At 48.8% G+C, this 143,414-nt stretch overlaps 1 protein-coding gene and 1 pseudogene across 5 annotated transcripts; one reads left to right on the forward strand and one right to left on the reverse strand.

Annotated features, from left to right (window-relative positions):
- Window positions 1-1,686: 1,686 nt before the first annotated feature.
- On the reverse strand, window positions 1,687-76,068 carry GGTA1 (glycoprotein alpha-galactosyltransferase 1 (inactive)). Of its 5 annotated transcripts, XM_047768311.1 has the most exons (8): window positions 75,941-76,068; window positions 39,062-39,173; window positions 25,132-25,220; window positions 18,376-18,411; window positions 16,312-16,374; window positions 15,653-15,763; window positions 8,333-8,470; window positions 1,687-3,020 (listed from the first exon to the last, which is right to left on the reverse strand). In XM_047768311.1, exons 3-8 carry the CDS (start codon window positions 25,209-25,211, stop codon window positions 2,327-2,329), a joined length of 1,122 nt encoding a protein of 373 aa, XP_047624267.1. In that variant the 5' UTR covers window positions 25,212-25,220; window positions 39,062-39,173; window positions 75,941-76,068; the 3' UTR covers window positions 1,687-2,326. The 5 variants fall into 5 exon arrangements, with proteins under 5 accessions (XP_047624267.1, XP_047624270.1, XP_047624268.1 ...); XM_047768314.1 differs by lacking the exon at window positions 18,376-18,411; XM_047768312.1 differs by lacking the exon at window positions 39,062-39,173 and having other exon boundaries at window positions 75,941-76,067.
- On the forward strand, window positions 33,515-35,185 carry LOC125120310 (galactose mutarotase-like; annotated as a pseudogene).
- Window positions 76,069-143,414: the final 67,346 nt, after the last annotated feature.

Below are 143,414 nucleotides of genomic sequence, written 5' to 3' on the forward strand. Positions count from 1 at the left end.
TCAATCATGTTCTTTCTTTCTTTTTCTTTTTCTTTTTTTTTTTTTTGTCTTTTCATCTTTTCTAGGGCTGCACCCTCGGCATATGGAGGTTCCCAGGCTAGGGGTCTAATCAGAGCTGTAGCCGCAGGCCTACGCCAGAGTCACAGCAATGTGGGATCCGAGCCACGTCTGCGACCTACACCACAGCTCACGGCAATGTCGGATCGTTAACCCACTGAGCAAGGCCAAGGATCGAACCCGAAACCTCATGGTTCCTAGTCAGATTCGTTAACCACTGTGCCACTCGGGAAGTCCAATCCTTCCTTTCTATCTTTGTGCCAGCAGACACATTTTTAGGACACGAGAACTTTGATGGGGGGTGGGGGGTGGAGTCTAGGTATTTAAAAATTCTGTAAATGACAGTTCTGAACATCTTTGGGAGAAAAGCCACAATCCATGACCAGACCAGAATATACTGAGAAAATAATTTATTTAATTTTAAATCAGGATTTTTATTTTTTAATATTGAACTATTAATAAGATCTTGAATTTGTCTATTTGAAATTTAAATTTAAATGATTTTTTTTAAAAAAAATCAAGATTCCTTCAAAAGGAAACATCAGTCCTTTTCTTTAATCTTTGAGAACGAATCATTTCTGTAGTTTGAAACTTGCACCATGAACTCTCTGCACTCCAGAATGGATTCCATAAACTTGCGTTACAGAGAAACAAGAGTCCTAATTGACCTGTGATCTCCTTTTTCTTTTACAAGACTACTTCTCCAGGATTTTTGTTGAGTTCGTTTTATTTTGCTGGGTTGCAAAAATTTTTAGCAAGAATTGAAGAGCAGGAGGCCCAGTGAAACAGTAGAGAAAATGCAGGTTTCATTTTATCAAAGAAGCCCATCGTGCTGAACATCAAGTCAGTGCAATGGCTCTTCAAGTAAGTCATTTGAAAATGGACACAAATGACCTAAACTGGAACACAAGCAAAAGTATATCACATACCTGCAGATGTAAATATTGCCTCCTAACTTCCTTTACACTAAACTGCTTAACTTTAAATTACATGTAAGATCTCATAGCTTTTCTGAGAGAAAGGGATTGAAAAGCTGCTTAGTCATGAGGACTGGGTCTCCCATTGCCATCGTCTCTATTTTGATATAAAATCAATTAACCACTTTATTAAACATGTCCGGCAGTTACACTTCAGTAGTGCAGCTGGGGCAGGGGAAATGAGAGGTTCCCTGATAAGCAGGCTTTTCCTCTAGTCCACTCCTTGACGGTGGCTCTCAAGTTGCCCATGATGGGCTGAGGGACTCTGAGAGTTAGAGCAGGTGGCAGCAGGACTTGCTGATGCCTGATTGTCATGAAGCCCAGGTCTAGGAAGCCACTTCAACCCACTGTAGGCCTCTGTCCACTCTGACATCATCCACTTCCTCTGAGCAAGGATTTGTAGACACAAGTTCCAGAGTCTGGCAGACTGAATATGACTTGGCCAAAGCAAGAAGCATCTTCTAAGACAGTGCTGCTCTAGTTGTCATATGGTTGAGGAGGCTGGAGCCACTCTCATTGCCTCCCATTCAGTGCCTGGATCCAAGCTGTATGTACATGCCAACTCCATGCCCTGTGTCTTTTAGAAATGGCATTGCCCCACAGTGATCAGCCCCCTCTCTTTCCAATCTGTCTTCGCTATTTCATGGCAAACTTACTTAGAAGCTGTGCTTTTATTTCGTGCTGAGCTCCCATTGGTTCATTCGGATTCCCTGTAACTCCCAACATTCACCATTGGGAATCCTGACCAGTATCTGCGCAGAAGCCAAACAAAACCCTGATGTGAAAAGGACATGGACTTCAAATAACCTGAAGTCCTCTGCTGTTGAAATCATCTGAGGATTGCTAAGGTAGACTCTGATCTCCTGCTGCAAAGCAACTCTGTTGCTTTAGACTTAGCAGAGACAGGAAGACGCTGAAATCAAGAAGACGACCCCTCCCAATCTTATTTTGTTGCCAAACACTTCCCTTTGCATACTTTTCTCCAGTATGACATGTAGAGTGTTTTTGACTTTTTCTTTGCCTATGACAATTTTTTTTTTTTTGGTTCAGTTAATAGTATATACCCCTCAACCCAGAACAGATAAGAAATCATTGGGAATTTACATCTGATTACCACAGAGTCATTCTCCCATTTGACAAGGCTCAAAGTTGCAAGGAAGAATAATATGTACTTACTGTGTTGGTATTTTGTTAGTATTTTTTTTTAAAGTTAAAATTAAGTGCTACTTCTCTGAGGAAGTAGCCAGAGTAATACTCTTTCAAATTCAGAAAACTGCTGGCACAATTTAAAGTCAGATGTTATTTCTAACCAAATTATACTCTTTTTTCTGCCAAGCTATCTTGACAGTCCTAATATCCACAGACATGCCTATATGATAATCCCAGCAGTATTCTGGGGATAAGATTTTAGTGGGTTTGTTGAGAAGGAAATACTTGTTTAGATGGCTTTCATCATGCCACTCGGCTTCTATGTCATTTTCCTTGTCCTGGAGGATTCCCTTGAAGCACTCCTGAGTGATGTTTAGGACCTGAGTGGGTGTTCCCCCAAAAATGGCTGCGTGGTAATAAAAATCCCCCTGGCCAAACGGAATGTAGGCTGCGGACTCCTTCCGCCTCTCGTAGGTGAACTCGTCAGGATGTGCCTTGTACCACCAGGCCTGCAGCTGAGCCACCGACTGGCCCAGGGTCTCCACCCCAAAGTTGTTTTGGAAGACCTGATCCACGTCCATGCAGAAGAGGAAGTCCACCTCGTGCTGGATGTGGGCCAGGATGTGCTCCCCGATGGTCTTCATGCGCATCATGCTGATGTCTTGCCACCTCTTCTCGGACTTGATCTCAAACACTTTAAAGGAACGCAGAGGACCCAGCTCTATCAAAGGCATCCTGGAGATATCATCCACCATGATGTAAAAGATGACTTTGTGGCCAACCATGAAGTATGTATTTGCAGATATTAAGAACTCCTCCAAGTAATGCTCAATGTATCTGAAATAAAGAAGAATGGGGTAAATGTAACCTCTGGGATTTCTAGAGGAGACAATATGCTATTATCATCTAGTCTGTATTTTGCAGTTTAGGAAAGGAATGATTTTTCCCCATCCTGGATGAGAGACGTCTGTTGCTGTAACATTCCCAGCTACTCTCCACCATTCAGTCATTCAACTTTGGGGAGGTGGAGTGGCTTACCTGACTGATGATTCTGGCAGGGTGGCTGGGCATGCTCAGCCCTGCTCCTTCCTCTCTCACTCTTGGAAGCCAACCAGGCAGAGAGAACATGTGTTTCAGCTGCTCTGGGCCTTGCAGTGGTACCTTAGTGGCACAGGCCCTGCTCCCACACCCAGAGGCCTGCAGTTACTTGTGCTGTATGTGCCTGGATGCCTAAGTCTTTCTAATTCTGTGGTTCAAGATTTGGAAGCCCAGGGCCTGCAGTTATAAGCCACATACTCCAACACCAGCTTTAACTGTAATGAAGGTGATACTCATTACCATCTGCCTTAATTAGTCTTTATCCCCTTGTCCTTATCAATCAGTTCAGATGCTAGTTCTTCCTTTTTTCCTGCTTTATTCAGACATAACTGACATATATCATTGTGTAAGTTTAAGGTGTGCAAAGTGTTGATTTGATGCACTTATTTTTAACTTTTATTTTTTGTCTTTTTAGGGCCACATCCGCAGCATATGAAGGTTCCCAGACTAGGGGTCTAATTGCAGTTGCAGCTGCTGGCCCATGCCACAGCCACAGCCACACCAGATCTGAGCTTTGTCTATGACCTACACCGCAGCTGGTGGCAACGCTTGATCCTTTAACCCACTGAGCAAGGCCAGGGATCGAACCCAAATCCTCATGGATACTAGTCAGATTCTTAACCCACTGGGCGACAACGGAAACTCCCTGGTACACTCATATATTAGAAATGATTACCACTGTGGCATTAGTTGACACCTTCATCACGTCACATAATTACCATTTTTTGTGGCAAGAAGACTTAGGACTTATTCTCTGACCAACCTTAAAGTATATATTACAGTATTATTAAAAACAATCACCATGCTGTACATTAGATCCCAGAGCTTATTCATCTTATAACTGCAAGTTTGTACCCTTTGATCACCATCAGAGGGCACTAGTTCTTAGCTCTTCCTCAAAAACCCCAGCCTATATTCCAATACTTTTACTGACCTACCAGATACAAGTGTGATGTGCAAGGGTCATTAAGCCTAACCATCGCCACTCTCTTATCCTTCTCTGGGACCCAAACAATGGATTATGGAATATGGATATTCTTCCATCTTACTGATTTACCCTGTGAGTTTCCCGCTGGTCACCCCAAACACCAGCCCATTATCCAGACACCATCGTTATAAAACCCATCCAAATATGAGAGCAAATGACCTCTGATTCAACCTTACTTTAACTATCTCATTTCATTTAAAAAAATAGATTTTAGTTTTTAGAACATGTTTAGGCTCACAGCAAAATTGAGCTGAAAGTGCAGAATTCCCCCCGCTCCCCCCACTCCCACTCCCAGCTTCTCCCACCATCAACATCCAGCACCAGGGTAGCACGTGTTGCAACTGATGAAACTACACTGACACATCGTTATCACACCAAGCCCGTAGTTTACACTAAGGTTCACTCTTGGTGGCAGACTTTCTATGAATCTGAACAAATGTAAAATACATTTATCTATCACTATGTATGGTACCATACAGAGTATTTTCACTGCCCTAAAAAATCCTGTGTTCTGTCTATTCATCCATTCTCCCACACCATCGCCTGGCATCTACTGATATTTTTACTGTCTCCATGGATCAGTACCTTTGACCTTTTCCAGAATATCATATAGTTGGAACCATATAGTAGGTAGTCTTTGCAGATGGTTTCTTGGTAATGAACATTTGAGGTTCCTCCATGTCTTTTCATGGATTGATTTTTTTTTTTTTTAAAGCACTGCTAATACTCCACTGTCTGAATGTGCTACAATTTATCAATTAATTTGCCTACTAAAGGACCTGTTACTTCCAAGTTTGGGGCAATTATGAATAAAAGTGTTATAAACGGAGTTCCTTTCGTGGCTCAGTGGTTAACAAACCCAACTAGTTGCAGGTTCAATCCCTGGCCTCGCTCAGGGGGTTAAGGATCCAGTGTGGCCATGAGCTGTGGTGTAGGTCGCAGATGTGGCTCAGATCCCGGGTTACTGTGGCTGTGGCATAGGCCGGCAGCTGTAGCTCTGATTCGACCCCTAGCCTGGGAACCTCCATATGCCGCGGGTGTGGCCCAAAAAAGACAAAAAAAAGAAAAAAACCAAAACCCAACCCCCCCCCCAAAAAAATACCTGCTATAAACATCTGTATGCAAGTTTTTGTGTAGACATAAAGTTTCAGCTTTTGAGGGTAAATACTAAGGTGTGCCATCGCTGGATTGTATGGTAAGAGTATGTTTAGTTTTGTAAGAATCTGCCAAACTGTCTTACAAATTGGTTGTATCATTTCGCATTCCCAGCAGCAGTGAATAAGCTTTCCTATCGCTCTACATTTTCATCAGCAGCTGGTATTGTCAGTGTTTTGGATTTGGGTCATTCTAATAGATGTGTAGTGGTATTTTAGCTATTTACCTATTCATTCAAAAACCATCATGTTCAGGAAGAAAAGGAAAGGGGGGAGTTCCCATTGTGGCAGTGGCACAGTGGGTTAAAGATCCAGTGTTGCTGCAGCTATGGAGAAGGTCACAGCTGTGGCTCAGAACTTCCATACGCCACAGGTACAGCTGAAAAAGAAAAAGAGAAAAAAAAAAAAACCCATCTCGTTCCTGTCTTCTGTAAGCCAAGCTACAGGCTATTCTGCGAAGCCATGGGGATGATAGAGAAGGGAAGAAGTAGTTGGCTGGCTTAACACAACCCACGTCACCACCCAGACTCATGCCCAGTGACTGTGCACTGAATTTAATTTGTTGATCACATTATCAGCCAATGACGACATTTTGTGAGTAATAATGACTGGCACTTCCTTTTGTTCTTTGATTGCTGCTTGGATTCCCTTTGATTACTACAAATATAAACTGTGCTTTCAATGCTGGTCTCTGGAAACCCCAGGTTTATAGTATTGATTCTTTAAACGGAGAGAATATCTCAGCAATACAAGGAGGGACTTCAACATGGCTCTGGGGCTGATGGCCAGGAAATTCTTCTGCACTCTGGAACTTTAAGAAAAAATCTATTGTGCCCTGAAGCTTGGTAGATGATCCCAGGGGCGAGGGCGGGAACCTCTGTGAGGTTTAACATTGTTTAGAGATTAAAGCGCTTGCAGTTGGTGCTGTGCATTGTCATTTGAAAATAAACCAAACATCACACCTCCTAAAAGTCCAAATCCACTCTTGGGAGGATTTATTGCTGCTGAGTACAAACAGTCCTCTCTCGCCTCAGAGCAGAGTGTGCGGGTTTCACCAGGACATGCCAAGTACAGTTTAGTTCTCTAAAGCCGCAACGAGGTGGCTAGAGCAATGCGGAGCCGTTCTTTTGGGGAACACCAAGGTTAAATCAATCTGCAGTATGGCTGGCTTGTCTCCTCTTATACCAAAGGATTAGGTGAGCTGGGAATCTTTCCCATCTCCTAACAGAGCATATTCTTCTAGTCGAAAGGTCAAAACTCCAGAATCACCCTTCTCTATTCGAGATGCCACCCAGGCCCCTGGGATCAGTACATTCAGGGACATTAGGACTTGATTAGTACAGTGACAGTGATACCTTCTGGGCTCTAGGTTGGAGAAGGTCTCAGGAGGACGCCTAAATCCTCACTCAGATCAACCTTGACCTTCACTTCTCTTTGTACAGGCAACAGGTCAACTAACTTTCTTTTCTTTCTTTCTTTCTTTCTTTCTTCTTTCTTTCTTTCTTTTCTTTCTTTCTTTCTTTCTTTCTTTTCTTTCTTCTTTCTTTTTTTCTTTCTTTTTCTTTTCTTTCTTTTCTTTCCTTCTTTCTCTCTCTTTCTTCCTTCCTTTTCTTTCTTTCTTTTTCTTTTCTTTCTTTTCTTTCTTCTTTCTCTCTCTTTCTCTTTTCTTCCTTTCTTTCTTTTCTTTCCTTCTTTCTCTCTCTTTCTCTTTCTTCCTTCCTTTTCTTTCTTTTTCTTTTCTTTCTTTTCTTTCCTTCTTTCTCTCTTTCTCTTCCTTCCTTCCTTTCTTGCTTTTTTAGGGCTGCACCCTCCCAGGCTAGGGTTCCAATCGGAGCTGTGATGTTGGCCTACGTCAGAGCCACAGCAATGCGGGATTCGAAATGCATCTGTGACCTACACCACAGCCCACGGCAACGCCAGATCCTTAACCCACTGATCAAGGCCAGGGATTGAACCTGTGTCCTCATGGATGCTAGTCAGATTCATTAACCAATGAGCTATGATGGGAACTCCCTTCCTTCCTTTCTTTCTTTTTCTGATTTTTTTTTAAGTTTTGTTGAAGTATAGTTGTCTTACAATGTTGTGATAATTTCTTCTGTATAACAAAGTGATTCAGTTTCTTTGTGGCTTTCAGAAAAGGTACAGATGGAAAGGCCCATGGATGTGGGGGAGGGAAGGGGCACGGAGGTGAACAGGAAAATTGAACTTTTGCTTTTGTTTTGGAAAAAAAAAGGGGGGGGGGAATTCTCTAAAAAAGAAAACTGGGTTATATTTTAAACTAACATTACAGCTACTACTTTTAAGTAAGAATGATTACAGTTTGGGGAGAAAAGTTCCAAACAAGGAAACGGGGGCTGAAACAGGAACCTATCCAACCTCTGGAAGAGGAAGTTCTGAGCAGCCTAATCTCCCGGGGTCAAACCCTCCAGGAGGAATAGGCAGAAGGCACAGAGGAGTGGTCAGCCATGCTGACGTGGAAAACCACTCCACTTAGGACACTTCTGTCTTTGGTCCTTGGTCTGGGGTCTCGAGGGCATAGGAGAAACGACGCACACACAGGCCATCTAACAGCTGCCATTTTTGGAATTTCCAGAGAGGGCCGTGGAGGTCAGGGCGGAGGTGGCTGTGGGTGTACTGTCGACTCTGGGTGCAGTGGGTATAGCAGATCTTCTTCCCTGCAACCCAAGCCCCTCACCCTGAGGTGGGAAAGAGTTGACTCTCTGACTAGTTTTATTCTTAGCCTTTGGGGACCTCAGCAGAAGGGAGCCTAAAATGGCCCTGTGACACCATTCTCCTCTCCACTAATTCAGACATGACATGAACAGCCTCTGTAAACCCAGGGGCCCCTCACCCATCCTCTGATAGTGGAAGGGGAAAAACTCAAGGCCAGTTTTATTAGCAACACCTACCTTCCGACAGCAAAAACTGTCAAGCCCACGGTAATTTTCTGTTTGGCATAATAATTATCTAAGACGGCTCTGTTGTAAGTGCCTTCCCATACCACTGGAGCCTTCCATCTGGTTATGGTCACGACCTCTGGGCGTTTCCTGGTGACAAAACATAGAGTCAGGATGGCTTTGCTAAGGTACGGCAGTGACAGTCTGGGGGAACATGGGTCAGTCATGGCTTGTGGTGACTGGCCTTGAATCCTGACTGTATTTTAGCCCCAGTCAGCTGGTGATGTGACATTGCAGCATCTTCTGGGGGAGGCCAGGTGCCTCTGAGGGCTGCCCTGGTGGCCCCTTTGGGGATCGTACCTGTACAATGTGTATGTACCTTCCGCCCCCCTGTTCTGCTGTCCTCATCCTCAATCTTCCTTCCAAACCCCTTCGCCTATCTCCCCAGGCCCTTCCTAAGGTGCCAGCGACATCTTTGGGTGTTACTTATCCCAGTAGGTGCCACCTGACCCTGAGAAAGCCCTATGGCTTGACTAGCGGGATGAGAGAGTGACATTTGAGCTGAAAGAGGAAGAAGCTGTTTCAGTTTGCCTTCTGCCAGAAAGCAATTTCTGGGTAGGAACCTGGTTATCAGACAAAAAGGGCCCCAGACTAAGGGGGTCCTGGTGTTGTGGTTCATTTTACAAAGAAGGAGACAGTCACCCAGAAAAGAAGGGACTCGGCGGGCTAACTGTGGCCATGGGTGACACACAGGGCTCGGGCTCAGACCTCTCTCAGATCATGTCACCTCTTGACTAGAAGCACAAAAGCGGGAGGGGAGGGGGCATGTTCTCTGCACCCAGAACACTTGAAAGGGACTTAGCAAAGCCAACACAAACACAGGAAGCAACGGAAGAGCAACGGACAAATTGTAAAGAGTAAATGTGGGAAGGCTGGGTAGCAGCTGGGGCCCCGCAGAGGCAGGAGGGAGCTGAGAAGACTTGGCTCAAACCCCGTTTGCTCTGGAAGTGGCTGCACTTCCCTGTCGGAAACAGACTGAAAGGTGGTCATTTAGATTCAACCCCCAACGCGACATGAGAGGGCCTGGCCCCTGCTAGCTGTGTGCTCGTATTTCAGCCACTACAGGGAGAAGGCCAGTGGTTGGGGCAACGTCTTGGGGGTCCCATTGGGCCCCTGCTGGCTGCCTGGGTGTGGCCCTGGTGAGGCTGTCTAGGAGATGTTAGCTCAGCAAGAACACACCCCCACCCTCATACACGGGTGGAGGAAGGGTTTTCACAAACCTGCCCCTCCCCCATGGGAGAAACCATGTTTCCCTGCGAGGTTGCGCAAGGCTGGGTCACCCCCACTTCTTGCTCATGCCTTCTGTCCCTCGTCACCAAGCTCTGCACCCATATTCTGGAGCTGCCTCTGCCCTCCCACCCCCACCCCATGCCCTGCTTCAAGCCTGCTTCCTTCCTCCCCTAAGAGTAATTCTGCAGAGATGGAGGGGACATGGCTAGGCTGCTCAAACCCCACACCCCAGCTCTGCCTTCACACCCCAGGTATGACCGCCCCTTGGGGACACCTGCTCTTGGTTTCCAACAATCATGAAAGAAGCTGTTTTGGACTCTGTACCAACTTATGCCAGGTACTTTCACATACACTTTCTCTCATTTAGTCCTTGCAAAAGCTTGGCCATGTAGTATGCTCAATGTACAGATATGAAAATCAAGGCTCAGGAAGGCTTGTTAACTTGACCAAGGCCAAACAGCAGATGATGGTAACTAACACACACTGGCTCCTTCCTATGGGACCAGGCACAGTGCCAAGAGCTTCACCCTTTTATGGGGGTGGGGGGTGGGGTTGCTATATTTTGATTCCCATTTTATCCGTGAGGAAACTGTAGCACAGAGTGGTGAAATAACTTGTCTGAGGTCACACAGCTAGTAAGGAGCCAAGCTGGGATTTGAACCCAGATAGTCTGACTGTGGTCTGTGCTCTGAACCACTACCCTCTATGGCTTCTTGGCTATTTACTTGCTGTACCAATGAACTGGAGTTAAAACCCAGGTATGTCATCATTTCCACTCATTTGAGCTACTTCAGCATTTTTATCAGGGCAGAATAAAAAAAAAATGATGAGCTTTTTTTTGGTTTTGTTTTGTTTTGTTTTGTTTTTAGAAACTTATGTGATGCTTTTCTCACATAAAAGCCCCAGCTTTGTTGAATGACTGGATTTCAAACCAAAAAAACCACACACACACACACACACACACACACACACACACACGGCTTAGGCTTATCATTCTATAACCGTTTCCCATGCACTGTCACTTCATTCATTCCTGTCCTTAGTGTAGCCTGTCAAGGATCTCTTAGCAGTTCAGACCCCAGCCTATCAGTTAAGCCATGCAGCTGTGTGTGAGCTGAACATCTGGCAAGCAGGCAATATTATCTTTAAGCAAAGAAAAGGAAGAGAAAGAGAAGGAGGAAGAGGAGGAAAGGAAGGTATTCTTATTTACTAGTCGCAGGCACTGGGGTTAAGTACTGGACTTTTATTCTCTCACTGAATCCTTACAACCACGTTCAATAGTGGGTGCTATCATCACCTCCATTTCACAAATAAAGAAAGTCGGGGGTGAGAGAGGAGAAGGAAACTATGTTTTTAGCCATTCAGCCAATAGGAGGGGCCACACCAGGGCATCAGCTCCTCGATGCACATCTGCCAAGTCCCTGCTCCATTTGCCGGGGCCCAGGGCTAAAGACGGAGATCAGACCCATCCTACCCCTTGAGAACTTCCCAGCCCTGACAGGTGGTCAGCCTGCCGCACACTCCTCAGCCGCACAACCCCTCAGACTACACCTTCTAGAAAGACCAAGTCAGAACACCAGTGTCCAGTTTGGTTACTTGGCTGGGAAGATTCCTTTTAAGCAGGGGGGAGAAAAAGTAGCAATATTAAAAATTAACGTTGAATTAAAAATTAAAATGCTCTATTTCCCAGCTGTTAATTATTAAATTCCACTGGCAATTCCAACATGTCAGCAACCCTGACTAGGAAGCCATATGACAGGCTGAAAACACCGGCCGTGGGCAGGAGGAGGAGGTGGGAGGATGATCGAGATCAGCTTCCTGGATGAACCTCTGCTCAAACCCCACCCCCACCCCGGCCCACAAAAAAAGAAGTAACAGCAGGCAGGCCAAGTATGTGTAAGAGCAAAAGCTGTCCAACGTCATCAAGAGAGGGCTCGAAAAGGAGGGAAAAGTCCAGGAAACACTGGCAACTGCTCAGTTTTTTAAGCCGGGCACCCACTGCATTACTTCGGCATGTGGGGTTCCACCAGTGCAAACCAAAGACTTCCACAAAATAAAAGGGTCTCCAAAATCCAAACGCACCACCTACCTAGGTAGTTGGTAGCTTTTCAATTTTATGTACTTATTTATGGGTACACTGTGGTCCTGAAGGGCTGGGCAGAGGAAGTGTTAAAATTCTATGAATCATACAGCAGGTGGAAAAAAATGAGGAATGCAACAATGTGTTACTTACTGGATTCCTTCCAGGCAGCAGGACGTACACAGTGATCCAGCAAAGAGCTAATGATGCCATGGACAAGGGTGACGGAGAGAGGGAGATGACGTGGGAAGAATGAACAGAACATGTAGATGAATTAGACTGTGGGCTGGATGAAGGAAAGGATGAACAGTGAATCATGGAGGTCTCCTGACTCTTGCTTGAGATGGGAAATGAGAAGAATGAGGGTGGGGTGGAATCAAAAACTCCCTCTGGGAGTTCCCGTCGTGGCCCAGTGGAAACAAACCTGACTAGCATCCATGAGGATGCAGGTTCGACCCCTGGCCTTGCTCAGTGGGTTAAGGATCTGTCGTTGCTGTGAGCTGTGGTGTAGGTCACAGACACGGCTTGGATCTGGTGTTGCTGTGGCTACAGTGCAGGCTGGCAGCTAGAGCTCCAATTCAACCCCTAGCCTGGGAAACTCCCTATGCCTCAGGTACGGCCTGAAAAAGACAAAAAAACAAAAAACAAAAAACAAAAAACAAAAAAACTCCATCTGGGTCATGTGAGACCTGCAGTGATGTCAGGCAAGAGTTAGACACAACTGGGGGCTCAGAGAAAACCTTTGGGCTAAAGAAATACATGCAGTAGTCATTCTCCCATGAATGGTATCTAATGCCACAGAAATGGATGAAGACAGTGTATAAAGAAAAGAGATGAGGATAATGGATTCAACCTCCAGAAACTCTAACACTTCCCGGCTGAGAAGAGGGAGGGGCCCCAATCAAGGAGACTGACAAGGGAGCTGGAGAAGTAGGAGGAAAACTAAGAGGATGTGGTGCTACAGAGGCTGAGAGATCTTGATGTAAAAATGTATACGGAATACACTTAATATGTTTCAGGTAGAATACAGAGGACACATTTCTATAAATATATCTATAATATATTTCTATAAATATATGAATTCAGTGGCTCATCTTTCCTTCATTTATGCAAGCAATTTACTTTGGTGCCCTGAGAAGGCTTAGATTTAGTGCTACTACATATCAATATTCTTTAAATATCTGCTCAGCATTCATTTGGAGGAGAAACTGAGCCATGCATGGGGGAAAGTGGAAAGAGTGACAGCGGGTGGCTGTGGTCTTTCACCTCTGACCCCAGTGATTCAGCCCTGGCTCCACCTCTCAAGTCCCACTCAGTAAAGCACAAGTACCATGGTCAGTGTGCCACTCTCTCTTGAAGGGAGCTTGGTGACTGTCTCTAGCTGATCTATCTGGCCCCTGGGGAGTCTCACACCTCCCCACATGCACACACATCTAAGGGGCTTATCAAAGCTCTGGTGGGAGTTCCCGTCATGGCACAGCAGACGTGAATCCAACTAGTATCCATGAGGTCGCCAGTTCGATCCCTGGCCTCACTCAGTGGGTTGGGGATCCTGCGTTGCTGTGGCTTTGGTGTAGGCCAGCTGCTGCAGCTCCGATTAGACCCCTAGCCTGGGAACTTCCATATGCTGCAGATGTGCCCCCTCAAAAGAAAAAAAAAGCTATAGTGCTTCCACATTCTTCCACTTCCAGGAGCAGTTTAGCATTCCATAGATGGCTACCCTGTGCCCAGCTCCTCAAATAACACATGGGGAGGCCAAAATTCCCATTCTTTCACACTGACATGGACCTCCCATCCTAAAACAGTAAGAAACTTGCCAGAACATACTCAGTCCTTCCAGAGACCAAGACCCCTCATGCTGGAATAGATGCTATTCTCCTCGGATCCTCCTCCTACCTCTACTGCTGCTCCCACTCCGTTTCAGACTTCTTTTCCTCCCTCCCCTGACCCTTTAAGTGCTGATGTCAGGTAAGACTAGGCTCTGCTCCTCTGCCTGGACTCTGATGGCTCCTCTTCCTATGTCTCTACCACATATCTTCTGCCAACTTAAAGGCCCTGCTGTACACTGACGATTATGTCCCCCCCAAATTCGTGTGTTGAAACCCACCCTCAATGTAATGGTATTAAGGGGTGGGGCATTGGGGTGATTAGATGGGTGTCCTTAGAAAAGAAGCCCTGGAGAGCTCCCTCTCCCCTTCCATGGCCTAAGAACACAATGAGAAGACGGGCATGTATAAACTAGAAAGTGGGTTCTCACCAGACACCACATCTGCTGGTGCCTTGATCTTGGACTTCCCAGCCTCCAGAACTGTACAAAATACATTTTTGTTGTTTATAAGCCACCCCGTCTATGGTATTCTGTTACAGTAGTCTGAAGGTCTAAGATAGGCTCTCCATGAACTCTATCCAAATGCCCCACAGGTACCTGAATCCACCTACATCCTTAATCAAGCTCATCACCTCCCCTATTCCTAGACCTGTATCTCCTCCTCCAGTCCCTTTCCTGGTCAACGGCACCAGCATGCACCAGTCTCTCAGGCCTCCCAGTCATCCCGGACAGCCCCCACCTCCTCACTCCCTTCCACGTCCTTCTAAGTCAGGTTAATCACACCACCTTACCAATCTTGGCCAATGCTAGTTTCACATCTAGTGCCCCTATAGGACTGTAAACTTCTTGAATATAAGTGTATTGATTAATTTCTCCTGTCTGTCTCCTGTGCCTAACACAACGTCTAGTACAGAATTTTTGACCGTGACTCATAGTGAAATACATCCTACGTCACAAACACATGCACATATGGAAGCAAAAATGCCACTAAACAATACTTATCCTTACTTCATGAGATGCCTTCTGATTTCCTATTTGCTTTCAATTTTTGACCCTTAAGCCAGTTTCTAAACACATTAATGGATCAAATAATAGTCTGACACACATGGGCTAGCATATCATAGGTGTTTTAATGAACATTGTTGTATGCTTGCTTAGAGTGTGTGCATGGCCTTGTAAGGTTTTTTTAATCATCATTGCCATTTTATTTTATTTTTATTTTTTTAGGGCCACAGGTGCAGCCTATGGAAGTTCCCAGTCTAGGGGTTGAATCGGAGCTGTAATTGCCAGTCTACACCACAGCCACAGCAACACCAGATCTGAGCCTCGTCTTTGACCTACACCACAGCTTGCAGCAATGCCAGATCCTTAACCCACTGAGTGGGGCTGGGGATAGAATGGATACTAGTTGGGTTTGTCTCCACTGAACCACAATGGGAACTCGTGTCATTGCCATTTTGCAGAGGAGTTAACCGAACCTAAGAATTTTCTTTATCTGATTCTAGATTCTGTGGCTTTCCACAGCACCCCATGGGCTATAGGACCTCTCCTAGCCCCAGTATTTTTTTGTTTTTTAGGGCTGCACCCGCAGCATATGGAGGTTCCCAGGCTAGGGGTCAAACTGGAGCTACAGCTGCCGGCCTACCACAGCAACGCCAGATCCGAGCCACGTCTGCAACCTACACCACGGCTCATGGCAACGCGGGATCCTTAGCCCACTGAGTGAGGCCAGGGATCCAACGTGAAACCTCACGGTTCCTAGTTGGACTCATTTCCGCTGTGCCACCACGGGAACTGCTAGCCCCAGTATTTTGTGATTCATCTGTTGCCATTGGCTGATTGCTGTCAGAATCACTATGTTGTTGCGCAAATATTTGAGTCAAAACATCCAGACTCCCCACCTCCCGGGATGCCGTGCCAGTCACACACACACACACACACACACACACACACACACACACACACACACAATCCGGACTCTCAGTCTCATCCGATCTGTTTTAAGGGTCTAATAGATGCTAAAACTCTGTCTCCCCTATCAGGAATGTTCTCATGGCCCTGTTGCCTACACAGCCCCTGCCACCTCCTGCTGAGCTGTGGATTTACTGAAATAGGGCAACGCTTCTTTTCTTACTCAGGATTAAACCAGTCCACTAGCGGAAGCTCTCCTCTGTTGTCTTCTTTTCTTTGTTCCTTTTCGTTGCCTATAGCGTCGTCTTCTTCTTCTTCGTGGTAACTGTGAGTCCTACGTACAAACGGAAAACAAGCTGAGGAAGGCAGGGAGGGTGACCCATGTGCCAGAATGAGAGTGAGGATCTTGTGAAAACAGATTCCAAGGCAGAGAACACGTGCGCCAAGCAAATGTCTACAGAAGGCTTGTGATACTAAACATTTATTCGTAAAGACGTCCGTCTGATGAAAAGGTTCAGTGCTCCCCTTTTTCATCATCCTTCCAGACCAGCACAGTTAGCAATGTAATGACCCAGCAATTCTCAGGTTCTGTCAGGAGCAGGGAAACCTGATAAAACAGTCCTTATCAGCGTATGTAAGCTCATGACAGCCTTTCCTGCAGCCTCAACTTCAGCCTGAGCCTCACTCACTCCCACATCAAATGGGAAAAAACAAAACCTTGAAAACCAAACTTAATGCCCATCCCCACCACGCAACAGAGTCCTTGTATGATTCCAATAAGCCAGAAGGACGAGGCGACTGAGAAGGTCATGGCTGTGAAACCATTTTATTTGGACTCTACAGCCTTGAGCAGATACACAGATGGCCGTTTCCCAGTCTTACCCATTGTTAAACCAGCTCGGAAACCACCAGCCCCTCTGAGCACTGCTGCCAACTTCTGGGTTTCTAAGAAATGAAAAAGATGACAAACATTTTTTAGAAAATGAGGCAGTCCCAAACTGGGGCAGGGGGAGGGGGGTGTTCCAAACTCTTTTTATGGCAGATCACTTAAAATCATTTTTTAAAAAATCACTAATTCATAAAATGAACAGAAATGAAGCTGCTCCAGCTGAATGACAGAGGATGGACCCGACACTCCCCAGATCTCCCCTCCCTTGGGTGGCCCCCCGGCACTCAGCCGGTCCAGGGAGCCCTCGCAGGGAGAGAAGGGGAGAAGAAGAATGACAAGGGGGAGGGCACTAATCCATAAATCCAAGTCCTGGATCTGCCCCTTTCCAGTTGTGTAACTCTGATAGGACATTTTCCCTCTCTGAATCACCATTGCCTCCTCTGGAAAGTTAGATAACAATGACAGCACCAAACCTACCATGAAGATGGATGGCTTCGAAGACTAAACAAAGTAGCCTACGTAAAAGAGCTTTATAAGCTGAAAATTACTGTAGTAAGTTGTGGTCTTAAAAAAGAAAAGCGCACATTTCCAAGAATGATCTCTTGCTAAATGAGGAGAACTGGAGTTGCTACAAAGGTCAGCAGTGACAGATTCAGGAAACCTGAGGGTTTCTAAACCCGAAGCTCAGCAAACTGTAATCAGAAGCCGTTTTTCTCCACACACATGCTCAGATGTCCACACTCACTGTGAAAGTCTCTCCAAGGCGTGGACCGTCTAGAGGAGGGACAAGAGGGGGAAAGCCAGGAGCTGCTATGCCCTTTGATTGGACAAATGAGGCGGTGAGGCAGGAATAGGCATAGTAGTAAGAAACTTACTTTATTTTATTTTATTATTTTATTTTTTTGTTTTTTTAGGGCCACACCCGCAGCATATGGAGGTTCCCAGGCTAGGGGTCTAATTGGAGCTGTAGCTGCCAGCCTACACCACAGCCACAGCAACTCGGTATCTGAGCCGCCTCTGTGACCTACACCACAGGTCACAGCAGTACCAGATCCTTAACCCACTGAGCAAGGCCAGGGATCGAACATGCATCCTCATGGATACTAGTCAGATTTGTTTGCACTGCGCCACAACTGGAAGTCCAAGAAACTTATTTTAAAGTCCATTTACTTTCAGGAAGTGCTTGAAATGGCTTATGAAGAAAGTGTGGTTACGATAAATAGGAAAACAATACAAGAATCAAAACAAAACAAAACGAAACAGAGAAACATTTTAGTCACTCAGGTGTTTTCACATGACTTTGGTCATCCCAGCCACTCTGTGAGAACAAAAGCTTTAACTTTATTTTTACTTCATAGCTAAGATATTGGCTAAATGAGTTTGAGCAAATTGCCAAGATCCCATGGCATCTAACAAAAGCCAGGATTTAACACCAGGGGATAAATCATATCAGATGAAGGCTACTATAAATCAGCTATACTTTAATAAGAAAAAATGTTTTTAAAAAAATGAAGGCCGAGGAAAACGCAAGCATTTAAGCACAATACTTTGCTCTAAGCTTCCTAGCAACCAAGTCGAAGATAGGAAAAAAAAAAAAAAAGATAGAAAAATGAAGGCTTAGAGTCCTCATCACCAGTAATAGTAATAATAATAAATAATAATAATACACACACTAGTTTATCAGGACACCCAGCCTTTCTTCCTAATCCTTTGTCTTGGCAAAATTTCTGGCAAGGGTCTTTATACCACATGTAGTAGGTAGCATAATGGATAATATCTACTCTGATTCTTTTTTATGAGCAAGCAGGAATGTTCTCCAAACAACATCACTTAAAGAGATAGATACTTGATGAGAAGCAAAGGAAAAACACAACTCATGCTCTAGAAAGGCAAGTCTAGGGGCTGGAGAAGTACAGCTCAGACCCCTGGAACCCCATCCCTCTCCTCCACCTAGGACCACAAGTGCGTCACCACCTGCCATGTTAAGAATGGACTGTAGGGCCACCAGAGTGGACATGGAAGGTGACCTAGAGATATTTGGAATTCAAAGCACTTACTTTGACTGGTATATCCAGAACAAAGAACCTTCTGGGCTAAAAGCAAATGGAAATAAAAACATATCATGTTACTTGGAATGCAGAGAAAAGCTATTTTGCAATCATTATCATTGAAACCCTAGGCTGAGCTGAGAGCCTGGGTTGTGGCTACTCCCAGGTTTCCACCTTCGAGATCGAAAAAATGATATCACGGGACTCTCGTCATTTAAGAATTACTCAGATCAAACGGTGGGAGGGAGGTCTCTGGAAAATATCAAATCTTAGTTTAAAGAAAAAAAAAATAGATGGCAGCTCTTATTGTCCAAGGTGGCTTTGCTGAGGGAGAGAGGCTCCAGAGATGGGTCCCAGGAAGACCACAGCCCACCCATCCCTCACCCAGGATTTATCTTCCTCCAGAAAAACAGGTCTTGCCTCCCTGGCTCAGAGCTGTCTACAGAGTAGCCTCAAAGGGCACTTCTAGGAGTTCCTGCTGTGGCATAGTGGGTTAAGAATCTGACTGCAGGAGTTCCCATCATGGCTCAGTGGTTAACGAATCCAACTAAGAACCATGAGGTTGCGGGTTCAATCCCTGGCCTCGCTCAGCGGGTTAAGGATCCAGCGTTGCCGTGAGCTGTGGTGTAGGTCACAGACGCGGCTTGGATCCTGTGTTGCTGTGGCTGTGGCTTAGGCCGGCAGCGACAGCTCCGATTCGACACCTAGCCTGGGAACCTCCATATGCCGCACCTAGAAAAGGCAAAAAAACAAAAAAAAAAAGAAAGAAAGAAAGAAAAAGAATCTGACTGCCGTGGCTAGGGTCGCTGTAGATGCACAGGTATGATCCCTGGCCCAGCACAGTGGGTTAAAGGATGTGGTGTTGCTGCAACTGCAGCTCAGGTTGCACCTGTGGCTTGGATTCAATCCCTGACCCAGGAATTTCTTTCTTTCTTTCTTTCTTTCTTTCTTCCTTCCTTCGTGGAATTTCTATATGCCATGGGTGTGGCCATTAAAAAAAAAAAAAAGCTACTTCTTAAGCTAACAAAAGCAGTGAGACCATCCTACAAGACAGGATCAGTAAATATATGACGACTCTAGCAGACCGCCTCCATTCATTCAACAAATACCTACTGAGCATGCGTTACATGTCAAGTGCCAGGCATACAGTGTTGACTGAAACAGACACCATGTGTCTGTGGTGTAGAGAAGCTGGCAGGGAGGGTGGACCCTATTTTGATAATCACATCATTACAGGACTTCAAAACTCCAAGAAAGCATAGGAACACTTAAGTGGAAGACCTCGAAGGCTCCCCAGGGGAGGGGATGATGTTTTAGCTGAGTTCTGAAGGATACATAGGAGGCCCAGTGAAGAGGGATTAGCAAGAGTGTGCCTAACAGAAAAACATGCAAAGGCCCCAAGAAAGGAAGGTCGCATATTTATTTATTTATTCATTTATCTTTTGGGGTTGCACCTGCAGCACGTGGAAGTTCCCAGGCTAGGGGCTGAATTGGAGCTACAGCTGCTAGCCTACACCACAGCCACGGCAATGCCAGATCTGAGCTGTGTCTGTGACCTACACCACAACTCACGGCAACGCCGGATCCTTAACTCACTGAGTCCAGGGATGGAACCTGCATCCTCATGGATGCTAGTCAGATTCGTTTCCACTGCGCCACATCGGAAACTCCTGCCCTCATCTCTTAAAACAGAAACAAAAAACCACTAACCACTAATATTTGTTTGAGACTCTGACAAAGCCCAGATCTCCTCCCTCTGCCTTCTGCCCCAGCTGGGAGTCCACATCTCCTGGTAGGAATGAAATACATGCCTTCCTACCACCTATGGTTTCCCCTCTAAGCTCAGTACCCATGGACCCAGCTCTAAAGTCCCTTGTTTCTAAATCTGTCTATTGATCTGATAATATTCATAATAGCTAATAGTTGGCTGAGGAACTTTCTAAGCAACTGACATGTATTAGCTCATTAAATTCTAATAACAGTCAATGAAGGAGGTTCTATTCCTCCTCAGAGGGACAGAGGCAATAAATTATTTTGCCCAAGGTCGTACTGCTAAGAGAAGAAACAGTATTTGAACCTGGGGAATCTGACTTCAGATCCTACAAGAGGGGGAAGGGAAAGGGGCAAGAGGAGGGGGAGGGCCCGTGCCACCCAGCACTCAGGAGCCCCACCCTCCTGCCGAGGCACTCAGGGCATCAATTTATAGATTTGGATTTGCCACCTCGTCCCATCTTTTTAGTAACCCCTCCCTCTTCCTCATCTCACCCTCCTTTCCCAGAAGCCTTCAACACCTCAGGTCACAGCAACAACCACCCTGAAGTGTACGGCATTTAACACATATTCATCCTTCAAGGCACAGCTCGGATGCCATCTCTTCTGAGCCTTCTTTGGTATGAACCTAGCACAATGCCTGGCATACAGAAGGTGCTCAATAAATATTTCTAAATGAGGGAGTTCCCGTTGTGGTGCAGTGGTTAACGAATCTGACTAGGAACCATGAGGTTGCAGGTTTGGCCCCTGCCCTTGCTCAGGGGTTAACGATCTGGCGTTGCCGTGAGCTGTGGTGTAGGTTGCAGATGCGGCTCAGATCCTGCGTTGCTGTGGCTCTGGCATAGGCTGGTGGCTGCAGCTCCGATTAGACCCCTAGCCTGGGAACCTCCATATGCCACGGGAGCGGCCCAAGAAATAGCAAAAAGACAAAAATAAACAAATAAATAAATGCAAAACATAGATCCACCTCCAAGCCAAACATAATCTTGCCCTCCCTGAACTCTCACGTTCCTTTGCTCTCTCTCTCTGACATCCTCCTTCTAGCCTGTGTTGTTGGGCTTTCATGGGTACCTCTGCCTGCTCCATCTACAGCATAACCCCTTGAGGGTAGGGATTCTCCTTGGCGCACACTGTACCCCTCGCAGCATTTGGCATGAACAACCAGCTCCAGAAGGAGCCCCAGATGATGAATCAGAAGATCTGAGTTCTAATTAGAAGTTGGACATAAGTCATTTCACCTACTGCGTCTCCGTTTCATCGCCTGAACAATGTTACCCTTGACTAAAGGAAGGGTTACCCAGGTTACCCAAGTCAGACAGCCCTGGACCTAAATCTTCCTAAAAATATTACCTTGAACGTTCACATTTAATATTGTGGAAACTCAGTATTCCTCATCTAGAAATGTGGACTAACACTGACCTTCCAGGGCTGTTTTAAAAACAGGAGGGAATGAACAGTGGAGTTCCTGGCACAAGCAAACACTCAATAACTAGTAGCTGCTAACATCAAAATCACCATCACCATCATTACTTTATTATAGCTCTTAAAGTTTCTTCCACCTCTAAAATTCTAAGCTTGTGGCTCAGTGGCTTAAGAACCCAACTAGCATCCATGAGGATGTGGGTTCAATTCCTGGCCTCACTCAGTGGATTAAGGATCCAGTGTTTGCCATGAGCTGTGGTATAGGTCACAGACGGGGCTTGGATCTGGCGTTGCTATGGCTGTGGTGCAGGCAGCTCTGATTCCACCCCTAGCCCAGGCATTTCCGTAGGCCACAGGTCTGGCCCTAAAAAGAAAAAAATAAATAAATAAAATTCTAAGATTTTTTTTTTTTTTTCATCTAGCCTTTAACCAAATGCTGTCCTGGATGACATTCTTAAACAGCTGATGTGTTTGATGGAGTTATTTTGTAAATCTCTTTTTTTTTTTTTCAAGGGCCTTACCTACAGCACATGGAAGTTCCCAGGCTAGGTGTCAAATCAGAGCTGAAGCTGCCAGCCTACACCACAGCCACAGCAACACCGGATACCTGACCCACCGGATACCTGAATCCTCATGGATACTAGTTGGATTTGTTACCACTAAGCCACAACAGGAACTCCTGTAATCCTCTTTAGCTACAGTGCTACCCACCTGTTTAAGGTTAGTGCCCTCAGCTCACCACAGACCAATTCACAAGGTGGCAAAGAATCTCCTGCCTTTTAAACCCCTTGCAGATGTTCAAATAGATTCCTCACATTGAAGAATGATGTGGCTGCAGTCTGGGTGCCAGACTATGGCCCTGAAGAGCAGCCAGAATCTGCTCCAATTACTGTGAAGAGAGAGTGTGCCCAGCACTGCAAAACAACCCTCTTTATGGGAGGCCAGCGCCAATATGCACTTCTGGGCCTTTGGCTTCGCGTTTTAATTTTGTGAAGTACCCAAAATATGGAAGTACAACTCTGGCTGCAATTCAAAACAATCAAGAGTTCAGAGCTTGAAGGTTGCCTACACAAGCATCTCAACTCAGGTCAGGAACCCCAAGGGGAACTTGCTCTTCTGTTAGATTCTTTCAGCCCCTAGAATTTTTTTCTTTTTCTTTTTCTTTTTTCTTTGTAGGGCCAAACCTGTGGCATACGGAAATTCCCAGGCTAGGGGTAGAATCCGAGCTACAGCTGCCAGCTTACACCACAGCCATAGCAACTCCAGATCCTAGCCATGTCTGCAATCTACACCACAGCTCATGGCAACACTGGATCCTTAACCCACTGAGCGAGGCGCGGGATTGAACCCTCAACCTCATGGTTCCTAGTTGGATTCATTTCCCCTGCGCCACAACGGGAACTCCTAGAACTCTTCCTTCTATTTGCCAAAATCCCCTGTCCTATGCTGCCCTCCGGACAGATGATGATAGCGGTGGTGGTGACGGCAGCCAGCGCTTACTAAGCACATTGCCCTTAGTGCTTTATTCACAACTTATGTTATCCAACAACCCTATGAAGCAGGTACTACTATTACCCCCGTTTTTAAAGATAGGGAAACTTGCCCAAAGTCACAGAGGAGGGAAGTGGTGGCACAGGACCAGCCCCAGGCAGCCTAGCTCCAGCCTCCACTGAGAATATCTCCTCAGTCCTCAAGTACCTAAGGGAGCCCCAGGGTCTCTGCATCCAACGCTGAGTCATCTTTTCTTCAGACGAAGTACCACAGTTTCCTCAATTCGAAAAGCTTGGTTTGCAGACATTTGTTCACTCTCTAGCGCGTCTTGTTTTTCTTAAAATGAGTTCTTCAGAATGAGAGGGAATAACTGTTCCAGAAGTGGTTAGATCTATGAAGCATCCAAAGGAACGATAGCTTCTTATTCTAGGGAATCCACCTCCTCCTTTTTTTTTTTTTTTTTGGCTGTACCTGCAGCATGCAGAAATTCCTGGGCCAGGGATCAAAGCCAAGCCATAGCAGTCACCTGAGCTGCTGTAGGGACAAGGCTGAATTCTTGACCCGCTGAGCTAAGACAGAACTCCCTAGAGAATCCTCCTTCTACTGATGGACCTGAAGATGCAGTTCCTTTCTAAGTGGCCAAAATGGTCCTGCTGGCTCATCAAGTCTTAGAATTTAAGAGACATTCTAATGTTAATCCAGGCCATCATCCTGAACTTGAGGGGCTACTAAAACACTACCCATGAAAATATCAATGGTGATGAGATAGCTCTCCAGGCCAAGTTGTTTTTTGGTTTTTTGTTTGTTTGTTTGTTGTCTTTTTTCCTTTTAGGGCCGCACCTGTGGCATATGGAGGTTCCCAGGTTAGGGGTCCAATTGGAGCTGTAGCTGCCGGCCTACACCAAAGCCACAGCAACACCAGATCCAAGCTGCGTCTGCAATCTACACCACAGCTTACTTCAACACCCGATCCTTAACCCACTGAGCAAGGCCAGGGATTGAACCCACAACCTTGGGGTTCCTAGTCAGATTCGTTTTCTGCTGCACCACAACGGGAATGCCTTCAGGCCAAGTTGTAAGGTGGCCTTTTTGAAAGAAAGGCCAAGTGGTATCAATGCCTCTTAAGTCAAAGCCATCATGCATTTTTGTAGCTGCTTGCAGACATTTCTTTCTGTCAGAAGCCTCTCCAGCTGGAATCTCCAAGGCATTGTAGTTTCCAAAAGCAAAGAAGCAGCTCAAATATTTGGGGTGAGTCCACTGATGAATTTGAAAACTCAGAAATGTTTAATTCATTTTGCTTTCCAGAGTTAAAAAAAAAAAAAAGACAAAACACCCAAAAGTTTAGCCAGGCACAAATGAATCACCAGCGACTCAGTGTGTTTTGCAGCAAAAGTCAACAACTTGAGTTGTTCCTTTAAAACTCTGCAAATATTTTAGGATTGCAAAAATCAGGGTGTATTTCTCATGGAATTCCTGTCTGAAAGTTCTCAAGGTAACTTCCATATCTGGTCATATAAATAATTTAATATTATATCTTGGTCTTAACATGACCTTATTATTTCTGGCTCTAGCCTACCCAGAACTGCAGAGGTATAAAAATCAGGACAATGGCAACATGGCAGGAAGGAAGATAATTAATTAGCTGGAAGGTACTTGAAGATCTAATGACTTTAAAGACGGTATTTAAGGGCTCAGGGATACAGGAAGGGAAGAATATTTTCTTTCTTTCTTTGCTTTTTAGGGCCGCAAGTGTGGGATATGGAAGTTCCCAGGCTAGGGGTCAAACTGGAGCTGAAGCCACCAGCCTACGCCACAGCCACAGCAATGCCAGATCCGAGCTGCATCTGCAACCTACACCACAGGTCACGGCAATGCCGGATCCTTAAGCCAAAGAGCAAGGCCAGGGATCAAACCCACCTCCTCTTGGATCCTAATTGGGTTTGCTGCCCCCGGCAACTCTCTGGAATGCTTTCTTTACGGTGTCAGTGAATCCTACTTTTAATGCAAGCTGGTTACTTGGCTGATAACTAGGAGATTAGAGGAGACTTTCATCAACATCATTTCATCATGTTTCATAATTACCTGTTGATGTATTCCCAAAACACAACAATTACAGTTGAGACAATCAGCATTGACAGAACCACTCTTCCTTTGACATTCATTATTTTCTCCTGGGAAAAGAAAAGGAGAAGGGAAAATTAGATTAAATACACCCACAGTGGAATATGGTTTTTTAAGAAGTGCTTATACCAATATCTTTTCTAAAAGGAAAAGTTGATGAATAGTCAACGAGCGCTAAGGAGTGCGTTCTACCTTAATTTGCATAGGCCTACACTGGCAAATTAGCCAAGTCAATGAACTGACAGGGCCGTCAGTGTTGGGAAGGATGCTAAGGCCATTTTGAGGCTCAAAGGGGAAGCATCCTGACTGATCCCAAGGTCCACCCAGATGTGGGAGAGTGACAGGTTTACTTAATGGTCCCTAAGGACTCCAGCCGCCCTCAACTCAGATGCCCCACCTCGCAGCACAGACTAGGGGAAGCATCTGTTTCCTAGGTCTACTGTCCTTGATATACTGACTATGTACCTTATCCTCAAAGAAAAAAATACCCTGGTCCTTTATTTAATTTCATTTAAATTTTAGGGCCACACTCACAGCATATAGAGATTCCCAGGCTAGGGGTCGAATCAGAGCTGTAGCCACTAGCCTATGCCACAGCCACAGCCACACTAAGTCCACGCCTTGTCTGCAAACTACACCACAGCTCACGGCAACGCCAGATCCTTAACCCACTGATTGAGGCCAGGGATCAAACCTTCGTCCTCATGGATGCTAGTCAGATTCATTTCAGCTGAGCCACAGTGGGAACTCTCACCCTGGTCCTTTATAATCTAGGCTCTGCCACTTCCCACCCAGCTTTTCCCCATCGTACCCACACAAGTGGCAAACAGTCGGTACATTCGTATTTCTTGATCGCTGCATGAAATTGTAGTTGAAGAGGGAAGGGATGCTGGGTGGGGAATAACAGGTTGCGGAGTACTTTAATTTGGGTGGAGATAGAAAGATATTTATTGTAAATGGAAAGGACAAGAAAAGTGTGGCAGCTAGCCACATATCAGCAGTACTCATAAACAAAGAATATAACAAAAGATAAAGTAGGGCATTACATAATAACAAAGGGATCAATACCAGAGGAAGACATAACATTGATTAACATATATGCACATGATATCAGAGCACCTACATCTAGAACGCAAATACTAACAGACATAAAAGGAAAACTTGACAATAACATAATACTCGTAGAGGACTGATTCCCAACATTTTGTGGGTTTTTTTTTTTTTTTTTGGTCTTTTGTCTTTTTAGGGCCACTCCCTCGGCATATGGAGGTTCCCAGGCTAGGGGTCGAATCGGAGCTGTAGCTGCCGGCCTACGCCAGAGCCACAGCAATGCGGGATCCAAGCCTCATCGGCTACCTACACCACAGCTCACAGCAACACCGGATCCTTAACCCACTGAGCAAGGCCAGGAATTGAACCTGCAACCTCATGGTTCCTAGTCGGATTCGTTTCCACTGTGCCGTGACGGGAACGCCAACATTTTGTGTTTTAGATGTCATAGTTTACATCTTCACAGCTATCCCTCAACTATTTAATTTAGTCTTTTAACATCTGTACTAGTTTATTTAAGTGTTTGATGCAACACCTTCACTATATATTTGACTTTTCTAGTCTTATTATTTCCTTTCTGTATTTTCTCATATCTTGTTACAGTTTTTTCTTTTTCATTTAATGAAGACACAAACATTTCCTGCAAGTCAGTGTAGTAGTTGGAAACTCAGTTTTTCCTTCTGGGAAACTCTTTAGTCACCCTTCAATTTGGGGAGATGACTTTAGAGCTTCCCAAGGGATCAAGATAGGATGGGAAAGGATGACAAGGGCCATGAGAAGGGATGAGAATATTTTGGAAACAGCATCTATACCAGGCAGACAAGAGAAAAAGCTGCTCGTGTTTGAAAAAAACAAAAGCAAAAAACCTTGACAAGAAAAAAATAGTGAAGCTGTCCCCCCTGAGTGGCTGGTGCTAGGCAGTCAGAGGGGGGGGCAGAGGCAGTCAGAACCTGGAAAGGTATGGAAAGCAGGGTGGGGAATCCCAAAAAGCATCTAAAGCTGGAGAATCCCCTGATCCAACTTCACCTAGAGAGACCCATCTGGGTGCTGAGTGTGGAGAATGGAGAAAAGGACAAGGGCAGACCATTCTCATGACCATAAAGAGGAGGTGGCCTGGCTCAAAGGGTGGCTTGATTCAAAATATACTTTGACAAATACCATATGATATCACTTATAACTGGAATCTAATATCCAGCACAAATGAACATCTCCACAGAAAAGAAAATCACGGACTTGGAGAATAGACTTGTGGCTGCCTGATGGGAGGGGGAGGGAGTGGGAGGGATCGGGAGCTTGGGGTTATCAGATACAACTTAGAATAGATTTACAAGGAGATCCTGCTGAGTAGCATTGAGAACTATGTCTAGATACTCATACTGCAACGGAACAAAGGGGGGGGGGGAATATACATGTAAGAATAACTTGATCCCCATGCTGTACAGCGGGAAAAAATTTAAAAAAAATATATATATATACTTTGGAGAGAGAATTGATAGGACGTGGTTGGTAATTTTGTTATCAGAGATGAGACAAGGAAGACCCAAGATTTCTGCTTGAGCAGGGGGGTTGTAGTATTTTCTCAGATGGGCTGGAGGAGGAACAGGCTTGGAGGATAATAATCATGAATTCCCTTTTGGACGTGTGAATGTCGGGGAGTGTGTGAATACCTAAAAGGGGACAGGGAGACAAGTGGACATTCAAGTCTAAAGTTCATCAGAGGAGTTCCCATCGTGGTGCAGTGGTTAACGAATCCGACTAGGAACCATGAGGTTGTGGGTTCAGTCCCTGCCCTTGCTCAGTGGGTTAAGGATCTGGCGTTGCCGTGAGCTGTGGTGTAGGTTGCAGACACGGCTCGGATCTCGCATTGCTGTGACTCTGGCATAGGCCGATGGCTGCAGCTCCGATTCGACCCCTAGCCTGGGAACCTCCATATGCCGCGGGAGCGGCCCAAAGAAATAGCAAAAAGACAAAAAATAAATAAAAATAAAAAATAAAGTTCATCAGAGAAATGTAGGCAGACCATGCAATCGGAGAAGTTGTTCATGGACCAAGGAAAGTATCGGATCTGACGTGAAGGGAACGAATTTGATTACCCAGGAGAGAATGCAGAGAGAGAAAGAGGAAGAGGAGGATGCTGGGCTGAAGCTTTAGAGGTAGGATAGAGGAGGGGCCCAGAAGGAGAGGACCAGAAGGTAGCAGAGACAGAAGAGTGGACACCTGGGAGCCAATGTCATTGCCTTTGTGAAGCCACTTCCCACCCCCACCCTGACCACGGCTGAAGCCCTTTTCTCTCCTCCGGCCCCCATCCCTCTATTCCTTTGCTGTACACATCGCCCTGGGAGTCGGCTCACCGGATAAGACCTGCACTTTGCTCTGTCTCCTCTACCTGCTTGTTTGAGCTTCCTGAGGGCAGGAGGGATGACTTCTTCGTCACCCCTGAATTCCCAGTGCCCCACAGAGAGCAGAGAAGGCCGTCAATAAATAATGTGTGGGAGTTCCTGTTGTGGCTCTGTGGTTAACGAATCTGACTAGGAACCATGAGGTTGTGGGTTCTGTCCCTGGCCTTGCTCAGTGGGTTAAGGATCCGGTGTTGCCGTGAGCTGTGGTGTAGGTTGCAGACGCGGCTCAGATCCCGTGTGGGTATGGCTCTAGCATAGGCCGGCAGCTACGGCTCCAAATTAGACCCCTAGCCTGGGAACCTCCATATGCCGTGGGACTGGCCTAAGAAATGGCAAAAAGACAAAAAAAAAAAAAATGATGTGTGAATGAAATGAGAATGGCACTGAGATGTGTCCTTTCAGGGGACAGGTTATTCTCCAAATTTTTGCAGAGAGGGTTCTGAGGTGACTCCAGGCTTAGATCTCACATGCTCCATCACCTCTGTTGCGAAATCCAGTTAAAGAGAAAGTATGGGATTATCAGCCATGTCACTCTATTCCTTCTTGCTTGGAAAGTGAGCTCTGTTTGGAAACCGCTGATTCCATCGCCATCTTTCAGATACAATCATGATAGGTGGTGTTCCAGAGACGGTGAGAAGATGGGGAGATGGAGCTTCTTTCCTGTGAGCACCTCAGGTCCTGGCACAAACAGCCCGGGGCCCAGGGCAAAGTTACGAAATGCACGGGGCTACATGCAACTCGGCCCAGATGCTGGAAAAAGCCACTTGACTCCTACACCAACAGCATTAGCACTGAGTGCAAGGAAAGGCCTGGGTTTGGGAGCAGACAGATCGGGGTGGAGACTGTGGCCATGCCTCTCTGCCACTGTCTTCACTCCCAGAGAAGTGTGGGTGGTGAGAGAGCTTGGGAAGGAGGTGGGGTCTGGAGACACCCACAGACTGGGTAACCCTGAACATGGAGCAGTTTCTCAGACCCTCATCCAACTCCAAGCTCTGAAAACCAAAAGCCTGTTTATAATTCAGCTGGCATCCAGGCCCTGACACGAGGCTATTTATAATCTTTATCACTTAGTGAGACTGTTTAAACATTTCTTTGCATAAATATTGATGTACATTGTTATGGGCTGTTGCTGCACTGGGGGCGTTACATAATATAGGATAAATATTCTGCATTTGAAAAATTCTAAATTCCAACATATCTGGCCTTAGGGATTCAGGAAAGGGATGGTGGACCTGTAATTGATCACATTAGATGGGTCTCCTCGTCTTTAAAATGGGAATTAAAATGGTGATAACTGCAAGAGATGGTGTCCATAAAATATTTAGCATCATGCCCGGCATCATATAAAAGCTCAAAAAATGCTAGTTTGTATTACTGGTATCCATAAAACAGGCTGTTGGGAGGATCCAATGAAGACAGCACAGTGCCTGGTACTTAGCAAGAGCTCAAAACATATCGGAGGGAAAGGAATAAGGATTTTGGAATAAGAATGTGTTAAACAATAAAGTACAAATTGATGCAAATTAGGGCCTCTAAAGGTTTATCCATCTGTTCTATGCTGCAGACTGACTAAAAGCTCCTGGGAAATGCCATGCAACTTTGATTTTCTTTGATCAAGCCCAGGCCATCCAAAGCCTTATCACCCCCACCTGCTGAGGATCAAACCCTGTGTAAGAAATGCGAAACAGAGAAACACAAACTCCTGGCAGAGAACGGATCAGGGAGAAGCTGGTATAAAATCAGACACACCTCTAATCCTTTCTCCAAAGGTAAGTGTTTTTCTGTTTGTTTTGGTTTCAGGGTTTGTTTGGGTTTTTTTGGGGTTTTTTTGGTCTTTTTAAGGCCACACTGGGAGTTCCCCTCCTAGCTCAGAGGTTAACAAACCTGACTTGTATCCGTGACCATTCAGGTTCGATCCCTGGACCCGCTCAATTGGTTAAGGACCCAGTGTTGCCGTGGCTGTGGTGTAGGTCGCAGATGCGGCTTGGATCCAGCATTGCTGTTGCTGTGGCGTAGGCTGGTAGCTACAGCTCTGGTTCAACCCCTAGCCTGGGAACCTCCATATGCCAAGCATGTGGCACTTAAAAGATTAAAAAAAAAAAAATTAAGGCCACACCCAAGGCATATGGAAGTTCCCAGGTTAGAGGTCAAACTGGAGCTATAGCTTCTGGCCTATGCCACAGCCACAGCCACACCAGATTCAAGCTGAGTCTGTGACCTCCACCACAGTTCATCACAACATCAGATCCTTAATCCACTGAGTGGGGCCAGGGATTGAACCCCCTGTCCTCACGGATACTAGTAGGGCTCATTACCACTGAGCCACAATGGGAACTCCTTTGTTTCATTTGTTTTTGATTTTTTTTTTTTTGGTCTTTTCTAGGGCCGCACCCACGGCTTATGGAGGTTCCCAGGCAACGCCGGATCCTTAACTCACTGAACGAGGCCAGGGATCAAATCTGCCACATCACGGTTCCTAGTCAGATTCGTTAACCACTGAGCCATGACAGGAACTCCTGTTTTTTTAATTTCAGAAATTAGCATCAGAGACAACTCTTGAAGCCCCCCCCCCCCTTTTTTTTCCCCTCTGGACCTTAAACATGGCTTGAATCTGCTTACTTTTCGCTGTGGCCAGGCGTCACTCTTAGAGACTTACAGTTGGAAGCCGCCCAATATTGCCTCCTTTTGAAAAGCACTGGGAAGGGGTGTATGCAAGCTTTCTGGAATCTGGAACCCTAGTGTCTCAGGAAGGAAGGGTTGGCAGAGTGGCCAAAAGGTCTTTTAAAACAATTTTATTTTTCTCTCTGGATTAAAATGAGGCATTTGGCAGCCCATGTGGTCTAAAAGCCCTTCGCGGATGTGTTTGTCGCAGAATTTTCAAAACTCTGTAATTCTCAAGATTGGTGGTTGACTATCTTACCCACCAAATAGGAAATGTGGGGGTTGCTTCTACATTTCTCATGGAAGAGGGAGAGCACAGGATTAGAGCCTAGAGAGCACTAGCACCCTGTCTTATAAGGGAGAGTGTAACCACCTCAGCACCACCTGGGCCCCAGCCCTCAGAGGATCAGGTGAACCCAGCAGGCCCAGTTCCACCTGAGCCCTCCCACCATCCCCCAGGCCCTCCTGCCAAGGCGTTTGCCATTTCTCTCTGCTCCTGGGCCACTCCCACAACTCAGCCCCTGCAGCGGTTTCCAAAAGAAACCACTTGCACCCCCACTCCTGGGCCTCATGCAGACTGTGCTAAAACCCAGTGCATTTCCCAAGGCAGGGCCACGCTGGAAAGCCTGTCATTTCTCCACCTTCCTCCTCCTCCTCCTCCTCCTCCTCCTCCTCCTCCTCCTCTTCCTCTTCGGCTTCTCCATCCCTGGGGTATCAGACTCTTCCCCAAGGCCCATAAATTAATCCTTCCTGACCCACCCCTAACTTGTCCCACACAGAACGGTACACACACCCCCTCCACTTCAGAGAAGCTCATAGTTTCACCGCAACTGGTCCAAGTCAAGGTTTTCCTTCCAGACAGAGTTCCACTCTGAAAGGAATTCTAGTGGCCCTGTTTTTCTCCACCTCGTGTCAGGGGGAAAGGTGAGCACCTCAGCTGAATCACAGAGCTCTCAGAAGCCCTGGAAAAGCCATTATCTTGAGAGAGCAGTGAGCAAGCAGTGACAGAGGAAACCAAAGCTTCCAGCAGACTAAAGAATCTTCCTCTCTGCCTGTGACTCTTGCCCTGCCCCTGGAACCCATCCTGCCCTGCGAGCTCCACAGGACCCTGGCAAGGGTCAAGAAAGTCAGGTAGTGATAAGCGCAGCAAATGAAACACCGTGCGGGGAGGGAGCCAAGGTGGGGGAAGCCGCAGGAACTGACTGGGTGTTACTCACCCTGGACAAAAACCTCCTATTTTTAGGCCTAACATTTAGATGCAGCATTCCAGGCAGAAATTAGGCCGGTGCTGGGACTGAAATCTGCAGCCCTACATGCACTTGCCCTGGGCAAGTCCTCTGGCTCTGAGCCTCTACTTACACAGACCAAACGGAGCTTCAAACACCCTCCTCCAGGGCTCTTGAAAGGACTAAAGGAGACCCCGTCTATGAAGCATGTTGTGCCTGATGCTCAGTAAATGCTCCACAAATGCAGCCAGAACAAGGGCGATGCTTTTTACGGGGAGAGATTCAGAAATGTGTGGCTCTGAGGGCCGAGCTGTGGCTCTGTCTGAGAGGAGTCTGGGCCCTCCAGGGCAGCACCACACAGAAGGGTCCAGGGCGAGCCCCCCACGCTGTTGTGACTGTTGTTGGGGCCAGCTCAGGGTCCCCAAGCGCATCTCGTTTGCCTCTATCGCCTGGCGCGCATGTTGGGCAGGGAAGGAAAGTCAGGCTCCAGGGTCACCCCAGCACCCACACAGAGCGGGTTTGTGAACCACACGCAGCTTTCTCTGGCCTCAGTCTCCCCGTCCTTTGAAACATGTCCTGTGGGTGTAACTTCCCTGAATGAGCCAAGAGCTGTATGAGAAGGCAGCCACAGAGCTGGAAGACTCCTTTTATGAGGACAGGTTCACTGGAGCTCAACTTGCTGCAGTGGCCACAGATTCCTAGAAGTGATGATCAAGAGATAGGATTGCCAGAGTTTCCGTCATGATGCAACGGAAATGAATCTGACTAGGAACCATGAGGTTGTGGGTTCGATCCCTGGCCTCGCTCAGTGGGTTGAGGATCCAGCATTGCCATGAGCTGTGGTGTAGGTCACAGACGTGGCTTGGATCCTGTGTTGCTGTGGCTGTGGTGTAGGCTGGCAGCTGTAGCTCCGATTTGACCCCTAGCCAGGGAACTTCTATATGCAGCGGGTGAGGCCCTAAAAAGCAAAAAATAAAAAAAAAATAAAAAATAAAAATAAAAAAAGAGATGGGATTGCCCACCAAAATGTGTTGAGCCCTCAGGCCACTTCACCCAGAAGCCTCCGGGTCAGGCCCCCAGGCAAGCCTCGGGTGTGGAGAGGGCAAGGCCCAAATGCTTCCTCCAGGTGAGGTGCTGCCCCTGCCTGGGGGAATCGTTGCAGCCTGGGTGCCTGTCCTGGGGCTGCAGGTGGAGCCCAGGTACTGACCCTGCTCCCCGCACCTACCTGGGTCCTAGGAGCAACCTGACCCATCCAGGTAGACCTTGCTGAGCTCCTTGGGACCTCTCACTTTGATCCCAAGGAGAAGGAGCTGAACACGATGCTACTTGGCTCCCTGCTCATGGGTCACGATCCAGACCTCACAATCACCTGGTGGCGCAGCCCCCACCCCAGCCAGGATCAAAGAGCTGAATTCTCCAGGACTCTGGCTGGACCCACCTGAGCAAGAAACTGCCAAAAGATGGGGCGTTTGAAGGACCTGGAGCACCTACACACCCCAAGCTTTCCCCATGGTTTCAGTTACAAGATCTGTGTTTGGAGACCTCCCCTTGGGGGCAGGGACCATGGAAAAGTTCCAGCTGCAATCAGACCAGCTGGGAGTGGACATCATCTCCTCGGGCTGCACCATCACGGCCCTGGAGGTCAAAGACAGGCAAGGCAGAGCCTCAGACGTGGTGCTTGGCTTTGCTGAATTGGAAGGGTACCTCCAAAAGCATCCCTACTTTGGAGCAGTGGTTGGCAGGGTGGCAAAGCAAATTGCCAAAGGAACATCACATTGGATGGGAAGGAGTATAAGCTGGCCAATAGCCTGCACGGAGGAGTCAGAGGATTTGATAAGGTCCTCTGGACCCCTTGGGTGCTCTCAAATGGCATCAAGTTCTCGAGGGTCAGTCCAGATGGTGAGGAAGGCGACCCTGGAGAGTTAAAAGTCTGGGTGACATACACGCTAGATGGCAGGGAGCTCGTGGTCAACTCTCAAGCACAGGCCAGTCGGACCGCCCCAGTCAATCTGACCAGCCATTCTTATTTCAACCTCGTGGGCCAGGGTTCCCCGAATATATATGACCATGAAGTCACTATAGAAGCTGATGCTTTTTTGCCTGCAGATGAAAACCTAATCCCTACAGGAGAAGTTGCTCCAATGCAAGGAGCTGCATTTGATCTGAGGAAACCAGCGGAGCTTGGAAAACACCTGCAGGAGTTCCACATCAATGGCTTTGACCACAGGTTCCATCTGAAGGGATCTAAAGAAAAGCAATTTCGTGCACGGGTCCATCATGCTGGAAGCGGGAGGGTACTGGAAGTGTATACCACCCAGCCTGGGATCCAGTTTTACACGGACAACTTCCTGGGTGGCACGCTGAAAGGCCAGACTGGAGCAGTCTGTCCCAAGCACTCTGGTTTCTGCCTCGAGACCCAGAACTGGCCTGATACAGTCAATCAGCCCCACTTCCCGTCTGTGCTTCTGAAGGCTGGTGAGTTCAAACACACCACTTGGTTCTAGTTTTCTGTGGCCTAAGGAAATGTAAAGATATGACCTGTTCCAGGGTCAGGCTGGGAGCCCCTTCAGGAACCTGTCTCCTATGCAGAGATAAGATGAAGATTTAGAGGCTTTAAAAGTGATCCTGTGTATTACTCAGCCATTAAAAGGAAAGAAATAACGGCATTTTTAGCAACAGGGATGGACCTAGAAATTATCATGCTAAGTGAAGTCAGTCAGACAATGAGACACCAACATCAAACGCCATCACTTACATGTGGAATCTGAAAAAAGGACACAATGAACTTCTTTGCAGAACAGATACTGACTCAGAGACTTTGAAAAACGTATGCTTTCCAAATGAGACAGGTTGAGGGGTGGGGGGATGCACTGGGGTTTTGGGATGATCATGCTATAAAACTGCATTGGGATGACTGTTGTACATCTATAAATGTAGTAAAATTCATTAAGTAATAAAGAAAAGAATGTAAAAAAATAAAGAAACAGAAAAAAAAAGTGATCCTGTGAATTAAAATTACACAAATGGTAGTTGTCGTGATAATCTGAATATTGATTTCTTTCACAATGACTGGCTCCAGGCCAAGTCTAATGGTCAGCTCTATTCTCTGTGTAGTGAAGAAGACCCAACCAGCAATGTCATCGTCTAAGCCCTGACCCTAATCCAGAAGTGGTACCCAGATCCTTGTGTTGGCTCCGTCTCTCCACTCTGCTTCTTTTCACCCCTTCTTTCTTTGATCCTACTCATTCCTTTTTCCCCTCCTCTTCTACCTCATACCACCTTGATCTGTGCAGCACTTTGGAGTTTTCAGAGGTCACTGAGCTCATTCAACCTGGTGGTAGAGGGACCTCTCTGCCTCAGTAAAAGAATAGATGATGAAGAAGTGAGTCACCTGAGACTTAGGGGAGGTAAATGACCCACCTAAAGGCGCACAGCCAGGAAAAATTTAGCCTGGATTCAAGATCAGGTCATGCAAATTCAAGTCCTTCTTTGCCTCCACTTCAGTCTTCCAGAGCATTCCTGGGGTCATTAATGGGAAAAGGGGGGCTCTGACCCTTACTCTGTTAAAGCCAGACTTTCTTTCCAGATATCACTTTTATAAGAAGCCCTAGTCAGAGTTTAAATGTATCTCTGAGCCTTATAAATAGTGTGACTTAACATACAAGATCTAAATATCCAGAAAAAAAAAAAAATCTGTGAATTTGATTCTCTGCCTTTGGGGTTACTAAGAAAGCCCAGCCTAGCCAAGACATGGGAAGGAAGCCGCTGGAGACAAGAGCTGTGTGAGTGCGAGGAGAGGGCCTTGCCGGGGACTGCACACTGCACTGAGAGCAGATTGTATTTGGTATACGAAGCGGAGTTCCCTCCTCTCCTAAACAATTGAATCACGAGTGATGGGTTTGTGTTGATGGTTTTTAAAGAAATGTTATCTTATACTCCTCTACACAATAATCAGTTGAAATAAAACCAAAATGTGCACCCTCAGAAAAAAAAAAAGAATAAGAAGAAACTGCCAAAAGACTGACAGCACTAATAATAAGTTATGAAGCTGAAAGAAGCTTCTCAAAACTCCCAGGAATAAAAAGCAACCACTGATTAACCATGCTAGAGGCAGAACTGATTTGTCTTCCTTTCTGTCTCTCTTAAAAATGATACTACAGGAGTTCCCGTCATGGCACAGTGGAAACAAATCCAACTAGGAACCATGAGGTTGCGAGTTCAATCCCTAGCCTCGCTCAGTGGGTTAAGGAGCCGGGGTTGCTGTGATCTATGGGGTAGGTCACAGACGCAGCTCAGATCTGGCGTTGCTATGGCTGTGGCGTAGGCTGGCAGCTACAGGTCCGATTAGACCCCTAGCCTGGGAACCTCCATATGCCGTGGGTGTGGTCCTAAAAAGAGAAAAAGAAATAAAAATGATACTACAAAAATCATCAGATAAAGAGATAGTTCAAAGTATGCAGCCAAACTATGAGAGGTACATCAGACAGCTGAGTAATACTAATTATTTTTATATTATTTTCACGTGTTATGGTTGTTTTCTGGATTTGGTCCTATTTAGAGTATTGGTCAGTCTGTGTTAGCTGCTGGGATGGCACCTCATATTCTAAATGCAGTCAGCCTTCCGTATCCATGGATCTTACATCCACAAATTCAACTAACCACAGATGGAAAATACTCAAAAACATCACATTCCAGAAAGTTCCAAAAAGCAAAACTTAAATTTGCTGCATACAGGCAACTATTTGCGTGGCATTTACATTGTATTAGGAATTATAAGTAATTGCAAGGTGATTTAAAGTATATGGGAGGGGAGTTCCTCCGTGGGCTAGCTGGTTAAGGATCCAGTGTTGTCACTGCTGCGGCAAGGGTTTGATCCCTGGCCCATGAACTTCTGTATGCCATGGGCACCGCCAAAAAATAAATAAATAAAATATATGGGAGGCTGTGGGTTATGTGCAAATACGATGCCCTTTTGTGTAAAGGACTTGAACGTCCTGGGATCTGGGTATCTGTGGGGTCCTGGAACCAATCCCCTGTGGATACCCAAAGACGACTGCATTCAATCCCCAGCCAAATCATTTGTCTGCAAATTTGTGTTCCCTTTTCTTAAAGCAGGCCCTCGATATTGAATAAGCTTCCTGCAGCACTTGGATGCCCCCCAGCTGAAGCAGACCAGGCCTCAGGCTAAACGCTTTACCAGAGGTTTCTCAGATAAGTCTCACAATGTCCTGTGAAGTCATTCTAGTGTTATCTCCACTTTATAGACATGCAAATGGAAGCTCAGAAAGGTGAAGTGACTTGCCCAGTGTGTCACACAGCAGAAAGTGATGGAGCTGAGATTCAGGTCCAGAGAGCTGGCCTCCAGGGCCCACCCTTTTAACTATTCTCAGTAAACATGAAGACTCACATGGACTAATCACCCAGGGATCTCTGGCACATCCTCTCATTTTGCCTTTCACGATGATCACTTATCAATTGACCCAAAGCTAGCCAATCATGGGCTAGACTCAGCAGGGGCCAGCTTCTCCTCGGCCCAGCTGGCGAGCATTGGCTCAACTCCTCTGCCATTTCCAGGAGCCTCCTGTGTGCCTGGTGTGAGCCTTCCCCATGCACGCCATCCTATTCACCCCTCATCATGGTCAGTGCGGGGGCTCTTTAGCTGAGGAGACCGAGCTTTAGCAAAAGCTGAGATCGCTGGGCTCCCCCACAAGGGGGGCGCTGAGTTTGAAAAGCAGACCCTCTGCCTCCCAGGCCCAGCTCTTGGCCGGGGGATGGTGCTGGGGGGAAGGAGGGAGAGTCCTGCTTTATCTAAAACCTCTTTAAATTGGCTTGCATTACAGGGAAATGCTCCCTGTTGGAAGAAACATGGTATAATTCGGGGGGCAGCGGTGGGGGGGGAGTAGTGCACGGAAGGCTGTTTCCAGTTATGTTTTTCATTATAAGGGTCAAAGCAAACACAGACGCAGGAAGCTAAGAGACAAGCCTCAGACTAAACATACGACCAGCTGTCGCTCCAGCCATCACAGACCTGTTCTCGGAGGGACATCTTGTAGGCCCCTTTCTTGAATCCCCTTCAAGAAATCTGAAGCCTGGATCCAGCCAGCTTCTCCTTGCTGCCTGGCTCAGAAATCATGGTGCAAGAGTTTTTCCAAGAGAAATAGGGCGAGGTACATGAAGGATCGGTGCTGCCCTGAGAGGGCGCTATGTCCACTCCCAGCACAGGTCCAGGGCCTGAGACTTGTCCTCCTGGCCCCACATTGGCACTGTGTGGCCCGCACAGAGAACCCCAGGCTGTAGCCACGCCCCGTGAGGTCCTGCCGGGCAGCCAACGAAAGCAGAACCAACAGTGACTGAGCCAGCATCCTGCCAGCTCCCACTCCTAGATCCGATGCCGGGGACTGGAGGACTTTGTCTTCTTTCAGAACGACTGGGGGGAGCAGCAAGAAGTCAGGGGGAGAGGGGGGCTCCTCTCTCCACGCTGCAGCCAGCTCATGATACCCGCCTCCCCGGTGACCCCAGCAAGGCGGAGGTAAATCATTTCAACGTTTCACGTACCTCATCCTCTGCTTCTCTCCCCCCAGAGTAAAAGGTGAAACAAGTTCTAGTGAGCTCTGCTCTGCAGAAGGAGGCAGGGCTGGGAGGAAGGGAAGGTGCTGCGTTCCAACTCCTGTCAAAAGAATAAACAGCGGTTTCACGAAGAGGAGCGCAGACAGATCCCGCAGCAGCCAGGGGCCTTGTTCCTCCTTGCTCGCCCTGGGAAGTGGGCTGTTTATCAGGCCTGTTGACTCAGAGCTGCATGCCAAGGCAGAGACGTCTCTCTCCAGCCCAGGATCGGCCCGGCCTCCTTCACTAAGCGAAACTACAGGTCCAAACTAGGCCTGGTGGTAGAGGAGGGACAGCCACCACCCTTGGGAGAGATACACAGGCCGCCCACATCACCCACTCCTCGGCGAAAATGAGAACCATTCTGAACCCAAACCACCCCAAGTGACAACTAGCAGGGACAGCCAATGGAGAATTTAAAAAGAGGGGGCAGAAAATGGAGAGGGGTGGCTAAAGGAGAGCATCCTCAAAACTCCCATTGAAATGCTACCTTCCGAGCCTCTTGTTCGCATCCTTTAGGCTTCAGAAGTTGTTCTGTTTGAACACTATTTTTATAGAATGTTCTGAGATCTCCTGCATGGCAAGCCAAGCTATAAGAACTTCAAAAGGTCACTGAGGCCCAACCCAACTCTTTGTCTGAATAATGCTTAACCCTCCCCACACCCACCTCCTGCTCCCAAAATAGAATTTCCTAGCTGGAAGAGACCTCACAGCAGTGGATTTGTAAATGTCGCAACAGCTAAAACTTTAAAAAAAAAAAAAGGAAGTCATTCTCAGAACCCCACTACGTAAAACAGAGGACACAGGGGGCTTTGGCTGAAGGAGGGAAATGAAGTAAGTAGGGGCTCAAAGCCCCCCCACCCATTCCTCCCAAGTAGCCCCAGACACTTCCTGGGAGTAGAGCCTAGAAACCCCAGACTAAGGAGAAGGGGCCGAAACCTGACAGAAAGGAGCCAAGAACTGCCCCCTCAGCTTCCAGCGGATGGATGCCTAATTTAGCTTCTCACTCCTGTTCTGGGGAAGAAGTTCACCGCCCCCTCCTCTGGGGCATGAGCTAGTTGACCACAGTCTTCAAGATCCGCTTAATAAACTACTGAAATCCTCCCTGCTGGCATCTACTAAAGCTGAACCAACCACACCTCATGTTCCAGTCATTTCGCCCCAGATTAATACCTGAAAGCAAGTGCATTTAAGTTCAAACAGAGACGTGACCTGGGACCAAAAGCTGGAAAAACCCCAAGGCCCATCATCAGCCAGATCAGGTGTGGTCCAGGTGAGGGTCCACACACATCCGTGAGAAGGAACCAGCCACAGCTGCTGACATCAACAGGGTAAATCTCACACATGGTCCTGAGTCAAAGCAGCCCTGGATGCTTCCATTTATTTAACGTTCAAAAATAGACAAAACCAGGGAGTTCCCGTGGTGGCTCAGCAGAAACAAATCTGACTAGTATCTATGAGAATGCAAGTTCGATCCCTGGCCTCGCTGGGTGGGTTAAGGACCCGGTGTTGCTGTGAGCTGTGGTGTAGTTCGCAGATGCGGCTTGGATCCCACGTTGCTGTGGCTGTGGTGTAGGCCAACAGCCACAGCTCCAATTGGACCCCTAGCCTGGGAACCTCCATATGCCGCAAGTGTAGCCCTAAAAAGACAAAAAAAAAAAAAAAAGACAAAACCAACCTGTGGTGCCAGAAGTCAGAGTGGGAGTGGTAGAGACTGGGAAGGGGAGGCTCAGAGAGCTGCTGGGGGGGGCCTGTCATGTTGTTTCTCGAGCCAGGTAGTGGTTATACAGGTGTGTCCACCTTGGGAAAATGCCTCACAAACATTCCCTTTCAGTGTGTGTGTTAAAAACAAAAATGCACAGAAATCTTCCTGCTGGAAGCTGCCTTCTCTTGGGAATTCTTTTTTTTTTTTTTTTCCCACCATTCTATCCATTACTTTCTTTTTCTTTCTTTTTTTTTTTTAATAATTTTTTTTTTATTTTCCCACTGTACAGCAAGGGGGTCAGGTTATTCCTACATGTATACATTACAATTACATTTTTCCCCCACTCTTTCTTCTGTTGCAACATGAGTATCTGGACAAAGTTCTCAATGCTATTCAGCAGGATCTCCTTGTAAATCTAAGTTGTGTCTGATAAGTCTCTTGGGAATTCTGACTTCCCCTGAGTCTACAGGGTCTCAGGGCCACAGGGTCATGGATAGACCCTGTATTTTCCTTCTCTTGGGTTCAACGCCCCAATACCGAGCACCACAGAGCACCTAAGTACGGACTCAGGGAAGATCTTTCGCATTAAATGATGCAGGCAGCTGGACTGTGGTCAACTGGGAGGGAAAGTTCACAGCATTTGGAGGCTCAGGAACTGGGCTAAGATAAACTGGTCCTTTCAAGAAGCAAGCACCCAGGAGTTCCCATCGTGGCTCAGTGGTTAACAAATCTGACTAGGAACCATGAGGTTGAGGGTTCAATCCCTGGCCTCGCTCAGTGGGTTAAGGATCCAGTGTTGCCGTGAGCTGTGGTGTAGGTTGCAGACGCGGCTCAGATCCCGCGTTGCTGTGGCTCTGGTGTAGGCTGGCAGCTACAGCTCCGATGTGACCCCTAGCCTGCTGGGAACCTCCATATGCTGCAGGAGCGGCCCTAGAAAAGGCAAAAAGACAAAAACAAAACAACAACAACAACAAAAAGGAAGCAGCCATCATGGTCGCCACCTTCCAGTTTACAAAGCAGCCTCTCTCCTTTAACTCAGCAGATCCTCAGGCTCACCCGCCCCGGGTCAGGGAAGGGAGGGAGGCACTGGGAACCTCTGTGACTTGCTCAAAGTCGCCGGCTGGTGGGTCTGATGCTGCCCTTCCTCCTGAGCTGCCTCTGGGGAACACCCTACAGGTTCGTGGAATTAAGAGGCTCCAGGCTCATGAATCAGAGCACGACAGAGTATGCAAACTTGGAAGGCAGAAAATTCAACTTCCAGAGGATCCGACATGACCTTCCTCCTTCTCCGACATACCCTGATGCCCAGACTCTCAAAACAAGGAAGCATGTACTTCCGGTCATTCCTTCATGGAGAGGCAGGGAACTGTAGCAAGTGAGCCTCAGGTCTGCTGATCAAAGGAGGCCAGTGGCCATCCAGGTAGGAGTTTGGCACGTTTCCCAGCCCAGCCAGGCCGACTAATCTCATCACTCAATGTTCCCCAAGGCCCCTTCCAGCCCTAACAGTCCATAGGCCTGTCAGATGAGAGCCAGCATTCAGAGCCTGTCCATCTGCCATGTCCCCTTCAGAGGAGTGCAGGGCCTTGGAGCTGCGGCTCAGCAGCTGCAGCCCAGGTGTGAAGGGTCCCGGCTTCATGCCCCAGACCCCTTCCAGCTGAGAAACACAAAGGTCCGGATTCCCACCCTGTGGGAGAGGGAGGATTAAGTGTTCTTGGCAAAAAGTGCTACAGATACAAAGGTTGCAGCTGTCACTTTTAATCCTAAATACGTTTAGGGCAGGTATAAGACATTCTTGCTGTCACTTGTGAGTGATGGAGCAGTTTAGTTGGTTTCCTCTTCCGTGTGGTGAGGATAATTATAATCCCCACCGCTCGGGGTGGGTGAGGGGCCTAGAGCACCGTGGTTATGAATGTGGACTCTGGGCCCAGGCTGCCGGAGTTCGAGTCCCAGGCCTGCCCATATGCGATCCTGGGCAATGTGCTTAACCTCTCTGTGTCTCTGTTTCTATGGCTGTACAATGGGAACAACAGCAGCTGGATGGTAGCTGGCACATGGTAAGTGTCTAGAGATATGTATTACCCAATATTGCAAGAATTAAGGAGACATGCCCGGAAAAGTGCTTGAGGTGCTCAATCATTGTCCGTCTCTGCTGTTCTATTAATCCGAGGCTGCAGCTCCTTGGAGTTTACGTTTGTGTATCAAATAGTCATTTTGACCACGTAACCCTGCAGGTGGGGAAAGGTACGGAGGGAAGGGTTCCTGGCACCACGTTTCCGTTACCGTTAAGTACTGCCCCCCACACACGCCTGTGAGTATCAGAGCTGAAACGATCTTGGCAAAAGCCCACATAATACATAACGGCAGCCAAGAGAGGTTGCATCTATAAGTCTATTTCCTTGAGAAGAGCTGGAGAAATGAAATCATGATGACTCTTTCCAGGCCAGTACATTGCTAATCATCTTGAGATCTGCCTCTGCCCCAGGTAACTCCAGGACAGACTCCACCAAAGCCATGCTGAAGCACTCCTGCCTCTGCAAGCATCCATCCTGAGCCTCAGCCATCTTCCTGCACACCAGGAAGTCCCTCTCTGGGGCTCATGTCAGTCCTTCAAGCTCTATAGGTCAGACTTTTCCTAGAGAACAAAGAAGCTGGCTTTTTTGATAGCTGGGGAGATGTGAGGCGCTCCCACGGAAGGGCGAGGTCCGGGTACTGATGACAGCCTGCGCTTGAGCACCAGCACAGGAGGCTGGAGGATTTCCCCACCCAAGGAAACTTCTCTATTCCTACCCTCTCTTGGTCCCTCTCCCCCCTTCCTCAGGCCAAGGACCCCAGATGGAGGTGAGAAAGAGGCCCCTGCTCCTTATTCACAATTGGGCAGTAGGTGCCAGGGAGTACCCTTGCCCCCAACCCCCCACAGAAGTTCTCACTCTTTCCTCAGCAGAGAGAACCTCAAAGTCAGGTAAGTCAGCTCCCTGCCTCAAAGCAGGACTGCTTTTTGAACACGTGATAAGCTCATCTTCCGTCAAGGTCACACCCATGCCCCGTTTAGAGCCCACTGCCATCCACAAAAGCCACATAACATAGAGGCTAAGTAGGAGAAATATTACAAGCCCAAGTTATAAGAAAGGGAACTGAAGATCAGGGAAGAAACTTACAGAGTCGTATGGTCTGAGTCAGCAGCCCTGGAATGGAAGACAAGTTTGGGGTCTTTCTGTGAGTCTGTCCCACCTCAGCCTCGTACACCCCTGGTGGTGGTGAAGCCAGACCAAGCTGGGGATGCTAACGGAGGCAGAACAAGAAGAGGGTCATGAACCAGATTCCACTAGAACCCAAGCTCTTTGGGGGGTGGGAGGGAGCACTTGTCTTCTGTCTTGGTCATTTCTGGGCTTTCCTGGTACCTGGAACAGTATTTGACATCTATCAGACGTTCAGTAGATATTTGCTGAATTAATGCTGAGTGAAAGCCTGCAGGAGCCAGGCAGGCAGCAGAAGTATGTGAATTTGACCAGGTAAGGATGGACTATGATAAACTAGCCAAATCAGATCAAAATCAGATTTTAAAAAGAAAACAGGTTTCCCATTGTGGCTTAGCAGAAACGAATCTGACTAGTATCCATGAGGACTTGGGTTCGATCCCTGGCCTCGCTCAGTGGGTTAAGGATCCAGTATTGCCACCAGCTGTGGTGTAGGTCACAGACACGTCTTGGATCTGGTGTTGCTGTGGCTGTGGCTGTGGTGTAGGCCGCAGCTACAGCTCCAATTCAACCCCTAGCCTGGGAACCTCCATATGCCATGGGTATGGTCCTTAAAAGACATAAATAAATAAATGAAAAAAGAAGTACCCTTCTTTGATTACAGAATGTGATATACTGGCCATAGATGACTCCTCTTTTAAGGGAAACTGTTTTGTGCCAGAAGCTAAAAGTATTGTTTGAACCCTTGCTCCGCTATCACCAACCTAGGGTATGTAGGCGTGTCTGTCCCTTCTCTGTGCGTCTGTTTTCTCATCTGCGAAGTGCAAGGTCCCTCCCATTTCCACTCCATCCTGCCTGGGCCTGAGTCTGAGGGTAGAGTTGTGAACTGGGCTCCTACAGCAGTCTGACTGGGGGACTCTCAGAAGGCTTCATGGAGGAGGTGATGTGACCAGACCTTTCCAGATGGGCTTCCCCTGCCTCCCAGGGATCTGGCATATCAGTCTGCACAGCCACTCACCCTTCTCTTCCTTCTCACTGAAGACAGGCTGAAAAACTAACCTGCCGGGGGAGGCAGGCAGCCCCACACTTCAGAATTTATAAATCCTCCTCTGCTCAGGCTCAGGCCCAGTCCATCCTGGGAGGTGCTGGGGGTCATTTTATGAACCAACTACCTTTGGCTTTCGGGGCGTAGGGATGGGGCAGGATGCCACAGAATCACCAGCCCACTCACGAGCCCCCCTGAACCCTCCCCAGGGTGACAGAAAAGAGGAAATGGAGCACAATTCCGGCCCCAAGACAAAGAAACTCAGCCAAGCAGAGAGAAGGGAAACAGCTTCCTGAGTCAGGGGACTTGGAATCTGCTAGGGCCACAGGGAACCTTCCCCGCCTGGGCTCATGGTGAGGCTGAGGTGTGGACTCAAGCAACTGAGAAGATAAGGACAGGTGGGTCCGCCCCCACCCAGCTCAGCCCCAGAAGCATTTCTTTCCAAAGCGCCCGTGGAAAGGAGTGGTTTGCAGTGAAGAACATTTTTCAAAAAAATCGAAGTCTAATACTAATAATATAACCAGATAAAAGAAAGGCCAAGAAAGTGCCACATAAATCCAATGACACGGTTCCACAGGCCACGTGGCCACAGGCACATTTTTCCCCTCCTTGGGCCTCACGCCCCGTGTGGGCACTGACGGAGTCAAAGTGGAACATTCCCAGGACCCACCTGGGCTCAGTGGCTGTGAAGAGCCTGTTGTTACTTGCTCTGCAAACCTGGCTGATGAACATGAAGCCTTCAGAGCGCAAGGTCACCTCCTCCAAGATCTGCTTCCTGGCACAAGTGGATTCTCTCTTGGATTCCCACAGCCCTGGTGTGGCCTACTGGTTTCACGGCGCCTAGAGCGCAGGTTCCTGGACATATGTCCATCTCACTCTCTGCACGCACATTCTCAAGGGCAGCAGGGAAGTCTGCTTTAGGTCCAGGTCCCTGGTGGTCCTCACCACAGGGTCTGGTAGAGAGGAGGTCTTGAGGATCAGTAGGCTGGTGACAGATGGACAGATGGACTTGCTGGGGCTACTGTAATAAAGCACTACAAAGTGGGAGGCTTAACACAGCAGAAGTTTATCCTCTTATACTTCTGGAGGCCAGAAGTCCAAAGTCAAGGTGTTAGCAGAGCTGGTTCCTTCTGAAGGTCATGAAAAGGAATTCTATAGGCTTCTCTCCTGGCTTCTGGTGATTGCCAGCCACCCTTGGCATTCCTTGGGGCAGCATAACCCAACACCGTCTGCATCATCACACAGTGTTCTCCGTGTGTGTCAGCCTCCAAATTTCCCTCTCTTTAGAAGGACAACAGTCACTGGATTGGAGCCCACCCGAATCCAGCATGACCTCATCTTAATTTGAGTCATCTGACAAGAATCTATTTCCAAAAAAACTCATATTCATAAGCACTGGGGATTCGGACATGAACCCATTTTTTTTTTGGAAGACACAATTCTACCCACTAGAGACCATTACCCAAATGCCTATTGGCTGGGAGCCTGTAAACACTAGCAGAACCACCTGTGAGGGTGGAAACGCTGCATATAATTACGGAGTTGAAAGCGAAAGTTTGGAGGCAGGCGGGGAAGTAGGGGTGGTCTTGAGAAAGAGGAAAACATCTTAGAGCATCTCTACTTGGCCAGGATTATAGGAAGAAGAGAAATGCCTCCCCGGGACAGGCATCTGTGGGATGTCCTGCCGAGATGCTGCCGGTCTGTCAATACTCAGCTCTGGGCATCACAGAGCCATGAATGGGTAAGCTTCCTCCCAAGAGGAGCAGGATGTGAAAGACGAGGGGGCCCTGGGGCAGCTGGAACCAAGAACCTATGGAAGCACAGAGCTGGCCACCAGTTTGCAGTGGGTCAAGGAATGAAGGTCAGGTGAGAAAGTGACGTGCAAGGACCTCTCACCAGCAGTTTGCCTTGGGAAGGGCTGGAGGGAGGGTGCCAGCTAGAGACACATGGAGCAAAAAGGAAATACCCTTGAGTACACTGCTGATAATGAAAAGCCCTTAATGAGACAGAGCCGAGGAGAGGAGGGTTTGAAGATTCAGAGGAGGAAGAGGATGGGGGTTGAAGAGCATCTCTTGGGGGGGAGATGGGGGTGCCACCAAGACAGGCTGAAAGTTCTCCCCCTTTTTGAAAGGAGCAGGAGACAGAATGGGTGGGTTGGCAAGTCTGGGGATAAAGTGGGTAGGTGACAGGCTCCAATCCAGAGCAGCTGAAGCGAGGAGGGAGAAGGGGGCCAGGAGGCAGAGAAGCTGGAGAGCTGTGCAGAATCTCATCATCAGGAACCTTGAACTTGCACCTGAAAAATGGGCATTTCATCCTGAAGGTACTAGAGAATCCTTGAATGCCACTAGGCAAAGAGAGTTACACGATTTGCTTTTTAGAAGACTTCCTTGGCTGAAGGATGAGGGAGCCCAGCCAGGAGGCTGCTGGCCAATGTCCAGAGGAAAGAGTAGAGACCTAACCCCACAGGTAGAGCTGGAAGACAAAAAAGAAGTGGCATCTTGAGACATCGGGTTACATCTATCTTTCTTTCTTTTTTTTTTTTTTTTTGCTTTTTAGGGCCACACCCACAGCATATGCAAGTTCCCAGGCTAGGGGTTGAATCGAAACTGTAGCTGCCAGCCCACGCCACAGCTACAACAATGCCAAAGCCGCATCTTCGAACTACACTACAGCTCATGGCAACGCCAGATACTTAACCCACTGAGCAAGGCTGGGGATCGAACCCGCAACCTCAAGGTTACTAATCGGATTCGTTTCTGCTGCGCCACAATAGGAACTACCGGGTCACGTCTTTGAAAATCTGCTTCAGTGTTACTTTGGAGAAACTGTCCTGGATTTTAAATTACTTTCCTTTTGTAGTTATCTATCTTTCAATTTTATTTTTTCTTCTACCAGAGTGTCAACTCTGTGGGCAGATATTTTTGTGCGTTTGGTACCTGTATGGAAACATCTGTCTATTACAGCCCCTGGTGCTCCGTACAGCTTTGTAGGCTAAAATACATGCCTGGTACAGTGCTTGGCACCTGCATGTTCAATAAACATGAACTATGGTGATAACAACAGCAAGAATAACAGTGAACAATGGGATGAAGGGAGTGAGGCAGAAATGAGACTAGTTTGGTGGGACTCAAAGTGTGGACTGAAGAGCCAGCAGCATCAGCATCACCTGGGAGCTTGTTAGAAATGCAGAGCAGCAGGCCCACAGCCCAGGAACCTGTGTCTGCATGAGGTCTGCAGGTGGTCTGGGAATGGGGCTGGTTCCCAGGTTTCTGGTTGAAGGAGGACAGTGGGTGGCATCGCTGCTGACTGACAGGAGCGGCGGGGTTGAGAGGAGGGGGAGTCAGTGAGTTCTGCTCAAGAGGTGCTGAGTTTGAAGAACCTGCAGAAGTCAGTTCAGCAATGTTGTCCCAGAGAGACAGCCCAGGGGGAGCCTGATTTCGGAGCTGCCAGCCCAGCGTGCAGGCAAGAGTCGGCAGGTCTGCTGTGTGCCGAGGGAAAGGAGCACGGAGGGCAGTGGGGCCTCCTTAATGGGCACCGCCTTGAAATCCGAGGGGCAGGGCCAAGAGGCAGGAGGAGAAGCAAGAACAAAAGTTGTTGCTGGGAGAAACCCCATCTGAATTCTCAGCTCAGCTCCACCCGTGACCACCTCTGGCCCTGCTTCCCCTGGAAGAGGGAAGGCCACGGACAATTTCTTGGGCAAGGTTGCTGCAGTTTGAGAATCCCAAGGAGCGGGACTGTCTGGCAAACAGAGGGGTGGCAACACAGAGGGGTCCCGTTTCCAGCTGTACCTCCCAACTCCGGCAACTCCCTGCGTGTGCCTGGTTGATTCCCGCCCCCATCGGATGACAAGTGGGGCCGGGGTCTCTGACCATGTTGCCTGCCAGCTCTCCGGGCTCGCCCCTCATGTCCGGCCACAGACTCTAGGGGAAGACCCCAGCAGAGCATAATGGCAGCTGCCTTCAGAGCACGTGAGGAAGCTCCAGAGGCCAGACCAAGAGGTGGGGGAAGGGCACGCAGGGTAGGAAGCCAGGATTCCCCAGCCAACAGGTGTGCTCTACCTGGCTCCCATCAGTACAGCTGAGAGTCAAGGTCTAAAGAAGCCTCTCTGTCCCTCAGCCAAAAAGGGAGGCCCAGGAACCAGCAAGGGCCACTCTCTGCATTTATCAGGTCCGAGTCTGGCGAGAGGGACACGTGCTGTCTGCAGACCGCAGCTACTGCAGTTGTGTTCAGTGGGCTGGGGCTGGCAGAGTGGGGCTGCACAGGTGTCCCCTGGAGGAAGTCCCAGCTCCTCCCTGCCCCATCACCTGTTGTATTTTGCTTTACCACCCTTCCATTTTTGCCATTTGTGCTTGGCCTTGTCACAGCAACCCCTCCTGGTGCAGGTAGTTTCCCAGGGCCTCTAAAATCAAGGTGCTTCCCCTAGAACAGTTCTGATTTATACTTGTTATGGCTCAATGTTTTAGTGCCTCCTTTCACTTTCAAAGGTGTGCAGGTGTGGAGGACAAATCATGTTGCCTGTCACTCTACGTAAAAACGGTTCAATAAAATAGAATTCGATGAAGTCCCCTTCAAGACTCCTCTCGGCTTGGACCCTCCAGGATTCAGAGCTTGTGTTTACCAACAGCCGGTGCCGTGGCCTCCCCCTCTCCAGCATCCTTCCTGCTACTGCCTGTGGTACAAGAGGTGGTAAAAGCCTTTCTGCCACCCCTCCCCTAACCTGTCCCCTTCAGTGCCTGTTGCTGGGATCATCTCAGCTCCCCCTGCCTCCCTGTGTAGGCTGGGAGGAATTAAAAGTCTAAGAATTTACTGGAAAATCCTAAGGTTGTTTTGTCTTGGGCTTTTTCCCCCCCTCACTAGATTTTTTTCTTGTAACAAGTTGACTTGAGCATAAAAGACCTTCCAAGAATTAATCTCTAATCATGAGAGATTTCCTTCCTAGTGGAAAGCTAAAAATAACAAAGACAACAACAACACCACCCCAAAACCTCTTAACTGAGCCCACAATGGAGATGGCTTTTCCTCTGCCTGTTCTTCGTCTTTTGCCTTTTTTTTTTTTTTTTTTTTTTTTAAGGGCCGCATCAGCAGCATGTGGAGGTTCCCAGGCTAGGGGTCTAATTGGAGCGACAGCTGCCGGTCTACACCACAGAACAGCAACGCCAGATCCGAGCCACGTCTGCGACCTATACCACAGCTCACGGCAATGCCAGATCCTTAACCCCCTGAGCCAGGCCAGGGCTCGAACCCGCAACCTCATGGGTCCTAGTCGGATTTGTTTCTGCTGCGCCACGATGGGAACTCCTCTGCCTGTTCTTGGAAAGAGCCAGGCCCCAGTTCAAATGCCAGTGGCGCCCCACCCCCACCCCCCACTTTCTTGCTGCAAAGCCCTGGCTCAGTCACTTCACATTCCGATCCTCAGTTTACTCATCTGCTAAAGAGGGATGATAATTCCTTACTCCTTGAATTGTTGACAAGATGAACAGTCTGTAAAGCTCCTGGTAGGTACTTAGGAAAAAAGCAACTTGTATTATTATCGCTGGTCCCTAAGAGACAAGCACTGTTCCCACCTCATCACAGTGACAGGAGGCAGTATGCCCAGAGATTAGAGCTTGCACTTGAGCAAGACAGGCCTGGGAACTGACTAAATGCGTGACTTTGGGCAAGTCACTGGACCTTCTAGGACTTGCTTTTTCTCCTCTGTAAAATGAGAATAACAGTGACTCACCATCAGTGAGATGACGCACATCAAGCTTGGCATGACCCCCGATGTTGCAGCAAGTGCCCAATAGATGGTAGTTTCTCAATTCCCAATAGTGATTATTCCAGAACTCTCCACCTCACAGGCTCTGGCACCACCTGCTCTGTATCTCCAGGGTCCACTATGTTCCCCTGTTCCCAAAACAACAGCCCTTCCTGTGCAGGGGGCATTTACAAATCCCGCCTTTCCCCTTCCGCTGGAGCCTGTGCTGCAGCCCGTGAGGCAGGCTGGGTCTCCACGTGCGGAGGAGGAGGAGGAGGGGTCTGGTAACTCCCCAAGGGAGGCTCAGCTGGGACTGGAAGCTGGGTTTGGGTGCAGCCAAGAATTTCTTCAGCCCCTTCCTGTCCCACAGGGAGCCTGATTCAGAGTTGAAGGGAATTACGTGTTTGTTTATTTATTCATTAAATAAATATTTAACACCAGGGAGTTCCCATCCTGGCTCAGCGGTTAGCAAACCTAACTAGCATCCATGAAGACATGGATTCCTTCCTTGGCCTCGCTCAGTGGTTTAAGGATCTGGCGTTCCTGTGAGCTGTGGTGTAGGTTGCAGATGCGGCTCAGATCCCGAGTTGCTATAGCTGTGGTATAGGCCAGTGGCTACAGCTCCAATAAGACCCCTAGCCTGGGAACCTCCATATGCTGCAGGTGTGGCCTTAAAAAGACAAAAGAAGACCCCTTCCCCCCAAAATTTAACACCAATGTTGACACCTACCACGTGCCAGGCACCATTCAGGCTGCTAGGTCAATAAGGATTAGCCTATTTTGTGCCTTTCTCACAAAGCTAGTGGGAAGTGGAGCCCTTCCTGGTGGGAAGCTGAGCCCGGACAGCAACACTTCTACATCCTGGAGCCAAGGTGAGTGTCCTGTGACAGCAATGAATCAGCCCCTCTCTGGGCTCCATGGACTTCTGGAAGACTCGGAGAGCAAGCTCACCTGCCTCCTTGCCCGTGTGGCTACAGGAACATGCTTACCACCCAGGGTCACTCTCTCTCAAGCATGGCCCCAATCTTCTGAGCTGCCTCACTTTCCAGATGAGAAAACTGAGGCACCAAGGCAGGGAAGTAACTTATCCAGGGCCACTTGGTGATGAGGTGAAGAGGCCAGGGCTAGTACCCGGGTATCTGGCATCTCTCTAGGCTGAGACGCCTATTAACCACAGCACCAGAAATCAAGAGCTTAGAGACGGGGCGAAGGGCTGCAGTCAACAGTCTTCTTCTAGAGTTTTCTTATTAATGCCCAGGAAAACCTCTGATGGGACATAGAAATGCCACTGGGAAAAGGTGAGCATCGTGTGTTTACTAGAGACAAGTGAGGCATCCAATTCAAAAAGAAGATCCCTCTCAAACATAAAATAGTTCAGCAATGGAGTAAAAAACACCTAAAATATGTGTTCCACTTACAAAGCATCCTATGGGCTGTGATGAAGAATGTGGTTTGGAAACTCCGATTCTACCCTGTTGCCTCTGCCTTCACCCCCCCGCCCCAGTGTTTAGCACCAGGAGCTCCCAGCACATATCACCTACCCTTTTCCTGGCTGCTGTCTTCTTCAATGAGCTTCTGCTTTTGATTCCCCTAGAGAGGCTGGCAGTTTCGGGCACCTTTTTGTTCCTCTGCTTAGCAGTTGGGGCGGAGAAGAAGTGGCTCTGGGGTTTTTCTTCTCTGGGTGTGGTTTCCTAGCCCTCACAAAGGAAAGCCTACAGCCTGCTCTGTCTGCACCACCAGCCTGGTTGCCTCAGCTGGCAGAGCTGATTAGCATGCGAGGTGCAGAAGGGAACAGCCTGCCTGGGGTACTCAGGATACTGTTCTACTAAATGTTTCCTGCTCTCCACCTTCACAGTAGGATTTCATTTCCTGGTCCCCTTGCAGTTGAGTAGGGCCATGTGACTAGTCTGACCAATAAGACGTGAGTTGGCCCAAGTATTTAATTGCTGGTCAAAGACCCTCCAGGGCTCTCTTTCTCTGTGCCATGAAGTATATTCAAGGACGTAACTGCTCCATCAGCCTGGCTCCTTGAATGAGGAGCACAGCCCCTAGCTGACCCATGGGGCTCATGTTAATTAGAGTAAGACATAAACCGTTATGGGTTTGGCCCCAAAGATTTAGGGGCTGTTTGTTACTGTAGCATAACCTACACCATCCTGACTGATACACTGCCCATCTCACACAGAGTGAGATATTCCCTAGTTAAGTCTACCATCTTCCCAATGTTGCTCTTTCAGCCAGAAGCCATTTCACTTCCTCTGAGCTCCCCTTGGCCTCCTGTCACACTTTTGTTCTGCACTCTGACTTCTACTTTTAGTCCCTTATATATAATTACATACAGCCAATTTCACATTGTGAGCTCCTGAAGAGCAGGAATCTGTACCTTATATTATGATGATGATAATAATAAACAGAGGCAGCAAATGCTACTATTTATTGAATGCTGGGCTGGGTTCTAAGCACTTGACATTCATTCAGTTCTCACTAAGCTCTGAGAGGTCAGTACTGGAACTACCCCCACTTTACAGATGAGGAAGCATCTCAGTTTGGTTCAGCTGAAATTGAACCCCTAATAATATACATATATATATATATATATATATATATATATATATATATATATTTTATCTTTTCCTAGGGCCACACCCACAGCATATGGAGGTCCCCAGGCTAGGGATCTAATCAGAACTATAGCTGCTGGCCTACACCACAGCCACAGCAACACCAGATCTGCAACCTACACCACAGCTCACGGCAACTCCAGATCCTTAACGCACTGAATGGAACCAGGGATCAAACTGGCAACTTCATGGTTCCTGGTCGGATTTGTTAACCACTGAGCCACTATGGGAACTCCTAATATTTTTTTAATAAATATAGTTCAACTTAAGTCATTCCCTCTATAATCTTATTCACTTATTTTTCACATTTAAAACATTCCCAGAAGGGGTCTATAGGCTCCCCCAGATGCCAAAAGAGTCCATGGCACAATAAAGGTTAAGGTCCCCTGCAGAAGCAGATACCAGGGTTACAGTGACAGGGTTCTGTCCTCTGTTCTCCTGGAACCCAGAGTTCCTGGCTGGTGGAGGGTAAGGGACCCTACACCAAATTCATGCCACAGTGGGGAGTGAACAGGAGCTACTTTATTGTATCCACATAGCATAAACATAAATATCGTAGGTTTGGCATATGGAACTCCCTGTCATGAATATTTTGATTTCAGCACTGTCAGCCCAAGTATAACATTCATCACAGTAAAGAAGTCACTTGTTTCCCCAATAAAAAAACAAAACAAGGGCGTTCCCTTCATGGCTCAGCGGTTAGGAAACCTGACTAGGATCCGTGAGGATGCAGGTTCGATCCCTAGCCCCACTCAGTGGGTTAAGGAACTGGCGTGGAGGCCGGCAGTTGTAGCTCCGATTCAACCCCTAGCCTGGGAACGTCCATAAGTTGAAAGAGTGGCCCCAAAAAGCAAAAAACAAAACAAAACAAAACAATTCCTAACATCCAGTGTGCTAATTAGAAAAGCATCAGCTGTTGATCACAAATTGGGATAACAGGACAGCAGCCATCTCTGGTCAGTCCCACCCCCAGACGATGCATCCTTGAGGGCAGATGGGCTGACCACCCACAATGAGACTTGCTTTCTTAGCTTCTGAGCACTGGCTTGGTCCAAGTAGCACTCACATAATCTCCCATATTGTATATGCTGAAGTTTTATACTTTATCGAACCAGAATTTACTTTAAATTCCAGGCATCCAAACATATACACTGAATCCAAGTGAATCCAAGCAGAACTCTCTGGATTTCAGAAATCCTGGGTGATTACAAGACTCAGGGATAAGGTAGCAGAGCCAATGCTCTGTGCCTCCTTGCCAGCTGGCCAGCAGTGAGGGCTGAGCCCCAGGACAACCGGGTGGCAGTCTGGCACTGCCCTGGTGGGCTGGATGACCTTCCGCAAATTACAGGCTCAGTTTTCGTATCCTCCAAATATGGAGCCATACTAGATCCAAGTCCAGGCAAGAAACAATCACAAGGCACCCACTCTACGCCTAGTACTGTGGGGAAAACAGAAATTACACAAACTCCCTAAGGAGCTTACATTCTAGTTGGGGAGCCAGGCCTGGAAACAATTAACTATTGTGCACAATGGAAAGAAGTAAGTATGAAGGTGGTGGAAGCCCCCTCTTGTGCTCTGGGACCACAGAGGAAGCACGAAGCCATGCTGCATGGGCCTGTGCAGCTTGGTTTCAAAGAGAAAGGGGCCATGCTTGAACTGGGCTTCAGAGGGTGAGTAGGAGTCTGATGGTTGAGGAAGGGCATACAGGTGGAAGGGCAAGGATCTGCAAACTCGGGGTCTGGAATGGGAAGCCCCACCCCCAGCCCAGATCCCAGCCCAGGGGTTCCAGTCCTGCTCTCTCCACACATCTGCTGCTTTGGAATCTGGAAGAGTCCTGGGAACCTGTATTTTGAACAAGCTCCCACAGTCATTCTCACAAGCAGGCAGTGAGTGTTATAGATTGAGAAAAATGAATGAACAAATGAATGAATGAATACAAAAATGAACCTGAGAAGTTCCTGTTGTGGCTCAGCAGAAACGAATCCGACTAGCATCCACAAGGACGCAGGTTCAATCCCTGGACTTGCTCAGTGGGTTAAGGATCTGGCATTGCTGTGAGCTGTGGTACAGGCCGCAGGCTCAGCTTGGATCCCACGTTGCTGTGGCTGTGGTGGAGGCTTTCAGCTGTATCTCTGATTCAACCCCTAGCCTGGGAACTTCCATATGCTGAGCGTGCAGCCCTAAAAAGACAAAAAAAAAAAGAACTTGACTTCTGGTAAGTCCCTTTCTCTCTTAGGATGTCCACACTACATTAAGGAGCTAAGGAGCTTCAGTTGTGGCTCAGCAGTATCCATGAGGATGCAGGTTCGATTCTGGGCCTCGCCCAATGGGTTAAAGGATCCAGTGTTGCTATGAGCTGCAGTGTAGGTCACAGACAAGGCTCAGATCCTGCGCTGCTGTGGCTGCAGCTCCGATTTGACTCCTAGCCTGGGAACTTCCATAGGCCACACCTGCGGCCCTTAAAAAAGACAAAAATGAAAAAATAAAAAGCAAAATAAAAGTGCTGAATTGGCCTGGTGGCTTTCAAACTGTGTTCCAGAAAAACCCCAGAATCTCCCTGAAGTCCCTCAGGGACACAGAGGAACTGGGGAGGCTGAGAGAGCCGGACTCTGGGCCCCATCCACCCTTCTCAGATCACCTCTCCTTTTATCTCTTTGCTCTTTTTTTTGCAGTAAAGGGTTCTTGGCTACAAAGAACTCTTAAAGCCACTGAACTGAATAATCCTAGAATTCCCAAGGAGTCAGAGTTCCCATTGTGGCTCAGTGGTTAACAAATCTGACTAGCATCCATGAGGACGCGGGTTTGATCCCTGGCCTCACTCAGTAGGTTAAGGATCTGGCGTTACCGTGAGCTGTGGTGTAGGTCGCAGACGAGGCTCCGATGCTATGGCTGTGGCCAGCAGCTACAGCTCCTATTCAACCCCTAGCCTGGGAACCTCCATATGCCACCAGTGCGGCCCTAGAAGACAAAAAAAAAAAAAGAATCCCCAAGGAGAAATTTAAAAATTTCTTGAGGGCAGCAGCTTACCTTTGGCAAGTATGAAGAGAGCATAAGGGTCTTTTTCAGAAGCAAGTTATTTATTTTATCATCACATTTTAAAAACCTTTTGCTGTGGCCCAGAAATTAGTGAGTGAAGGAAAAAAGCAATGTGGTATAATAATGCAAGGGAATATTATGCAACCTTTAAAGAATGCTTTTGAGGAATGGTTAATACAATGGAAAATAAAGTGAGGAAGTCAGATACAAAATTTCACACAGACTGTGATTTACGGTATGGATTTTTTTTTTTTTTTTTTGGCTACACACATGAAAGTTCCCAGGGCAGGAATTGAACCTGCCACAGCAGTGACCTGAGCCACAGCACTGACAACTCTGGATCCTTAACCCCCTGCACCAGCGCTATGGATCTTATACATCAGAATTATTGGACAGCTGCAGCTCCGATTGGACCCCTAGCCTGGGAACCTCCATATGCCTCGGATGCAGCCCTAAAAAACAAAACAAAACAAAACAAAAGAATGCAATTCTGACATGTTTCAGCACAGATAAAGGTTGAAAACATTACGCTAAGTGAAATAAGCCAGACACAAAAGGACAAATAGTGTGTGATTTTACTTAGATCAGGCACCCAGAGTTGTCACATTCACCGAGACAGAAAGTAGAAGAGCGGTTACGGGGGTGGGGGGGATGGGGGTGGGCAGTGGGAAATTACTGCTTAAGCAGCACAGAGCTTCTGTCTGGGATGATGGAAAAATTCAGATGGTTGACACTGGGGATGGCTGCCCAGCGTGTGAATGTGCTTAGTGGTACCGAACTATGCCCTCAAAAAGCATTAGAATGGTTTATGCTGTGTATCTTTTACCACAATAAAAGGGGGAAAAAAAGCCAGAACTAGGTGCATAGGTTATAGTGGTGAATACTATGCAACAAGCTTGTGGCAGCGTGGTCACTTTATTCTTTGCATTTCTCTGCATTTTTCTATGATGAGCATACATTTCTTTTTAAAACCAGACAGAAGAGCGAGTTAATTAAACAAATCTCGTGGTTCTCTGACACTTTTGCCCAAATGCGTTACTGTCTTTTGCGTAAATGTAAGGCGTGTTCCCTGTCCTTCGTTAATAAAAGGAGCCGAGCCCAAGGATGTCAACGAAAGGATACACCTAGGTGCTCAAGTCAACGACAGGCACAGCGGCCCTCCTTTCTAAGACTCGTTGCTCTCGTCTATATTTAATAAGTTCCAAATAAAAATGGAACCCAAACAAATCCTCTAATGAACTTCCTAAGAAGCTGTCTGGCTTGGAAAAGCTCAAAGGCGAACTGAAGAGAAAGGGGGAACAGCTGGTGTGTTTTTAGGGCATTAACTCACTGCAGCTGGGACAGTGCCTTTGTCAGTAGATTTCTATCCCTTCTTGCTTCTGGGAAATGTTCTTGGGGAGAATGAATTCAGAAACCAGGAGAGGCTCCCCAGTGGTATTCCCTGCCAATCCATCTGCTCCAGTACCCTCTCCCCACCCCAGAAACATGCTGAACAAAGATTTAAAGACTCTTGGTGTGAAGGGCAGCCACGTGTCTGCCTGCCAGGGTGCCCTCCACCCCAGGCTGCCTGGGTCCACTTGCCCAGCTCCTGGGCCCTCTGCTCAGGGCTGGCACAAGGGCAGAAGGTAGCTGCCATGATAAGCAGACCGGGGCTACCCCTGGAGTGGCCCCTCCCTGGCTACGTGACCTCTGCCTTTTTCAAATGTTCTATGATGAGCATACGTTTCTTTTTAAAACCAGACAGAAGAGCGAGTTAATTAAACAAATCTCGTGGTTCTCTGACACTTTTCCCAAATGTGACCTCAGGCAGTGTCCTTCTGAAATTCAGTGTCCATATGTAACCACTGGGCAGAAGGGCACCCACCTTGCAGGGCTGCTGGGAGGGGTAAAGGGTGCTGCCTGTGTGAAGTGTCTACTGAGATGCTGGACACATAGCAGGTGCTCCCATACGTCCTTCTTTACTCTCTAGGTGTTCACTGTTCCAAGATTCCTATGTGTCTTGGTCGGGCCTTGGTACCCTACGTGGTTAATGCTGACTGGATCGCAGGATTACAGTCAAATAGTGGGGTGGAGAGAGGCTCCTGCAGACCTGGAGCCCAGGGCTGGCCCTGGCAAGGGAGCTGATGGTCCTGCTGCCCTGGCTCTGCCTTCTGAATTGGCTGGCCCTTTCACAGGAGGTCTGTGTGGGATCTGCAAAGCAGGGAGGTTGGCTCTATCTTCCAGGCTCAAAGAGGCTCTTAGTCAAGGTCCTACAGTTCAGCAGGGTTTTCTAAAATTCCCTCGGTGTGAAATTCCCAGTAATTCCGGCTCTGCCATTAATTCATTTATTTAATTAGTTGTTTGTCTTGTGCCTCTTTCCTTTAAAAAAGCTTTAAAGATGGGAGGGGGTGGCAAGGAGAAGAAAGATTCTTAGGGGCACTAAACTAGGTTAGTTTCCAATCTCTGGGCTTCAGCTTGCCCACCTATAAAAGGAGGCACTTCCTGCCTCAGGACCTTTGCACGTGCTCTTCCCTCTGCCTGGAACCCCTTTTCCCACCCCCCTCACTCCCATTCACCCCCCCACCCCAGGTCCTTTAGGTCTCAGCTATTGTGTCACTTCCTAAGGCAAGAATCTTACTTTTCTTGTAGATTCCTGACCTTTTCTTTGAGGGCAGCGACCACTCTTTGGCCACATAGACATGATTATCTGATTAAGATCTGCCTCCCCACTGGACAGAAAATTAATCAGCATTGGGCTGAGAGGTGGCATTCAGTGGTACTTGTTGCATGTTGATTCAAAAAAAAAAAAAAAAAACAAGTTCTCCTTAGGGCTCTGCCAGCAGCCATCTCTAGGATCTTAAGAAAGGACCCCCCCCCCATCCCCACCCACCTTCACCCTGGCCCCAGGTTCTCACCTATGTGACTGAGGGAGGTGGACTGGGGCACCTCTTAGATCTCTGCCAGCTCACACATCCTATGATTGCATCATCTCAAAAAGAAAAAGACAAACCAACAACACCTAAACCAAACTAAACCCTAAAACCAAAAGCAGGGTGCCTTCTAGGAATCTAGGCCAGGTTCTTAACGTTTGGGGGGGGCCTTGGGGTCCCTATCTACAAAATGAGGCACGGAGTTTCCACCATGGCACAGTGAAAATGAATTTGACTAGTAACCACGAGGACACAAGTTCAATCCATGGCCTCGCTCAGTGGGTTAAGGATCTGGGGTTGCTGTTAAGCTGTCGTGTAGGTCGAAGACGAGGCTCGGATCTGGTGTTGCTGTGGCTGTGGTGTAGGCCAGTGCCTAGAGCTCCAATTGGACCCCTAGCCTGGGAATTTCCACATGCCACGGGTGTGGCACTGAAAAGACCAAAAAAAAAAAAGGGAAAAGAAAAAATTTGGCACAACCTTCCAGCTCGTTCCATGTCCAACAACTGTAATTCCTGAAAGGAAGGCCCCATCCTCCCCTTGCCCTCCACCACGTCCTCTACCTCAGGCCAGGCTCACAAACAGGAAATATGACATTCGAGAGCAGCAGAAGCACTGCTTGCTTCTCGACAGCATAGGGGCCGATGGAGAACAAAGAGTTTCTGAGCTTTTCCAGCAACAACCAGGGCTCCATGCCCAAGACCTTCCCCAAGCAGTGCAGGCAGAGGACACTGCTGGGATGGGCTGGCCTCCCATGCCATCCCCGCCCCGGTGTGTTCCCAGGGGCCCCCGGCAGCGCAGAATCAGCAGATAAGCCGTCTGGCCGTAATTACACGCTGATGCTTGACCAAAGGTGGTAAAACCCTAAACAGGCGGAGGGCAGGGTGCAGGATTCCTGGACTCCAGTGCAGGAGTGGAGTGACCCTAGAGAGGCCCTACCCCTCTCTGGGCCTGGGTTTCCCCATCTATTTTTTTTTTTTTTGTCCCCATCTATTTGAATGAGAGGGCTAGATTGGGGCCTAATGGCAGCTCTTTGCTTGCTCTGATGTCTTCGTTTTTTCTTTTTTCTTTTTCTTTCTTTCTTTCTTTTTTTTTTTTATGGCCACACCCACAGCATATGGAAGTTCCCAGGCTAGGGGTCGAATTGGAGCTATAGCTGCCAGCCTACACTACAGCCACAGCAACACCAGATCCCAGCTGCCAGATCCCTGACCACAGCAGATCCTTAACCTTACACCACAGCGGATTCTTAACCCACTGAGTGAGGCCAGGGATCAAACCCGCACCCTCATGGATCCTAGTCAGGTTTGTTATAGCTGAGCCACGACGGGAACGCCTGATGTCTTCTTTCTGAAGGCAGTGTGTGGCCTTGATGAAAGGCCCCATCATCTTGCCTGTGTCTGCGTCCCAAATCTCTCCCTCACCATGTGACCCTGAGAAACTGCTAAATCTTTCTGTGTTTCGTTTGCTCATTTGTAAAACTGGGGTTGCTGGGTGATGAAAAGGCAGAGCTCCTGTAAAGCTCCTAGGACAGCTTCTGGAGTTAGCGCCCAGGAAGCGTGAGCTCTTGCTGTTTTATGATTTCTCTGGTTTCAGAATCGCTCCCCTTGCCCTGTTTGCCATCTGAAGAAGGGGCAAGCATGGCCCAGAGAGCCATACTGGCCCTGCAGTCCACGTCTAGCCCCCTCCCTCCGAGAAAGCACGTGTGAATCTTGGTCAGCCAAGCACAGTGGGAAGGGGGAACTATGGGAGAAAAGGCAGAAAATCCTACGATGCTGCCCCACAGCAGATGGGCTTGGGTGTCAGCTGCTCCCAGGGGTTGCTGGGCCCTAGAGAAGGCCTCCAGCTGCACCCAGAGTCAGTAGCGGAGGGAGGGTCCTGGGCTCATCTCCAGCTTGATCCCCGAATGGGGAGGAGAATGACCCCATGGGAAGGAGAGTGATGAGATGCAGAAGATGCAGCCGGGTTTATCTCTGTTCCTATTTTGCCGGGACCATTCAGGGAAGAGGAGGCCACATTCAGTCATCTCAGCCCCGAGGGGAACAGGGAACGGAGAGGGGTGAGGATGACGGCACTGGTGGTCTCTCCCCTGGGGACATGGAGGTGTGGCCTCCCTCTGCCACAGGGAGGGTCCCAAACCTGCCTGTCCTCAGTGTTCTCACCTGCCAAGGGAGGAGACGCAAATGCCTGTTTCCACCAGGCTCTCTAGGTCTCAAATTGTGGCTGCGGACGGATGCATTGAGGAGGCACAGAAATTGAGAGTGTTTTACTAAAGGACCAGTCCACAGGGGATTAGAAATAAAGGAAGAAAGGACTGATCTTCTACCACACTGTCCTAAGACATAAAGCATGACGCGGGAGACAGGCAGGACCCCTGTTTCGCCTCCTGGGGCTACCCCGCTTGGCTCCAGTGAGCTCTGTGATCCAGTGGAATTGTGGGCTCCCATCTGGCTGGGACGACTCACCCAGACAGACTGCCCTCCTGATCTGAGAGCATTTCACTCGGCAGCAAATTCAACACACCTCAAAATATCAGCTGCCCCTGATCAGGCAGGGCCTGGCTCCCTCTCGGCCGAGCCCACGGGGCTGGGCTGGGATCAGTCATGGCAGCTCAAGGGAAGCCACGCTGCACTCAGAGATAAAAGCTGTCCTGGCAGAGAAAGAGAAAACCGATGGTCCTAAGAACCAGCACACTGGCTTTCACCCTTGAGGATGCTCAGTTGAGAATCTCGGTTTGGGAGTTCCCGTCGTAGTTGCAGATGGCTCTGGCCTAGGCCGGTGGCTACAGCTCCAATTAGACCCCTAGCCAGGGAACCTCCATATGCCGTGAGTGCGGCCCTAAAAAGACAAAAAAAAGAATCTCTGTTTGGCTGCCCTGTGTGGCAGGTATGCATTTATCAGGTATAGAGACATTTTACAGATGAAGGGAGCCCAGGGGGTCTTTGCTCAAACTCTTTTTTTTTTTTAGCTTTTTAGGGCCACACCCATGGCATATGGATGTTCCCAGGCTAGGAGTAGAATCAGAGCTTTAGCTGCTGCCCTACGCCACAGCCACAGCAATGCTAAATCCGAGCCACATCTGAGACCTACACCACAGCTCATGCCAAAGCTGGATCCTTAACCCACTGAGCGATGCCAGGGATCAAACCTGCAACCTCAGGGTTCCTAGTGAGATTCATCTCCACTGAGCCACGATGGGAACTCCCAAACTCTTTTCTTTTACAGATAAAGAGGCTCAAGGAAAGGAGCACCTTGTAGCAGAAGGAGGATTTGAACCCTCCAAGGCTCCTAGCCCCATCTGCATTCAGCCTGTCAATCCACGGTTAGGAGGGCCAACTGCACGCATGCGCAGTGTGGGATGTGGTGAGGAACCACACAGGAAAAGCCCTCAGTTCTCACAGAGCTCACATTCTAAACAAACAACAAAATCAGTCATTATAATTAACAAATCATTAAAGACATAATTTCAGGTGGGGGAGAGGGTTATAAAGCAAATTTAAAACCTGGCGTGTTTGAGAGTGTTTTGGGGTGGGGGCAGCTGCTGTTTGGGAATGGCCTCTTTGCACTGGATCTCTCAGGTCCTCCCAAGCCAGTAGAATGCTGGAGCTGGCTCCTGCTGGCTTGCAAGGGCCACGTCTCATCAGGAATTTGGCGAGCAAGTTGTTCACCACAGCCATTACTAAAAATTAAATTACATAAACTTAGAACTAAATGAATTATAGTATGACGGAAGGTAATCATCAAAAGTCATCACTCCCTTGGGTTCCCAGGTGGCCTAGCAGTTAAGGGTTTGGTTTGTCCCTGCTGTGGCTCGGGTTCGATCCCAGACCTGGGAACTTTCCAAGGCCACGGGCACGTGACCAAAAAGAAAAAGAAAAAAAAAACTTCATTAATTTCCTCTGTGTATGACCACATACTATACTCTTGAAGTTGTTTATATCTATTGAATCTAGACGTAATAGATACTCCCAGTTCCTCCAGTAGTAGCTAGAAACTGGTCATGGTAGAAATATGTCTACTATGGAAACTGGCAAATACCATCTACGAGGGCTTTCACTTTTCAAAGAGCTGGTGGTGAAATATTTACCAGCACAGCCTTCAGCTCTAATCCAGGCCTTCTATGCCTGTGGGAGTCTGGGTTCTTCCAAGGAGAGGGTGTGGTGGTATAGTCTAACTCTCCTGGGGCTGGGGGAGGGCGAGGTGGTGGGCAGTGCCTCCAGCCCTGTCCTCTTCTTCTTCTGTGTATGTGTGTGTGTGTGTGTGTGTCTGCTTTTCAGGGCTACTCCCTGGAAAGTTCTCAGGCTACATGTTAAATCGTAGCTGCAGCTGCCGGCCTATACCACAGCTCATGACAACACTGGATCCTTAACCCACTGAGTGAGGCCAGGGGTCGAACCTGAGTCGACCTGGATACTAGTCGGGTTCCTTACTGCTAAGCCATAATGGGAACTCGGGCAGTCAGATTCTTAACCCACTGCGCCACAGCAGGGACCTTCTTCAAAACTGTTTTTCAACAGGGATCTGTAAGAGGGTGATTCATTCCTTCGTTATTTATTTTTGGTAAATGAAATCCTATCATAAGTATACCAGGGAGATATAAATTTAAAGGAACCCTGCCGAGAATCTCTTTGTATAAATGCCTGCAGTCGCTTCTGAGTTCCTCTAGATTTTCATAGGGGGAGGGACTTCCTTAGAGAATATAACTGTTCTCATTAACAGCAGACTGAAGTTACTCTTACCTCTACTAATAATAATGACAACCGTAGCTGTCTTTTACTGGCACCACCTCAGGCACTAGGCACATATATTATCTCTAAAGTCTACATCAACCCATTTCACACATAAGAACGTTGAGGTTCAAGGGCTCAATAACTTGACCTGAGGCCAGCCTGCTGCTCTGAAAGTTTCACAGAAGGCTTTTTCCTTCCGTAGCGACAGCCCTGAGACTCTCTTTAGACCTGCAGGATTCTGTGGTCCTACAGGACCCCCCATCTCTGGTGGTTTGGGAGAATTTCGTCACGTCTCAGCTTAGTGTAAGGAACTCCCTTCCATCACCAGAACAGAATGAGCCAGACGCTCCCCCTGGACTTTCTTTTTTTTTTTTTTTTGTCTTTTTGCTATTTCTTTGGGCCGCTCCCGTGGCATATGGAGGTTCCCAGGCTAGGGGTCAAATCAGAGCTGTAGCCACCGGCCTACGCCAGAGCCACAGCAACGCGGGATCCGAGCCGCGTCTGCAACCTACACCACAGCTCACGGCAACACCAGATCCTTAACCCACTGAGCAAAGCCAGGGATTGAACCCGCAGCCTCATGGTTCCTAGTCGGATTCGTTATCCGCTGAGCCACAATGGGAACTCCTCCCCCTGGACTTTCACCTGCAATGCAGGAGAGCGACCCAGGCCTGGTCACTTAGCAGCTTCCCACCCTAAAGAAGTAGCACTCAGGTTCTGATACCAGTGAAATGTTAACAGCGGCTCCAGTGCCAGCAAGAGCTAGAATTAACTCCTGTTGGGAGACCCTAACTGTGTTAGGTCTGTTGCCTGACCTCTCCTGGTTCTGAGCAGCTTGGTTTTCAAGCTGCCCCAGGAATACCATGAGCAACAACCAAAAAATCCTTCCAAGGCACATACCTCTTCTGCCTCAGTGAGCTAGAATCTCCATCGGTTGCTTGCAACCACAATTTCTGACCCATACCTCATCTCAAGCGCTTCTCAATATATCAGCCGCAAACATTCGCTGAGCCTTTCATGCCAGAGAAGGAGCTCCTAAGCACTCAATTAGTTTGCACAGAGGAATAGTAATCGTGCCTTTCTGTGCACAGCTCTGGCTAACCTATGAAAACGGAGTTTGCCACACAAAATAGCAATCTGCAAACAACCACAGCTCAACCGAGAGCAAATCCAGGCCCAGTCCCTGCTCCCCGGGAGCCATATTCCCCCTAAAGAAAACCCCTTCCTTGATTTTGTCAACGGTCTTGTCTTTCCCCACAGATGCCAAGCAAGTTCCTCTTGGGGACAGCTGGCCGGCCACTTGAGGACTTGCGATTTCCCTGACGTAGGAGAAAGGACAGCTGGGTTTCTGCACACAGATGCTGCCAAGCCCAACGTCACCCTTCTGGGCAGCTGACCCATTGCCCCGGGCTTGCTCCCTCCCCTGTGCCCCTCCAGACACCAGGACCATCTGGATTCTGGAACAGCCATGGGGAAGATCAGGATGACTGGTTCTCAGGACCCCTTTCCTTTGCCTGAAACGCTCTTCCTTTTTCACCCTCTACGTCCTGCGGGCCTCAGTTTAAAGATCACTTCCTCAGGGAAGCCCTCCCTGACCACTTCCCCAGACAAGTTCAGGGCCCCAGGACCCTGCCCTGTTTATCTCCTCCATGTCTCTGTCTGTGCAGTTCATTGTTTACTGACTATCTCCCCAGCTGAATTCTAGCCTCTGCACGGGAAGGGATTGCACCTCTGTTCACTGCGAATCTCAGGTTATCTAGCACAGCATGTAGTTCCATACATCCTGAACGCTTTAAAGATGAGTGAAGGACATTCTGGAGGCTCAGTGAGCGTTGAATGAGTATCTGATTTAAAGCATGCATCTCAGCAACAGGTGCATCTTTTAGGACCACAGTTTCTGGTGCCCAAACTCACAAGGGCAGGGTGAAAATTTGGCATCCCTCTAGGCACAGCAGCTACTTCTCCCCTGGTCGTTTTTAGTTTGAAGGTTTGTTTCCTGTGGGTTGGGACTGGCCCGATTTTTGTTTAACAGCAGCTATTGCTCAGAGAGGAGTTTGCCAGATGCCAGCCTTATACCACCTGGTTGATGGGGAAACTGAGGCCCCTACCGCTGGCTGCACCAGCACCGGCGGGGCGAGACCAGCTCTCTTTCAGCCCAGAGCTCGTTTCAGGGTCCTTCGCCCCACATGGGGCCAAGTCCAGGGCATGAGAAGCAAGGCTCGGGAAGATAAGAACACCCAGATGGGGATGGAGTTTGAAACTTTTATTAAGAACGAATCAAGAGGGAATTCCCTTCATGGCTCAGTGGTTAACGAACCCGACTAGGATCCATAAGGACAAGGGTTTGATCCCTGGCCTCGCTCAGTGGGTTAAGGATCCGGCATTGCCGTGTAGGTCACAGCTGCGGCTCCCATCTGTGTTGCTGTGGTGTTGCTGTGGCAGCTACAGCTCCGATTCGACCCCTACCTGGGGAACTTCCACATGCCATGGGTGCAGCCCTAAAAAGCAGAAGAAAAAAAGAAGAAGAAGAAATCAAGAGACCTGGCCCCTCTCTCTGCCCAGCCTCTTCCAGCTGCTACCTTCCACTCTCTCCGGCTAGTTTCAGGCTGAGCAAGGCCAGGCAGGAGCCCTCTCGGGGGCTGGGCATGGGTCTGGGCCCCAGCAGCCCCCCAACCTTCAGACTCACCTTCACTCTCCTTGCCGAGGGCCCACCAGGGTCTCCAAGCCAAACTATGTTTGAAGTCAAGACCAGGCTTTCATGCTTTGGTTCTGCCACTTCACTCTTGAGAGATGGTGGCCAAACAATTAAAACGCTGAGCCTCAATTTCCCTGCCTGTAAAGTGAGGAGGCGGGGGGATAATTCCTGCTTTGCTGACTTCATAGGGCTTTTGTGAGGCTCAGGCGAGGTAGATATATGTGCTCACTCGTCTAACTGTCCACTAGCTTAGAGAACTCTAACAACGACTCTAGGAGTTCTGGCAGTGGGTTGAGAATCCGACTGCAGCTGCTCAGGTCACTACAGTGGCATGAGTTCAATCCCTGGCCCTGTGCAGTGGGCTAAAGATCTAGATAGAGTTGCGGCAGTGATGGCATAGGTTGCAGCTGTGGCTTGGATTCAATCCCTGGCCCGAGAACTTCCATATGACGTTGTGCAGCCGTAAGAAAAAAAAAAAAAAAAGATACTGTTTTTCTGTTCCCATTAGGGTCTTGCGATCAACGTGTAGCCAGCCCATGTCCTCCAGGGCCCAATCCTCTACCCAACCTCTCAGCCAGGCTCTCCTCTTGACCACATCCTTCTAGAAATCCTTTCTGCCTCTGCCTTCCCGGATGTGCTCCCTCTGGGCTCTCCTCCATCTCAGGTCACTCATTCTCCCAGTTAGGACCTGGCCCACCTGGCAGCTCCGTGCTTTTTCCTGCCATTCACGTCAGCCAACCACACAGGGCCTGGAACAGGAACTGCAGGGAACACATACCAACACTCAGATCCCTGGATAAGGCTTGCGTGCGCATTCCCTGGGGCATAAAACATGCGCACAAAGCATTGTGTCCCCACCCCACTGCCCTCAGCGCCCCTCCTTTGCTGGGGCATAGGGCAGAACCCACAGCATACGGAAATTCCCAGGCTAGGGGTCTAATTGGAGCTACAACTGCCGGCCTACATCACAGCCACAGCAATGCCAGATCCAAGCCACATCTGCGAACTACAGCACAGCTAACAGCGACGCCGGATCCTTAACCCACTGCTCGAGGCCAGGGATTGAACCAGCAACCTCATGGATACTAGTCAGATTCATTTCCACTGTACCCTGACAGGAACTCCACCACTCCTCCTTTAAGAGACTCTATTTGGCAATAAAGCCAGAGCCAAGGCTCTGGCAAGAGTTGCAGCCAGGTCTGATCATAGGCAGCCGAGATCTGTGGCCCTCCAAGCCAGGCTGGGACAAGCCAAGCAGATCAGCTCCTCGGCTGGAGATTTCAATGACATATTTTTAGGTCAGCCTCTTTTTAGAATTGCAAGGACTTTTATAAATAATTCTGGGTTAAGTATATTCCACATGATGACCCTTCTGCCTTCAGTCCACAGTCCAAATCTACATCACTCTTTGGTGTCCCAGACTGACCCACCTGGCTTCCCTCTCTCAAGACTAAGGCTGAAGCTTTTATCAGCAGACCTTGCAGCCCAGGGCAGGGGGTTGGGCAGGGGGAAACAACTTTGCCCCAGTTGCCCTTGGGAGGCCACTTACCCACAAGTATGGGTTAGGTAAAGGGCACTGCGGTCACATGCCCAGTGTGCCATCTGGCTTCAGCAGCCACCGTCAAAGAGATAAGAAAAAGTGACATGCAACAGAATGTAACCGGGGCATGGCCTGCAGGATGCCCAGGGACCTGGGGGGCAGAGAGGTGCCAAATTCATGGGGGGCTTCTCAGAGAGGGTGGTGATTAAGATGGGCCTTGAAGGATGTGTAGGAGTCTGTGGGAGGGTTTGGGGAGGAGGTGGGAGGGTGTCCTGGGCATGGGGAAAAGTCCAGAGCCATCGAACCAGGAGAGGGTTTCAGGAATTGCAGCAGTTCCCTCAGGCTGGAGCAGAAGTTCCAAAGGATGGAGTGGTGAGGGTGGTAAGGGCTTCAGAGGGCTGTTTGTATGGGACCTTGGAGTCACCCAAAGGAATGTGTGCTTTATCCTGAGAGCAGAGGGAGCCTTGGAAAAGATGGAAAACTCCAATCAATTCGGTGTTTGGAAATGGGACTTAGGCTGCAGGGAGAGGGTGTACAGGAGCAGAGAACAGGGAGCATGCAGCAGCAGGGGCTGGGCTGAAGAGGGCTGCCCACCAGCACGGCAGGGGCAGGGGGGCTGAAAGTAAAGGGTCTCTTTTTTTTTTTTTTAGGGCCACACTTGCGGCATATGGAGGTTCCCAGGCTAGGGGTCGAATTGGAGCTGTAGCCACCAGTCTACACCACAGCCATAGCAATGCCAGATCCTTAACCCCCTGAGCAAGGCCAGGGATCGAACTCATGTCCTCATTGATGTTAGTTGGGTTCGTTAACTGCTGAGCCATGACAGGAACTCCTAAAGTGACACTTTGGAGAGCTGGTAAAGGGGTGGGATTGACTGAACTAGATTAGACTGGAGGGGAATGTTTGTTATGCAGCATAACTGCAGCCAAAGCTAACAGACAGAGGGGCCACATGAGCAAATATATAGAGACCAGAAAGGCCACTGCCATGCTTGAGGAAGGCGGAACGATGGTGCTGATGGTACCAAACAGCAGGCTGTGTGATGGGCATTAGTTTGGAGAGAGAAAGATAGGTGGGGACTTGCACGAGGAAGTTTCTAACAAATATATGAGGTTGATTGGATTGTTGTTCCCAAGTATCTATTCTGGGCCAATAGGCAGAGCTTATTGCAGTCCCATTGACTTTAGACTCAGTCACACAACCAGCTTTGACCAATGGAATATGGATAGAAGTGACCATGTGCCAATTCAGAGATTTTATTTTTTTAATTTTTTATTTTTTTGTCCTTTTGTCTTTTTAGGGCCTCACCCGCGGCATATGGAGGTTCCCAGGCTAGGGGTCCAATCAGAACTGTAGCCACCGGCCTATACTAGAGGCACAGCGGATCCAAGCTGCATCTGTGACACTGGATCATCAACCCACTGAGCAAGGCCAGGGATCGAACCTGCAAACTCATAGTTCCTGATCAGACTCGTTTCCACTGTGCCACAACAGGAACTCCCTCAGAGATTTTATGTTATTTATTTATTTATTTATTTGGTCATGTAGCAGTTTGATGTGGGATCTCAGTTCCCAGAACAGGGATTGAACCTGGGCTGCATCAGTGAAAGCACCCCAAGTCCCAACCACTAGACTACCAGGGAACTCTCAGAAACTTTAAGAAGCATTGAATTATCTCTTTCTTCCTCCAGCTCTCTGCATCAAAATGACACATTCTAGGTAGAAGGAGCAGCTTCAGCCTGGGTCCTGGGAGGAGGAGATACATGCTGCAGATATTCTATCCTGCTGCCACCTGGAGCAGATCTACAAAACCATGCAGTTGCAACTGCCTTCTGGCTGACAAGCAGTGTGAGCAATAAATAAACCTTTGTGGTCATAAACTAAGATGGGGGGGATGTTTGTTATGCAACATAAGCTAACTGATACACACTATATATGTGAGATGATAAGGATGCAGATGGTAAAGAACATCACATGTCACGATTAGTTGTTGTACACATGGTGAGTCAACAAAGAATTTTGTAATTGATGAGCCTTCTCCATCTTTCCTTTAAAGCCAACCCTCACCACTCCCTTCTGCTCCTCCTAGCCCCTTGCTCTATCAGCCACCCCTTCCCTCGCATGGACTGAATCCTTCCCCTGAAACTATATCTCACTTGTCTCTTCCATCCTAAAATCCTTTTCTTTACTCTGTCTTCCTCCAACTCTAGCTCAGTCTCTTCCTCGACCATCTCAAACAAACTTCTTTTTTTTTTTTTTGTCTTTTTAGGGCCACACTTATGGCATATAGAGGTTCCCAGTGTGTGACCTACACCACAGCTCATGGCAACGCCAGATGCTTAAGCCACTGAGCAAGGCCAGGGATCCAACCCATGTCCTCATGGATGCTAGTTGGGTTTGTTAACCACTGAGCCACAACGAGAACTTCTTCAAACAAACTTCTTAAACGAGTTGATTCTCCTCATTATCTCCACTTCTTTCTCCCTCACCTACAAGCAATCTAGTTTACCTTCCCTCCACTCCACCAAAACCACTCCCAGTATATTTCAGCAATCTAATAGTCCAGTGCAATCCAGTCCTTATCTTCCTAGACTGTTCATTTAGCTTGGAACTAAATTCATTTTCTCCCTGCCCAACTTCAAATATTCTTCTTTCCATGGAGTTCCTGTCGTGGCTCGGTGGTAACAAACACGACTAGCATTCTTAAGGACTCCGGTTCCATCCCTGGCCTCGATCAGTGGGTTAAGGTTCCGGCATTGCTGTGAGCTGTGGTGTAGGTTACAGACTCAGCTCAGATCCCTCGTTGCTGTGGCTCTGGTGTAGGCTGGCAGCTGCAGCTCCAGTAAGACCCCCCAGCCTGGGAACGTCCATATGCCATAGTTGCGGCCCTAAAAAGAAAAAAAAAATTCCTCTTTCCATATTCTCTCAGCTAGTGGCACCATCATTCATCCAGTGACTCATGACAGAAAGCCGGCATGACACAGTGAATTCTGCTCTATAGTTGTCCAGTCTGCGGTGCCTTTGAGACATCCAAGAGGAGATGTCCCAAGGGCAGCAGCTAAACATGTGAATTGGGGGCTGACAACAGAGATCTGAAGTGGAGATACCGATGACTGTTAGAGAGGCAGCATTTAAAGCCATGCGCATGCGTCAACTTGTCTATTTATAAAGTACAAGGACCTGATGATACATAGAGCGCTCTCCTGAGCCTATACATTCCCCCTCCTAAGACCACAATTCCAGGTACCACTTAGTTCCTTCCTTCCCAAGTCACGGCTCACAGGGGCCTCCATACCACCACCTTATTCCATATTCTCCCCCCTAACATATTGCCTTCTCCAACAACTCTTAAAATTCATAAAAACAGAAGATATAAGATACCACTACCCAGGCACTAAATAAAATGCCTAAGAAACAAAACAAAACAAAACGCACCAATGTGCTATCACTCACATGTGGAATCTTTTTTTTTTTTTTTTTTTGGCTTTATTTAGGGCTGCACCCAGGCGGCATATGGAGGAGGTTCCCAGGTTAGGGGTCTATTCAGAGCTGCAGCTGCCGGCCTACACCACGGCCACAGCATCATCAGATCTGAGCCGCATCTGTGACCTACCCCACAGCTCACGGCAACGCCAGATCCTTAACCCACTGATCGAGGCCAGGGATCGAACCCGCATCCTCATGGATCCTAGTCGGATTCCTTTCCACTGCGCCATGACAGGAACCCCCGCATGTGGAATCTTAAAAAAAAGGACACAATGAACTTCTTTACAGAACAGAAACTGACTCACAGACTTTGAAAAACTTACAGTTTCCAAGGGAGACAGGTTGGGGGTGGCGGGGTGGGTGAGGGGTTTGGGATAGAGATACTATAAAATTGGGTTGTGATGATTGTTGTACAAATATAAATGTAATAAAATTCATTGAGTTAAAAAAAAATGAACAGGAGCCCTTCATGGCTCAGTGATTAACAAACACGACTAGGATCTATGAGGATGCAGGTTCAATCCCTGGCCTCGCTCAGTGTGTTAAGGATCCGGCGCTGTGGTGTAGGTCGCACACAGAACTCGGATCCTGCGTGGCTGTGGCTGTGGCACAGGCTGGTAGCTGTAGCTCTGACCTGGACCCCTAGCCTGGGAACCTCTACATGCTGTGGGTGAGACAAAAAATAAAAAAAAATAAAAGAATGAATTATAAAATAAATAATTAAATAAATGAACAAATGTAGATGTTAAACACTTATCATGGAACACTCCTGGAAATAAAAGAAGATTAGAACTAAAAAAAAAAAAAAAAGGACAATACCAAACACTGTCACGGATGTGGAATAATCGTGTTTTATACATTGCTGGGGACTCTAAAACGGTACACCCTATGACCCAACAATTTCAATCCTAGGTGATAACAAAGGTCCACAAAAGACTTCTACAAGAAATAATAGCCCAACTTAGAAATAACCCAAAGGTTCATCGAGACGAGAATAAATATGCAAATGATGGTATAGCCTTAGAATAGAATACTACTCAGCACTAAAAAGAAAGACACAGGTGAATTTCACAACATACACAACAACACAGGCGAGCTTCACAAACTATATATATATATTACATGGAGGGAAATAAGCCAGATACACAAGAGAAACACAGTGTGATTCCATTTATGCGAAGTCCAAGAGCAGGCAAAATTAATCAATGTTGAAGAAAGTGAGAAAATGGTTGCTTGGAACAGGTGAAGGAAAATTGATAGCAAATGGGAACTTTCCTAGGATGACGCAAAGATTTCATTATCTTATTTCGGGTGGCCACTTCAAAGGTGCAAACAACAGCTAAAACTTGTGGAACCCAACCCTTACCACCTGCGTATTTTATTGTTTGGAAATTATACTTCAGTTAAAACATAAGGAAAAGAAAATAATTTTGTGAAGTATCAATAAAATAACGAAAATGAAGAGACTCTAAAGGGCAAAAACACATTCAGTTTAAATATAAATTATATTTGTGCTATGTATGCATCTATACGAATGTCCAGCCCCCCTTAATGTAGCCCCCTTTCAGCCATTCTTCTCTCCCCCTTGCCCCCATCCTGATGGCCTCTGTCCATAGCCATTTTCTAGCTGTCATCAGAAATGATGCAGTGAAAGAGCAAAAGCCTTAGAGCCAGATAGAGCTGCATTTAAATTCCAGCTGCTGAGCACCCATAATCGAGTTACTCGGCCTCTCTGAACCTTCATTTCCTCAACTACGAAATGGGTTAATGAGACATAATCAACCCTGTTGGGCTGGACTAAGAGAGAGGCAGTGTGCTGATTAGTTTCTGGGAAACCTAATTCTTTTGACCTCAGCCTGTGAAACCAACTTGGTTGTGCAAGGCCCACTGCCGGCCTGGAAAAGCCCAGAGGATGAGACTCATGGGCTACTTCTCCCTGAAGGATAGGGAGGTGGTCCTGGGAACCCAGAGTCTTTGTGGGCTGGTGCTAAGAGTAGAGTTGCTAACTCAGAGCCATCAGGGCCAGGAAAACCTATGACCTATGACAAAGGAGACAAGTTTCCTGCCAAGGGTTGGCCACCTCAGGATCTTGCCCAAATCACTTTGCACACCCCTAGATTCCATTTATCCACCAAAAATGGCCAGAGCAGCCTGGATCTGAAGAATTTGATACTAAAAACAGCTTCTGGAATTCCCATAGTGGCTCAGCGGAAACGAATCCGACTAGGAACCATGAGGTTGGGGGTTCGACCCCTGACCTCGCTCAGTGGGCTAAGGATCCAGTGTGGCTGTGAGCTGTGTGTAGGTCGCAGATGCAGTTTGGATCTGGCATTGCTGTGGCTGTGGTGTAGGCCAGCGGCTACAGCTCCGATTAGACCCCTAGCCTGGGAACCTCCATGTGCCTCGGGTGTGGCCCTAAAAAGTCAAGAGTTAAAAAAAAAAAAAAGAGTTAAAAACAGCTACTGTGTCTTGGGAGCATTGCGATGCAGGTTTGTTCTCAGCCGGGCACAGGGTTAAGGGTCTGGCATTGCCACAGCTGCGGCTTTGGTGGCAACTACAGCTCGGATCTGATCCCTGGCCTGCTCCATGTGCTGCGGAGCGGTCAAAAAAAAAAAAAAAAACCCAAACAAATAGCCTCTGGTGTTTCCCAATCTATAGAAGAGATCAAGGCAGGACCGAACTGGTTCTGTCTGAAAGAAGGAAGGGAAGAGTCAGAGTCGGAGCCCGGGAGGCTAGCTCCCCTCCTCCACCTTGGCGTTTCCTGAACCAGGATCCTAGGTCTCCCAGGGGCAAAGTTTGAAATCTCCCTGACCAGGTAAACCCTAGGGCCTCTTTTAGCTCAGTCTTATCCAGTCGTCGTGCATCTGTCAAGTGTAATAATAAAGAGGATCTGCACCTGCTCCCCACCCCATCTGGTAGGGGAGGCAAGGTGCACCCAGAAATAACTCCGAGCAACGTACAAAGTGCTTAGTGTAGCCAAAGAAGCACAGAAGTCCAATAAAACATCCACATCCCCCCCCCCACACACACACACACAACCTCTTCGCACCTGGCATTTCCTTACAGCAGTCTCTCTATTTCAGGTTTGTGGAAACAGGTTCTCCCTGGAAAAGGGTTTCCCAGCTAGGAGGCAGCCCGGCCCCGACTCCCCCTCTCCCCCCCCCCCCCCCGCCCCGGCCCCCGCACATACAGCGCTCCGAGACCCACCCATTTCTAAGCACATGAACGAGGCGACAAGGCCCGCTCAGGGGCCAAGAGGAGGGCAAACGACGACAAGCAAAGCCACAAAAGCAACCGTCCGGGTCTCTTGTCTTTCCTGGGGGGAGGAGCGGCGCCCGCAGACAGTCTCCGCGCCTCCCTCCCTCCCGGGCCAGCGGGAAGATAGGGGAATCTCAAGTCGCTCTGCTTTCTCTCTTCGCGCACTGACATTTTCCCCCACTTTACTGTTTCTTGGACGCCTTTCAAGAGTTTGTGGAACCAGTCTGTTTAGCTGCTTTTCTGCCATTTTCAAACGCGGGGTGGTGTCCCTTTCGAGTGGGAACGTGGTGGCTTAAAGTCTGGAAGGGACCCCTTCGCCTCCCGTCACCCCGCTGCAGCGGGCCTCTTCGCCGCCAAAGTTTCGGCGTTCCAAAGTTTCCCCCGGCCGGGTTTCGGGCTCGGTCCTCCGCTCTCTGAGCTCCCCGACCTCTCCCTCTCTGTGCGCTCAGGGGTTTCTGTGCCCCTCACTTCACTCTCAGGTTCCCTCTTGCGGAGGCATCCTCTTCCCACCTAGTCCCGGGCGAGGGAGGCCTCCGCCTCCCCTGCCCCACATTGGGAGACAGACCCCTCCCTCCTTTCGAGACTTCCCGGGCAGTCCTCCTCTGCGCGCCCCGAGCCTCCCCTCTCCCGCCTCCATCCGGCGGACCCCGTGGAAGCCCGCAGCCCCTCAGGCCTGACAAGATGGGGACAGAGACGGGGTCAGAGTTGAGCACAGAGGTAACGACGAGAACAAAAGCGGGGACACGGCAGGGCAGCAACAGGGCAGGGCCGGCGCGGTGGCCTGTCCTCTCCTCGCGCTGCCTCCACGGCGCCCGCAGCCCTGGGCCGGGCGGGACTCGCGGCCTCCAGGGGCTCGGGCAGCGCCCAGCGGGACCCACCTGATCGGCAGAAGCTGGGTGCGCTCGGGGATGGCCCACACCTCGGCTCCCGGTCCCCCGGCGGCGTCCTCGGCTGAGGGAACAGTGGCGCGCGGCGTGCTCCTGAGCTCGGCAGGGCGTGCCGGGGCGGGGTGTGCCGCCTGCGCTCCGGCCCGCCGGCCGCTGTGTGCTCCTCCGGGGCGGCGGGCAGGGGCGCGAGGAAGCCGGCGGGCACTGGGCGGCGGGCGGCGAGCTCCCCGCTCCACCCGGCCCGCGGCTGTTTGTGCAGAGCGGGTCCCGCCCCAGACGCGGCCGCTAGGAGGCCGAGGGCGCGAGTGCGCGAGTGCCGGTGCGCGTGTGTGTCTGGTGGCCGGGAGGCGCAGGGGGTGTTTGTTTCATTTTCACTCAAGCAGAAAAAAGCCTGAAACCAGCAAAAAAAGAAAAGAAATTCCCTGGTGAGGGTGGCTGGGCCTCTTTGCCTTCTCCGGCCTGCACGTGGTGGGGGTGGAGGGACCTGGAGGGTGGGGTGGGGTCTATCACCCAGTACTGCAGGGAGGGGCCCCGGATCCCTGGCGCCCTGCCTAACACGGGGCGGGGGCGGGGGGGGGGGGGGAGCGCGAAGAGCCTGGGAGGTCCGATCCACCATTTGTTTCCTGGGGAAGGAAGAGCACAGATGCAGTAGCTACAGCCCGGCGCGCTGGAGCCGCTCTCTCCCGAAACCCCCAAGTCCTGAGCTTCGGACATGAGGGGCTGGGTACTGGGCACCTGGCGCGGGCTCTGTTCTCTGCTGGAATATTAGTAGAGGGAGAGAACGTAAACGAAAATTATATTTCAGAGTTTGTGCTTTAGTTATTTTAGGAGGGAACGTAAACAAAAATTATATTTCAGAGTTGGTGCTTTAGTGCCCAGTGTGACAACAGTTCACTTCTGATGAGCTGGTGTAGGCACATCCGGCTGCCCTCACTCAGCCTTTACAAGACTCCTTGGGCTCCCGGACCATCTATTTTACTGCTGCAAAATTCAGAACTTGCTTTTGCCAGGATCATTCGCCACGGGACTTCAGAGACTAAGAAATTAGTTTCTTAAATATTTTAAGGCATTGGAATTGTGACATGAAAATGGCACAGAACCTGAGTGTGATGTATAATTTTAACTGTTTCATCCTGATTTGAAAAGAACAGAGATCTGATTGAATACTTGACGGTTGCAGAGAGGCTGCAGGGAGCCAGGTGACATCTTGGAGCTTGGGATAATGAACTTTCCTGATGGGTGCAGTGGACTAAAGAGTGGGAGAGTTGAATCATCAGCCCCACAGGGTAGCTAAGGAATGAGGAGCTCCTTGACAATCCGAACAATGGATCCTTTGCAAAAGCGTAAACTGCGACATTATTGTCATCGGTGAACTCACTTGCACTAGGTCTTTAATGGTGCAGTAAATAAATACACAAGGAGTGATGTTATGCAAAGTATTTCCCAGTTGTCATTATTGAGGATGCAGTGTTTAAATTGCTCAGCCCATCAAATTGGATAATAAATGGGGTTTTTTTGGGGTTTTTATTGTTTTTTTTAGTGAAAATTATGACGGTAATCCTGACCATGGCTGAAGTGATAGCTCATCAGGATCAAAATCAAAAGATGATGACACAGGGAATGAAACATGTAAAAACATCACTCTGCTACCATTAGACTCAATGCAAGAGGTTTGATTTCAGCACCATGTCATCAGTTGCATTAATTTAATATTGCTAATTTGGATTTTATTGGTTTTGTGGCTGTAATTGCACCTACTTAAAAGATTTGTTTTGGTATTATGGTTGGTGTGCAGAGCTAGGAGCATGAGGACTTCATTCTTAGTTCTAGGTTTAAACCTATTTCAGTAACAATAAGATAAAAATAATTCAAATTAACACGGCGGGTCCGGAAGTTTTGTTTTCTTTTGAGAACTATGTAGCTCCCAGAATCTAACTAGCAATTCTACTGACTGGAAAACACCTTCAAGATTATATTCCTTAGCTTCAGGGTCAGGAGTTCTAGGTTTAAGGCCTTATGAGTCATTCTTCCTGAGACTCATTTGTGTCATATGCTGAGTAGAAATAAGGTGACTAGTTCATAGGAGAGGTGGAGTCAAGACGGGATCACTGCTGGGAAAGAGTGTTGGAGCCTCCAGGAGCATCACAGGAGTGCAGGACTGAAGATTCACTGAGCAGAAGGGGAGGGCAGGTAAACAAGTAGCTCTGATCCCTTGCCAGGCTTTGCTCCACTTGCCTCACGGCCTAGCTGAGCTCACTTCATCTTATACACAGTCTGATCACATCCCGGTTTTCTAGGAAGAAAGCCAAGGCACAGGCAAGTTAAGTACCTCTGGTCACCATCCCTCTAACTATGGCCAAGGTGCTCCAGGTCCCGAAGACCTTCCTACCTACACTTCCTTCATTCTTTTAACAGATATTTACTGGGACCCTACTATCTGTCAGCCCCTGTTCTTCAAACTGAGAAAGGACATCAAGGCAAACAAGCAAGATAGCATCACAGGAGTTCCCGTTGTGGCTCAGTGGTTATTGAACGCGACTAGCATCCACGAGGACGCAGGCTCGATCCCTGGCCTTGCTCAGTGGGTTAAGGATCCAGTGTTGCTGTGAGCTGTGGTGTGGGTCACAGATGCGGCTCAGATCCTGCATTGCTGCACCTGTGGCCTAGGCTGGCAGCGACAGTTCCAATTGGACCCCTAGCCTGGGAACTTCCATGTGCCACAGGTGCAGCCCTAAAAAGACAAAAGGACCAAAAAAAAAAAAAAAAAAGATAGCGTCACAGCCCTGGAGGAGTCTGCAGCCCAGACATTAAACCAAGACCCACGCAATGAGTGATTTCAGGACCATTGTGATCAGGGCTCTAAGGAAGAAATAAGGGTGCAGGAGACCCTGAGACCAGGAGGAGGAGGAGTTCACTAGGTGAAGGCTTGGGGAAGAGTGACCCAAGCAGAACCATGTGCAGAAGTCTTTAGGTGGGAGGAAAGAGACCCCCGAGTGAGCACTGGAAAGCATCAGCATCACGAAGGCAGTAATTCTCCACGCATCAACCTATAAACTCAAGACAAATGCCAACAGAGTTTTGGGGATGCTTGGCCAGCTATTCTTAAAATTTGGACAGTAGCGGGAAGGGGCCAAATGTAACCAAGACAGTCTTGACAAAGCAGGGAGGGGAGAGTTGGCCTCTTGTTCCACCAGATACCAAGACAGACCATGAAACGCAGTGAACTCAGTATAGCATTAGTGCCAGGATGGTTTATTGGACCAATGGAACAGAATAAGCAACCTAGAAAGAGACCCACGCATGTGTGGAAACTCTGTGTTGACCACAAGTGGAGCTGCGGATCAACGGGGGAAAGAACAGACTTCAGAAAGTATTGCTGGAGGAGTTCCCTGGTAGACTAGCAGATAAGGATTCGGCTTTGTCACTGCTGTGGCTTGTTTTGATCCCTGGCCCAGAAACTTCCACAGGCCTTGGGTTCAGCACCTCCCAAAATGTATTGCTGGACCCAAAAGAATTGGAAACAGATGTGCAAGCAAAAACTTGTACAGGAATGGAAGGTTCCATCCTGGCACAGGGGAAACGAATCTGACTAGGAACCATGAGGTTGCAGGTTCGATCCCTGGCCTTGCTCAGTGGGTTAAGGATCTGGCGTTCTCGTGAGCTATAGGTCGAAGACATGGCTCAGATCCTGCGTTGCTGTGGCTGTGGTGTAGGCCGGCAGCAATAGCTCTGATTCGACCCCTAGCCTGGGAACCTCCATATGCCATGGGTGTTGCCCTAAAAAGCAATGATTTCATAGTATCACTATTGACAATAGCAGAAGTGTGGAAACAACCCAAATGTCCTTCAAGAAATGACTCGATACACAAAATGTGGTACATTTTTACAATGGTATATTATTCAACATATAAGGAAATGAAGTACTGATTCATGCTACCACATGGATGAACGTTGAAAACATTATGCTAAGTGAAAGACGCCAGACCCAAAAGGCCCTATATTGTATGACTCAGTTTATAGGAAACATCCAAAATAGGCAAACTCACAGAGACAGAAAGCAGATAAGTTGTTACCAGGGGCTGGAGGAAGGAAAATGGGAGGGGCTGCTGAATGGGGACGTGGTTTCCTTTTGGGGTGTTGAAGAATGTTCTGGAACTAGATGGTGCTGAGGATTCCACAACACTGAATTCACTAAATGCCACCTAACTGTGCATTTAAACTTAGCTTAACCATTTTAAATGTCAATTTTATGTTACATGAATTTTATCACAATTTTTTTATTTTTTATTTTTTGGGGCCACACCTGCAGCATATGAAGTTCCCAAGAGAGGGGTGGAATCGGAGCTGCAACTGCTAGCCTACGCCACAGCCAGATTCGAATAGCATCTGCGACCTACACTGTAGTTTGTGGCAACGCCTGATCCTTTACTCACTGATCGAGGCCAGGGATGGAACCCTCATCCTCATGGATACTAGTTGGGTTCTTAACCCACTAAGCTACAACGGGAACTCCTATCACAATTTTTAAAAGTCTTTCTGAGCAACTGGCTAGCTCTACAAAAAGTAAAATTAGGGTAAATGACCTAAAGGAAAAAATAAACTTTAAAACTTTCCCAGGGAGTTCTCTTATAGCACAGTAGGTTAGGGATTCAGTGTTGTTACTGCAGTGGATCCCTGCTTGTTGTGTAGTTTCCATTCCTGGCCTGGGAACTTCTGCATGCTGCAGGTGTGGGGGAAAAACAAAACAAAACAAAAACTTTCCAACTAAAATTTAAAAAAATAAAAAAACCTTTCCTAGGAAATTATCATTGTTACCTCAAAATAGGTAAGAATTTATTTAGGAGTTCCCATTGTGGCTCAGCGGTAACGAAACTGTATCCATGAGGACACGGGTTCGATGTATCCATGAGGACACGGGTTCGATCCCTGGTCTCTCTCAGTGGGTTAAGGATCCAGCATTGCTGTGGCTGTGGTGTAGGCCGGCAGCTGTAGATCTGATTAGATCCCTAGCCTGGGAACGTCCATATGCCTCAGGTATGGCCCAAAAGAGACCAAAAAAAAAAAAAAGAATTTATTTAAACACATGCATGCAGAGCACTGAATTTAAAGAAAAACATGGATAAATGTGACTATATTAAATTAGAAAACAGGAGTTCCCACTCTAGTGCAGTGGATTAAGAATCTGACTTCAGGGGCTCAGGTCACTGCAAAGGCAAGGATTCAATCCCTGGCCTGGTAAAGTGGGTTAAAGGATCCCACGTTGCTGCAGCTGTGGCACAGGTTGCAGCTGAAGCTCAGATTCCATCCCTGGCCTGGGAACTTCCGTATGCCTTGGGTGTGGCCATAAAATTTTTTTTGTTAAATAAATAATAAATAAATAAATAAATAAATAAATACAAAACAGACAGGAAAGATACCACAACCAATTAATGGGCAAACCAGGGGCTTTGAAGGGAAGACTGGGACTCAGCCACCTTTTGTCCTTCCCATAGAAGGGAGCCAGGCGGGGTGGGGTGGGGCGGCGCAGGGGGGAGGGATTGTTCACCCCTGCTATCTCGTCACTGAAAAATGACGTCATAAGGAAGGGAAGGGGGCAGGAGGGAGGAAAGAAGGAGGAAGAGGGAAGGAAGGAACGAAGGGAGGGAGGAGGGGAAGAAGGAAGGAAAGAGGGAAGGAAGGAACGGAGGGAGGGAGGAAGTTAAGGGAACCAGAATAGCCATCCCCAAAAATGTCACTTCGGCATAAAGATTACTTGGAGCGGAAGGCAACTGAGAAGCAGCAGATGCAAGAAGGACTCTCTGCCACCACCTCTCCTCCCCCCACCTTTCTGCCTCAAAGCAGGGCATAAATTTCCCTTTGTAGCGGTGACATAAATTCTCGTGAAGGTACACTCCCTGCTCATACCAGGAGGAAGGCAGCCCTTATCAGCAGAGACAGAGGTGAGTCTGCGTGAACACACGTGGCTAAAACAACCCTTAGCTCCCCGGATATTGACCTGCCCACAGTTCACCGCCCCTAGTAGCCCCAGCGCCTTTTCTTTTGTCTGGTCACTTTATTTATTGCCCTTTGTTAAAATGGTGGATAAACCCCCAAGTCTGACCGCTTCTTTGGGTTTTCGCTTTTTTTCTGTGAAGCCCCCACACATAAAAGTACTGGCATCAGTAAAGGAACATAGGTCTTTTCCTCCTGGTAATCTGGCTGGCTGTCTGTTTAATTTACAGGCTGCATCAGCAGAACATAAAAGGGTAAAGGAAAAGTGTTTTCTTCCTCTACAGAGGGAAGGAAGAGTTCCTATCATGGCTCAGTGGGTTAAGAACCCAACTAGTATCCATTAGGTCACCGGTTCAATCCCTGGCCTTGCTCAGTGGGTTAAGGACCCAGCATTACCATGAGCTGTGGTGTAGGTCGCAGATGCAGCTTGGATCTGGTGTAGCTGTGGCTGTGGTGTAGGCTGGCAGCTGCAGCTCCAATTTGACCCCTAGCCTGGGAACGTCCATTTGCTATGGGTGCGACCCTAAACAGACCAAAAAAAAAAAAAAAAAAGGGAAGAAAGAAGAGAAAGGCTTTCTAATGTGGGACTGGCATCAGATAATTGCTTTCCTTCCAGTATGACAATAAATCAAACAGGAGGAATTGACAAGCTCAGGAGGCCAGAGGCTGGCTTGGCTCCTTAGCAGCCCATCAGCTTCTCCATCCTTTATTGAACCAAGGAAATACTTTTTAAAAAATCATCATCTCCAGGCAAGGAAATACCTTTTTACTTGGTTTTGTACTTGGAAGCTTTATTTTCTAATGATATTAAATCCCACCTCTGACATCTACACATATCTAATTTCAAAAGGTGGAAACAGAAAGCCAACTCTTCTAAGGCTGTTGGGTTCATTTTTGAAAAACGTCAGTGCTCCCAGGGCCAAAGAATCCTATCGGCCAAAAGAAAATTTTACCTTTGCAAGCAAAACTTATAAAGCTCCATTCCACCGGTTTTTAAAATGTGGACGTTCCCATTGTGGTGCAGTTGAAGCAAAGCCAACTAGTATCCGAGAGAATGTGGGTTGGATCCCTGGCTTCACTCAGTGTTAAGGATCCAGCATTGCCGTGAGCTGTGGTGTAGGTCCCAGACTCGGCTCCAATCTGGCGTTGCTGTGGCTGTGGCCACAGCTGCAGCTCTGATTCAGCCCCTAGCCTGGGAACCTCCATGTGCTGTGTTCGGCCCTAAAAACAAAACAAAACAAAAAACTCTTCCTCTCCACCTTCAAAAAAGATCAAAGAAATAATCTGCTTGAGCGAAGGAGCAGGTGGGAGGGACATTTTTACTGTAAAGGCTTTTATACTTCTGGATTTTTGTTGATGATGTTTATCATGTTAACATGATAAAAGAGGTGTTATGTCTTTTTTAAATTAAGCACACAAATAAAATAAAAACACAACTTAAAAAAAAAAAGCTAATGGCCTGGATCTTCTCAAGAGTTTGAGTGTTATCGTCTGAGCTTTAGGGATAAAATTTGTAGTAGAACAAACCTGGAATCAGCCCGGGTTCTGGCTTTGGTCCTGTAATTCCACAAGCCTGGTGACCTTGAGGGGAAAAAAAAAAATCACTTAACCCCTCTGAGCCCCAGTTATCTATAAAATGGGAATAATTATCTCTGCCTCCCAGGGATGTGTCAAGATAAAAAATGAGACAATGCCTGTTCTCACAGAAAGGATTCTAAATAAGGCACCAAATAAATGTGAGGTCCTGGGAGTTCCTATTGCTGCACAGCAGAAATGAATCCAACTAGTGTCCATGAGGACATGGGTTCGATCCCTGGCCTTGCTCAGTGGGTTAAGGATCTGGCACTGCCATGAGCTGTGGTGCAGGTGGCAGATTCAGCTCAGCTCTGGTGTTGCTGTGGCTGTGTCTGCAGGGTAGGCCAGCAGCTGTAGCTCCGATGTGACCCCTAGCCTGGGAACTTCATATGCCATCAGTTATCAATTATGTAAAGTTATTCTTTGAATTCTTGACTCACTAAGCCCAGCAGGAATGAGGTTCCCCCCTTCCCCTAGTCATGGTCTTCCCTCTGTTAACCCTTCTGATAGGGATGGAGTAGGTACAGCGAGTTGTTGAAGTCTCAATAAAGGATCATAGGGAAATCTAGGCAATGTTGGGAGATCCCTGTAAGTTAATAATTGCTCAAGAAAGCCATCAGAATAAGGCAGGCTTACTTACTAGTGGAGGTGCAAGATTTGTCTCTGGTCCTTGGGGTGAGGCGGCATTCAGATTGGGATCAAGGGCAGGAATTTAAGGACCGCCCTTCTGCTAATTTGAATGCATACCTTACCGTATACCAAGGAGGAGCTGCTACTCCCAGAAAGGAAGAGGTGGTCTTTTCTGACACCTACTCCCCTTGGATGATAAAAATGTAGCCCAGTGGATCCCTGGGGCAGAGCTTCCGTGCCTGCCCAGTTGCATCTCTCACAAGTGTCTTATCTTTTTTTTTTTTTTTTGTCTTTTCTAGGGCTGCACCTGCAGCATATGTAGGTTCCCAGGCTAGGGGTCTAATCGGAGCAATAGCTGCCGGCCTACACCACAGCCAGAGCAACGCGGGATCCGAGCTGGGTCTGCAACCTACACCACAGCCCTCAGCAATGCTGGATCCTTAACTCACTGAGGGAGGCCAGGGATTGAACCCGAAACCTCATGGTTCCTAGTCGGATTTGTTAACCACTGAGCCACGACGGGAACTCCTGTCCTATCTTAATAAATCTATTTCTTGCCTATCACTTTGTCTCTCAGTGAATTCCTTCTGCGCAGAGACTTGAAGAACCTGAACCTCAGTGAGTCCAGACACAGGGTGAGTGACTCTAATTTAAAACGTGTGTTCAAGTCCCAGTCTGGGTTCTGGCTGGGTTTGAGTCCCAGCACGTGGGTTCAAGTCCCAATCTGGGTTCAGGCAGTTAGTGCTATCAGTTTCACTTCCTCACCCTCAGACCTCAGCTGGGGCACAACCTGGCTGCCTAACCCTTCACCTCCTCCCACTCTTCCCTGGCCCCCTCTGCTCTAGCCGCACTCTCCTCCGTGCTGTCCTTCAGACAGGTCAAGTACAATTCAGACCTGGGCCTTTGCACCTGCTGTTCCCTCTTCCTGGAATGCTCCTCCTACCTAGTCACTTTATTACTTTCTTTTTTTTTTTTTTTTAGGGCCAAAGGTGCGGCATATGGAAGTTCCCAGGCTAGGGGTCAAATCAGAGCTGTGGCCGCTGACCTATGCCACAGCCACAGCCACGCCAGATCTGAGCCACATGTGTGACCTACACAGCAACACTGGATCCCTAACCCACTGAGCGAGGCCAGGGGATACTAGTCAGGTTCATTTCTGCTGAGCCCCTACAGGAACTCCACTGCTTATTATAAGCATGTACTTCTTAGTTATCTTTTTTTATTAAAGACAAAACAAAACAAAAAAAAACCCTTTTTTATAACTAAGAAAGTCTATTAAAATCTGTCTCCATTGGTCCTGACTTTTGAGCTATGATCCATCAAAGAAGAATGTGCTGGGAGCATGGTTCATTTTTTCTGCCTTGCAACCCTATCAGGAGGCCCCTGCCCTGAGGCCTTTGGAGCCTGGGTCCCTACGTCCCCATCAGGAAGCTTCCTATTTCCCTCAGTGCTTCACCTTTTCTCTTACCATCCTCATGCCCCCAAGGCTCACAAGCCTGTGGCCCTGGGCCGCCTGATTTCTAGAGCAGAAGTCATAGTCAGAAGGAGGACCCTGAGTTGCCAGTGACTGCCCCGGGAAAGAGAGGAAGACCTGAATTCTAGCAAAGCTGGGTGCTGTATTGGCTTGCCCATTACCAGTTGGGGTCTTTCGCCAAGAGGCAGCCCTTTTCAGAACCTCAGTCTCTTTATTGTGTCATGAGAAATCCTCCCTGCCTCCCGGGATCCAATGAGACAAGGTGTGGGAGGCGCCTGGCAGTAGAGGGTGGCTGGACGGTCAGGACACCGAGGAATGAACCGCGAATGGTGCAACACTGGGAATCGAAGAGGCAGTTAGGAACCAAAGGGGATAGACGGGTATTCTTGGGTCATCTCAGATCATAGCTGAAGGCAAAACCAAGGTAGCTAAACATCCAGTCCTGTGTCCCTTTTGTCACAGAAGGTGGGGGAATGACCTACCTTTTGAATGCTTACTATGACAGCTGGTTTCCCACACTGTACACAGCTCATGGAGGGGGGGGGGTCCTGGTCCAAATTGAACTGCTGCCTTGACCATGAATCATTTCTAGAAGATGTCAATGCTTTTGTCCCTCCTGGAGTTGCCTATAATATGACCTTTTTCTCTCTGGAAAGTGGGACTGTCCCTCTTGAAGAGTCCTGACTTGGTTGAGGGTCAGTGCTGGGACTCTCCCTGAAGGAGACTCTGCTGCCATCTTGCTGTGTGACCCGAGGAGGTCCCTCCCTGTGGGCTCCAGATGCCCCCTCTGTACAGTGGCCCAGTGGACTGTGAGGGTCTCCCCAGGCCCTCTCTGCTCTGCTGTCCTGCCTATGGCATATTTAGGAGTCAAGGCAATGTCTTCTCTGAGTTTGCTAGGCATTATGACTAGTGTTGTGATCTTGAGTAAGTGATGTTGCCTCTCTGTGCCTCAGTTGCCTCATCTGCAAAGTGAGATTAATAATTGACTCAAGAATTTAGAACAGAGCCTGGCACGAAGTAGACACTATATGTGAGTTGATACCGTCATCACTACCACTAATGCCATTATCAGCACCACCACCACCGCCGTCATCGCTGCCACATCACCCCCACCCCCATCGTCTGCGTCATCACCATCACCATCACCACCATTGCCATCCTCATTATCCTCATTATACAAAAGGAAAAGGACTGGCTAAGTGTCCACCAACAGATGAATGGATAAAGAAGACGTGATATATACAATGGAATATTACTTAGCCACAAAAAAGAATGAGATAAGGCTATTTGTAGCAGCATGGATGGATTAGAGGTTATCATACTAAGCGAAGTACGTCAGACAGAGAAAGGCAATTCTTATGTGATATTGCTTATATATGTGGAATCTAAAAGATTATACACAGAGTTCCCTTCTTGGCTCAGTGGAAATGAAGGAAAAAAGGAAGGAAGGAAAGAAAGAAAGAGAGGAAGAAAGAGAAGGAGTGGGGAACGATGCAAGGAAAGAAAGAAATCCAGGTCCACAGATTTTCAGGTTGGATTTCTTATAACTGTATCAGCCTTGGAGCCACCCATCCCCAGAGAAAAATAGGAGACCCACTTTGGGAGGAGAGAGAAGGAGGGGAGGGGTGGAAGGGGAAGGGAGAGCAGGAAAGGGAGAGAGGATTTGGGAGGGGGAGGCAGGAAGGGGCCACCACGACAAAACCGCTCAAGAAACAATACCCTTTGTCATTTTTCACTCACTGAGAAATCAAACAATGTGTGGTCAATTATATCTCAATAAAGCTGGAAAAAAACCTGAGTGTGCACCTGGAAAGCAGTTGGGTATATCTGTTGTCTACATGTATGTTTAAGTGTGGACATATGTGTCTGTCTTGTGACTGTGTATGCTTGAGTGTGCATCTGTGTGTGCATTGATATGTTCAGCTGTGTGTCCGTGTGTCTGCATACCTGCACACCTAGAGTGCACTGGGCACAGAGGAACCGTTCCATGCACATCTGGTCATTGGACGAATACACAAGAGCCTACACGTGTGTATCCTTGAGTGACTCTGACAGTCATGCGAGTCTGTGGCTGCGTGTGCATTCCCGTATGTTCTTCCACAGGGGCCTGTGGTGGGGGTGAGGCGGGGATGCAAACTGATATCTGGACATGTGTTGTAAACGTGTCTGCACACATGAGTGTGTGGGTGCCTTTGAAGTGTGGGTGTGTGTTTCGGTGTGTGGGGCTGCGCAGCTGAGTGTGAGGGTGTGGGTGCTTGTGTGCAGTGGTGAGCTTGCCTGCAAGGGTGGTGCCTGCGCCCGCCTCTTGGTGTTGGGCTGTGCGTGCCTGTGTGCTCTGAGGGGGTATGTGCCCGGGCACCTGCGTGTGCAGTGAGCCTGGTAGCCCTCAGCTCGATTTCCCTCCCCTCAGTCAGGAAATGCCTATGGTTTTTTACACCTATCTGTCTGTTCCTCTTTCACTTTAGTGGGGGCTCCCAGCAGCCTCTGAGTCACTCTCACCCACCTGGCTGTTTCTGCTTCCTTTGTGGGGACCAGAAGGTGTGCCTATGCAAGAGCTCCATGGAGGCTAGTGGGCACCCTGCCGCTGAGGGCCTGGAGGAAACACCACGGCTCTGTCCCCAAGGAGGGGGCTCCTGTTCCCACAGCCCGTGGTACTCCCGGATCCCACCCCCACCCCCACCTCTGCTTCCTGGCCAGACCCTTCCCCAACCAGGTGAGCCTCAGCACCTGGCGCAGGAGTGCACAGGGCAAGAGCTTTGGAGGCAGACAACCTGGGTTCATGTTCTGCTCCCAACCTTGCAGGGCTGGTCCTGGAGGCTTTGGACAAGTCGCTGAAACACTCCAAGTTCGCACTTCCTCAATGGCGAATGGGGTGTCTGATATCGAGATTGACCCCTTCTGGTTCCAGTGACCATGACTATGTACCTCAGAGACTGCCAGAGCCCTCCCAGATCTCCTGTCTCCAGCCTCTGTGAACACTGGCTTCTAAAGTCTCCGCTGCCCCTTTCTTGTCCTGGGCCAAATGGAAATTGTTTACCTGGGACGGTCACGTCCCCCTCAGAGAACCCAGCCAATGATTCCTGATTCCCTTGGGGTGCAGAAAGTTAGCCCTCTTGTCTCAAGATGGAAGAAACTCCACGATACCATTCACACTCTTGAGGTCCCCGAGGCAACAGGTTGAGATAACCAGTAGCCAAGACCATACCCTTGCATCATTTTCTTTCTCTGTCGTACCTGTGCCCTTCGACCCCCCTTTCCTGAAAATATATTCCTAATTATCGCTTTCCCAAGAAGCCCCTCCTAGGCTCTGTTTCCGGGGAAACTAGATGAAGATAATATGGAAACATTTTTACATGCAACAACCCCAGGGGTCGGGGTGTGATTATTATCACCCCATTTTTTCAGATGAGAAAATGAAAGTTAGCGGAGGCAAAAAAGAAAGAAAGTAAAAGTGCTTAGAGTATGTTGAGCTAGCTGTCAACGTGTGCCTCCCAGACCAATAGCCAGCAGGCCACTCCATGGAGGTTTCCCTAGCACTCAAACTTCTTGGGATTGAAGGGGACCTGAAAGTGCCTCTGGGACATGCATTTCATGCTTGACTCCCCTCTACACAGATGTTCCTTCCAGAGAAACATCCGGTCGTATTTGAATGCTCCCAAGGATGCAGGGCTCACTCTCTCCAAAGAAGCATTGTTTCCTTTCATCTCCTTTCCTTCATTCAGCAAATACTTTTTACTTTTTAGGGTCACACCTGTGGCATATGGAAGTTCCCAGGCTAGGGACTGAACTGGAGCTGCAGCTGCCGGCCTATGCCACAGCCACAGCAATGCCAGATCTGAGCTGAATCTGTGAACTACACTGCAGCTGGCAGCAACATCGGATCCTTAACTCACTGACCACAGATTGAACCTGAATCCTCCTGGATACTAGTTGGGTCCTTAACCCACTGAGCCACAATGAGAACTCCTCAGCAAATAGTCTTTTTCTTTTTTTGGTCTTTGTGTCTTTTAGGGTCACACCCGCGGCATATGGAGGTTCCCAGGCTAGGGGTCCATTCGGAGCTGTAGCCGCCAGCCTACCCCAGAACCACAGCAACACAGGATCTGAGCTGCATCTGCAACCTATATACCCCACAGCTCACGGCAATGCCAGATCCTTAACCCACTGAGCAAGGCCAGGGATTGAACCTGCATCCTCATGGATACTAGATGGGTTTGTTAACCACTATTCATTTCCACTGCGCCACTACAAGAACTCCTCAACCTCCAATTCTCCTCCTAACAAAATGACCTGGTTTCCACCTGGTTGCAACATCCTCTGTCCTACCAGGACTCCCCTGTGGCTCCAGCAGTCCCCCTGCAGACTCTCCTTATCCCCCCGCTGCGACTCAGAACGCAGGCATCTTGGAATCTCAAAGAGACACACCCAGAAATGTCTGTTAGCACCAAAGCTGCATCAAAAACCCGGGTCTCTTCAATAGCCTGAAGGCAACTAGCGTGACTCAGGGCCTGGGAACAGAAAAGCAAGTTTCCAAGAATCCAAGGAATCCACCTGAGAAACCTCAGGCTCTCCTCTTGGGCACTCTGCCTGCCTCCCCACGTCCCACTTCCCACTAAAAAACAGAGACACAGGAGTTCCTGTTGTGGCGCAGTGGAAATGAATCCGACTAGGAACCATGAGGTTGCGGGTTCAACCCCTGGCCTCACTCAGTGGGTTAAGGATCTGGCCTTGCCATGGGCTGTGGTATAGATCACAGACGCGGCTTGGATCCTGTGTTGCTGTGGCTGTGGTGCAGGCTGGCAGCTGCAGTTCTGATTAGACCCCTGGCCTGGGACCCTGCATATGCCACTGGTGTGGCCCTAAAAAGAAAAAGAAAAAAGAAAAGAAACAGATGTTCCTGCTGTGGCACAATGGGATCAACTCTCTGGAACGCTGGGTCACAGGTCAATCCCTGGCCCCAAATAGTGGGTTAAAGGATCCAGCATTGCTACAAATGGGACATGGGTCATGAGTGTGGCTCAAGTCTAATCCCAGGCCTCCATATGCTACAAGATGGCCCCCCAAAAAGCACACAGACACACACATCAGGCCTGGGTTTTAATTCACCCACCCTGGCCCTGTTCTGGATAGGATAGGAGGACACAGCTGCTGAGGCCACAGGGGATGGAGGCAAACCAGGAAAACCCCTCACCAAATCCACCAGCTCTGCTTCTCCTAGTCCCCACCTCTTGCCTTCCCACTGCCTGGGTGTAAAATGCAGACTTCTAGCCTATGATCCCGCCGTGTCTATGGTGGGGCCCGGGAGTCTGCATTGCAACAAAGTGGGGAGGCAGAATACTGCCCCACTGTGCCATGAGGGGAACTCCATCCAAGATAAGAATCTTTAAAAGTGGAAGATGGGGAGTTCCCGTCAAGACTCAGTGGTTAACAAATCTGACTAGGAACAATGAGGTTGTGGGTTCGATCCCTGGCCTCACTCAGCGGGTTAAGGATCCAGCGTTGCTGTGAGCTGTGGTGTAGGTCGCAGATGTGGCTAGGATCCTGCGTTGCTGTGGCTCTGGTGTAGGCTGGCGGCTGCAGCTCTGATTCAACCCCTAGCCTGGGAACCTCCATATGCTGCGGGAGTGGCCCAAGAAATGGCAAAAAGACAAAAAAAAAAAAGTGCAAGATGGAGGCAGAAGAGGGGTCTGAGAAGGAAGTAGAGATTTCAGGGATTCAAACCCTCCATCACATTTTTAGCTTGTTTTGTTTTGTTTTTAAGGTACTATTAGTCTCACCTGGGAGTGAAAGCATTTACCAGCTCTTTCCTGCTCTTTATCAGCAATGCTAGATCCTTAACCCACTGATAGCGGCCAGGGATCAAACCTGTGTCCTCATGGATCCTCGTGGGGTTTGTTATTGCGGAGCCACAGTGGGAACTCCAGTGTCTGTTTTGAAGAGACTGCTCTAGGGGCCCTGAATGGACACAGTCCTGTCCTGGGGGAACCGTGTTCTATGTGGGCACCACCCACACACGTCTGTGCTGTATGCACTGATCACAGCCCTGCCCTGAAGATTCCGGAGATACGGAGCTGAAGAAGTGAGGACCCAGCTTTTGAAGAGCGTCTGAGCAGGAGGAGAAACAAAGGGGTGAACACGTTGGGAATCAAAACCCAGCGAGGCCCAGAACACTGAGGTCCCTGATGGTGGAACTACCAGGCGGCGGTGCTGAGTGCGTGAGGGACCTCCCCAGGTTCGTCATCAACCACGTGACCTGCTGGGGACAGGACTGTCCCCTGGGCAGCGGGACTTCCCCTCCCTGGGCTTGGGTCCCCCACGTGGATGGTGGCTCCTCCCTCTGTCGGTCCTCTCCCTTCTGCCGAGTGATGCAGATGTCACCGTCCCAAGTTACTTATCCATGACTGTCACTAAGCACCTATAATGTGCTGGCCCCCAGCCAGCACTGTCACACGCATGCTTTCCACCATCTTCCAACACACCCTAAACGGTCAAGTGGAATAGGCAGGACTCAGAGGACAAATATTGCATGATTCTACCTACACAAGACACCTAGGGGAGGCAAGTTCATAGGGACAGAAGCTAGAATGGTAGTTACCGGGGATGACAGGAAGCGGGAATGGGAATTATTATTTAATGGGCACAGAGTTTGGGAGGACGACAAATTTCTGGAGACAGAAGATGGAGACCTTTGTACAACAATGTGAACGTGCTAATGTCAATGAATTGCACACTTAGAAATGGTTAAAATGGTCAAGTATGTGTTACAGATCTTTTACGACGACAAAAAGTTTAAATACCCTAAAGCAGAGACGATTCACCCCCATTTTTCAGAAGGGGAAGCTGAGGCGCAAAGAGATTGATTGACTTGTCCGTCATCCCACAGCCAGCGAAGAGCAAGAGGTGGGATTTGAACCCAGGTCTGACTCTAAATCCAGGGTCCTTTTCTCCTAATAGTTTCTCTCCATTCTTTCCAAAGGTCCTGTCCGAGCATCTGCTTTAAGGGAGACCTGCATGAGGAGCGGGGAAGAGGGTGGGAGTGAAATGTGGCGGGGGTGGTCTCTGAGGAGCCTTTCCGAGGAAATGAGGAACAGGCACAAAAGGAGGAGACTGGGCTCTTCCAGTCCCTACATCTTGGGGTTTGGGGCTTCCCTTGACAAGCCTTGCATCCCCTGGCAACAGCAGAAGCTGTCGTGGACTCTCCTGTGCTCTCTACGCATGCGGCAATGAGAGCTGGCCACCTTCTGAGCAATCCTGCCACCCAGATGGAGGGAGCTGGCAGCCAGGCAAAGGGCCACTCAGCATTAACATAGCAAACCTGCAGAGGTTTTCAGAATCAGCGCCCTCTGCGACCTCAACTCTGGACTGTCACCTTCCATCCAAGTGAGATGCCTCAGAGTCAGAGGATGACCCAGAGAGAGTCCCAGAGAGACCTTGTGGGATGGACCAGTTCTGTCCTTGCTTCAGAAGAGCCCAGAAAATAGAGGGCCAGAGAGCTGGAGAATGGATCTAACGACAGCAACCAAAGCAGAAGACAGAGGGGCCCAGGGGCCATCAGAGTCAGGAAGGGGAGAACTATCAGGTTGGTTCTCTAATGCTACTTAGAAATCATCACAGAGCTTCCACTGTGACCCAGTGGGATCGGCGGTGTCTTGGGAGGCACTGGGATGCAGGTTGGACACCCGGGCCGGCACAGTGGTTAAGGATCCGCCGTTGCCGCATCTGTGGCACAGGTTGCAACTGGGGCCCAGATCTGATCCTTCACCCAGGAACTCCACATGCCACTTGGGGGCCAAAACAGAAAAAAAGAAAGAAAGAAAGAATTCATCCCAAAATTGATGGCTTAAAACAACAAACATTAATTATTTCACAGTTTCTGGGGTCGGAAAGCCAGGAGCTGCTTAACCGGCTGCCTCTGACTCAGCTCTGTCCCGAGGCTGGAACCAAGGTGTTGGCGGGGCTACAGTCACGACCCAAGGCTCACCCGGGGGAAGACTCCATTTCTAAGCGCCCCCAAGTGCTCGGTGGCTGGATTCAGTTTCTCATGAGCCGTTGGACTGAGGGGCTTAGTGCCCTTCTGCCTGTTGACTGGCGGCCCCCCTCAGCTTCCTGCCTCACGGGCCTCTGCCCAGAGCAGCTCACACTGAGGTTCCCTCAGTGTAAGAAGCGAGATGGAGCAAGGGAAGCCACAGGTGTTCTATGATCAAATCTCAGTCGGGACATCCACCACCTTTTCCACATTCTGTCCCCCAGAAGCGAGCTCCCAGCCCCACCCCACCTCCCCACCCCCCATCAGAGGAGAGGATTACACGAGAAAGTGGAGACTAGATGTGGCAATCCTTGCCACAGAAGGCTGCTCATCACGGCCTTCTATGTAATCGTTGCTGCTGAAATCTTTCTTCGGGGTGGAGCTGACTTGGGGTGTAAAGAGGGCAGGGTGCTCAGCTCCGTGGGGGCTGGGAAGCCCCCAAGTGGGAGAGGAGTCAGGCTTGGGGGGAGGGTGGTTCCTCCCCTGAGATGCTTCCCGGCCTTGTTAGCCGCCACCGAGTCTCCAGGCATCTCACACCTTCATGGTATAGAGAGGGCAGCTGACCTGTCCAAGCTTGTTGGTGGCAGAGCTAGGGCGAGTCCAGAGCTCGGGGCTCTTGACCCATGTCTGGCTGGGCCCACAGAACAGCTCACGCCTAAGCTTTCTATGCTTTGGAGGGGAGATAACGCAGGCACAGGAACATGCCCATCCCGGCCCCTTGAAGCTTCTGATATGGGAACATTGGTCTGAGAGGTCTCTCAGTCCAACCTCCTGCCTTCACATTGTTGGGACAGGCTGGCAGACAAAGGGACAGCCTTAGACATGAAGACAGGCTTAGGTATGGAGTTCCCACTGTGGCTTAGTGGGTTAAGAACTCAGCTAGTGTCTATGAGGATTTGGGTTCCATGCCTGATCTCCATCAGTGGGTTATGGACCTGGAATTACCACAAGCTGCAGTGTAGGTCGCAGATGCAGTTTGGATCCGGCATGGCTGTGGCTGCGGCTGCGGCTGCTGCAGCTTCGATTCAACCCTGGGAACTTCCATATGCCACAGGTGTGGCCCTAAAAAACAACAACAACAACAACAAAGACAGAAGAAGAAGAAAGCAAGGCAGGCTTAGGCAGGCCCACCCCAGGTACCAGTGAAGGTCCCCAGCCCTTACCCCTCTGCGTCTCCCTACCCATGACTCCATCTGAACCACGACAGGGGACTTCCCTACCTGCAAGTGCATCCTCCGTTCATCTAAGACGTGTCCATGCTTGCTCTGGGCACAGCCACCACGAGCCTGTGCACGCCGGCGGGTGGCCTGGTGTGGTCTGCCCTCAGGAGGCAGGCCCAGGACCACTGGGCAGAGAATTCCAGGGTTCTAGGTACTTAAGGTTCCCAGAAGAGGACGATGCAAACTCTGAAAGGGAGTGTCTCCTTGGTCCCCCCAGGGAGGGCACAGCCAGAGGAGGACCAGAGCACGAAAGGGACTCTGCCCCAGGTCTCAGGGCAGGAGAAGGGGGCTCTCACCACCCCGAAGGTCATTTATAGCAACCCTTCCCTCTGCCCCCTTCCACAGCGCTCTCTTCCCTTCCACCACCAGGGTTTCCAAATTCCAAATTGCGTCTGCCTTTGCACCTTGCGCAGCATCCCCCACCAGCCCTGCGGCCCCCTTCTTGCAAGCTCCACCAGCCAGAACTATTGTTCCTCAACTTCCGGGCTTTGCACAAGTGAGCAAGAGGGCCTCCACATTCCCACGTGACACTGGATTGAAGAAAAAGACAGGAAGTTCTAGAGCAAATCAGACATTCCAACTTCATTTCTGTATCACTGTCAATGTAGATGGCCAAATGGGAAGAATTCTGTGTATAAAACAATTCTTTTTTTTTTTTTTTGGTCTTTTTGCCATTTCTTGGGCCGCTCCCGTGGTATATGGAGGTTCCCAGGCTAGGGGTCCAATCGGAGCTGTAGCCACCAGCCTAAACCAGAGCCACAGCAACGTGGGATCCCAGCCGCGTCTGCAACCTACACCACAGCTCACAGCAACACCGGATCCTTAACCCACTGAGCAAGGCAAGGGACTGAACCCGCAACCTCATGGTTCCTAGTCAGTTCGTTAACCACCGTGCCACGACGGGAACTCCTATAAAACAATTCTTTAAAACTGTTACTACCAGGAGTTCCCTTTGTGGCTCAGTGGATCCATAAGGAATCAGGTTTGATCCCTGGTCTTGCTCAGTGGGCTAAGGATCTGGTGTTGCTGGAGCTGTGGTGCAGCTTGTAGACTTGTCTCAGATCCCAAGCTGCTATGGCTGTGGCGTAGGCTGGCAGCTGTAGCTCCGAATCAACTCCTAGCCTGGGAACCTCCATATGCTGCAGGTGTGGCCCTAAAAAGACAAAAACAAAAGACAAAAAACAAAAAACAAAACCCAAACCTGTTACTACCAGAGTTCCTGTTGTAGCTCAGCAGTAACAAACACGGCTAGTATCCATGAGGATGGGGGTTCCATCTCTGGCCTTGCTCAGTGGATTAAGGATCTGTCATTGCAATGAGCTGTGGTGTAGGTCATAGACGAGGCTTAGATCTAGCATTGCTGTGGCTGTGGCGTGGGCTGACAGCTGCAGCTCTGATTGGACCCCTAGCCTGGGAACCTCCATATGCTGCAGGTGCAGCCCTAAAAAGCCCAAACAAAAAAAAAAAGAAGAAGAAGAAAGAAAGAAAATCTTTTACTACCGAAAAACCTACTAAACATGAAAGTACAAAGTATATACATCACACACACTTTTTATAATTCTGCATATATCCTTTGTTTTTTTCAATTTTGTATTGCAAATGTTATATAGATGAAAAATAGATGTCACACTATGAATTCATGAAGACAAAAGACAAAAAAATGGTTTCACTTAATTTTGAAAATTTTAAACATAGAGTCTCATGTATGTCTTCTGTGATTCTTCTTTCCCCTTTGCTATTATATTTCTTTTTTTATTTCCTGCCTTTTAGGGGCACACCTGTGGCACATGGAAGTTTCCAGGTTAGGGGTCAAATAGGAGCTGCAGCTCCGAATCAACCCCACAGCAACACTGGATCCAACCCATGTCTGTGACTTACATCACAGCTTGTGGCAACGCCAGATCCCTGAGCCACTGAGCAAGGCCAGGGATCAAACCCACATCCTCATAGATTACTAGTCAGATTCATTTCCGCCGCGCCGCAGTGGGAACTCCTTTGACGTTATATTTCTAAGGCTTATCTGTGCTGTTGTTTCCAGTTGTAATTCCTTCATATTCACTGCTTTATAATAGTCCATTGTGGGAACTGGAACATATATTATGCTTCCTTCTATCGTTTTTGTTTTTGTTTTTCCCTTAGTGCGATTGATAAAGCCTCTCTTGGAAATGGCTATGTGTATGTTCTTACAATTTTTGAAACTTCTGTTTGTTTAGAGTTCCCTGGTGGTTCAGTGGGTTAAGGGCCTGGCCTTGCCACTGCTGAGGCTTGGGTTACTGCTCTGGTGCAGTTTCCCTCCCTGAAAAATAAATATCTGTTTGTTTAGTATAATCCCTGAAGTTTTTGGTTTTCTTTTGTTTTTTGTTTTTTCAGGGCTTTTTTTGCTTTTGCTTTTTAGGTCCACACTTGTGGCATATGAAAATTCCCAGGTTAGGGGTTGAATCGGAGCTACATCTGCCTGCTTACACCACAGCCAAAGCAACTTGGGATCCAAGCTGCATCTGCAACCTACGCCACAGCTCTCAGCAACACCAGATCCTTAGCCCACTGAGAGAGGCCAGGGATTGAACCTGCATCCTCATGAATACCAGTTGGGTTCATTACCACTGAGCCACAATGGGAACTCCTGCTTTTCTTTTTTTTTTTGTTTTTTGGTTTTGTTCCTTCTGATAAAGAAGAATCAGCATTTTCAACTCATTCCAAGAAGCAACTGTTATATACTCAGTGCTGGAAGGGGAAGTACAGATGAAATGTGGTTTAAGAAAGTCACACTCTAGCTGAGGAAATACACACTTTTGCCAGCTTTTCTCCTGTGGTTCTGACCACTCTCTGCCTTAAAGTTCCTTCTTCATGTAAGAAACTTATCTCATATGTGCCTATGAGCCTCGGGGGTGGTGGGGGGGTAGGTTAGTGGGGGAGGACAACCCACGACTGACCCTCTCAGTATCTCTCCCAGGACCCAACCCTGTGCCTGGCTTACAATAAACACATAATCAAAAGAATCAGGAATGTCAGAGAAGGGGGGGTTCCCGTGGTGGCTCAGTGGTAATGCACCCGACTAGTGTCCATGAGGACATGAGTTCGATCCCTGGCCTCACTCAGTGGGCTAAGGATCCAGCGTTGCCAAGATCTGTGGTGTAGGTTGCAGACGAGGCTCAGATCCTGAGTTGCTGTGGCTGTGGCGTAGGCCAGTGGCTATAGCTCCGATTCAAACCCTAGCCTGGGAACTTCCATATGCTGCAGGTGCAGCCCTAAAAAGAAAGAGAGGAAAAAAAAAAAAAGAATGTTAGGGAAAAAAACATCTGGGATCTGGCCACGTCACTTCCCTGCTCATAAATCTTCAATGGCTCCTCATTAATGGCAGGATAAATTGTAGACATTTATGACTTTTCGGGTTCCAGATTCCCAGCCCACCTCTCTATCCTCATTTCCCACCCACCCCCCCAACCATTTTTCTGGCTCTCCAGTCCTGTTCCCCCCCCCCCCACACACACACACACCCAGTCCCGCAGGACTCTGTATCCGTCAGAGTTGATTTGGAGAAGCAGAATCACTAGGCGTGAGAGAGAACTCCCTATAGGTTTGGTTGTGGTTTTTTTTTTTTTTTGGTTTTTGGTTTTCTTTTGTTTTGTCTTTCTGCCTTTTTAGGGCTGCTCCCACGGCACATGGAGGTTCCCAGGCTAGGGGCCGAATTGGAGCTGTAGACACTGGCCTATGCCACAGCCACAGCAACATGGGATCCGAGCCACGTCTGCAACCCACACCACAGCTCAAGGCAACGCCGGATCCTTAACCCACTGAGTAAGGCCAGGGATCGAACCCACAACCTCATGGTTCCTAGTCGGATTCGTTAACCACTGAGCCATAACGGGAACTCCAAGAACTCCCTATAGGGAGCTGACTTTGTGTGATTATAGGAGCATAAATTGTTTATGCAGAGCTGTGGCCACTGCATCTAGTGCTGTGTCAGAGGCCAGCAGGGCAGGCAGTAGAGAAGGAAAATGGTCAGGAGTTGGAGAGAACAAGGGCAAGCTGGGCCCCACACGAACACACTGGAACCCCTGCTGTCTCTCCCTGTGTCCGAGCCTCTAGATTCTGTCACATGGTTGAAGAATTTGTTGAGGAAACTGGTCCAAGAGATGAAGAAAGGGAGAAACCGAAGGAGAAGATCCAGTGGGAGCTATAGCGGGTACAGGTATGGCTGCTCTATCATGAGAGAGAGAGACGGCAAGGGAGCCAGTAGATCCATGCCAGCATGCGTGAGCTGCAACTCTGATCATCGGAGCATAAACTCGGCTGCACTCACTTCTGCTTTCAAACCTCATGTAGATTTCTCTTACGGCCAACACCAACCCTGAGGAAATTCCAGAAAACGTAGTTCCTAGCTCAGCTAAATTTGACCAGACACACACTTCCCTGGTCTGTCTCCTTTGTCTAGAATGTTCTTCCCTGTTTTCCTCCTGGATAACTCCTACTCATCCATCAAGGCCCCACCCAAATGGCTCTCCATCCCTGTCTCCATTATATCTGGGCAGACTTCATCAGCCCCTCCCCATGACCTGGGGACACTTAGAACTGACCTCCATTAACCATCTATCATCTAGCCCATGTTCACTTGTGAGGCTGGATCTCTCTCATCGCTGTGCCCGAGGGACTAGATTCTACTAGATGACATCATTCTAGTCAATCTTCACACCGAGCCTTCGAAGCAAATGTTTTCTTGTCTCCATTTTACAGCCAAGGAAATTAAGACTCCAGGAGCCTCGATCACTTGTCCAGTGATACACAGCCCATGGGGGCAGAGGCAGGACTCAATCCTGGTCCATCTGACTCCAAAGATGAATTCTTTTTTCATTTTTGTCTTATGTATTTATTTATGCTTTTTAGGGCCACACCTGCAGCATATGGAATCTCCCAGGCTAGGGGTCGAATCAGAGTGGCAACTGCTAGCCTACGGCCTAGGCCACAGCCACAGCAACTTAGGATCTGAGCCGCGTCCACAGGCTACACCACAGCTCATGGCAAGGTGGGATCCCTAACCCACTGAGTGATGCCAGGGATTGAACCCGTTTCTTTTGTGCCACAATGGGAACTCCTCTTTTTTAATTTTTTAATCTTTCTTTCATTTTCTTAACTTTAAAACAATTAAAGTATAGTTGATTTACGATGTTGTGCCAATTTCTGTTGCACAGCAAAGTGACCCAGGGATGGCAGAGAATACAGTATCCTTTCCTACAAAGTCCATCTGACCCTGCAACCTGGGGTCCACACTGAGAGTCACGGAGCCTGCAAAGGTGAGGGAGTCTATGGGCTAAAGAAGCCTAGAGGACTATTGAGTCCATAGAGGTAGAATCCTAGTCTGCTAAATATCATCTCTGGGAAGAATGACTCCATCTAATCCCAAAGGTTCAACTCTGGGAAGTGAGGTGTCCAAGGCCACAGAGCAAACAGGAGCAGAGCTGGAGCTAAGATCCGGGTTTCCAGGCTTCTGCCCCCAGGGCAGGGAGACAGTCTGGGCAGAGAATGGCCTGGCCCTGCCACTTCTTTCTCTGTCTCTGATGCTCATCTCTTTTGTTTAATTTTTGTTTTTTTGTTTGCTTGTTTTTTGTCTTTTTAGGGCCACACCACAGCATATGGAATTTGCCAGGTTAGGGGTCACATCGGAGCTACAGCTGCCGGCCTAAGTCACAGCCACAGCAACACCAGATCTGAGCCATGTCTGCGACCTATGCTGCAGCTCACAGAACGCTAGATCCTTAACCTACTGGGCAAGGCCAGGGATCAAACCCACGTCCTCATGGCTACTAGTTGGGTTCATTAACCGCTCAGCCCCCATAGGAACTCCTGATGCTCATCTTCTTTATCTGTGAATGGGGAGAACTGCCGGGTCAAATAAGAAATGTGAGGCCCTGGGACCATGCAGAGCATGGAATTGTTGGGGCTCTTCTTTAGCCACAGCTGCAGTCCTAGAGTCAAGTCTATTGGCCAAGAGGAGAGTCTGTTACTTAGCAATGCTTTCATTAAGCAAGTCCTTTCCTTTGCTTGGTGTCAGACATCAAGTGAGGAAACAAAGCCATCTCCTAGGCTTATGGTGAATGTGAACCAAAAACTCTATCTTAACAGCCCTTATCTTGAGAACTGGGAACTGTCTTTTGGGAAAACACCTTGATAAACTCCTTGAAGAGACTCACCAGGAAGCTGGATGTGATCAGCCACAGGAGAAGGCTTTGTCTGGGGCTGGGATTTCTGGAAATAAAGGGTGGGGTGGGGGAGGGGAGAGGAAGGGGCTGGCAGGAGACCCAGCAAGATGGGGGGCCAGCCAGAGTTCCAGGCAAGCAGGGGTGACCCAGGGAAACGTCTTAGAATGATAATGCTTTGCCACTCTTCCCAGGAAATTGTAACACCGCCCCCACTCAAATCACCAATGACATCTGCCAGTCCCAGGAGAGCTTGATACAAATAGTATGTGTGTGCGTGCACACACATAACTCACAGAGAGGTAAGTTTCCTGCTAGAGGCAGGGCAATATGAAACAGATACGACAGGTAAGGAAGAAAAAGCTAAGGATTTGAGAAAGCTTTGGTTTGGCAGAGACACCTGGCGTGTGGACATCCGCTCTCTCTCCGCTTTCCTGGGCTCGCATCTCGCTACATTCCGCAGCCTCCTTGAGGTTAGGTGGGGCCAAATGATAGGGCTGGAGCCAGTGGAATGTGACTGAGTGCCACTTCCAGGCCTGGCCCAGAACACTCTCACCCTGGCCCCTCCCTGCTCATCCCCTTTCTTTGTCTGAGATGACCCCTGTGTTGACAGCGGCAGATCCACCACCAGCCTGGGCCCCACACCCACCCCACCAACCTGGAACCAAGCTCCAAGATCTTATCACAAGAGAAAAATAAACTGTTGTGTTAGGTCATGAGATTCCGCGTCTCACTGTTAAAGAGGTTTAGCCCACCCAAAACCAGAGACTTGAGGAAGGCTTTAGACTTCCAGGGACACAGACACCGGAGTGGCGAGTCGGGGTGGAAGGTAGTGGACGCATTTCAGCTGATCTGCAGGATGGGCAGCGCCCTCTGGGATGTGGGCGGCAGGTGTCAAGCGTTTGGTCAGCGCTTGGCGAGGAACAGCCCTTCCCTCCGATGAGGTCCTTTAGGGGAGAGCTCTGTCTGTGGTTCAAGTGGATTGAGAAACCCCGCCTCTCGGGGGTGGGTGTGGCCTGCTGTCCGGAATGTGAAGAGGGGGTCCGCAGGGAGAGGTTCCCCCGGGTTTTGTTTTCTCTGGGCTGGGAAGAGAAGTCTTCCCTGAGCTGAGTTGCTGTGTGTTGTGGGAGTGTTTGGCTCAGGAAGGAGTGAGCGGAGGCCCCACCCTCAGGAAGGGCTGAGCACCCTCCCTGCCAAGGAATGAATAAGCTTGGGGCATTTCTAAGTTCTTGGCTCTCCTGATAAGTCTCCTGAAGCCCCCGAGTCAGATAAAAGGGACAGAATATGCCCTTAATAATTTTTTTTTTTTTTTTTTGCTTTTTAGGGCTACACCTGCAGCATATGGAGGTTCCCAGGCTAGGGGTCTGATCAGAGCTACAGCTGCCAGCCTACACCACAGCCACAGGAACGCCGGGGCCTCTGCGACAAACAACACAGCTCACGGAAAGGCCAGATCTTTTACCCACTGAGCAAGAGGCCAGGGATTGAACCCACGACCTCATGGTTCCTAATTGGACTTGTTCCTGCTGCATCACAACGGGAACTCTGTATGCCCTTAATCTTTCTAGGGGGTGAAAAGGAAGGCAACTGGCCTCTGGGTGGGCTCCTGGGGCTGGGGGGGAAGCCATGGGGGCAGGGCACCAAGAGGCACAGAAGCCTTGGCCCCTGTCCACCTCCCACAGCTGCCCCAGAGACCTTTGAGGTGTGGGCCTTGTGAGCCAGTGGCTGAGCTCACCACAGTGGGGGTGACACCAAAGTGGCTGAGCACCCCCACTTTGGAAGGGCTGTGGTGGCCCGCACCAGAACCCTGTCAACACAGGGTTGACAGACAGACCTGAGACTAGTGCCATGCAGCCATGCGCTGGTGGCAGTGACAAGACATCCAGCAGTTTCCCCAGAGTTTGCCCAGCAATCCAAGAGTGTGCTACAGGACTTCCTGTCAAGGGCAGGGGAGAGGGTGCAGCTGGTTTTAACTGAATGGGAAGAAGGAAGATGGGATAGGATTTGCTGCCAGAGATGGTGGGAGAGTCCATATTTGTCACCAGAACTTAGAATAGAGACTGCTGGTCCCTGGTGATACCTGGGGCCTCAGGGGCAGGCTGCATTCACAGGCCCCAGCCAAACATCCTTCTCTGGACTTCCCACGTCTGAAACTGCACAACTCAGGTTGGGCCTTGAACCCAGGTGCTGGGACTCAGACCCAGCCAAACCCCAGTTGGCTCTTAAAATTCACTGTCTTTTCCTTGAAATCACACACTGGCCCCAGGCCTTAGGGAAGTTCAGGTTCTTTATGTCTCAGTGCAGATGGACTTTAATGAGAGACAACGTGACAGGTAGAAGTAGGTTTATTGATAGAGATGGACAGAGTGTGGGCCATCTCAGTAGGCGAGTGGCCCCAAAGCATGGGGTGGTGAGTTTTTGTGGCCTGGGTCATTTCACAGGCTGATGAGTGGGAGGATTATTCCAACTATTTTGGGGAAGGGGCTGGCAGGGGACTTCCAGGAATAGGCCATGACCCACTTTGGGCCTTTTGTGGTTGGCCTTGGAACAGTCATGGTGTCTGTGGGTGTGTCATTTAGCTGCTAACTTATCACAATGGGTTTATAATAAGGCTCAAGTTCCCCTGGAAGTCAAATCTGCCACCACCTTGGACCTCAGTGGTTCTAATCAGTTTATGTCCTATGCTCAAGGGCTCTGTCATTCTTTGCAAGGTTGTGCGCTGCCCCTTCCCTCTTGTTTTGCTTCTGCTCCAAGTATGGCGCTCCTTCCGCATCCCCTGGGATCAGTAAACCCAGAGACCTGACTCCCCAGGCAAGCAGGAGGCCTTGGGACAGGGCTCAGCCCCAACCCAAGTGACCTAAGGCTTTGGAGCAAGGACTCCAGAGGGAGCAGGGATGGTAAGGCAGAGCTAGAGTGGAAGGAAATGAGCTGCCTGCCTTCTGGGAAGGCTCACAATGACTTATCAGGGAAGACTCTGGCGGGGGCGGAAGGGGGAGCTTGTGAACAGCATTGCGAAGACAACCAGAGGTTCGAATGCCCATGAAATCTATTCATCCTGCAGACAGCCCATTTCACTCCCGTTGGAGATGCAGCACAGCAAGAAAAGACGTTAGAGGAGCCAATCAGGGTTCTGTACAGAGAAGCTTTTAGAACGGAAAATCGTCACCTCCTGGGTTCATGGTTCCTTGCCATCCAGAAGCCACAGCCAGCTGTCGACTAAAAAAAAAGAAAAATACCACCTGAAAGTTGAGAGTTTTATTTGGGGTAAAATTAGGATGTAAGCCCGGGAGACAGCAACTCAGGGAGCCCTGAGAAAGTGCTCCGAGGAAGCGAGGGAGGAAGCTAGGATATTTGAGGTTTTGCAACAATGGGAAGGTAGTAGGAACCAAAGATTCACAGAGAACCAGATATACAGAAAATGTACAGAAACCCATTTCTGTGGGAAGATATGGGCTTACTGGAATCACTGCTTTGATTTGCTTTCCTGAGTTCCGTCAGGGATCATTGGCTCACCCTTGGGAAGAGGCTGTTCTGATAGGTGATTCTGACAGCTTTCATTTTGCCCACTAACTATAGCCAAGAGCTATCTGAAATACTGACCCAAAGGCGAGAGGGGGGATATCAAGATATAAGTTGTAAAGCTGAAGGGGGAGGTGAATGCAGCCATGCACACATTTAAAGAAGTTTGGTGCTGGTCTGGTAGAAGGTTGCTACTCGTCACAGACAGTAGTCATCATTGATGGAGTTTAGTGTTTTTCTAGATATGAGGAGATGCAAGAATTGGGCTCATAAAATCTTCTTCTGGGAGTTCCCGTCGTGGCGCAGTGGAAGCGAATCCAACTAGGAACCATGAGGTTGCGGGTTCAATCCCCAGCCTTGCTCAGTGCGTTAAGGATCCGGTGTTGCCGTGAGCTGTGGGGTAGGTCACAGACGCGGCTTGGATCTGGCATGGCTGTGGCTGTGGTGTAGGCCAGCAGCTGTCACTCTGATTAGACCCCTAGCCTGGGAACCTCCATATGCCGTGGGCGTGGCTCTAAAAAGACAAAAAGACCAAAAAAAAAAAAAAAACTTGTCCTGAAAATATCTAACTATCTGCAGGCCTGTTCTCTGTTTTCCCAGAGCACAGAGTGCCTCCTTCCTGGTCTCCCCCCAAAGCTCCACTCAGGGGGGACTGTGGGTTGGCAGCTGCAGGGGTTCACGTTTTACTCCATGGAGAGGCTGATGGCAAGTGCCACACTTCAGTTCACACAGCATTCTCAGTGCCCTTGGTTTCCAGGCCCTATAGGTTGTCTGTTGCTGGAAAAAAATGGACTCTGGAGTCAGGCCAGCCAGGGTTTGAGTCCCTGCTCCAGCGCTTGCTAGCCTTGCCAGGCAAATCCCTTCGTGTCTCTGAGCCTCAGTTTCCCCATCTCGTAAAAGAGAGCTTATGATACTTTCCAGCTAGGGTTGTTGTGGGAAATCGATAGAAATAGAAGGCAGGGAGTTCCCATGGTGGCTCAGAGGGTTAAGAACCCACCTAATATCCATGAGGATGAGGGGTCAATTCCTGGCCTCACTCAGTGGGTTAAGTATCCCGTGTTGCTTCGAGCTGTGGTATAGATCGCAGACACAGCTTGGATCTGGCATTGATGTGGCTGTGGCACAGGCTGGCACCTGCAGCTTCAATTTGATCCCTAGCCTGGGACTTCCATATGCTGCTGGTACAGCCCTAAAAATAAAGTAATAAAATAAAATTAAAAAGTGGCTGAGCCTGGCCTGAAGTCCAGGCTGTGTGACCTCAGAGTCCAGGCTGTGGGTCCCTCCCTGTACTTTTTTTTTTTTTTTTTTTAGGGCTGCACCTTCTATGTTTTCAAGAATGTTTGTAGGAGTTCCCATCGTGGCGCAGCAGAAACGAATCTGACTAGTATCCATGAGGATGCAGTTTTGATCCCTAGCTTCACTCAGTGTATTAAGGATCTGGTATTGCTGTGAGCTGTGCTGTAGGTTACAGGTGTGGCTTGGATCTGGCATTGCTGTGACTGTGGTGTAGGCTGGCACCTGTAGGTCCGATTCAACCCCTACCCTGGCAACTTCTATATAACTCGGGTACGGCCCTAAAAAGAAAACGAAAAGTTGGTACAGCCAACAGCCTTGGAAGATGGAGAGACTCTCTTTCTCTCTGAATCAAAGGGCAGGTATGTTTACTGCCCACTATAAAAGTTTTGATTCTCTAAGTTCAGGGCTCCTCTCTTGTATTACAACCCACTGCCTGTGAGGCATCCAGCTGGACTCATCTGCGTCAACCCTGTGCAGACTTACCTATTATAATAAAGGAGGGAGTTCCCGCTCTGGTGCAGTGGATTAAGGATCTGGCATTGCTGCAGCTGTGGTGTAGGTTGCAGCTCCTGCTCAGATTTGATCCCTGGCCCGGGGAATTTCCATATGCCATGAGTATAGCCAAAAAAAAAGGGGGGGAATAATACACCCATTTAAATTTGAGTTTCAAATAAACAATGACTACTTATTTTAGCATAGGTATGCCCTGTGCAATATTTGAGACATGCCGAAGAAAGGTATTTATTGTTTACCTGAAATTCAAATTTAACCGTGTGCCCTCTCTGTTTATTTTTTAAATCAAGCTGCCCTGAGAGTTCCCTGGTGGCTCAGGAGATTAAGGATCTGGCATTGTCACTGCTGTGGCTCAGGTTACTGCTGTGGTGCGAGTTTGATCCCTGGTCCCAGAACTTCTGCGTGCCATGGGCATGACCAAAAAGAATAAAAAATAAAAAAATAGCTTAGGCAGTCCTACCCTCAAGGGACTTGGGGGAAAGAGGAACTGGGGCCAGTATGCTGAGGCTTGTGCCACTTGCCATGCCACCAGGAATGAAGTCCTTTGTCTCTGTTTTCTGCTGACACCTAAGTTAGCTCACGGTAAGGCAAAATCTCACACTTTTCCCAGTCCTTGTGGGTATAAGCTTGAAATCTGGCCTAGAGTTGGCAGCCCCAAGCATCTGTGGGATGAATGGTTGTCAATCCACAGGAATTGCTGCCAAGTACACAGAATTCCTCAGGGATTTAGAATGGGTTCCTGGTGGTGTAGCAACTTTACACTTCACCAATGCATTTGTTGTTACCATGGTTACTATAAGTACACAAGACTGCACAGCTTCCAAAGAGCATTTACATTCATTATCTTATTCAATTTCTCAATAACTCACTGACATGATTATTCTTACCTTAAGAATTAGAAGACTGAAGTTCAGGGTCAAGAAGTACATTGCACAAGGACACACAGCCAGTAAGTGGCATAGCTGGGATCACTCAACCAAAGAGGTCTTACCACCCCAGCAACCACAAGTCTGTCCTCTATGTCTGTGAGTCTGTTTCTGTTCCATAGGTAAGTTCATTTGTATTGTATTTTAGATTTCACATATAAGCGATATATGGTATTTTCCTTTCTCTTTCTGACTTATCTTCACTTAGTATAATAATCTCTAGGTCCATTCATGGAGTTGCAAATAGTATTATTTCATTCTTCTTTATGGCTGAGTAATATTCTACTGTATATATGTACCATTCTTCTTTATCCATTCATCTGTCAACGGATATTAAGGTTGTTTCCATGTCTTGGCTATTGTGAATAGTACTGCTATGAACATACGGGTACATGTATCTTTTCGAATTAGAGTTTTGTCTGGATTAGTACAAGTTTTGTGATTTGGGCATAATTAACCCTAAGGGGGGTGGTGCTATAACACCCAGGTTTACATAGCTGGTGAGTGGCAGAGTCAAAACGAGAACCCAGTTCTGTTTAATGCCAAAGCTGGAGCAAAAAAGGGTAGGAGGTCATAGGGGATGGGGTGGGGTGAGAGGGTGGAGCAGAGCCCAGCTCAGAACAGAATTCCAGGAAGTCCTAGCCCTTATAGTGGTTTCCTGATAGTACCATTCAGTCTGGGAGCTGCAGCCCTGGGTGGGGAAGCTGAGGCTTCTCAGCCACACACACTGGACCAGCTCGACAAGCACACATCCTAGAGTTCAACAGATACCACGGTTGATTCTGGGGCCTGTGGACTGGTGGGCTGGGCACCTTCTCAGCAGTCTCAGGGATCGAACACAGTTATTCAAGCTGGGAGGGGCAGGAGGGGGGAAATGATGTTTTCGGTATGTCCTTGAGGAAAGTTGATTTTTTGGGAAACACATTCTTGCCCCAGAGTTTCACATTGTGTTTCCTGAAACATTAGTTTTCAAAAAGGGGACAAGGAGGGAGTTTCGTTGTGGCTCAGCTTATTCATGAAGATGCGGGGTTGAGCCCTGGCCTTGCTCAGTGGGTTAAGGTTCTGGCATTGCCAAAGACTGTGGCGTAGGTCACAGATGCAGCTCGGATCTGGTGTAGCTGTGGCTGTGGTATAGGCTGGCAGCTGCAGCTCCGATTCGATCCCTAGCCTGGGAACTTCCAGGTGTGGGGGGGGGGGGGGCGGATTCTACAGTGAAATAAGTTTGAGAAATGCCACAGCCCATGTCTTCCTTCTTCCTCTTGGATTTAACGATTCTTTAGTATATGAAAGTCTCTGATAAGTCCTGTAGCAAAGCAATTTGTTTCATTTTACTTAACCTGGAATTTTCTGAATATACCTGATCAGGGCATTTCTCTCTCACTTTTTTGGGGGGGAGGCAGGGGAACACTTGAGTTATGTGGAACTTCCAGGGTCAGGGATCAAACTCAAGCCACAGCAGTGACAACACAGAATCCTTAAACACTAGGCCACCAGGGAACTCCTAAAATAATTTTTTTGGTACTTTTTTTTTTTGCGGGGGGGATTTTTAGGGCTGCACTCATGGCATATGGAGGTTCCCAGGCTAGGGGTGTAATCAGAGCTACAGCTGCCAGCCTATACCACAGCCACAGCAAAGCAGGATCTGAGCTGCATCTTCAACCTACACTAGAGCTCACAGCAACACTGGCTCCTTAACCCACTGAGTGAGGCCAGGGATTGAACATGCAACCTCATGGTTCCTAGTCAGATTCCTTTCCGCTGTGCCACGATAGGAACTCCGGTACTAATTTTCATTAAGACCTTTTCAAAAATGCTGAAACTGCAAGAATTTGGAGGCACAGTGTTTCTTAAAATTCTCCCTTTTCCTCATTTTCAGCGGAACTAACCTTAATTTTTGACCTGGGAACTGGAAGGAGACAGCATCAAGGCCACTGCATTGCAGGGTTTTAGGGTTGCCACTAGGCTGGAGGCCAGCGGAGGAGCATTCTTAGTGTTCCATGTACTTTCTATGTAAACAGCACCTCCTGGAGTTGTGCAAGGTTGCAGCCCTGGGCAGAATTTACCATCAAAAAGAGCTGTTCTGAGACAGCCTCCTTGTCTCAGGGGCCTTTGTATATTTTTTGTCCTGCCTGGCAGGGGACATTTTCTAATAGCAGGCACAAGAGAAACCATATTTAGCACTTGCCTCATGAGTCAAAGGAAGTGCAGCCGAGGCCAAACGCCCTCACCCCAGATAAAAGAGGAAGGAGCACGATCTTGGCTCTCGAACCAACAATCGGAAGCAACATTAACAGCGTCTGACACACAGCAGGCCAGGCAAGTCCTGCTGCTCTGACCTTCTCCCCTGACAGCTCTTCCAGGACCTGAAGTCCTCAATGTCAGAGTCATCCTTTATCCCATGTGTGGTTTCCAGGCTGTGAGCCTCTTTGCCCCCAAGAAAGGGGTCACGTTGTTTCTGAAACCCCAAGCGTGATGTTAGTTAAGATGTGGCCCAAAGAATTAATACATGGAATGTTGCAAGAAAAAAGGAGTTGCGTGCTTTCGGAAGCACCCTCGTAACCAGGCAACTCGACAGCCTCTGAAAAGTCACAGAGGCCAGTACAGAGCTGAGGAGCTATGAGGGAGAAAGGCTTTGACGTATCTGTGTGTAGAATCACTATTTATACTCCCCAGGCACGGGAGATTTGGTCAACAATGTGTTAAGAAGCAGGCTTACAGGGATGTGCCATGGGGACAGGGAGAAAGTTCTGCCAAGTGTGTGACCACATGGACTCAGATACAAGACAGATAAGAGTTCAGGTCTTGCTCCCCAATTTAGAACAGCCTTGGGCAAGTGACTGAACCTCCCTGGCTTTGAATTCCTCGTCTGTAAAATAGGAATCATCATAAGAATTGCTACTGTATGTGGGTTTCATGAGGGTTGAAGGAGGTGGTACTCAAGACAAATGTCCATTAATAGTTTAGCCTTCAAGCCTGGTTGTTGCTTTTTTTTTTTTTTATTATGTTTATGGAGATGGAATGGAGGGGTTAGGTAACAGGAAGTGGGAAGTGTCATGAAAAGTACAGAGGGAAGAGGCCAAACACAGACACATCATGTAGACATTTCTTTTGGGTTGGGTTCCAGACCACTGGAGTAAAACCAGTATCATAGTAAAGCCAAAGTAGCGATAAAGTCACATGAATTTTTGGTTTCCCAGTGCATATAAGTTAGGTTACCTTACAGTATAGTGAGCAATAGCATTATGTCTTTGAAAAAAAAAAAAAGTAGAAGTTACCGTTGTGGCTCAGTGGTTAACGAATCCAACTAGGAACCATGAGGTTGCGGGTTTGATCCCTGCCCTTGCTCAGTGGGTTAAGGATCTGGCAGTGCTGTGAGCTGTGGTGTAGGTCGCAGATGCAGCTCGGATCCCGCGTTGCTGTGGCTCTGGCATAGGCCGGCGGCTACAGCTCCGATTAGACCCCTAGCCTGGGAACCTCCATATGCTGTGGGAGCGGCCCTAGAAAAGGCAAAAAGACAAAAAAAAAAAAAAGAAAGAAATGTAGGAGTTCCCTGTGGCACAGTATGCAGCCTTGTCACTGCAGTGGCTCAGGGTGCTGCTGTGGTATAGGTTTGATCCCTGGCCCAGGAACTTTCATATACCATAGACAGAGCCTAAAACAAAAAACAAACAAACAACAACAAAAACAACAGTGTATACTTTAATTTAAAAATGCTTTATTGGAGTTCCCGTCATGGCTCAGTGGTTAAGGAATCCGACTAGGAACCACGGGGTTGCGGGTTCCATCCCTGGCCTCACTCAGTGGGTTAAGGATCCGGCCTTGCCATGAGCTTTGGTGTAGGTCACAGATGCAGCTCGGATCCCGAGTTGCTGTGGCTGTGGCATAGGCCAGCGGCTACAGCTCTGATTAAACACCTAGCCTGGGAGACTCCACATGCCGAGGGTGTGGCCCCAAAAAGAGAAGAAAAAAGTTCTTTATTGCTAAAAAAAAAAAATTCTAACCATCATCTGAGCCTTCAGCAAGTCGTGGCAGTAACATCAAAGATCACTGGAATTCCCATTGTGGCTCAGTGGGTTAAGAACCTGACATAGTCTTTGTGAAGATGCAGGTTCAATCCCTGGCCTAGCTCAGTGGGTTAAAGATCTGATATTGCCACAAGCTGCAGCGTAATTCGCAGATGAGGCTCAGATCCTGGGTTACCGCGGCTTCGGTGTAGGCCTGCAGTTGTTCAAACCCTAGCCTGGGAATTTCCATATGCCACAGGAGCGGCCATTAAAAAAAAAAAGGTCACTGATCACAGGTCACCATAACAAATCTAAAAATCATGAAAAAGTTTGAAATTTTGGGCAAATAACCGAAACTCGACACAGAGACATGAAGTGAGCCAAGGCTGTTGATAAAATGACACCATAGACTTGCTCAATGCAGGGTTGTCACAAACCTTTAATCTACAAAAAAATGCAAAATCTGCAAAGCCCCATAAAATGAGATGTGCCTGTTCATTCTGCTGCCTTTTATATGGTGGTCATCCTGTGCTATAACGCTGGAGCTGGAAGAGCCTTTTCTTGCCTATAACATTGGAGCAACTCAAGTCCAGAGACGGGAAGAGACTTTCTCCAAATCACACAGTGAGTTAGTTGGTCTCAAGCTGAGAATTCGTTCATTCCTCTGCTATTCACGGAGCACCTACTCCACTAGGGGAAGCAATTTACATAATTCAAGAAGCATGCAGCACACACCAGAAATCTCAGGCTTGGAATTTACCCAATAGAAACTTTCGCAAAAATGTCTTCAAGGCGTTCCCGTCATGGTGCAGCAGAAACGAATCCGACCAGTATCCATGAGGATGCGAGTTTGATACCAGCCTCGGTCAGTGGGTCAGGGATCTGGCGTTGCCATGAACTGTGGGGTAGGTCACAGGCATGGCTTGGATCCTGCGTGGCTGTGGCATAGTCTGGCAGCGGTTGCTCCAGTTCGACTCCTAGCCTGGGAACTTCCCTATGCCGTGGGTAAGACCCTAAAAAAAAAAAAAAAGTTTTCAAGATAAGTATTTTTTTAAAGGGACATGAGAAAACACACATGTATCTCCTCCTTTGAGCAAAAGAAATATGGTAAGGCTAAACCAGAGGTTAATAGGACTGGTTATCTATAGGGTGTAAGTGTCATCAAAGTAGCAAGAAGGGGAAATGGAAACAAGGAGGTGGCATTTGTCTGACGTTTTGTTCCGTCCCGACTCGTAGGACCATGACAGTATTTCACACACCCCAAAGCTGACTAAATAGAAGCAATAGATTGTGTAACTTTGGACACTCAAAGTTATACAAACAGTAGCAGATGAACCCAATTGTATGAACAAATAATGTCATCACACTAAAGGCAATAAGGAAGGAAAAAAACTCAGTGAAGCAACGTAAGGAAAGAGTTATTTGGACTGGAGATACACAAAAAGGCTATGCAGATGAAGACAAAAAACTATTGTATTCAACTAGAAATGGTATTCTAGTTGGTAAATTGGTTTTTCACAGGAGTAGGAGTTAGCAATTCTGAATCTGCTTAATGCATATACAAGGACTGAGCAATTAGGTATATGTGTGGGGCAGATTTCACACCACTGGAGAAAGGAGTTGGAAATAAGTAAAGGGGGAACATTAGATGAGTTCTGTGGAATTGGAGGTATCGTTGTGGGAGTTCCTGCCATGGCGCAGCAGAAACGAATCTGACTAGGAACCATGAGGATGAGGGTTCGATCCCTGGCCTCGCTCAGTGGGTTAAGGATCTGGCATTGCCTTGAACTGTGGTGTAGTTCGCAGATGTGTCTCGGATCCGGCATTGCTGTGGTGTAGGCCGGCAGCTGTAGCTCTGATTGGACCCCTAGCCTGGGAATCTCCATATGCCTTGGGTGTGGCCCTAAAAAAGCAAAATACATACATACGTAAATACAAATTTTTTTTTGGTCTTTTTGCCATTTCTAGGGCCGCTCCCACGGCATACGGATGTTCCCAGGCTAGGGGTCTAATCAGAGCTGTAGCCGTTGGCCTACACCTCAGCTCACAGCTATGCCGGATCCTTAACCCACTGAGCTAGGCCAGGAATCAAACCCACAACCTCATGGTTCCTAGTCAGATTCGTTAACCACTGAGCCATGATGGGAACTCCAACATAAATACAATTTTTAAAAAAGAGGTATCTTTATGAACTCTTGGCTATCTATCATCTATCTATCTATCAGGATACAGAAATAGAGATATGTGCCCCATGTATGCAGGTATGTAAACACATTTCCTGGCTCTGTCTGCTGAGAGGGACTAAAACGATGATATTCTTAGTCCATTTGGAATGCTGTAACAAAATATTGTAGACAAAAAATGGAGAACATTTTGCAATATCTGTTGCTTAAAAACAACGGAAATTTATTTCTCACAGTTCTTAGATCTGGGAAGTCCAAGATCAAGGCACCAGCAGATCTGAAGTCTGGTGAGGACCCACTTCATGATTCCTAGGTGGAGCCTTCTCACTGGGTCCTCACACGGTAGAAGAGAGCAGGACGAGATTCGGAAACAAATATGACTGGTATCCCTGAAGACGCGGGTTTGATCCCTGGCCTTGCTCAGTGGGTTAAGGATCTGCTGTTGAGCCATGAGCTGTGGTGTCGGTTGCAGACCTGGCTCGGATCCTGCGTTGCTGTGACTGTGGTGCAGGCCGGCAACTGCAGCTCTGATCCAACCCTTAGGCTGGGAACCTTCATATGCTGCAGGTGTGGCCCTTAAAAAAGACACATGGGAGTTCCTGTCGTGGCACAGTGAAAACAAATCCAACCAGGAACTATGAGGTTACGGGTTCGATCCCTGGCCTCGCTCAGTGAGTTAAGGATCTGGTATTTCAGTGAGCTGTGGTATAGCTCGAAGATGCGGCTCGGATCCCTAGTTGCTCTGGCTGTGGTGTAGGCCGGTGGCTACAGCTCCGATTAGACCCCTAGTCTGAGAACCCCCATATGCCGCGGGTGTGGCCCTGAAGAGACAAAAAAAAAAAAAAGACATGTGGATCTCAGCATATGAATTTTGGGGTGACACAAACATTCAGACCATAGCAACCTCTAATAACAATGAGGATGCTTGGTACCTAGATTTTAGTTTCTAAGTACTATTCCCCCCTCCCCCCAAGAAATCAAGTCTCCTTGGAGAAAGGGTTGATTCCAGGGTGGGGACAGGGAAAATATAAGATAAGCCTGCAATATTTTGTTGTGCCAGAAAGCAAAGGACTCCAAGTTTGAGACAGTTCGGGCGACAAAATAAATAATGATGCTAGTAGATTACAGCTCATAGAATAAAGAACATGTTCATAAGTTCATGGTGTTAATGATTGAATAAATAGATGAGGGAGAGAGGACAGCTTTTTCTTTTCTTTTTGCCTGTGCCCATGGCGTCCTGTGGAAGTTCCTGGGCCAGAGATGAAACCATGCGCCACAGCATCAACCTGCTGCACTGCAAGTGAACTCCTCTTTATTATTATTATCTTTTAGCATCTTTAAAAAAAATGGTCAATCTCACTTTCAGCAGTTTTTTTTTTTTTAATTATTTTTTTTAGGGCCCACCCAAGGCATATGGAGGCTCCCAGACTAGGGGTTGAATCAGAGCTCTAGCCGCCGGCCTATGCCAGAGCCATAGCAATGCCAGATCGGAGCCCCGTCTGCAACCTACACCACAGCTCACGGCAACACCAGACTCTTAACCCACCGAGTGAGGCCAGGGATCGAACCCACAACCTCATGGTTCCTAGTCGGGTTCGTTTCTGCTGCACCACTATGGGAATTCCAGCATCTTTTTTTTTTTTTTTTAGGCGAGAAATGATTTATTAAGATAAGACATTTGTGAGAGATGCAAGTGGGAAGACAAGGAGGCTCTGCATTTTTTTTTTTTTTTTTTGCCTTTTAGGGCTGCACATGCGGCATATGACTGTCCCCAGGCTAGAGGGTGAGTTGGAGCTGCAGCTGCCAGCCTACATCATAGCTTACAGCAATACTGGATCCTTAACCCACTAAGCAAGGCCAAGGATTGATTTGGGGGCATTTATTTGCATGATGGTCTCTGAGCTTCCTGGATCTATGCTTTGGGTGCTGTCATGAATTTTGAAATATTCTCAGCCAGTATTACTTCCAAAATTTCTTTTCCTCCTTTCTCTCTTCTTCTTCTGGTATTCCCATTACTCATGTGTTACATCTTTTGTGATTGTCTCACAGTTTTTGGACATTCTGGTCCCCCCCCCCTTTTTTTTTTTTTCCATTTTTTTCCCCCCGTTTTTGGTTGCCCTGAAGCCTAGGGAGTTCCCGGATCAGGATTCACATCCAAGCCACAGTTGCGATCTAAGCCGAAGCTGTGGTGGAGTTCCCGTTGTGGTTCAGTGGTTGACGAACTCGACCAGCATCCGTGAGGACATGGGTTTGATCCCTGACCTCCCTCAGTGGGTTAAGGATCTGGTGTTGCCGTGAGCTGTGGTGTAGGTTGCAGATGCAGCTCAGATCCTGCGTTGCTGTGGCTCTGGCGTAGGCTGGTGGCTACAGCTCCGATTCAACCCCTAGCCTAGGAAACCTCCATATGCCACCAGTCCGGCCCGAAAAGATAAAAAAATAAAAAAATAAGCCAAAGCTGTGGCAATGCCAGATCCTTAATCTCATGTGCCAGGCCAAGGATCGAACCCTCATCCCAGTGCTCCCAAGATGCTGCTGATCCTGTTGGACCGATACAAATATAAGCAGGAAATCCTTCTTATATTTTTATTGAGGTGTAATTGACATATAACACTATAAATTTATGTATAACATAATGATTTGGTTTATATACATCATGAAATAATAGACCACAATAGGCTTAGTGAACATCCGTTATCTCATGAATGCAAGATCAAAGAAATAGAAAAAAAATGTTTTCCCTCGTGATGGGAACTCTGAGGGTTTTGTGTTTTTTTGGTCTTCTTAGGGCCGTACTAGCAGCATATGGAGGTTTCTAGGCTAGGGGTCAAATTGGAGCTGTAGCCACCAGCCTATGCCACAGCCACAGCAATGCCAGATCCGAGCTGCGTCTGCAACCTACACCACAGCTCACGGCAATGCTGGATCCTTAACCCACTGATCGAGGGCAGGGATCAAACCTGCAACCTCATGGATACTAGTCGGATTCATTTCTGCTGTGCCACAATGGGAACTCCTCAGTTGTCTGTTTTGTTTTCTCAGCGGGCCCAAGTACCTGGGCTGTGACCTTCTTAGCTCCTCCCCCACCCCCCCTACGTGACACAAGAAGGCTGGAAGAGACTGGAGCTGTCTGACTGCCCTTTACCCAGATCAGATCCGCCTCCGGGAAAGCAGTTTTCCCTAGGGGCAGACATTTGTTACAAAGATCTGAGTGTTTTTGAAAATGGTGACTCTTCCTCTGCCCCCTCCAGAAGCACGAGGGGACTTCTCTCCAGTCTTCGCTGTGAGAAGCTGGGAGGCTCCTGGAGATAAAACCTACAAATATTTTATCGAAGAGTTTTTTTGTTTTGCTTCATTTTGTTTATGGCCAACCCCAGGATGGAACTGCCGCCTCTGCAGCAACCAAAGCTGCTGCCGTCAGATTCTTAACCCATGGGGCCACCCGGGGAACTCTGACCTAGGAGTTTATAACTGTCTGTCTCATCCACACTGAGCCTCCAGCCATCCATCAATGACCATCAGAAGTCCTCCCACCCATTTATGGCTCCAGAGGCTCCCAGGAGGCTGATCCAGTTGTGAGTCCCTGTTTTCCGTCTCTCCAGTTTCAAGGGTGGAGTTTGCCCTATGAACTCAATTCTGAGATAGGTAAAATCTGCAGTTTGTTCAGGTTGGCTTTCCTGTGAGGATAGAGGCCTTCTGAAATCTTCACTTGTTGGAATTGGAACTGAAAGTGTGTGTGTGTGTATAATTTTTAAAAGTCTATATAATTTTTTTTTTTTTTTTTTGCTTTTTAGGGCCACACTGGCGACATATGGAGGTTCCCAGGCAACAGGTCAAATTGGAGCTGCAATCTATACCACAGCCACAGCAACGCAGGATCCAAGCCTCGTCTGTGACCTACACCACAGCTCATGGCAAGACTGGACACTTAAACCACTGAGTGAGGCCAGGGATTGAACGTGCATCCTCATGGATACTAGTCAGGTTCCTTACTCTGAGCCACACCAGGAACTCTTCTCCTACTTTTCCTGAATAAAGCCACTTGAGACCCGTTAACGATGCCCAGTTAGTGATGCTGGGGGAAGAAAGTTGCTGGGAGAGCTCTGGGCCCCGGGCCTTGCTACCGCCAGCCTTGAGCAAGGCCAGCAAAAATCAGAGCATTGTCCTGAGCAGCATCCTGTTTGCTGCCGCCTGTCCTTGCATGTATTCTTTGTGCTTCTTTGATAGCACATCCTGTGAGATAAACATTATTATCTCCACTTTACAGATGAGAAAATGAGGTGGAAGAGTGGAAGGGGTATTCCTTTGCTCCGTCTCTAGGCAGCTGGAAAGGTGTGGGGCTGGGATTCAAACCTGTGTCCTGCTCTTAAAGTTATTTAAGGAGTTCCTGTCGTGGCGCAGTGGTTAACAAATCCGACTAGGAACCATGAGGTTGCAGGTTCAGTCCCTGCCCTTGCTCAGTGGGTTAAGAATCGGGCATTGCCGTGAGCTGTGGTGTAGGTTGCAGACGCGGCTCGGATCCCGCGTTGCTGTGGCTCTGGCGTAGGCCGGCGGCTACAGCTCCAATTCGACCCCTAGGCCTGGGAACCTCCATATGCTGCAGGATCGGCCCAAGAAATAGCTAAAAAGACAAAAAAAAAAGTTATTTAAGTCTGAGCTCCCTTCCGGTTCCCCCATCAGGTCCTGGGCACTGCCAGTGCGAGACAGCCATACTGCCAGCATCTGCCCCCAGACGTACAGGCAAATGCTGTGGGGGATGTCATGGCAGGCCTGTTGGAAATTTGGCTTGGAGCCGCCATTGTCTCAGCATTTTGTCATCTGGCCCTGGGCAGGGGGCTTGGGGTGGAGGCCACTTTTCATGGGAACTCAGGCAAGGAAGGAGTGTGAACCATTCGACTGGGACCAAGGCCAAGAGAACGAGAAGAAAGCTGGGGCCCTGGCCAAGGCTCCAGGCCCACGGGAGCCTCCAGCTGGATGGGGCCTTGCAGGCCGGGCCATGTGTGGGCCGGGGAAAGTCGTCGAGTTGCTGGCAACTCTTTGTCTGCAGGGGAGAGAGACAAAGAGCAAACAGTCAGGACAAACCAACGGACTTAGTGCTGCCATCCCGGGAAACGGGGGCCTCTGATTACCTAGGAAGGGGCCAGATCCATTATGAGGAGCAGTGAGGCTTCTTGGAGGAGGGGACCCTAGGGTTGAGCAGAGTTTGGTCAGGGCAAGAAGGAGGCCTGGACTTTGTGTCAGGCGGAGCAGCAGGTAAGTAGAGCCTGTGGATAAGGAAACATCTGACCCATTGGAGCAGTTCAGCTCCAAAGAATTCACCGTGTCCTAAATATCAGATGTGAAACACAGCAGAGCAAGAAATGAGGCTGGGGTATGGAAGGGGTCCAGATGCCAGATATTGCATAGGACATACCTTAAAAAACAAACAAACAAACAAACAAAACAAAAACCTCCCATTTGTGGTTCAGCAGATTAAGAACCCAACTGGTATCCATGAGGATGTGGGTTTGATCTCTGGCCTTGCTCAGCGGTTTAAGGATGCGGCGGTGTTGCCATGAGCTGTGGTGTAGGTCACAGAAGCAGCTTGGATCTGGCATGGCTATGTCATAGGCCAGTGGCTGTGGCTCTGATTTGACTCCTAGCCTGGGAACTTCCATATACTATGGGGGTGGGCCTAAAAAGAAAAAAAAAAAAAAAAGCTTGTTTCCCTGAAATTCAAATTAACTGGATATCCTGTATTTTATTGGCTAAATCCGGCAATTCCAGCTTGGGGACAATTTGGACTTAATCCCTAAGTAGTGGGAAGCCATCAGAGGCTTTTCAGGAGGCGGGTGTGACCTGAAGTGTGGCACTTGCCATCAGACTGTACATGGAGTAAAACATGAGCCCCTGCAGCTGCCGACCCACAGCCCCCCCTGAGTGGAGCTTTGGGGGGAGACCAGGAGTGAGGCACTCTGTGCTCTGGGAAAACGGAAAACAGGCCTGCAGGTAGTCAGATATTTTCAGGAGAAGATTTTATGAGCCCAGTTCTTGCATCTCCTCATATCTAGAAAAACACTAAACTCTGTCAATGATGATTAATATCTGTGACACGTCAACCTTCCCGAGAGCAGCATCGAACTCTTGTAAAATGTGTGCCTTACTGCGTTCCCCCGGCTCATTTCAGCTTTATCACTTATATCTTGTTCCCCCTTTCCTCTTTAGGGCAGTATTTCAGAGCTATTTGGGCTGCAGTTATTGGATAAAACAAAAGACGTCCTGGTTGGCATGCCCTTCGTGGCTCAGTGGTTAACAAACCAGACTAGCAACCATGAGGTTGCCGGTTCGATCCCTGGCCTCACCCAGTGGGTTAAGGATCCGGCGTTGCCATGAGCTGTGGTGGAGGTCACAGACACAGCTCAGATCCTGTGTGGCTGTGGCTGTGACGTGGGCCAGCAACCACAACTCCAATTAGACCCCTAGCCTGGGAACCTCCATGTGCCTCAAGTGAGGCCCTAAAAAGACCAAAAAAAAAAAAAAAGCATGTCTTGGTCCTCTGTGACAACCACCACTCCCAAGGGTGGGCCAGTGAGCCCGAAGGAACTCAGGGAGGAAACAAAGAAGCCAGGACCACAGCTGAGGTGCATATCAAAGGAGTGATTCCAATAAGCCAGACCGTTACATCTGGCAAACATAAGCCAGCCCGTGACAGCAAAGAGGCTGGGAGAGGGAGCACTACCAGAGAGAGAGATTTCAATAAATCTTCATCTTCGGAAGATGGGATGCTAACGGATTTCCCGGCTGCAACCTGAAGTGCCTGCAGAGAAGAGGTGGAGGAGCCAGTTTATCCTGAAGCATCACATCCCAGAGGCCCAGGTGGTAGAGGCATCAGGTCCCATAGAAACTGGTTTTCTGGGAGTTCCCGTCGTGGCGCAGTGGTTAACGAATCTGACTAGGAACCATGAGGTTGCAGGTTCGGTCCCTGCCCTTGCTCAGTGGGTTAACGATCCGGCGTTGCCGTGAGCTGTGGTGTAGGTTGCAGACGCGGCTCGGATCCCGCGTTGCTGTGGCTCTGGTGTAGGCTGGTGGCTACAGCTCCGATTCGACTCCTAGCCTGAGAACCTCCATATACCGCGGGAGCGGCCCAAGAAATAGCAAAAAGACAAAAAAAAAAAAAAAAAGAAAAAAGAAAGAAAGAAAGAAACTGGTTTTCTGTAAATCTGGTTATCTGTAAATCTTTTGTTCCCACTACCTTCCCTTTGTTGCATAACTTATATATCCTGACCCCCCGCCGCCCCATCCCATGGGCCTTGCCTGCTCTGAGCAGTTTCTCAGGGCTCCCTGAGATGCCATCTCCAGGGCTTAAGTGCTAATTTCACCCCAAATAAAACTTTCAATTTTCAGGTTGTATTTTTTTTAGTTGACAGGGGTGACACAGTGAAATTTGGATTTTAACAGGAGCTGGGCAGCACTGTGGAATGCAGGGCACAGGGAGACCAGCCAAAAGAGGCTTTAGGGCTGAAGAGAGGGTGGACAGACAGGGATTTATTAAACAAGTAAAGTCAGTGGGTCTTGGTGCACAACTGAGTGTGGACATTGACAAAACAAGATGCTGAAGACTGTCACCCGAGTTTTCCGGGCAGCTGAACACATGATGGTGGCCTTTTCTACAAAAAGAGGCAGGGTTGGGAGGAGAGAGAAGCCAAGTCCAGCTTTCAAAGTGAGGCCATCCAAGAAGAGGGGTCCAGGCTGGAGAGGGGATCTGGAGTCCAGGGCTGGAGATGAGCGTTTGGAAGAAATCAGCTTTTGGAGCAAAATCATTGAAACCACAGAAATGGAAGCAACACTCAGGGAAACTACCTAAGCGGAGAAGGGAAGGAGGCTGAGATATCTTAACAGTTTAGAGGAATAAGGAGGAAGAAAAGCTGGCAAATTAGATGCAGAGGCTGAGGCAGAGGTTTGGAGACATGCAGCAAGGGTCTTCATGGTGCTTTCTGCCCTCTGAGAGCTAAGGCAGGAGAACAAGTTTGAAAGAAACAAATGCTCCCAAAACATCAAGTCACAGCGGTTCCATGGATTTGGTCCTGGACACCCAGTGAGGGGTGTTTCAATGGAGGAGGGGTGGGCAGAAGCCAGGTGGGAAGGGTTGAAGAGAGAGTAGGAGGGAGACCTTTGATTGACAGCCCCTTAGATGTGGTGGCCTCTCCCAGGCATCCATCTCCGGTTCCGCCTCAAACCACCAAACTCACAATTAAGGGAAAAGGCAAGCATAAGCCAGCCCGTGATAGCAAAGAGGCTGGGAGAGGGAGCGCTAGCAGAGAGAAAGATTTCAATAAATCTTCATCTTCGGAAGATGGGATGCTAACGGATTTCCCGGCTGCAACCTGAAGTGCCTGCAGAGAAGAGGTGGAGGAGCCAGTTTATCCTGAAGCATCACATCCCAGAGGCTCAGTTAGTAGAGGCACCAGGTCTGGGGGGAGGCCTGGACACAGAACAGCTGTTCCTCAGGTGTTGTAGGTATGGATACCCACATGCGTAAGAGTGTTAGTTTCTTCTTGGAGGAATTGAACCGCAAAGGCTTGTAAATATCAGGCACAGCAGAGAGCTAGACCCAAACAAGGATTAAGGGATCCACATCCTGAATGATGGGATTTCTAGCCCTCTCCCCCACCCTGCTCTCAGAATGCCAACAGCTGGAAGTACTCCCCCATGCCCCACCCCAAGCAAGAAAGTGGAGGAATTTTATCCTGAGCTATGAAGTCCCAAAGGATGGACCTCCACTGATGACACCTGGAGCCAGGACACCAGCAGGAGGAGGCTGACGCAAGAGTCCAGCTGACAAGGATGGAACCTGGACCAGTGTACCCTCAGCAGGAAGTGGAGGGCTGGATTCTGGAGGTATTTAGGAGGCAAATTTTGTGCAGGGAGAAGCTGGTGACCTGGCTTCTAGCGAGATGGACTTGTGGGGATGGAGGGGCCATTTCCCAACACAGGAAGCATCTTCAGTTGGCAGGATCCTCAGGGGACAGCCCAAGGAAGGGTCCTTCAGTGACAGGGGGCGTGTCCAAGTTCTGAGGTAGAGATGAGACCAGAGGATGAAGCTAAACTGCCATAAGCGACCCCAGGAAGAACTGAAACTTAATTGAGAAGCCCAACTCTTTGAGGCTGGTGGCAAGAAGTATCTTTCATTCTTGGAGAGTAGGAAGTTGGAATTAGGAGCTGGTGTGGCAGGGGGGGCGGGGTGGGCGGCACCAGAAGCCAAGAACCATGAAGCCCCCTCCCCTGGGGTCAGCCCAGAGGCAGAGGACTGCCTGGAATCCAGCAGCCTCTTCTATTGAAAATGACACAAAGCCCACATTGCCTTAAACCAAAACATGGTCCACATCATGGATAGATTTGGATTCAGACCTAAATGAATTCAGGACTCGAACAGTGTGGCTGGCTCCTGCCTGTCTCACCTGAGTTAGCTCTTTTCTCCAGCGTGACCCCCAGCAGCTGCCATCATCTCAGCACCAAGTCTGGTGGAAGGGATAGTGCCCTTCCTCCATGTCTGACCTCAAAATCCTGGGATGGAGACCTGTTGGTCCAGATGAGCCTGACGCAGGTCTCAGGGCCACCGCAGAACTGCTTATAATGGCGAGAATCATGGAAAGCACCACTGGACTTAGCCTAGGTCATGTGTTCCACCCCTGAGGTGGGAGATGGAGTTTGCTACTATGAAACCTGTGGGCTGGGGCCCAAGGTCCCCCAAAGCCAAACCAAGATATTGTGCCCCAAGAAAAGAGAAGAATGTAGCACAGCAAACAATAACTGATGTCTAGAATCCCCTGGATCCTGGGGACCCCTGATTTTAGACACTCAGTACATGTTGGTGGGATAGATGGATGGATGGGTGGACAGATGGATGGGTGAACAAGACAATATTCCAGCTTGAGGGGAGAATAAATTATTTCCTCCTCTGTTTCTCCTTCTTTATTTACCTTTACCACTAGTCTTGCACAAAATCATAACCTTGTCTTGTTCACTGCAATACCCCCAGCACCCAGCACAGGACCTGGCAGAGCTCAGAGAAGATTTGAATGAATGGGTGAGCTCATCTACAGGCAGGGCTTGGCATTTGGCCACTTGTCCTCTGAGCCTGTTTCTCCATCTGCTGCCAGTGGGTGCTGCTCTGCCCATGATGAAGCAGCCATGTCAGGCAGCCAGGACAGTAGCTTCCTGAACACAAACACTGAGTGTGGACATCACCAGTTCCCAGCCTCTCACACTGATCTCCAACTTCACAGGATTCTCCCGGCCCTGGCGTGGAAACGGTTAATTGGGCAGAAAAGTTCAGCTGCACCCCTCCCCCCCACCCCAGCTTGCCAGATCCAGAATCTAATTTTGCAAAGGCTGGAGGACTAATCTATTTAGCAGAAGTCACGGGGAAGGGAAGTGGGGAGTTAGCGATGGCCCCCAGGAGATCAAGGTTTGGAATATATTCAAACCCTGGCTGGAAAACTACTGGGAGACGAATCTTGGCCCTACATACAGAAGGGTGTTGCCATAGCCAGGGCTGAACAGAGAAAGTGGTGGGACTCAGGGGTGGTAAGTCTCCCATCACTGGGAGAATTCAAGCAGACCTAAGGTGCCTACTTAGAGGGGATATTGTAAAGGGATTAAATGAGTGCTTCCTTCTAGCCCTGGAGTCTTAGGATTCCACTTCACCCTTATAGCAACAGGGCACCACCTGGGTGCTGGCCACTGTCTAAGGGGCGATAAACTTCCTGACTCCCTTAATCCTCCCAACAACCCAGGGAAGAGGTTATCCATAAGCCCATTTTGCAAAAAAGGAAACCAAGGCTCGGTGGGACTGAGTTGCTTGTCCCAGGTAACATCAAAAAAGGTAGCCTTAGTGATAGACCCCACTTGCTGGAACCGGGCACCTGGCTGGGCATCTTACATGCATGAATTCATTGACTCCTCTTAATTATTCTACAAGGTAGGTATTACTCTCCCCATTTTACAGATGAGGAAACTGAGGCTCGGAGAGATTAAGTAATTTGCTCAAGGTTAAAACATCAGTAAGCAGCATCCAGATGGCAATTCTGGTCTGAGATCTGCCTGACATCAAAATCCAGGCTCTTGGAGTTGCTGTCGTGGCTCAGTGGAAATGAATCTGACTAATATCCATGAGGACGCAGGTTCTATCCCTGGCCTCGCTCAGTGGGTTGAGAATGTGGCGTTGCCGTGAGCTATAGTATATGCAGCTCGTATCTGGCATTGCTGTGGTTGTGGCGTAGGCCGGCAGCTACAGTTCCAATTCGACTCCATATGCCACGGGTGCAGCCCTAAAAAAACAAAACAAAAAATCCAGGCTCTTCATCAGAGCAGCAGCTGCCAACACATGTTTTCAGGTTCTGTCTGCTGTTCTTTCCACTGAGGGTCATGGCTGGGGACGGTGCAGGCTCCTGGCCAAATGGCCTTGCCACCCGCTTCCTCTTTTGGGAGAAGAACCAGAGGACACGGGGAAGTGGGACCAGCTGCAGCTGTTCTACCTCTTTCCACCCCTGGAATCGCATCACGGAGAGAACAGCTACAGCAGAAGGATCAGCCCTGTCCATCAGAGGTCTCTCCTGCAGAGAGAGAGGCTCACAGTGACAGGGGAGCAATGCTGTGGTGGCAGCAAGCTCCTGGGTGGGCCTCAGACCCATGAAGGAACAAAACCACTTATCCCTCCAGGACAATATGCTGAAGGAGGGTCCCAGCACTTCCTGAGCATCTACTCTGTGCCAAGCACTGGGTGCATTCCACTTAGTCTCCTCTTTACTCCTGACATTGACCTAGAATGCCTACCTGCCATTTATTGGCCCAGCCTGCCAATTAATGCAGCGAATGCTGATGTTTCTGAGTTGCCTTTTGCCCCAGACCTTGCCCCCTACAGTCCCCAAGTCCTCCACCTGCAGCCACTGTCCACACAGCACCTGAGATTGCCCTGCCCCAACCCTGGTATGATGTTTCGGAGCACCTTAGTGCCGCCTGCTGGCTGGTGCTGGAAGAACAAGGGGACAGGTTCAGGAGTCCTGCAGCCTGGTTGTAGCTGGGCTGGCTGATTGATTCACACATGGCCTTGCTGCAGAAATGATTTTGGGCAGCTTCCAAGGGTGTGTCATATACAACCAGAGCAGAAAATAAAAGTGTGGGGAAAGAAGAAAGAAACACAAAGGAGGCAGGAACGAAGTTAAAATATAGACCATAAGGATTTACTGTTGTGGCAGTAAGACCACAGACTCAGGAAATTTTGAAGATGGCTTTTGTCACCTACTCAAGATACAAAGCAATGAGGGAGCCTCCTCCAGCCAAGACTGAGTGATCAATCACTTTAATTTCTCACCCCATCAGCTTGACAGTTTCTTCTTTCTTTTTTCTTTTTCTTTTCTTAGGGCCACACCTGCAGCGTACGGAAGTTAGGGGTCAAATCGGAGCTACAGCTACTGGCCTGCACCACAGCCACAGCAACATGGGATCTGAGCCACATCTTCAACTTATACCACAGCTCACAGCAACGTCTGACCTTAACCCACTGATCAAGGCCAGGGATTGAATCTGAATCCTCATGGATACTAGTTGGGCTCATTACTGCTAAGCCAAACAAGATCTTCCCCTACAGGTTCTTTATACACAGATAAAAGGCATGATTTCATGCACAGAACACACACACCAGACACACATGCACCGTCACTGCATCTCATTGGGACGCACAGGGGAGGGAGACCCTTATAATACATATTTGAGAAGTAATTCAAGGTACATATTTTACAAAGTTTTTACTAAAGTAGAATTGATTTACAATGTCGTGTTAATTTCTGCTCTACAGCAAAACGACCCCAGACATACATATATATACATTCTTTTTCTCATATTATTTCCCATCCTGTTCTATCCCAAGATTGGCTATAGTTCTCTGTGCTGTACCGTAGGACCTCAATGCTTATCCGTTCTAAATGTAATAGTTTGCATCTAAGGGGCACATTTTGAAAACAAGGAGAGTCACCATAAACAAAATCATTTATTCACATGAAAAAAGATTCAGCTATACATTCTGAAAAGACAGTACGCTTTCAAAAATACCCCAGGGGAGTTCCTGTCGTGGCGCAGCAGAAGCGAATCCGACTAGGAACCATGAAGTTGTGGGTTCGACCCCTGGCCTTTCTCAGTGGGTTAAGGATCCAGCATTGCCGTGAGCTGTGGTGTAGGTCTCAGACATGGCTTGGATCCCCTGTTGCTGTGGATGTGGTGTAGGCAGGCAGCTGTAGCTCCTATTAGACCCCTAGCCTGGGAACTTCCATATGCTGCAGTGTGGCCCTAAAAGGCAAATAAAATAAAATAAAATACCCCCCCCCAAAACCCCAGAAAACTTCTCTCTTCCCATGGGCCCTAACCATAGATCCAACCAACTTCAAGTCTCATTGGGCCAGCATCGATCACATGACGACCTTTGAGCCAATCATGACAGCCAAGAAGAAGATTTACACTGATTGGCTATATCTGGGTCTCACGCCCACTTCTAGTCAATCCAATCACTCAGACTGAAATTTTAGGAGTTATATAAAGAAAATGTGGGGGTGGGGGTGGGGTGCCTAATGGCTAGAAAAAGAATGCTGGGCAAAGACAAATATGTTCCATCCAGGATCCCCAATATCAGTGGCCTTCCAGGAGCTAGAGCCAGGGAGCTCATGGGGGCTAGGGTGGACCCTGCAGGGCTGTGGGTCCCCCATCCTCCTGGCACCTTCTGTCTCCCATCTGTGGCGACCCCTTCATTGATGATCTGGAGATGCAGGCCAACCCAGGGCAGGCCACAGGGGCTCACCGAGTCAGTCAGTCTGGGTTTAATCAGTCCTGATTCTGCGCTTATTAGCTAAAGGACATGGAACACGTTACTGCATCTGTCTGAATCTCAATGTCCTCCCATTGGAACCTGGGCCACTAGCAGGGCCAGCGTCCTGAATGGTGTTACCAGGACTTCCTGAACTAATGAACTAAGAATACTTTGCACAAGCTGCTGTGGAAAACAGGCTGGCAATCCCTCAAAAGGGTAAATATAGAATCACCCTATGACCCAGAAATTCCACTCCTAAGGATGTATCCAGAACAATTGAAAGCAAAGACAGACGTTTGTACACCAGCCTTCACAGCATTAGTCACGATAGTCAAAAGGCAAAAACAACCTAAGTATCCATCGGCTGTTGAATGGATGGACAAAATGTGGTATATCCATAGGATGGAATATTATTCAGCCCTAATTAAAAAGGCATGGAATGGATGAACCTTGGAAACACTATGCTGAGTGAAACAAGCCAGACACAGAAGGACGAATATTGTATGATTCCACTTATGTGAGGTGCCTGGAATAGGCAAATAAGACAGGAAGCCGAGTGAAGGTTATGGGGATGGGAGGAAGAGGAAATGAGTTATTGTTGAGTGGATACAGAGTTTCTTCTTGGAAGGATGAAAAAGTTCTGGAGGCTGATAGTGGTTATGGTTGTACAACTCCCTGAAAGTACTTAGTGCCTCTGCATTATACATTTAAAAATGGTTAAAATGACACCACTTGACATTATTTTGTTATTAATTACTTAGACAAGCTCCATTGCTTTCCAGAATCAAATATATATAATATCATAGGTTTGTGTGTATATAGATAAATGATTCTTTTCATATTCATTATTTTTTATTTTTATTTTTTGTCTTTTTGCCTTTTCTAGGGCCACTCCCACGGCATATGGAGGTTTCCAGGCTAGGGGTTGAACTAGAGCTGCAGGTGCTGGCCTGCACCACAGCCACAGCAACTTGGGATCTGAGCCGCATCTGTGATCTTTATCACAGTTCATGGTCAAACCAGATCCTTACCCCACTGAGCGAGGCCAGGGATCGAACCTGCCTCCTCATGGATACTAGTCAGATTTGTTTCTGCTGAGCCACCATGGGAACTCCTAAATTAAATTTTTAAAAATCTTAAAAAATAAAAAAACTTCTTGGCACAGCATCTGGTATATAGTATACACTCAAGAAGCAGTAACAAAGCTCAATCTTCATAGCGACGTTCACATTTCTTTAGCATTTGCTTTCACTGCTCTGTTGTTGACCCACTATGTCGACTTCCTGGGAGGCAGGACTTTCAGTGCTCAATCCAAAAAACTTCTGGGCAAGCCAGAAGGGTTGGTCCGCTTACCTGATAACTCCCTCTTTCCTCTGCCAATTCCAGAATGTAGAGGAGGCAATTCGTTTGGTCGGCTTATCTTTTCAAGCCAAGATGCCCAGGTCACTGACAAACCTGCAGAGGGTGTCCTTGGAGCCAGGGCTCGCCAGGGTCACCTGGGGGGACTTCCATTTGTTGGGCATGTAGGTGAGGCACATGTCAGAATTGCTCCCGGTTAAGACCCACTTGGGGAAGTTGGCAGCTTCTGACCTGGGCCAGCCTGACCTTCAGATGACCAGCCTTGGAAGCTGACACTTTTTTTTTTTTTTTTTGGCTTTTTAGGGCCACACTCACAGCATATGGAAGCTCCCAGGCTAGGGGTCGAATCGGAGCTGGAGCTGCCGGCCTACAACACAGCCACAGCCACAGCAGATCTGAGCCATATCTGTGACCTACCTCACAGCTCATGGCAACGTTGGATCCTTAACCCACTGAGTGAGGCCAGGAATTGAACCTGCATCCTTATGGATACTAGTTGGGTTGGTTACCGCTGAGTCACCATGGGACCTCCTGAAAGCTGCCACTTTTCAAAGCAGACCCCAGCCCAGGGCACTCTCTCTTAGCCCAAGACCATGCTCCATCCTGGTTACTGGTCTTTGCCCCCACACTCCCTCACCCTGATGCCACAACCTTGCCCAGGAAGGACCCAGAGATCCCACCACCTTGTGCTGGGCATGTTGGCTGCTGTGGTGTGTGATGGGTACCTTCCCTTGACCTCCCAGCTGGTCTACGTCAGTTACAACAGGGACCCCAGGGCCTTCTGGGAGCTGAGTGTTTAACGTCATCTGTAAACCTCACAACAGCCCTAGAAGGATGTTCCAGGTGAGGAAACTGAAGCCAAGAGCTGCAAGGTCACTGGCTCAAGTTCATCCAACTGGCTGAGCCAGATTTAAACTTGATCTATCTGACTCCAGAGCATGTGTTTTTCCTGGCTTCCTGTCCACTAAAGTCACTCCCCCTCCAGAATTCAGCCTTTTGGATCCCAGGCGTCAGGGACAAGGCCTGGGAGGGGACAGAGGACAGTACCACTGGGAGGGGATATTCTCACAGCTGCCCTTCACCAGGCCTCCACGCCCCGGTGGCCTCTAAGAGCCTCCTTGCAGGGCTGGGAAGGTGAGAGGGGCTGAGGTACAGGACTTAGTTGGGGCCTGGGTGGGGGCAAGAGATGGAGAGGCTCTCAGGGGTTCTACAGCAAGGTGGTGCCCTGTCACCTTGGTCCCCTAACACTGTTCTAAGAGATTTCCAGCACCATCCCTTGGAATCCTCACAAGGGCCCCTGAGGTAGGCACCATTATCTCTCTCCCCATTTCGCAGATGAGGAAACAGAGGCTCAGAGAAGGTGATCAGTTGACCCCAGACCGCACACGTAGCATGCGGAACTCAGCCTTCTCCAAAGCAAGTGTCTCAGCCCAGCCCTGGCCCCAAACTCTTAGGCTCTGCTGCCCACCCCCCCACCCCCACCCCCAGCATGTTCCCCTCCCTGCGGTCGGCATCTCCCTTCCTTACTGTAAACCAGGAGGCTGGTGACCAAGCCACTTAAGTCAACCCATCTCTTCCTACGTCCACCAGGGGGCATGCAAGCTCCTTGCAAAGACCTCAAGAGGTGACAAGGGAAGGGTCTGGCATCAAGCTAACCAGAAAGGAGGTGCCTGCCAGTTGGGGGTGGGCTGAAGATGGGGGGAAGGACAGGAGCCTGGCTCCTGGGAGGCCACCTGGCTTGAAGTTCCAACCCTGCCACTGTCTCGCAAGGCTATTTCCCTGTATATGACATGGGAATTGGGGTCCATAGAGCAAGCCTCTCACCCTGTCGTGTCCATGTGTATCACCTGGGCATCTTTTAAAAAGGCAGATTCTGAGAGTTCCCTTCGTGGCTCAGCAGTTAACGAACCTGACTAGGATCCATGAGGATGCGGGTTCAATCCCTGGCCTCGCTCAGTGCACAGGTATAGCCCTAAAAAGCAAAAAAAAAAAAAAAAAAAAAAAAAAAAGAAAGACATGAGGGTCTTTATTCAGAAAAACTCCTCTGAGCTCCAATTGGACTGGATTGTTGTCAGATGGTTTCCATGGTAACTTGTTGCTTTCTTTCCCCAAGACACAGCAAGGATGGCTTCCAAGACTCCTTGGCCAAGGCTCCTCCAGCCGCCAATCTCCTGTGTCCTTTCCCCCTCGCCTCCCCCACTCCTGGCTCTGGGCCCCCAGGTCCAGGAGAACCGAAGCCCATAGGGTGTCCTGTCACACCTGCCCACACCCTAGTCTGCTCCAGCACCTGCCCACTCTTTTGCACCCTTGGCCCCATGCTGCCCCCGCCCCCAGCAACTCGGAGGCAGTTCTGCTTACCTACTTTGGAGGTAACTGAAGCTCAGAGAGCACCCAAGTTTGAATCTTTCCATCTGGGACAGGGACAGGAAGGGAAGTACTGTCTACACAAGGTCAAGGTCTCAGACTGCCTTTTCCCGGGGCTCCACCCCAAGGCCAGAGCAGTCATTCACTCATCCCATCCGTTCATGTCTCCTGAGCATCTCCTGGGTACCTGGCCCTGGGCCAGGCCCCAGGGAGGCAGACCTAGTCCCAGGGGCTCACCGTCTACTGGGGAGAAAGATTCTGAACAAAACAGTGAATGAACACACTGAGGCCCTTGGGTGTTCCTGGGCATGTGGGTTCTCCCCACTTCTGGTTCCACTGTCGGGGGACAAAAAGCTGAGAGGGAGGGTATCTGCGGACTGAAACCCCCACTTGCGGGCTTGTGTCCCCTTGTTCTCTCTTGGATCCCTCACTCTGGGAAAGCCCACTGCCATGCTGTCAGGACCCTCAAGCAGCCCTATGGAGAGAACCGCGAGGCATTAAACTGGCCCTTCTGCTAACAGATTGCAACGACTTGAAGTTCTTACTGATTTGTTTTCTTCTTTTTAAATTTTGCTGCAACTTTCGTCTTCTTTTTTCTTTCTCCTCCCTTTCTCCCTCCCTCCCTCCTTTCCCTCCCTCTACCATCAGAATCAAGCTTTCAGAAATGAGGCAAATAAAAAGCCTAAGACACCTGAGATGATGCCATGAAAAGAACATACCATCACTTCTGCAATGTTTCCTAAACCTAGTTGAAGTTTTAATTAATTTTTTGTCTGCTTGGGATGTCAATTACTGCAAGAGGGATTGTGAATTCTCCTTTTAGTTCTTTTGAGTTCTGCTTTATATATTTTGAAGCGGCATCACTAGCAGCATGCAAATTTAGAATTGTGGTATTTGCAACATTGAACTCCCCCCTCCCTGCTGTGAATAGCTCTTTTTAGCATCCCCCCCATAAAACTCTACTTTTGCTGATATTAATGTAGTCACACCAGTTTACTTTTGGTTACTATTTGCATGGCATAACTTTTTCCATCCCTTTACTCTCTTTATTTCTATATCTTTACATCAAACATCCTTCTCCTAACCAGCACACAATTGGGTGTTATTTATTTTTTTTAGCCAACGTGCTAATGTTTGACTTTCCTTTGGAGTATTTGGTCTGCTTTGCTGATATAGTCAGCTGTAAGTCTCCCATCATGCAGTTTCTTTTCTTTCTTTCTTTCTTTCTTTCTTTCTTTCTTTCTTTCTTTCTTTCTTTCTTTCTTTCTTTCTTTCTTCTTTTTCTTTATCTTTCTCTTTCTTTCTTTCTTTCTTTCTTCTTCTTTTCTTTCTTTCTTTCTTTCTTTCTTTCTTTTCTTTCTTTCTTTCTTTCTTGTCTTTTCTAGGGCCACACCCACGGCATATGGAGGTTCACAGGCTAGGGGTCGAATCAGAATTGTAGCCTTCAGCCTACACCACAGCTCACGGCAACGCTGGATCCTTAACCCACTGAGCGAGGCCAGAGATGGAACCCGCAACCTCATGGTTCCTACTCGATTCGTTTCCTCTGCACCATGGCAGGAACTCCCTTTCTTTTCTTTTTTTCTTTTTTTTGTCTTTTTAGGGCCACACCCAAGGCATATGGATGTTTCCAAGCCAGGGGCTGAATCAGTGCTGCAGCTGCCAGACTACTCCACAGCCACAGCAACAAGCAATGTGGGCTCCAAGCTGTGTCTGCAACCTACACCACAGCTCATGGTGGGGGGGAGGTGCCAGATCTTTAACCCACTGAGAAAGGCCAGGGATCAAACCTGCGTCCTCATGGGTACTAGTCAGGTTCATTAACCACTGAGCCACGATGGGAACTCCTTACTGTTTACTTTCTATTTGTCCCACTTTTTCTCTGTTACTTTCCTCTCCTTTCTTATCCTGTCTTGCCAACCTGAAATTACATACTCAGCAAACAAACAAGCAAACAAAAAACTTTGAAAATGAAGGTGAAACAGAGCAATTTTGGGCAAATAAAAACTGTAATAACTCATCACCAGTTCAGCCCATCAAAGGAATTAGTAAAGGATGGTTTTCGGGCAGGAGAAAAATAGGCCCCAGATGGAAGCTTGAAAATGCAAGAAGAAATAAAGGGAAATGGAGAGAGAAAATATGTGGTGAAGCTAAACAAATATTATCTGTATAAAACAATAACAATATCCTCTTGTGGAGTTTGAAACAGATAAAGAATTAAAATGCCAGATGGTAGCAGATGACAATAACACATAAGTCAGGAGGGGGTAAATGGAGTTTATAGTGGCCTAAGTTTCCTGCATTTTCCCACAGGTGGTAAGAGTGCTAATTTATATTAGATTTTAATAAGTCAAGGATACGTGTTGTAATCTCTAGAGCAAGCACTAAAAGAATGAGAAACTAACACGTGAATGAAAAGATGACAAGGGTTAATAAAAAATACCAAATCAGGAGTTCAGTGGTAACGAACCCGACCAGTTTCCATGAGGACACAGGTTCAATCCGTAGCCTTGCTCAGTGGGTTAAGTATCAGGGTTTGCATGAGCTGTGGTCACAGATGTGGTCTTATTCCCACAGCGTTGCTGTGGCTGTGGCGTAGGCTGGCAGCTGCATCTCCAATTGGACTCCTAGCCTAAGAATGTCCACATGCCTCGTGTGTAGCCCTAAAAAGCGCGCCCGCGCGCACACACACATACACACACACACACACACACACACGAATCAATCCAGAGTGGGATGAGAAAGGAGAGAAATTTTTCCTTCTTTCTTTCTTTCTTTCTTTCTTTCTTTTTTTTTTTTTTTGTCTTTTTGCCATTTCTTGGGCCGCTCCCAAGGCATATGGAGGTTCCCAGGCTAGGGGTCAAATCGGAGCTACAGATGCAGGTCTGTCTACACCACAGCCGAAGCAATGCAGAATCTGAGCTGTGTCTGCGACCTACACCACAGCTCACTGCAATGACGGATCCTCAACCCACTGAGCAAGGCCAGGGATCGAACCTGCAACTTCATTGTTCCTAGTCAGATTTATTTTTGCTGCGCCACGATGGAAAGTCCAAATATTCTTAAATTAGGTGATGGTCACGCAGGGTTTGTTTCATCTTGATTCATATACTGTACATACATTAGATAAATATTCTTTTATCTCTATAGTTAACAAAAAAAATTTAAAAAACAATGCAAGTGGGGAATTCCCACTGTGGCATAGTGGGTTAAACTGTGGCATAGTTCACAGCTGCGGCTCGGATTTGATTCCTGGATGGGGAACTTCCAGGTGCCACAAATGTGACCAAAAATAAAATAAAATAAACCAAAGCAAGTAATAAAACAGGCACATGTAATATGATCTCATTTGCATACATGTATATGTATATTCAAAATAAAGAAAAGGAAACAAAATAAGTGAGACAAATAGAAATATAGACATATGTTTTCTCTATAGAGAAAAATCTAGAAGTCTATTTGCCAAAATGCAATCAGTGGATGTCTGGGGGGGGGGTTTGAATGTGGGGCGGAAACTCAGTTTCTGCTTTATATGAAGTCTACAGAGTTCTTTTTTTTTTTCAGTAATCATGTATTACTTAAATAAGTACAAATAATAATCCACAAATATATTTCCATTCTGAAGAAATACATTTTTTAAATGTAGTGAGAATAGGACCTGGTGTGGCTCGCAGCCCTGAAAGACCTTATAGGATGTGGGCTCTTCACCCAGCGCTTAGTACCAGGAGCTGGCCGACCTCCTGCTGTCCTGACCCACGTCGCCCACACGGTGGCGCTGCGGGGCAGGTTCAGCCGCTCCCGGAAGAGGCAGGAGTGGTGGTGGGAGGGAGTGCGGTGCTGTCGCGGTGGGGAGGGGGCGGCGCATCTTCAGGAACAGATTTATTTCTTCAGCATCCTGCCGACAGCCTTACCAGGTGGCATCCGGAGCGCTCGCACGCAACGAGCCAGTCTCCCCCGTAGGTGGCTCGGGAGCCTTTCAGCGCCAGCTGCCGGGCTATTATCCGCGCCGCCGTGCTGCCGCCCGACCCACCTCGCACTGAGTTAAATGCCCTCAGGTATCCCAGTGCCCTGACCGGATTCCCAGAGCAGGCCTGTGGCGCTCTCACGGAGCCTGCTAAATCATGGTTGGGACCTGTCTCCAGAGGTAGTGAGTTCTCAGTCCCTGGAGGGGTGCAAGCCATGTTGACCCACCTCACCTGTCAAGGGAGCTACAGGAGGGTGGAGGGGGGTCTCGCCTTCGGTGACTGATTAATCCTGGGTCTCTCTGGGTTGTGAATGGGTGTTTCTCATCTCTGTCTCTGAAGTCTCCCACATGTAAATCTGAGCAAGTCACTACCTGCTTAAGACACTCCATGGCTTCCCATTGCCCTCAGGAGAAGGTCCACATTCCTAAGCCTGCCTCCTGAGGTTCTTCACCACCACCACACCCCCAACCCACCACCACCTGGTACCCCAAGAGCTCCATCACACTGAATCCTTCATTTCCCTCCTACCAATCATGCTCTCTCTCACCTCTGAGCCCTCAGCATGCTGTTCCCATTTGTTCAAACACTTTTCCACCCCCCTTTTTACTTGGCTAACTCTGACTCATCCTTCAGACCTATGTAAATGTTGCCTCATTTAGAAGCCCCTCTGACCTAATGCCACACTTGACTCTAATGACACCCTGATTGCCTGCTTCTCCCTTTGGATGGTGGGTCTCTGGAGGGCAGAGGCTTGTCTGCCTGGATCATCATTGCTTTCTCAGGGCCAGGGTGGCACCTCATAGGTGCCTTATGAATTCTTGTTGTGTGAACCAATGTTCCTGAATGCGCATCGAATGGTGAGGGCCCTTCCCTTTTTGTTTATTTTTTTAACCACTTAAAAAAATTGTAGTATAGTTAATTGACAAAATTTTATTAGTTTCAGGTGTATGGCAAAGTGATTCAGCCCTTTTTTTTTTTTTGCTTTTTAGGGCCACACCTGCGGCACATGGAATTTCCCAGGCTAGGGGTCCAATTGGAGCTGTAGCTGCTGGCCTACGCTACAGCAATACGGGATCTAAGCAGCATCTGCGACCTACACCACTGCTCACGGCAATGCCGGATCCTTAACCCACTGAACAACGCCAGGGATCAAACCCACATCCTCATGGATACTACTTGGGTTTGTTTCTGCTGAGCCACAGCAGGAACTCGCTGGCCCCTTCCTTTTGGGGTGCCTGAGGACATGGCAGAGGTGCTCTGTGGGTGGGCAGGGCATGGTACAACAGTGCCCCCCCAATCGGGCTCTGCTGCTTGGGGAAATAAGCTGCCGTGGCTGGAGGCTGCCTCAGCCCCTCCCCTGCACACAGAGGGTGGTGCACACAGGCTGATCTCAAGCAGTAGCAGGATATGGGTGGGTATATGGCTTATCTCCACCCAGCATGCTCCCTACACATGGGGTCAACTCCCAGAGCTCCGTGTCCAGCCCACGTGCCCCGCCGATGTTGGCCATTGCCCCCTGAATGCCCTCAGCACCCTAAACTTATCTGAGTTTATCATGCTTCCCCAAATTGCTTCTCCTCCTGGTTCCGTGTTCTCCAATCCACGCCCCCTCCATCCCTCTCCCACCTACTCTCCTCATCACCAAAGACTGGTCTCTAGTCATGGACGCCACCACCTGCCTTGCTGACCTCTCTAGGGCCCTGTGAGGGTAGTGCCGCTCCCCATCTGCCCCTCCCCCCCACCCAGCACCCCATATTACAGCCAGACTTATCTTCCGTACCCCAAATGAGCTGTGACTCTTTACTCCTCCTGGCCTTGTGCTGATTCCATGGCTTAGGCAGCCCATTGCTACCTGGTGAACAGCAGGTGTCCCTCAGGCTCCCACTTAGACACCCCTTCCTCCAGGAAGTCCTCCCAGATCCAGTGCCCTTTCTTGGGGCTCCCACAGTCACCTGGGCTTCTCCTCTCTCTCCCTGGGTTGCACTGTGTGGCTAAACCCGGTGGGCAGTGTTGTGTCCTCAGCTCACTTGGCTGCTCAGCATCATCTCACAGCCTCCTTGCCTAAAGCCCTCCTCCTCTTGTGCACTGGCTGCTCCTTCTCAGTTCTCCTGACTGTTCCTTCCACCTCCCCACCCTCTAATGTTGGGACACCCCACGATTGGGCCCCAGACCTCTCTCTTCCATCTCCTCTCTCCCTTTGGGCTGGCATCCAGGCTTTAAATCCCATCTGCATACAGATGGCCCCATGTTTCTGACTCCAGCCTGGACCTGGCCCTGGACACCAGGCTCCACCCCATAAGCTGGACCTCACCTCTCCATGTGATGGCGCGCCCCCCCCTCCGCCCCCAACTTACTACCTCATTCACATCAAGCTGTCATTCAAACTGCCTTCCTCTACCTACTCTTCTTCTGCCATCCCCATTCTTCTGGTGCACGAGGCCAAAAACCTGTGTCCTCCTTCCCTCCTTTTTTATCACCACACATCAAATCCGCGAGGAAAGCTGGCGGCTACCTTCGAATTAAGCCCTGTCCGCCCCTCCTCACCACCACTACCTGGTCTAAGATGTCTTGGTGGATCAAGTTCAGTGGCCTCCTGATCCTTCTCCCTGCTTCAACCCTGGCCCTCTTCCATCTGTTCCCAACCCAGCCAAGCCCTTCCCTGCCTTCAGGACCTTGGGGAGCTGGCCTGCTCTCTCACCACCTCCTTGCCGGCCTCCTTGGTTGTTCCTGTACATCCTGCCTCAGAGCTTTTGCATTGGCTGTTCCCTCTGCCTTTGACACGCCCACCTCCCACATCTGCGCAGCCCCCTCCTCACTGCTCTGGATCTCTGCTCAAAGAGGCCCCCCCCTGACCAGTCTCCACACAATATGACTTCCAGGGCCTCCTAGCCCCTTCTCTCTGCCTTATCTTCCTCACTAGCCCTTATCATCACCCCACAGACCATGTTTGTTTATATGTTTATTATCTGTCTCCTCCGCTAGAATGGAAATCCTGGAAAGCAGGGATTTTTTTCCCCCTCTTGTGTTTCCTGCTGTGTTCTCAGTATCTGGCCTGGGTAGACCCTTGTTCAGCACACAGTGAAGACTAAAACAGCAGGAATGATTGTATTCACCACCAGTGCCAGGGCAGTCAAGCCATCATAAGTGTTCAACAAATACTGAATGCATGGATGGCTAGGTGGGAGGATGGGGATGTGGGTGGGTGGATGGACAGATGGACAGATGGTGGGGGGTGGATGGGTGGTTGATGGAGGATGGGAGGGTGGGTGGATGGGTGAATGGATGGGTGAGTGATGAATGGATGGATGGATGGATGAGTGTGATTAGTGGATGAATGGATGGATGGATGAGTAGGTGGATGGATGATGGATAGATATGGGTGGGTGGCTGGATGGATGGGTGGATGGATGGGTGATAGGGTGGATGCGTGAGTGGGTGGATGGATGGATGGATGCCTGCATGGATGCATGGATGGGTAGACGGATATGTGAATTAGTGGAAAGAGGGATGGATCAAGATGTGGGTTGATCAGTCTTGTCCTGGGTCCGACTTAGTGGGAAGATGCAGATCTGTCTACCTGGAGACACCTGAGCCCCAGAGTCATTGGGGAGCCCCTGAGATGCTGAGGTCCCAAATCTTAACAGGCCCCTGTAGGGCTTCCCCAGCCCCCAGAGAATTTGCAATGCTTACTACCAGCAGTGAGGAGAAACAGCTGCAGTATGCCACCCTTATCCACATTTTAAGTTCTCACGCCTTTTGACACAGCAATTCTGCTGCTGAGCATCTCTCAGAAAAATACTAGCATTAGTGAACAGAGAAATGTGTGCTTATAATCATGTAAAACAGGGGCCAGCATAGATGACCCTTATCAGAGGACCACTGGTGGATGGTGGCACCGCCTACCACATGGCACTTGGTGGCCAATGCAAAAATCAAAGAGGATGGATCCATGTGCTAAGATTCAGGGTTGAGTTGCTAAGGGACAGGCACATCATAGGACCATCAGATAGAATGAGCCATGTGTGTTGTGAATGAACAGGTACTCTGTGTGTACGTGTGTGTGTGACCACATCTGTGTGCCTAGGAAAGTGGTTGGGCTCACGCTTACCCACCTCCTAACCATGGTCACCCCTGGGGACCGGGTAGGACTGGAGGGGAAATTTCCTTATGAGTCTGTATGCTTCTTTATCAACTTTTATCTATAAGCTTGTACATAATTGGACAGTTGTCCCTATGTATGTTTCAGCACTTGATCGAAACACATTTTTTGAGCTTTTTTTCTTGTTATGGACACACCTGCAGCATATGGAAGTTTCCAGGCTAGGGTCTGAATCAGAGCTGCAGCTACCAGCCTAAACCCCAGCAACACTGGATCCAAGCTGCATCTGCACCCTAAGTTGCAGCTTGTGGCAACGCTGGATCCTTAACCCACTGAGTAAGGCCAGGGATCGAATCCACATCCTCATGGATACTAGTTGGGTTCTTAACCGGATGAGCTACAATGAGAACTCCTTTCTGGCTTCTTGATGCCAGGCATTGGCTTGATGGCAGTTGGCTTGGGTGGAGGGTAGGTTGATGGGTTAGTGGCAAGTTCATCACCCAGGGCAGTGGGTGTGGGATCTGTCACCAGGCTCTAATCAAACCAACCCCAAAAGCCTCACCCTGGCATTCAAGGCCCTCTTCTACCCAACTTTTGAGCCCTATCTCCCAGCATTCCGCATACAGCAGGGGTTGGCTGACTATGGTCAGCAGACCAAATCCAGCCCATCATCTGTTTTTGTACAACCTATGGACTAAGAATACATTTTACATTTTTAATGGCTGTGAAATAATCAAAGGAAGGATATTATTTCATGACACAAGAAAATTATATGAAATTCAAATTTCTGGGTCCACAGATAAAGTTGTGATTGGAACAGGGCCACGCTCTTTCATTGCTGTGTTGTTCAGGGCTGCTTCAAGGCTGCAACAGCAGGGTTGGGTTGTTACAGCAGAGGCTGTGTGGCCCACAAAGCTGAATTTTTTATTTTATTTTATTTTATTTTATTTTTTGTCTTTTTGCCATTTCTTGGGCTGCTCCCGCGGCATATGGAGGTTCCCGGGCTAGGGGTTGAATCGGAGCTGTAGCTGCCAGCCTACGCCAGAGCCACAGCAACGCAGGATCCGAGCCACGTCTGCGACCTACACCACAGCTCACAGCAATGCCGGAACCTTGACCCACCGAGCAAGGGCAGGGATCGAACCCGCAACCTCATGGTTCCTAGTCGGATTCGTTAACCACTGCGCCATGACGGGAACTCCTGAATTTTTTTTTTTTTAAAGGCCACACCTCTGACATACGGAAATTCCTAGGCTAGGGGTCAAATAGGAGCTGCAGCTTAGGCCTACACCACAGCCATGGCAACACCAGATTTGAGCTGCATCTGTGACCTATGCCATAGCTTGCAGCAACATCAGATCCTTAACCCAGTAAGTGAGGCCAGGGATCGAATACCCATCCTTATAGACACTTTGTCGGGTTTTTAACCCACTGAGCCACAGTAGAAACTCCAAAGCCGAAAATATTGACCATCTGGTTCTTTTTTTTTTTTTTAATTTTAATTTTAATTTTTATTTTTTTAAAGGCTGCACATGTGGCACATGGAGGTTCCCAGGCTAGCAGTCGAATCAGAGCTGCAGCGGCCGGCCTATGCCACAGCCACAGCAACTCGGGATCCAAGCCACATCTGTGACCTACACCACAGCTCATGGCAACACCAGATCCTTAACCCACTGAGTGAGGCAGGGAGTGAACCCACATCCTCATGGTTCCCAGTCGAATTTGTTTCCACTGTGCCACAAAGGGAACTTCTGACTGTCCGGTCTTTTACAGAAAAAGTTTGCTGAGGAGTTCTCATTGTGGCTCAGTGGTTAACGAATCCGACTAGGAACCATGAGGTTGCAGGTTTGATCCCTGGCCTCACTCAGTGGGTTAAGGATCCGGCGTTGCTGTGAGCTGTGGTGTAGGCCTGCAGCTACAGCTCTGATTAGACCCCTAGCCTGGGAACCTCCATATGCCACGGGAGCAGCCCCAGAAAAGGCGAAAAGACAGAAGAAAAGAAAAAAAAAAAAGGGAAAAAGTTTGCTGAGCCCTGATACGAGGTACCATCTATCCCAAGCAAATCAATCAGCTCTGTGGTCCCCCTACTTGGCCTTTGTTTTCTCAGGTCCCTCAATCCTACCTGCTCTCTCTCTCTCTCTGCCCCTCCTCTTATTTTCAGCTAAGGAAAACTAGCCATCCTAAAAGATGCTTTCCTACCCTCCCAGTGGGGCATGCTCACTCTGCTGACCCACTGGCTCCTGGCTGAGGCCTTGAGTGTGCCTGCCACCCTCCCACCCTCCATCCTAGTGAAGAACCGCCCTGGTAGGGACTCTGATTCATTTCTGTGTCTCCAGCGCTTGGCACCGTGTCTGGCTAAAGTTTGCTGAATTGCATGACTGCCGTCATTGCCGTGGTGGTAAACCGCTTCCAGGCTGTCTTGGGTTTTATCCTGCCTCGCCACAAAACCTGAAAACCAGCCAGGGAGCCTGGGGAGGGGTGCGGGTCAGGTGGAGTGCAGAGGGCTGTGTTCATGGGTGTGTGGGGGGAAGTTCTGAAGGTCCCAGGGGCATCTCCCAAAGCAGAGTCGCTCCGTGGCTACCAAGAAAAATAGCAAGGACCGGTTCCGATGCAGCCCCAAGGAGGCCACAGCCTGATGCTGCTGGGAAAGGACCTTACTTGGAATCAGAGGCAACTGACTTCCTGAGAGGGATGGAGCTCCCCATCCTGAGAGGTAAGCAAGCAGAGTTTGGAGCAAGGATATCATTGAGGAGATTCCTGCACTGTGGGAGGTGCTGTGGGTGAAGCTGGGGCTCTGGGAAGCCTGGGGTTCTCTTAGGATCACGACTGGGTGCTTGGGGGCAGCACCAAGACCAAGTTCTGGGGGTTTGGGGGAGGAGAGAGAGCATTATCCCCAAAAGACACTGAAGAGCACCCCCCTGCCCGCCCCCCCCGCGCCGCTGGGACGCAGGGCGTGACATCATGCCAGCCTGGCTCCCCGCCGCTGGGACGCAGGGCGTGACCGTGTCTCCGGGGTTTCCTGGAACCCAAGGCAGGGCCCTGGGACCCGGGAGCCAGGATGTCCCCTGTGCCCCATGGCTCATCACAAAACCCATGACGTCAGGAACTTTGAGGAGCCCTGTCCCCTCAGCCTGGAAATCCCCTGACTCCTGGCGTTTATTTAGAGCCTGCTTCTTCCTGGAAAGGTCTGAGGTTCTTTAATGATAATTCCACTTCACATTTGCAGGATGAGGAGCCCACAGTGCCTTGTGGTTGAGCGCCTGGGCCTTGGAATCCGCTGTGTGACCACGGGGGCAAGTGACTTAACCTTCCCAGCAGCGCCACGAAGGACTCAAATTTCCCATCCGGTCCAGCCATGCGGTGCGGGGCTGGGCTTTGCGCCCTGCTCCCACCGCTTCCTGGCTGGAAGGGTAATGAGCGTTTCCTTCCCCTGAGTCCTGGTTTCCTCAGGACCAAGATGTAGCTAGGATTCCGGGAGCGGGCACAGAAACACCAAGGCGACCCTCTTGGACCCCGTGAAGCCCAGGACAGGGACAGGCCTGTGATGCGCCCTTGTCTGCCGCTGCCTGGCTCAGAACTTATTCAAAGGTGCCAAGCGTCCATTTCATGGCCTTTGGGTCCAAAAAGCAGAGTGATCCTCTCCTTAAACACAGGAGGTACAAAGGACAACTGCTTGGGGGTCACAGCGTGTAAAGTGGGGCCACCGGGGAGCAGCCGTAAGGCTGGTCCGGCCGTGTCCTCTGGCTGATCCTGTCCCACCTGAGTCTCCCTGCCTCCTCCATCCAGACATGCTTATTTTTCCTTCATCTGGGAGGCCCTGCTGGGTGCCCCAGTGGGGCAAACAGGGCCTTCCCATTGGACAGACAGGTCTCCAGTCCTCGCTCTGATGCTTCTCAGGGACTCAAGGTAGACTCTCAGTTTTCTCATCAGTGAAATGGGACTCAGGAAACATTTGGGGGGGACGTTGGTATGGAGGTCCCGAGAGGGTCCCAGGCTCACAGTACAGCCTACCCTCACCCCCAAGTCAAAGAGCTTCTGGTCTCTCTCCACATGGCTGGCCCCTGGGGGCCCAGCCCTGATGAGAAGGGAGGACCCCGTCCAGGCAGATTAGCATTGAGACACAGGAGTATCCGGATATAAGGCCCCAGTGCTCAGCGAGAGCTCCTGGATTGTGCGCTCTCTATGTCAGGGTGGGAGGCAGTGGGGAAAAGGATGGTGACAGCTCACGCTTGGTCCTTCCACAGATATTTCATTCCACACGCAGTCATTGGGGCCTACTCCACTTGGGCCAGC

Source organism: Phacochoerus africanus, chromosome 2, assembly GCF_016906955.1.
Source record: "Phacochoerus africanus isolate WHEZ1 chromosome 2, ROS_Pafr_v1, whole genome shotgun sequence".
Classification (NCBI taxonomy): Eukaryota; Metazoa; Chordata; class Mammalia; order Artiodactyla; family Suidae; genus Phacochoerus; species Phacochoerus africanus.

Coding starts and splice junctions, on each gene's coding strand:
- GGTA1 (XM_047768311.1), bottom strand. CDS start 25,211: ATGAATGTCAAAGGAAGAGTGGTTCTGTCAATGCTGATTGTCTCAACT. Junction 8,471..15,652: donor GTGGACTGGTTTAATCCTGA/GTAAGAAAAGAA, acceptor TTTTGTCACCAG/GAAACGCCCAGAGGTCGTGA. Junction 3,021..8,332: donor ACAGTTTTTGCTGTCGGAAG/GTAGGTGTTGCT, acceptor TCTTTATTTCAG/ATACATTGAGCATTACTTGG.